At 41.3% G+C, this 116308-nt stretch overlaps 3 protein-coding genes and 1 pseudogene across 4 annotated transcripts; 2 read left to right on the forward strand and 2 right to left on the reverse strand.

The window, feature by feature from the left end:
* Positions 1 to 18599: 18599 nt before the first annotated feature.
* On the reverse strand, positions 18600 to 20878 carry LOC116263556 (uncharacterized). The gene is made up of 8 exons (XM_031643294.1): positions 20477 to 20878; positions 20177 to 20383; positions 19962 to 20057; positions 19771 to 19880; positions 19544 to 19686; positions 19310 to 19399; positions 18867 to 18992; positions 18600 to 18772 (listed from the first exon to the last, which is right to left on the reverse strand). Exons 1-8 carry the CDS (start codon positions 20876 to 20878, stop codon positions 18600 to 18602), a joined length of 1347 nt encoding a protein of 448 aa, XP_031499154.1.
* A 6284-nt stretch (positions 20879 to 27162) lies between these two features.
* LOC116264357 (glutamine-dependent NAD(+) synthetase) lies at positions 27163 to 114590 on the forward strand. Of its 2 annotated transcripts, XM_031644500.2 has the most exons (13): positions 27164 to 27548; positions 28826 to 29131; positions 30053 to 30276; positions 30365 to 30468; positions 45471 to 45605; positions 57529 to 57697; positions 63826 to 63961; positions 74547 to 74685; positions 90129 to 90305; positions 90432 to 90599; positions 112739 to 112834; positions 113742 to 113870; positions 114083 to 114590. In XM_031644500.2, the coding sequence occupies exons 1-13, from the start codon at positions 27355 to 27357 to the stop codon at positions 114305 to 114307; spliced, it is 2202 nt and encodes a 733-aa protein (XP_031500360.1). In that variant the 5' UTR covers positions 27164 to 27354; the 3' UTR covers positions 114308 to 114590. The 2 variants fall into 2 exon arrangements, with proteins under 2 accessions (XP_031500361.1, XP_031500360.1); XM_031644501.2 differs by lacking the exon at positions 90129 to 90305 and having other exon boundaries at positions 27163 to 27548.
* Positions 48261 to 51372, reverse strand: LOC126410530 (uncharacterized). Its single transcript, XM_050080532.1, has 4 exons — positions 51217 to 51372; positions 49246 to 51099; positions 48951 to 49155; positions 48261 to 48853 (listed from the first exon to the last, which is right to left on the reverse strand). The coding sequence occupies exons 2-4, from the start codon at positions 51095 to 51097 to the stop codon at positions 48565 to 48567; spliced, it is 2346 nt and encodes a 781-aa protein (XP_049936489.1). The 5' UTR covers positions 51098 to 51099; positions 51217 to 51372; the 3' UTR covers positions 48261 to 48564.
* On the forward strand, positions 92123 to 92219 carry LOC116265089 (U6 spliceosomal RNA; annotated as a pseudogene).
* Positions 114591 to 116308: the final 1718 nt, after the last annotated feature.

Below are 116308 nucleotides of genomic sequence, written 5' to 3' on the forward strand. Positions count from 1 at the left end.
AAAGAGCACAAGAATGAGCAGGGAGAAAACATCAACAGAGATGGGAGACAGACAAAGGGGTAGGGTTCGGACCGTGAGGGAAGGGTCTGCGTGGGAAGGAGGAGGAGAAGAAAGAAGAGGAAGGAGGAGCAAGCGAGGGAGAAGGGAGAAGGAAGCGAGAGAAGAAGGGAAGAGAGAGTGTTGTAGAGAGGGAGGGATGCGCAGGAAAGGAGGGGAAAAACAGGCAGAGAGGGCGAGAGAGGGAGCTTACCCGCGAGCTGCCGCCGTCACCATTGCCGTCGCCTTCTTCTGCTTCGCTGAGTTCCGGTCGTGGGTAAGGGGAGACGAAGAGTGGAAACGAGGGAGAAGAAGGAAAGACGAGGGAGGGGAGGCGGAGTCGGGCTCGCTCACGCGTGAGGGGCTCGGGTCCGGGTCTGGACCTTGACCCGACCCATCCTGCCAAACAATGAGCATTACATCCTACCCTCCTAAAAAAAAAATTTCGTCCTCGAAATTTAGTTCATACCTCAATGCAAGAACAAGTGCGGATATCTCTTCCGCATGTCCTCCTTAGGTTCCCATGTGCTCTCCTTCAATCCATGGTACTGTCATTCCACCTTCACTAAAGGAATTCTCTTCGTGCGAAGCACTTGCTCTCGATGATCCACAATTCTAATAGGTTGTTCTTCCATTGTCAAATCATCTTGTACTAGAATACCAGAAAATCAATCACATGTGTCGGATCTGGTACGTATTTTCGAAGCATGGAAACATGGAAGACGTCATGAACGTGACTCAAATCTGGTGGTAACGCCAATCTGTATGCCACCTCTCCAATCTTCTATAATATCTCAAAAGGTCCCACGAACCTTGGGCTCAATTTTCCCTTCGCACCAAAGCGAAAAACACCTTTAGTAAGAGAAATCTTTAAAAACACATGATCACCCACCTCAAAAGTCAATTCTCTACGACGAATGTCAGCATAACTTTTTTGTCTACTCTGAGCAGTTAACAACTTCTTTCTTATCAATTTCACTTGGTCGGTGTAGTGTTGCAATACTAAAGGGTTCTCGATCTTGCCATCACCTAAATCGGTCCAACAAGCCAGAGATCTGCACGGCCTTTCATACAAAGCCTCAAACGGTGCCATCCCAATACTAGAGTGGTAACTGTTATTATAAGCAAATTCTGTCAGTTTCACATGTTTGTCCTATTCTCCTTTCCACTCTAAGACACATGCACGCAACATGTCTTCTAAGGTCTGAATAGTCCTCTCTGATTGCCCATCAGTTTGGGGATGGAATGCTGTGCTCATCTTAAGCTTGGTACCCAAAGCCCTCTGTAATTGCCCCCAAAACCTAGAAGTAAAACGCGGATCTCGATCCGAAATGATAGACTTTGGCACTCCATGCAATCTTACTTTCTCGCCAATATATAACTCTGCGAGACTTTCCAAAGACTGACTGATTCTGATTGGCAGAAAGTGAGCGGACTTCGTAAGTCGATCAACAATCACCCATATGGCATTCTTTTGTCTTTTGGTACGAGGCAACCCAACCACAAAATCCATCGTAATGTCTTCCCATTTCCACACTGGAATATCGATTCTTTGCAACAAGCCTCCTGCCGCTGATGCTCTGCTTTAACCTGTTGGCAAACTAAGCACTTTGCCACATATTCTGCAATTTCACGCTTCATTCCAGGCCACCAAAAATTTCTCTTCATATCCTGAAGCATCTTTGTACTGCCAGGGTGTATAGAAAACTTAGATTTGTGAGCTTCATCAAGCAACTGATGCTTCACCCTTTCATCCTTAGGAACCCACAATCTTTGTCGAAACCGCAATGAACCATCTTCATCTTGATGCCAAAGAGAATCTGTCTTCTTGCTTTCTTCCATGTTCTTAGCAAACTCTGGATCTTCCTTTTGCTTCATTACAAGTTCTTCCATCAAAGGATGTCGTATCAAGGCTGTCATCGTTGCCTTGTTCTCATCACAAATGTAAGGCTGCCAAGCTATCACATCTTGCAATAATGTCCAAGAACGAGTCAACATACTACACATTGTCGCCTTGGCATGCCTGCTCAACGCATCTGCCACCACATTCGCCTTGCTTGGATGATACGATATGGTGAAATCATAATCCTTTAAATATTCGATCCATCTTCTTTGCCTCAAGTTGAGATCCCTTTGCGAGGATATATACTTCAAGGACTTGTGATCTGTAAACACCTCGAATGTTGCACCATAAAGATAGTGTCTCCGCATCTTCAATGCGAACACAATTGCTCCCAACTCCAAATCATGAGTGGGATAGTGTTGCTCATGGGCCTTCAACTGCCTTGATGCATAAGCCACTACACGGCCATGCTGCATCAACACACAACCATATCCGATCCCCGAAGCATCAGTGTAAATCACAAAACCAGAATGACCTGATGGAAGGGTCAAAATAGGGGTAGTAGTAAGCTTGACCTTCAAAGTTTGAAAACTCTTCTCACACTCTTCATTCCACACAAACTTCACTCCTTTTCTTAATAGCTTAGTCATGGGCGTAGCTATTTTCAAAAAGTCTTGTATGAACCTGCGATAGTATCCTGTCAATCCCAAAAAGCTTCTAACCCCAGTTACACTGCAAGGTGTCCTCCAGTCCTGAACAGCTGACACCTTAGCCGGATCGACCGATACTCCATCCTTCGAGATCACATGACCTAGAAAGTTTACCTTCTCTAGCCAAAATTCACATTTTGAGTATTTGGCGTAAAGCTTATGCTTGCGCAAAAGACCCAACACACTTCTCAAGTGGTCTCTGTGCTCTGCCTCACTCTCTGAGTACACCAAAATATCATCAACAAATACAATAACAAAACGATCCAAAAACTCTTGGAAAACCCGATTCATGAGGTTCATGAACGCTGCGGGAGCATTAGTCAACCCAAAAGGCATGACCCTGAATTCATAATGACCATACCTGGTTCGAAAAGCAGTCTTAGAAACATCTTCCTCCCGTATCAAGAGTTGATGGTAGCCTGTCCTCAGATCGATCTTAGAGAAAACCTTTGCATTCTTAAGCTGATCAAACAAGTCTTCAATTCTTGGAAGCGGATACTTATTCTTGATGGTGACTTGATTCAACATACGATAATCTATGCACAAGCGCATAGTCCCATCTTTCTTTTTCACAAACAATACAGGTGCTCCCCAAGGAGACACACTAGGTCAGATGAAGCCCTTATCTAAGAGCTCCTGCAGTTGCTTCTTCAACTCTTCTAACTCTACTGGTGCCATACGGTATGGTGCCTTAGAAATAGGTGTTGTCCTTGGTAACAACTCTATCTTGAACTCCACTTCTCGAGTTGAAGGCAAACTCGACAATTCCTCAGGAAACACATCAGGATACTCACTCACCACGGCAACATCCTGCAATTTCATCCGTTCAGCCTCATTGATCAACACATTGACCAAGAAGGCAACGCTTCCACTTTCTATCCATCGCTTAGCCTTCAATGCAGACATCAATATCTTATCAGTTCGACTGGCCCTACGAGCACGAAATTCCACAGGCTGCATCTCATTAGTCAACATTTGTATCTGCTTCTTCCTGCAATCTATAATGGCATAATGCGCATACAACCAATCCATACCCAAAATCACATCAAACTCACTGAGACCTAGGATCACCAACTGTGCGGGTAGGTGAAGTTGATGGATTTCCACGTCCACATCAGGAAGATACTCACGACACGATTCTTGAGCATGCATCAGGCTAACAACTTTTAAAATATACGGCATTCTTCTAGCCGACACTTCTAGTGAGGTAGCAAATCGACTAGATATAAAAGAATGCGTCGCTCCTGCATCAAATAACATTCTAGCAATATGAGAACTGACAAGTAAAGTACCTTCAACGAGGTCGTGTGCCTGGAGCTCCTCCACAGTAGTAGCGTAGACACGTCCAGACGTCTGTCGTGCGCTAGAAGAACCAGCTTTAGGCTTCTTCAATTCTCTTTCTTTCTTCAACGAGCAATCCTTGATAAAGTGTCTCATACATCCGCAGTGTAAACAAGCCCCAGTCACCCGATAGCACGGCTTCTCGGGGTGCACACGAAAACAAGTGGGGCACTTCTGAGAAGTCGGAGTGGCCACTGACCCTTGTGTGGCCTCACTACAGGTAGGCTGGTTCCGTCTGAAAGTTCGATAATCCTGCCTCTCATAAGGCCTTGTCCTGCCCGCAATGTGTTGGCGCTTTATCTGGGTCCGTCCACCCTGTGAATACTGGCCTGCTTTCTTCTGATGATCCTTCTGTGTCCTTACCCAATCTTCTTCTATACATCGTGCCATTGTAACCGCCTCATCCAAGTCACGAGGTTTACTTGTCAACACTTTGCTTCATAGTCCATCTCGCAGCCCACGCACAAACTTGCCTGCTCTGGCCTCATCTGTAGTATAAAGGTGTGGGCAATACACCTCCAAGTGCTGATATCTCGTAATGTACTCTTCTAAGCTCGACTGATTCTACTGCAAATCTAGAAATTCTTGCATTTTCTTGTCTCTGGCATACACTGAAAAGTATGTGCTGAAGAAGGAATCTCTAAACCGCTTCCATGAGATTGACCCTTGGCCAGCGAACCGAATCTCACTAGTAGATTGCCAACAATTCTTGGCATCACCCTTCAACAAATAGGAGCCATAGTTCACTCTATCTTCTTCTGGCACCTTCAGAAGCCCAAAAATACATTCAACCTCTTCAATCCAGTCCTTTGCCTTGTCATGACTGCCCCCTCCTAAAAAGATAGGCGGCTGCATCGCCATAAACTGCTGATAAGACACTGCCGTTGCCTTCTCCCGAACTGGAGCACTGGTGTCCCCTGAAGGAGATGCATTACTCCTCTGATTACCGACCATCGACTGCACTAACGTGGTCAGCGTCTGCAATGTGGTCAGCAATATATTCTGCTGATCCACTAGCGGAGTCTGTCTCGGTGGGGTTTGGGCACCCCCACCTAGCTGGGCATACTGGGGCTCTGACGCACTGTCACCCCGTGGAGTATGCGCATCAGAATGGGTTGAGCTGGGCTCTCTATGTGCCTCTGAAGACGGCCCAGCTCGCTTCTTACCCCTACGATGATATTCCATTTGTAAAAACAAGATCCTTTATTCTCAAATCACGACCAATACCAAACTCACAAGTCAAATCACAACGTGCATTAGCACGAAGTTCAAAACATAGATCACATTACATACTTATACTTGAAAAATCAAAACTACAATAACCAACTAATCAAACAAATGCGTACCTGGGCAACACGGCTTTATAATAGGGTTTTCCATTACTCTGATACCAAAACTGTCACACCCCGACCTTTTAAACAACAAACCTTTTTTTTTCTAAACATAAAGCATCGATGTGTGACTACCCAACAATTCAAAAAGATGATGAGCCAAGCAATTCAAAACAGTGGTGTGAACTTTCATTTATATAACCATTTTGTTTCATACAAATTCACATTTATGTGCATGACCAAAATGCCCCAAAATCATAACATTGATGCCTAACAAAAAGAAGACATCAATAAAACCAAAACATGACGCGCCGGCACTACAAACGACAATCCCAAAACCTCCCCAGTAGGATGTGAGTGAAGCCATCTGCTCAATCTGTTGCCTCGGGTCCGCCAAAACCTGAAAAAGAAAACAACTGAAGGCTCAGCCTTCGCAGTATGGCAACAAGCCAGGAAAATGCCAAACCCTCTCAAGTAAGGATCAAATAAACGAACAAATATCAACCCATCTATCGTCATGTCGTGTCAGAGTACGACACGTAAAAGCCACTTGATGGCCACACTAACACAACATCAGTCACATGCGAAGCATGCTTAAACATAACACTTGCATTCATATCAATCACATATACGTCAGTCACATGCATTCTATCAAACACATTACATTTTCATTAACTTTAGTGCATTAACAGTTCCTGTGGGTGCAACACAAGCACGTGCACACCACGGGCGGCCTACAGCTGAGAGACAACCCCCGTGGTGGCCCATAACAGTATGGATCCATTTCACCCGCTGCAGCGGTAAAGCACTCATCCTTGGATGTGTGAAGTCCAAGGTGAGATACTTAGCCTTCCCTACGACACCCAGATTGGGAAGGCGGGATCCCAACACTCCAAGCACAACACACAACAGAACCCTGGGGCCTTGCACCGCCTGTGCTCCGACAGGCGAGACCAGTGGCAAGAACGGGACGACTCCCAAACACACAGCCACATCTCACTGGCCTCTCATCTCTTAATCATTCATTATTATCATTAGAATAATGCATTCACAAACTGACTGGCTAGTTCATGAGGTTGGTACACTCCACGAGTGCATTCACACCTCCAGTTGCCTCCACATGAGGTCTACACATAACACTAATAGTCATAGGTAGCCGTCAAACAATATGGGTACAATTACTCTCTATTTCATCCATTTGCATCGTTGCCCATGGCAATGCATATGCAACAACGTACACATTCATATCAATCATCACATCAATCCTCACATCAAACACGTCAATCACCTCTTTGAAAAACTTAGCCAATCCATAGAGAGTAGTCTCGATCCGCAGTTGGCTCGTAGCTGTCCTATGTAGCTATCATTTTATGATGCTTTCTAATGCACAATTGGGATCGAGGAGACACTCGACTCGATACCCCGCCTCATCTGTCCTAAACAGATATCAATTCTAGCATGCACATGCCAATGCGTAACATTTTCAAAACAAAAGACTAATAATCTTTCTAACCCATTCATATCATATAAGCAACATACATATACTCATTCACAAAGCAGTCAATCAATTTAACATCACAATCCTAGGATCCCTTGATCCTAGGAGCACACAATCACACATTTGCCCCAGGCAAGGATTTGCCTGGAATGTCGTCATACCTGTGGCGCGCACACCAATTTTTTCAAAATGCCTCAAGCTTCGAACTCAAGGTCGACGGGATGTGCCCGGTGCACCTGCAAACATAAACAAGAATAAGGTTTCTACTAGATACCTACACAAATCAAACAAAAACCAACAAATACAAAATAAAATCCTTGAGGCACCTGTCGTCGCCTCAAGAGGGTGTCGACAGGTAGTGTCGACCCACAAAGCCCTCAAGAGGGTCTCTCCTCCATCCTAGAGGTCACCACCAGAGGCTTAAGCTTTTGCACCATCGATTTGAATCGATCACTAATTCATTTTTCTCTTGCTTCCTTAGTGAAGGTGTCTTCCCAATATGTACCCCTCTTCCTTCCCATACATACTATCCACGTCGACAAAGACGCTCTCAAGCATTCACAAAGACGGTCCTACACTTCTCCACAACATCAGAATCGTAACCATGCTTCTCTATTGCTTCACAAATTAACTCATCATGCTTAAATGATCATCAGAGGCATGAATCAACACATCTTCATCATAATCCCAAACTTTTCCCAAAAACAAAATCTCTAACATGCGTCCCAATTCATCAATTCTAAACTCTAACATGCTCAAGCAATAATTATACATGCTCTACTATATAATATCCAATAATCTAAGCTCAAATAGGCTTTGCTCACCCCAATCTAAGCGTCCAAACTGTTGTGATGCCTCAAACAGCCACCTCAAGCATACAGTCGGTCCCCAAATGGCAGAAATCGTGTCAAGCCGCCACCACCAATGCCTTCTATTCACTGTTACAAAGAGAATGATGCACCCTCAAACTGAAATTCCAATCCAACAGCCACAATTAAAGAGAACAAGCAAGAACGTGCTCAAGAGGAGGAGTTCGGCTAAAATATTGGTTCGATTGGGGGAGGCTGAGATCTGAGAAAGAGCACGAGAATGAGCAGGGAGAAAACATCAACAGAGATGGGAGACAGACAAAGGGGTAGGGTTCGGACCGTGAGGGAAGGGTCTGCATGGGAAGGAGGAGGAGAAGAAAGAAGAGGAAGGAGGAGCAGGCGAGGGAGAAGGAGGCGAGAGAAGAAGGGAAGAGAGCTCGGGCAAGGAGGAGAGGGACAGCGTGTGGGAGGAGAGAGAGTGTTGTAGAGAGGAGGGATGCACAGGAAAGGAGGAGAAAAATAGGCAGAGAGGGCGAGAGAGGGAGCTTACCCGCGAGCTGCCGCCGTCACCATCGCCGTCGCCTTCTTCTGCTTCGCTGAGTTCCGGTCGTGGGTAAGGGGAGACGAAGAGGGGAAACGAGGGAGAAGAAGGAAAGACGAGAGAGGGGAGGCGGAGTCGGGCTCGCTCACGTGTGAGGGGCTCAGGTCTAGGTCCGGACCTTGACCCAACCCGTCCTGCCAAACAACGAGCATTACACTCACTATCTTGCCAATGTATAACTTTGGGAGACTTTCCAATGATTGACTGATCTTGGTTGATAGAAAATTAGTAGACTTTGTAAGTCGATCTACAATCACTCATATGGCATCATGTTGTTTTCTGGTGTGAGGCAAACCAACCACAAAATTCATCGTAATGCCCCCCATTTTCACGTTGGGATATCTATTCTTTGCAACAAGCCTTCTGGCCGTTGATGTTCAACTTTGACCCGCTTACAAACTAAGCATTATGCAATTTTGCGCTTCATTTCAAGCCACCAAAAATTTTGTTTCATATCATGAAACATCTTTGTACTACCAGGATGTATGAAAAAATTAGATTTGTGAGCTTCATCAAGCAACTTACGCTTTACCCCTTCATCTCTAGGGACCCACAATCTTTGTTGAAACCACAATGAATCATCTTCATCTTGATACCAAAGAAAATATGCCTTCTTACTCTCTCATATTTTTAGCAAACTCAGCTTTTGCTTCAAGATAAGCTCCTCCAATAGAGAATGTCGTATCAAGGTAGTCATTGTTGCTTTTTTCTCATCACATAGGTGAGGCTGTCATGCTATTACCTCTTGCAACAATGTCCAAAAACGAGTCAACATACTACATATTATTGTCTTAGCATGTCTGCACAATGCATCAGTCACCACATTTGACTTTTCTGGATGATATGATATTTTGAAATCATAATCCTTTAAGTATTCAATTCATCTTCTTTGTCTTAGATTGAGATCCTTTCGAGAGAATATGTACTTTAATGACTTGTGGTCTGTAAACAACTCAAATATTACCCCATAGAGATAGTGTCTTCGTATCTTTAATGTGAATACAACCGCTCCTAACTCCAAATTATGAGTGGGATAATGTTTTTCATGTGCCTTCAACTGTCTTGATAAATAAGCCAATGCACGACCATGTTGTATCAATACACAACCATAATTGATTCCTGATGTATCGGTGTACACCACAAATCCTGAATGACCCCGATGGAAGCGCCAAAATAGGGGCGGTGGTAAGCTTGTCCTTCAAAGTTTGGAAACTCTTTTCACACTCCTCATTCCAAATAAACTTCACTCCATTTCTCAATAGTTTAGTCATGGATGTAGCTATTTTCAAAAAGTCTTGTATGAACCTGTGACACTATCCTGCCAACCCCAAAAAGCTTCTAACCTTAGTTATACTGCAAGGCGTCCTCTAGTCCTGTACAACCAACACCTTAGCTGGATCTATGGAAACTCTATCCTTTGAGATCACATGACTAAGAAAGTTTACCTTCTCTAGCCAAAATTTACATTTTGAGTACTTGGCATATAACTTATGCTTGCGCAAAATACCCAACACACTCTTTAAGTGATCTTTGTGTTCTGTCTTCCTATATGAGTACACCAAAATATCATCAACAAACACATTAACAAACCTATCCAAATAGTCTTGAAAAACTCAATTCATGAGGTTCATAAACGCTGCAAGAGCATTTGTCCACCCAAAAGACATGACCCTGAATTCATAGGGCTCATATCTAGTTCGAAATGCAGTCTTAGCAACATCGTCCTCCCTTATCAAAGGTCGATGGTAACCAGTCCTCAAATCAATCTTGGAGAATACCTTTGCATTGTTGAGCTGATCAAACAAGTCATCGATTCTAGGAAGCGGATACTTATTCTTGATGGTAACTTGATTCAACATGTGGTAATCTATGCACAAGCGCATCGTTTCATCATTCTTTTTAACAAACAATACGAGTACTCCCCAAGGTGAACCACTAGGTCGAATGAAGCCCTTATCTAAGAGCTCATGCAATTGCTTCTTCAATTCTTCTAACTCTGTTAGTGCCATACGATGTGGTGCTTTAGAAGTAGGAGTTGTCCCTTGTAACAAATCTATCTTGTACTGAACTTCCTGTGTTGGAGGCAAACTGGATAGCTCTTCGAGAAACACATCTGGATACTCACTCACAATGGCAACATCCTCTAACTTCACTGGCTCGTTCTCACTAGTCAACACATTGACCAAGAATGCAACACTCTCATTTTCTAACAATTGTTTAGCCTTTAGTGCAGACACCAATATCTTATCGGTTTGATTGGCTTTTCATGCTTGGAATTCTACTGGTTGCATCTCATTTGTCAACAACTGTATCTGCTTTTTTCTGCAATCTATGTTGGCATAATGCGTATATAGTCAATCCATGCCTAAAATTACATCAAACCCACTAAGACTTATGATCACCAACTGTGCTGGTAAATGGTGTTGATGGATCTCCATGTCTACGTCAGGTAGATATAGGCTACACGAATCTTGTGCATGCATAGGGCTGACCACTTTTAAAACATATGACATCATCTTAGCTGACACCTCTAGTGAAATGGCAAATCGACTAGATATAAAAGAATGAGTCGCCCCTGCATCAAACAACACAGTAGCAATGTGAGAACCAACAAGTAATACACCTTCGATGAGATCGTGTGCTTGAAGCTCCTCCACAGTAGTTACATAGACATGCCCAGTCATCTATTGAGCACTAGAAGGACCGACCTCGGCTTCTTCAACTCTTTTCCTCGCATTGTGGGGCAATCTTTAATGAAGTGTCTCATCCTTCCGCAGTCCAAACATGCTTCGGTCTCCCGATAGCATGGCTTCCCAGGGTGCACACGTGAGCAATTAGGGCACCTCGGTAGAGTCAGAGTAGTCACTGCCCCCTGTATGGTGTCACTGCGGTTTGGCCTATTCTGCCTAAATGCTTAGTGAGTTCCTTGCACAGGGTGTGCCCCTTCGGCCCGATTATCTTGCCTTTTCAGCATAGTAAACAATTCTGCATGGTATAATTGGGATTGCTGCTCTAATGGTCCTAGATGGATGATGGGAGAAATTAGTGCCTCTCATCGGCACATTGGGCTGCATGAATGCAATCCCACAAGTCTGTCATAGGGGCGGATAAGTTCAAAGGGCCATTGGAATATCAGAAAGGACATTTATTGCATTGTTCTTCGGCCCTTTATTGCACTCAATGGCAAAATCATAGCACATAAGTCATGTTACTTCTACTGGGTGGGGTTGGAAAAGTGCTGCCTCGTTAAGTATTTGAAGCTCGCATGATCAATCTTCACGATGAACTGCTTCCCAATCAAGTCGGGGCGCCATTTTTCAATGGCCACGGCTATGACTAGCATTTCCTTCTCATAAGTGGAGAAAGACTTAGCTCTCTCTAACATTGTTAGGCTATTATAAATGTGGTGGTCTTGACATAGGACTGCCGCCACTTGAACGACACAAGCATTTGTCTCCATCACAAACGTCTTGGTGAAGTCAGGCAAGGCTAGCACTGATCTGTCATCATGTCCTTCTTCTACTCTAAAAAGGTTGCTTGTTTCTTATCTGTCCACTCCCATGCCCCTTTTCGTAGTATGCATGTAAAAGGAGCTGCAATACTACTATATCCATGCATGAATCTATGGCAGTAGCCTATAAGGCCCAGTGCTTCAAGTGCTTTTGGAGAGTGGAGCTGTATACAAGAATATCATCAAAAAATGCAAAAACAAACTTCCTCAAGTAGGTACAGAAAATATCATTCATGCACCTTTGGAAGGTGGTTGTTGCTTTAGTGAGCCCAAATGGCATAACTAGAACTTCACGATTGCAGAATATGGTCTTGGCCAAGTTCTCCTTAGCCATTCGTATTTGCTTGTACCTTGCTCGTAAACCTATCTTGGTAAAGAATGTGGCACCCAGGAGCTCATCCAACAATTTGTCTATCACATATAGTGGTTATTTATCCTTCATCATGACCTCGTTTAAGGCCCGGTAGTCCATGCAAAATTTTCATGTGTCATCTTTCTTCTTTACCAAAAGGTCGGTTGAAGAGAAAGTGCTACTTGTGGATCGTATGAGGTTGGCCTCAATTATGTCTCACTTTAATCTCTTGAGTGCTGCTCGTGGGACATACTCTCATGGCCTATGCATTAGACACCAATTTGATATGGTAATCATGGGTCTGCTTCAATGGGAGCCTGGCGGGCTCTTCGAATACATTTGGAAACTCATCAAATATGCCCCTTTCGTGTTAGAATACGGCCCAAGTTTGATACTTTTTGCTGCCCCAAACTGCACTTACAGAACTTGGCATAGAGTTGGTTCTCTTGGAGGATTCTCAATAATATACACGAATGCTCTAAGTGCTTTTGGAGAGTGGGGCTGCATACAAGAATATCATCAAAAAACACGAGAACAAACTTCTGTAGGTAGGCATAGAAAATATCCATCATGCAGATTTGGAAGGTGGCCAGTGCATTAGTGAGCTCAAATGGCATCACTTGAAACTCAGTGACTGTTGTGGATGTGGAATGCAATCTTAGCCACATCCTCCTCGATTATTAGAATATGGTGATACCAAGCTCATAAATCTATCTTGGTGAAGAATGTGTTACCCATGAGCTCATCCAACAATTTGTCTATCACTAGTATTGAATGTTTATCCTTCATTCATAATGACCTTGTTTAGGGCTCAGTAGTCCACGCAAAGTCTCCACGTGTCATCTTTCTTCTTCACCAAGAGGACGGGTGAAGAGAAGGCACTGATCATGAACCGTATGACATTGGTGTCGATCACCTCTCGCCCTAATCTCTCGATTTCGCCGTACTGTGCATGGTTGTATTGATAGGGACGTTCGCTCATGGCATGTGTGCTAAGCACCAATTGGATGTGGTGATCATGGGTTCGCTTCGGTGGAAAGCCAGTGGGGTCTTTTGACTACATCTGGAAACTCCTCTAACATGCTTATGACTTCTATTGGCATGTCCTCATGTGGCTCATTCTCTCCAGCCGTGTAGGCCATCAACAAATAAGTTGGCTGGTCAGCATGAAGGGCTCACAAGGCCTCTTTGGGTGTTGCGTGGTAGTTTAATATTGCAGTTTTCCCATCCCCCTTAGGCAACTAGAAAGTCCTAGCAGGTTTAGTGGCCCTAGATGGTGTGACTGGTGTAGGGCACCGAGTGGGGGCCATTGTGGCCAGCTTATGATAGGTCATCGGCTGCCAGCTGCCGGTTCTTCTCCTAGATCATATTGGCCCTATGATAACTGTCCTGCAATGATTGGGGCTGTTAGTGAGCATCTCAAGCTTGATGTCTTCCCTCAAGCCACCAATAAAGGATGACATAAGGCACCCTTCAGCCAGTCCTGGACCATGTTACTAAGGTCCTCATGCTCTGTTTGGTAGTCTCTCACTGTCCCTTTTTGCTTCAATTCTTTTAGCTATATCTCGTAATCAGGAAAGGATGACTCTTCAAACCGGATTATGACCTCATCTACTAGTTCTTCCCAAGTGAGGATCGACCGGTTTTGTGTGAGCCACCGATATCGAAGTGTAGGATTGCTATAGGTGCCTACCACTCTCATAGAACTTGTTGGCACTCAAAATATTGATGGACCTTATAGATTCATTCTTGAGCTTTTTGTCCATTATGTATGGGAAGTTGAACTTGATCCAGGGTAAAGGATGGGTATGTCCCTCACGTGGATCATCATAGAAGGAATTGAGATCTACCCATCCGTAACTTGGCTTCCTTTAATTGGGCCTATTGAGAAGCTCTTCCTGATTGTTCTCCTCATATATGACATGATCATGCAACAATGGTGTCTGCTGGTATTGGCCAGCTAGTGATCGGCCCTCAGCCTACTGACGTGTTGTGTAAGGCATCTAACCGAAATCTACCTGCTACCCAGCCTCAGCTCTACCTGGCATGTGTATGTATGTGTGTATCACCAGGACCAGCTGGGCAATGTGCCTTGGCGTATCCCTCCCACTCATGGTTGATCCATGGCTAACCACCTGGCCCCTCAATGGCCTTGTCTATGTGTGCACTGTGTTGCCTAAACGTCAGGGGGGAGTACTCGCTGTCCATGTGCGTCACAGCCAAATTGTTGGGGCCTCTCTCTTCTTTAGAAACCAAACTCACATGCCTACCACATGCCATTATACTCATTATCGGGCACTGTGTCTGTATCCACCCAATGACCATCGTTGGGTGATATTGGACTGTTGCTAGCTCTACTGCCGATCAATAAATTATAGAATCGGTTGGTGGATCCGTCCAAAGTAGGTCCCCTGCTCACGCCACACGTGCCTGCATGTAGGGCTCACCGGTCTCCAAAGTAGGGCATCTACTTAGGCTGGCAAACTCGATCCTCCACTTCCTAATGCCTTTGCATACAAGTACTAATGCAGCTCCTTGGACTACACAGATTGCTCATTCCTTGAACATGACTTCAATGTTGTCGATTTTGCTCACCTATGAGCACAAGGAGCTCAATTTGTCTATACAAGTCCTATCCATGCAGTGGCCTCCTCTATATGTGTGGCAGATCATAGGAAGTCTCCTCACTCTTGGGAATGATGGTTATCTTATCCTTTCCTCCACGTGCCATCTAGACAATCAAACTTAACCATGGTAGGGTGAAATGGGTCTCTAGTGGTGAGACACTCTCTCTAGCATACCCAAAAGCCCTATAAATGAAAGTGTGTAGCTTTACAAACCAAGGGTCCTGACAGGTCCATAAATTAGTTACAAACCTCCTAGTGTGGTTGGTTTGCACTAATGGGCCTTGTGCATGAAGCAATGCATGAAAAACAAGGGCAGGCTTCACCATAGGGACTATTTTACCCACGCAGCCTCAACCTCCAGATTGGCTCTTCGACTACTGAATGCCGCATCTGCATAGCATAGACTACAGCATGCTTGACCACAGGGGGTGTGGATGGGCCTTATAGCTGACCTTCAACTCAGAGTGAAGGTGGTAGGGTGCACTATTGCCCCGCCCACCTAGCACCTTGGCAACTTGTTTCGCTCTGGTGATGCCCCTTGATAGGGCCTGCAAGCCGCATCCACGTAGTGCCTCGACCATGAGCCTCGAGCTCAACTACTAATTGGTTGTGCTCTGTGTATGTACCTAACGGTCCTAAACTTGCACAAAGGTTAGATTCAAGCTCACTGACTGAGCTGCGTTATAAGCTCTCTCACCCTACTAGTCACTGAATCCTGCTATTAGCTGCCGCTAGTCGGCACTGTCCATAGCTGAAATCTAACCTCTGCATTGATAACATGTAGCTAGGTCAGCTCATACAGAACTGATGGGACCTGTCTCCCATAACCTAGCTGCTCACAATGGGTCAACCAGTACATGGCTATCCCTGGTTGGACACATGGCCCTATCAAGCTCCCACAAGTCAAGTACAAACGACATGTTTGCACCTGTAATGCTCATTTTTTTTTATTTACTTCAGGTTGGGCTGGAGTAGGTCCAGACCCCGACCCGAGCCTCTCACGCGAGGAGGAAGCCCGATGTAGGGCCCTCCTCCATCTTTCTCTCTGCCTCCCTCTTCATTGCCCTTTCAGCCTACAAGTGAGCACCCGACGCAAAGAAGAAGAAGGCGGAGGATAGTGCAACGACGAAGGTGAAGACGGCAGCGGTGGCGGTGGTGCGTAGGTAAGTCGTCGATCTCTCTCTCTGTCTCTTCCTTCTTCTTCTTCTTTCTTCTCCTCGTCCCCCTCTCGTTGTTCTATCGCCTCCCCCTCTATCCTAATTCCCCCTGTTGAGTCCCCCTTTTCCTCTCGCACTCCTCAGCACCCTCTCTCTACCCACACTCTCTCTGCCCGCACTCTCCCCTCTCTGTCAACGCCCTCTCTCTACCTTTCTCTTCATTCACTCTTTCTCCTTCTCTCGCACCTACCCTCTCTCCCTCGACCCTTTGTTTGTCTTTCCCTCTTTGTCTGCACTCTTTTCCTTCTGTGTGTTGCCACTCCTCTTCTCCTTCCCGCCAACTTTCTCCTGCATGGTCCCTCTCCTCTGCTACTCTCTCATCTCCAGTCCCCCGCACGCTCTCCCCTCTACCCAAACTCTCTTGGTCAGTTTCTCTCTCCTCATTTTCTATTTGTTTTCCCCTCTCCCTCAATTGTGTTTTCCCCTCTCCCTCAACCCAGCACTCTTCCTCTCTGTGCACTCTCTCTCCCGCCAGTTTTTCCTCACTCTGAGTGTCTCCCATCTTCAGCCGAACTAGCTCTTCACTGCCGAAGGACCTATTCTAACAGCAGACCCTCCTCTTGCATTCTCTTTTGCTCCTTTTCACTATTTTGGTGGCTGTTTGATCGGACCACAACTTGGGGATGCATCCTTCCCCTCATAACAGCGAATAGAAGGCATTGGTGGCGGCGCCATCAAATGATTTTGCCGCTAGGTGGTCAATCAAACATTTGAGTGGCTGCCGGGAACACTACAACAGTTTGGACTATAAGATTGGGGTGAGAGAGGCCTAATCGAACTTAAATTGCCAAATAATTTTGGTTGGCACATGTACAATTAATGATTAAGTATGCTAGACTTAAGATTTGATGATTTAGAATGCATGTTAGTGAATTTGCTTTTTGGGGAAGGTCTAAGACTATTTTGGAGGGACAAGGATCCACTTATATATCTATCTCTTTAGCATGATGGGTTGATTTTCGAAGCGATTAGGAAGCATGGTAGAAATTATGATGTTGTGGAGAAGGTTTAGAACTATTTTAGCGAACTCATGAAGTATGCTTTTGTTGATGTGCATGCACGTCGTTTGTTGGGAAAGAGCATGTATGTTAAGAAGACGCCTCAACTAAGGAAGCAAGGGAGAAACATATTAGTGATTGGTTCAATTCGAAAACATGGAGCTTAAATAGTTTGGTGACAACCTCAAAGAGTTGGGATCTTTTGGAGGGCTTTGGGTTGATACTATCCGTTGACACCCTCTTGAGGTGATAACCTTTGCCTCAATGATTGTATTTCATACTTGTATAGATTGCAAAGCGAAGTGATTAGAGAACTTATCACTTGCTTATGTTTTCATCTACACTGGGCACGTCAAGTAGACCTTGAGTGACAAGATTTGATGCTTGAGGCTTTTTGGGTGTTTTGTTGATGCGCAACAGGTATGGCGACAATCTAGGCAAATTCTTGCTTACGGCCAACCTTGAATGTGTGTTTTCAGGATTGTTGGATCCTATGACTGTGGTGTGATTGAGTGAATGTATGCATGTGATTGGATTGATATGAGATGAGTTTTGTTTTAAAAATTACTATAAGTTTTGTTTTGAAAATTACTATGCGATTGCATGTGCATGCTAGAAATGATAAACAAATGAGATGGGGTATCAAGTCGAGTATCTCCTCGACCCCAATTGTGCATTAGAAAGCATCTTAGAATGATAATTGCCTAAGACAGGTACGAGCCAATCACGAATTGAGACTACTCTTCGTGGTTTGGCTAAGTTTTGAAATATGTGATCGATGTGTGTGACTAATGTGAATGTTGTGATATGTTACACATGCATTGTCGTGGACATGAATGCAAATGAATGAATTGAGGGTAGTTGTACCCGTAATATTACGATAGCTAGCTAAGAATGTTAACTATATGTGTAGCCATCGTGTGGAGGCAATTGGAGGTATGGGTGGACTCGCGAAGTGAAACCAACCTCATGAGCTAGTCTGTCATTTTGTGAATGTGTTTTCATAATGATAAGTAAGAAAGAATAAGATATGAGAGGCCAGTGGGTTGTGGCAATGTGTTGGGGAGATGTCTCGCCTTCACCACTGGTCTCGCCTGCTTGGAGCGTAGGTGATGCAAGGCCCAAGGTACTATTGCTGATGTGCTTGGAGCATTGGGATCCCACCTTCCCAAACTGGGTGTTCTAGGGAAGGCTAAGTAACTCTTCTTGGAATTCACACATCCATGAACGAGTGTTCTTCCGCTGCAGCGTGAATCAATGTTGTAAAAGGCGAGAAAGCGAGGCGAGGCATTGATCCTCTTATGAGGCAAGGCAAGGCGAGGCGTTAATTGAAGTGTAAGCTTCACATACAAATTTGTGAATTATATAATATTTATAAAAATGACAACTAAACTGAAAAAATGACTACAATCCTAAGCATATTAATAAAAAACAATACACAACACATGCAAACCACAATAATTTGTAAATCTAAATAAATACAATGTCATAACATACATAGTACAAAGAGTGCTTGCATAATTGGCTCATAGCACAACCTATCCTAAAAAGTTAAATGTCATAGAATTATTATTAAAAAAGATAACCAAAATTAGGTAAACCAAGGAGAATAAGTAAATGACAAGTATTGTAGAACAATAATATAAGCATATTGAAATATGTATATGTGGAAAAATTTTTAAAAGTAACTAATCTGTGTAATTATCAAGTGATATTTAACAAACTTCAAATGATTTTTGTAGGCAATAGGTCAATTGTATTTTCATCATTGTTATCTTCTTTAATGAATGACAGTTCATCGTCATTTGAATTGTCCGTATATTGAATAGGTTCATCTTCTTCTTCAGTTGCTTTATCATCAAAACTCTCATGTTCAAAAGCTTCTATTATTGTTTTACCTTCATATAAAAACAATAACACACAACAAAATATAACAATTAGTAAAGAAAAAAGACAATGTTCTTATCTTTATTTACAAACATATAACATTACCTTTGCCAATACTTTTCTTTTGAGAAGAGGAAGCACTTTTACGCTTTTTCATAGACCTTGATATATCTTCGAAAGGGAGGATATTAATGTCTTCGATCTCAAACAATGAGTGCAACCAAGAATCATCTAATGAAAGTGGTAAAACAGAATCTTCTTGTTCAACAACTCATTCATCATATGGATCAATAGTATCAATACATAATGGATCTTGAGTACTTTTCTTTCTCATTTCTCTTTCACTCAACTTCATATTATACATGACAAAAACCAAAGAATTGAGTTTTTCTTGGTCAAGGTGATTTCTTCTTTTTGTATGTACCTATCATATAATTGCATAAGTTAATCATTTTGACCATTATAAAAAAACATTTGAGTGATAGCACGATAAATGGTTTGAAAGTTTCATTTATTTACCAAAGAGAATGAGCTTCAGTTACACTCACATCCTGATGCACTGCATGTAAGATTGAGAGTTCTCATAGCAAAATTCTTCAATTCTTTTGTATTGTCGCCAAATGTATTCTTCCAATCAGCTGAAAAAAATAAACAATAAGAGTAATTTAAATAACTTCATTTGATACACTCATAAGTTCACAATATAAATCAAAACAATAAAAAAAATGTACCAGGATGTTTTTTCTTTCTTGTTCCAATTGCTAATGATCAGCCAAACTCACCAACTTCATTTTCATATGAATCAAGTTGAACTAAAATATCACATCTTTCTTCTCCAGTAGGCACCATAATGTCTAAGCATTCAATTAGCTCATCCTTTATTCTTCTATCCTTGAGGACATCATCATCATAATGAAAATGTGGGCTTAGATAATACTCTAGAACATGTAAACGATGATGTATTTGATTATCCCACCTATTATCAATTATTTGCTAAATTTTTGTATACCTTTTCTGATTATTATCAACATTGTATGTTATTTCTTCTTTTGTCCTTCTCATATGATTGTACAAAAATCCCATAACTGGCTTTTCATCTGAATCAACAACTCTCAACACCTTCACTAAAGGTAACGTAACTTTAATAATATATGATATTGTCTTTCAAAACCTTTCATCTTGAGTAACAATTCGCATTACCTCCTTGCCTTTAGGATTTTTAGTATAATAATCACTGCCTTGAAATTCTGGAGACAAAAACATGTTCTTCAATGCTATTTTGTTTATACGAATACTCTATAAAGTAAGATACGAAGCAGCAAATTGTGTAATAGGAGGCCGCAAAAGTTCTTTACCATTTGTATATTTTCTCATCAATTTAATACCCAAGTATGTCCATATATAAATGTACTTACAACTTTTGCTTTTTCGATCACTTCCTTATGCAAATGTATCTTAGCAATGTCTTCAAGAATTAAATCTAGGCAATCAGCTGCACAAGGTGTCCAAAAAATATGATTGAAGCCATCAATTTCTTTTAACTTCATACTTGCAGCTTTGTAGTTAGCAGCATTATTAGTAACTACCTGCACTACATTTTTCTCTCCAACTTCTTTAACTATCTTCACCAATAATTTTACCAAATTATCAATAGTCTTTTTTACACCACTAATATCATAAGACTTTAGAAAAACTATACCTCAAGGATTATTTACAAGAAAGTTAATCAAATTTCCACTTTTACCACCAATCCAACCATCTGCCATTATGGTACAACTAGTCTTCAACCATGTCTTCTTGTTATCCTCTAATTTTATTTGCACTTTATCAACTTCTTCTTTTAGGATCGAAGCCTGCATATCGTTGTAGGTTGGTGGTTTCAACCCTCGACCATAATTTCCCATAGCTTCAATCATTCTCTCAAAATATGGATTGTTACATAAGTTAAATGATAAATCATTCGCAAAAAAGAACTGACCTATGGCAGAATATACTTGCTTCATTTCCTCTTTCTTCAAGGCATTTGGTTCTGGCATACTTGAAGTTATAAATTGATCTATTGTACCTTGTGAAATTCCAAGCTTACGAATATTGGGAGATGTAAGACCACCACTCATTATTGTTTAATCCAAACATTCATTTCCACGCAATTCAAAATTGTCTTTTTTTCTTTGTATTTCATTTTTTCGTTCTTACAAATAAATTTTTGAAAAATTGTACAACACTTTGTCATGCTTTGTCACATGCTTTAGCATCTTTTTTAGTTTCAGCCAAGTGTTGTTTCATTTTGCAAACACCACCTCTGTAAGTTTCTTTACAGTAATAGCATATCAAGTTTCCCCTTTTTTCTTTATCATTAGGATCTTCTTCAACACAATGTTCCCATGCTGGATCCCGCCGTGCCATTTTTTCTCAAACATAAACAAAGTGCTACAAATACAATTCAATAAGCATCCAATGAGTTCAATTACATGTATGCAAAAGCTCAAATGACTAAGCATAGCCAAATATTAACAACACATAATGTAACAAATACTAACACCAATCGAAAATTTTGAATTATTAACAAGTAACAACATATTACAAATGTAATGCAAAATAACTATTGAAAAAATACATAAAAATATAAAAGGATTGTCTACCACAATCCATTTTCTAGACCATAGTCATGCTCTTCAACATGATAGCCATACTAAATAAAAGAGAAAAAGACAAGGGTGGGTGTTGACACCACTCTTTTTTAAAAAGGTTAGGCAGAAAAATGAAACTATAATTAGCACAAAAAATTAATCAAGAAACCTCAATGCACTAATTAAACTATGATATTGTCCCAATTCATCATGTTTCATTCTTTAGAAAATACAATAGACCCCAAATCCAACTTGTAGACAGTAGACCAATAACCGACATCACTTTGTGGGTAGCTACGTTTCAAGTTCCAATTTATATATATACATATATATATATATATATATATATATATATATATATATATATATATATATATATATATATATATATACATATATATATATACATATATATATATGTATATATATATATATACATCAACAAAATCAAGCCATTTTCGAAAGGGACCACATGCAATTATCAATTGATTAGATTAACCTCTCGCAAGTGGTTGACAAAATGGAATCCAAACCCATGGTTTCTTATGTTAGTGTATATGATTTTGTAGTTTTTTGACAGAAGTATGGTTGCCCTGCTTTTGATCAAGCTAACTAAGAAGCAAGCCCATGTCTACTGCCGGTACAGACCCACTTTAAATTGGAGGGACTTGAATCCCATTTTCTAGACCTGATAAAATTTGACCCAAAACTGGTCCTGATCAAACTCACTTGCACCTTTAGAAGGGGAAGAGGAGGGAAGGAAAGGAGATCAATACAACTGAAAGTAGCAAAATCTTCCTCTTTACTTCACCATAGGACTTGTCAGCCTCAGCAAGGCAAAACCTAAAGCGTAAACCAACTCTACATATAGGACCCACTCAAGCCAAACCCAGTTGCAGCTATCCTAATTTAAAGAGCCCCTTCTGCCTCCCGTCAATTGATGTTGGTCTCATTGTCTCACTAGACATTAAAAAAGATCAACTGGGGCTCAAACAGGGACTTGGAAAATAATGGGTTTTATAGTTGCATGCAAATGGGAAACATCCAACCATACAGATCTACAAACACTATGAATTCTCGATTAAATTTGTTCAAAACTAAAATGTTTCCACTTTCCACTTGTACTATTTTCTTTGGCCCTTTTTGGTGCTTCAATTTTCTCCCACCCTTGTTTCCCCTTCGTGAGTTTTCCTCCTTTTTTCCTAGCCAAAGGATCAATGATGCATGTGTACTTGCAAAGAATAAAGCTGAACAAATTTAGGTTGTAGAGAAGCTTACATATTAGAGCCATGGAGAGAAAGAGATTCAAAGAGAGAGACTTACAATTGCAAAGTATTTTTGAGTCTCTGACATTGGGCGATGGCTCCAAGCCTCTATCAGCCGCAGCTCCAGCCTCCAACCTCTAGCACTACTGCAATTTCACAGCGTTTAGCGACGGTTGAACTTCAGAGGTGATTTGCGATTAAGAATAAGGGGTTTAGGGATAGAACCGTGGTTAATCAGGGCTACGTGTGAAGCTTGACCATTTTTATTTAATTTATTTATTTTTTAATTAAAGCAACTAAACAGTCCTTGAGGTATACACCTCAAACATTGAACGTGCCACATATGGAGGCATACACCTCTACATATGAGGCACACACTTTAGGGATGTGTGCACCTTACACCTTTGCCTCAAGGTGTTTTTTTAAAAAAACACCTTGAGTCGCTTTTATTTTGTAAGAAGTCTGCATACACTTCTTACAACATTAGCGTGAATGGATCCATATCGTTTCGGGTCACCATGGGGGTTGTCTCCCGACTCTAGGTCACCCGTAGTATGCATGTGTCTATGTTTGCACCCATAGGAACTGTTAATTCACTAAAGCTAATGTAAATGAAAAGAATGTAATGAAGTGTATGTGAATGAAGTGAATGTAATTGTTAAATATGTTTTGTTTGGCCATTGAGAGGCCTTTACATGTCGTGGTATATGTGAGGGGCCTTCTTGACAAGTCATGTGACTTATGCCCTATCACGACATGATAGTGATTTGCTTTCGTAATTGTTTATCCTAGATTTGAGCCCTTACCTAAGAGGGTTAGGGAATTATCTTTGTCATACTGTGAAGGCTAAGCTTTCTATTGTTTTATTTTTCAAGTTTTGGCAGACCGGGGCAGTAGGTTGATTAGACGGCTCTACTCACATCCTATTGGGGAGGTTTTGAGTCTATTGTAGTGCTGACACGTCTTGTTTTGTTTTTATTGATGCCTTGTTTTTGTTAGGCACCAATGTTGTCAATTGGGGCCTTTTTGTCATATGTATTATTGAGAAATATGATGTGATTTTTGTATAAACCGAAATGATTATATAATGGAAAGTTTGCCCCATCGTTTTGACTTGCATGGCTCCTTTCCTTTTGAATCTTTGTGCTGTCACATCTCAATGTTTATGTCTTAACAAAAAAAATGGTTATTTGATGGTCAAAGTGTTGGGTTGCGACAGCTTCCCTTCCCATTCTTTGTCTTTTGGTTGTAGAAATGAAGAGTTATGCAAAGCAACAAATTTCAATTGGGTTTTAAAAAAATTTGAAGTGAAAGGGATCTGCCCATCGGAACAAGGTTCAACCATTCATGTCGCCTTTAATCTGGGTACTTGGACCAAGGACTAAGTATTTTTTCTGATCATGTACAAGTCATTTAGTTGATGCAAATCCTATACGTTTGTGCATAAAAGCTTTGGATTTGAAATTGAAAGTTCCTTTTGATATTGACTTTTGACAAAGGATTTTGAACTTGTTTTTGGTAAATTAGAGTAAAATTTAGACAAGTTGTTTTAAAATTTAACTTGTTTTGACAAGTTATTTGAAAATTCAACTTGTTTTAGAGAGTTTGGGTAAATTCTTTTGATAAAATTAAAAAAATTTCAAATTGATTTGGATTGAAGACCATTGTTTTGGTCTAAATTGTGTGCAATTTGAATTGAGCTTCAAAATCAATAATAATCTTGACAATGGTTTGAAATGGATCGGAATGTGGTTTTGATCCACGATTTTGAAAATTCAATTGTCAATTTGACAATTTGGATGATAAACTTGGAATGGAGTTTTGATTGAAAATTGAGAATTTGATTGAAAAATTGGGATTTTAGAGATTCATATCTAATTCATCGTTGAGAACTTATATCACGATTTCAGATTGAGAATTATGATCAAATTTTGAGAAAAATAGCTAAGTCTACTTAGCAAATGAATTCCTTTTGGAGTCTATTTTTGCCAAACCATGTACTTAAGTCTAAGGGACATGAATTGATTTACAACGGATTCTCTTTTTAGAAAAAAAAATATAATTTCTCAAGTAAGTAAAACTTACCCTCTTTGAAGAAATGAAGGTTCAAAAATGTTTAAAAACATGTAATTTCAAACTATTTTTAGCTGAATTGGGTATCATGCTTGTGTTTTGTTTTGAAACTAAGAGTGATTTTTAAATTCTCATTACAATATGACTTTGTCACTTTTTGCAACTCAAAATTGAACCACTCAATTTCTAGAGAAGGTGCACGTGGTGCAATGGTGGATCACATTTATGAGAATGAATTCATCCCTAATAGGAAATTAATTTATATATTGTAGTAAATGTAAATAACTCTGTCACCGTGGAATGCTCTCATGGTGAGGAGCCTGAAATAGGTTTAGGCTAGCTGTTTTGAAGGGGATGTGGCTTTGGAGCTCTTTCCAATAATTGATTTATGGGTTCTCCTTTTAGAAAACCTCCTTATGCATTTTTCATGCATTAAAATATACATTTGATCGCATTTTTCTTGTTGGACATCATTCCCACTTATAAAATAGAAATGCAATAACACGTTCCCCACAAATATGAAATTAAAATGACAACAATAAGCAAAAATGCGTGGAGAATAGGTTATAATTGCTTCTACTTTGTGGCCGGCCTAGGTATTTGGGGCTCTCCTTGGCTGGTTCTCTAAATCCAACAATAGTAAGCAAGAATCTAAATTAAGATTCGAGCTTGGCAAGGCTTTCAATAGACTTCTTCTTTGCTTAGAATTGTATAGATGAAGCGGATTTCCTTACAACAAAAATCCTAAACAAGGCTCCACTCAAGTAACTGAACTTAGCAAGTTCGAAAGCAAGGACTAGAAAATGAGAAAAAGAGAAAGTTGGGAGGACTCTGTGCCTTTTGAGCTAGTGAGTAAGAATAGGTCTAGCTATGTGCCAAGCTGGAATAAAAATTGATTTAAATTTTTAGAAAATAGGCTGAGGTGGCTGCCACCAGCCTCTAATTCGACCAACGAATTAGAGAAATTTAATTTTTAATTGGCTCAATCCATAATACATGGATTCGTGACTTGCCAAAAGAAGATTAAATTGTTTTTAATCTTCTGAAATGATTCCAACCGAGTACACCTAACCCACATGCATGAGATAGGCGGGCTTGCCTAGGTGTGGTCCGGACATGGTCAAGCTAGTTTGAGTTAAGGTTTAAGTTTTAAACACTTGGTTTTGATTGAAAATTTGACAAAAGTACCCTTAGATCGGGTTTGAATTATTTTGAAATCGAGCTTGCTAGGTTCAAACATAGTGACTAAGCCCTAAATATTATTGAATTGTGAATTTTATTTGACAATTCAATTTAATTTGGAAAGACTTTTCAAAACCTTATCAAATTTGTTTTGAAAAGGACATTTTTGTCTATAATTCAATTGAAAATGGATTTAACTACATCAAATTTCAATTTGAAATATGAATTTTCAATTTGATACTTGATTTGTACACTTGACAAATTCAAATGTGTATTTGATTTACATAGAATCCTAATTTTGGGTTTTATGAGTTCAAATTGAACATGAAAGGACAAATTTTGTCAGAACCAATTGATCAAAGTAAAAGCTCATTTGGCAAATTGATGTTGACTTGATTTAAGTAAATTTGATGAATTTGAGAATTTAGTAAAGAAGACTTGACCTAGTGAGGGTCCACTCCTATCCATTAGTTGGATTGTGGGGGTAGAACTAACTTTTTGCATAATTTTGACTAGGCTAAGTTCAAGTTGACTGAGCTTAGTTGAGGTTGGCAGCTAGGTGAGCCTACTTGCCTTAAAAGTAGGTTGGTGGGAAGCAATCATAGCTTCTTTAGAATTTGACTCCTCTCTTAATTAAGAGGATCTTTCCAATTAATAGACAAAAAGAGGTATAAATTTCTCTATTTTCCCATGAAATTCAATGATGATTTTATCTAATTTCATGACAATTTATAAATTTTTAAATGATGGCAACCTGAGAACTGGTGAGAGGGCGAGAAGGTGGAATACTAAAGAGGGAGACCGGTGGTCTGATCTCTATTTGCCGCCTGTTACTCAGAGGGAGGAATACCCGAAGGGAGAGGCTAATGCCGTTGAGCTCTCGGAGGCCCCTTCCCCATTCCCGGTGGTAGCAGGGTTGCAGCCTGCTGGCACAGAAGGTCTTGGGACACAACTGTCCATCATGTTCCAACTTCCAAGGTCTAACTCTTCGTGTAATATTTTTTGTGGGGGTTTTCATCGTTCACATTTCAGTAGGTTTTCTTGCAAGAGGGCAGCACAGCAGTCCCTGTGGTGGGTCCTCGTCGCAAGACCTACAATCACAGCACGTGGCATAAGTCGGGGTCTTTTGATTCGGGAGCCTCCAATGACCATATTAATCCCGTGGAAAAAAGTTAAATTCGAGACCGCCGAACCAACGTCAAATAAAACGTTCAGAAGGACGACGTTAAATAAAACCTTGCAAAAGAAGATGGCATTTTTAATGCCGCAGATTTCCTATGGGTTCCCATTTGCCAACCCATTTTCCTCTTCCGCCAACCGCTAAACACGGAAGAAAGGGAGGCGGCGACACTGTAATTTGTCCTTTGGCCTTCCTCTTTAATCCTGCTTCTTCTTCGTCCTCTTCAGCCGCTGCTGCTGTGCTATTGTCCTCTAAAAACACGGATGAGGCTGCTGAAGGTAGCGACATGCAGCCTGAACCAGTGGGCCATGGACTTCGACCTGAACCTGCGGAACATCAAGGAATCGATCACTAGGGCAAAGGAGTTGGGCGCGACGATCAGAGTAGGGCCCGAGCTGGAAATTACGGGTTATGGTTGCGAGGATCATTTCTTCGAACCCGATACCGTTGCCCATGCGTAAAGTTCACCTCTCTCTCTATGTTCTCTTCCTTTTTTGCTCAACCAATCGATGGTTGGGCTTTCATCGCTTTGTCCGTCGTTGTTGCAATTTGGTGACTTTTTTAACTCTTTAGTCACAGATTCACACGCAGTTGGCACAGCTGGTCCTGCAATACTTCAATCTTCATCCTTCGTTTAGAATAGTCCATGGCCTTTTCACTTTCCTATGGAGATGCCTTTTTCCCTGCTTTTGGTTTTCGTCATGTTCTTCTTGCATGTATTGATTCTACTTAGATCGGTGAAGAACCGATTTGGTGATGCATGTCAAAGGACTTCTCCAGTTTTTTGTCAAATTCGAGAGTTCCAGTCTTTCTCCATTTTGGCGAATTCTCTCATCGCTGAGTCTGTTTCCGCGGAGTATGTAGATCTTGTTCCTCTGCCTTTGAACTAGAAGTTTCTTTTAGTTTCTGTCTGTTGAATTTTGCATGTTTTAGAACCAATACAACAACTAAGCCATCATAAATATTAGGATGTCCTCTTGTATCCTTTTTCTTTCTTCTTCTGGATTGTTAATTTTTATTGATGATTGTTATCCTGTTTTTCATGCCTAAAGACATGCTTCTCATGTTTTTGTTCTTCCTTTGGTTCTTTCTGATTTTCATCCCTTGTTTAGGTTACGTAAATTTTTGAGTATAGTGAAGGGCTGAAATGTTGTTTCCAAAAACTTTAGGTTCTTTCATTGTTGGCTTGGTTTGGAGCTTCATTTTGTTTCCTTCTGATTTATTCTCCTGTAGTTTGCAATTTATGAGAGTCTTCACTTGGAATGGAAGTGGGAAAGTGAGAGCTTTTCCTCATGGAGAATGATATATTGAAAAAGGCAAATTTGCTTTCTAGGTGATGTTCTTTAGATATGCATATTAGGTCTCAGTTTTGTTTGTTGTGGCAGCTGAAGTCACATTTATAACCAAATAGGATTCTACAATTAGTTTTGACTTTTTTATTTGAAATTTCTGCATTTTTTTCACAAAATCTGTGTTATTGCTTGGGGATGATTTAGACTAGTTGCCTAAGGCCATGTACTTTTTATTTTCTCAAGCTAGATTTGATTTCCTTTTATTTTTCTGTATCAGGTTTGTCGTCGACAGTAACAATGTTAATGCTAGATAGATTCATGAGTCCAATTAATTTTGTCTTTAGATAATTGACATTTTAAATTTCATGCTATTGCCTTTCATCAAAATTTTTATGAAGTTATCGGTAAGATCATTAGGAAGATTGCATGGATGAATGTGCAGGTGGGAATGTTTGACAGAGCTTCTGTCAGGAGAATGGACAGAAGGAATCTTGTGCAGTATTGGCATACCTATTAGAGAAGGAAGTACCCTCTATAACTGTCAAGTCTTCTGTTTAAACCGAAAGATCCTTTTGATTCGGCCAAAGATGTGTCTTGCTGGTGATGGAAATTACAGGGAACCGAGATGGTTTTCAGCATGGAAGCACAGAGAGCAGTTGATTGACTTTCAACTTCCAAACATTGTCTCTGAGACTACATCACAGAAATCTGTGCCGTTTGGTTATGGTTATTTAATGTTCTCTGATACGTAAGTCCCTGATCTGGCATTTTATACTTTTTCTTGGCAACACTTTGTGGATAAAACACTTGAGTTTCATGTCATTAAGGTGCTAAACCTGCATAACTGATGTATTTTTTCTACTAATATATCCATATAGTTTGGGTTAATTGGTTCACATTCTCCTTGTACCTGTCACATAAAGATATGATACCAAAGGGTCATCAAGGTTTTGCTGCTCTTTTATCCTTTGAGTAGCAACCTTTCCAGTTGGTACCATCATATTCCTAGGTCTAACTCTTCTCCCTGCTTGATTGGTGGACCTTGCTTTCTAGCTCTCCCTTGCCTTCCCATTTGAGGCCAATGTTGGTCCAGCTTAAGGAGAGATCTATGCTCCGTGTTCAACACTAGTCATTGGCCCTTAAGTTTAAATTGTTGTATCACTGATAGTTCAGATCCCTTGCACCTTTTCCAGAAGTCTGTGCAATTGTTGACACAATATCTTTCTAGTGATCAGCTTTACCCTTCTGTTATAACATGTAAGCTTAGAAGGGAAGCTAGTTGGAGTATACATAGTCAATATTCTCTTAGTTTGTTTTATGTACATTTTTTGAGAACATATTGAATAACTGTTCTACATTTTTCTTTTAAGCTGTTTGATGTGGTCCTCTGGATCGATGTTATTCTGATTCATGGTGGTGACAACAATGTTAGTTGATTAAATCTTCTGGCTTGGTGTTCTCTCTCTCTCCATATACTAAAGCTAGTAAAGCAGACAAAATTGTTCAAAGAAAACATCCGTACATGGAAAGTACATGCATGTATAAAGTGATTCAGTCATTTTGTGATTCTGAGAAAACAATGCTGATTCATGTTTTTTAGAATCATGAGCTGTTACGCAACCTTTGTGCTGTTATGTGCTAGTTTTTCTGAATCCTTTTTTCTCCTCAGAATGGTCGCAGCTGAAACATGTGAGGAACTTTTCACTCCAGATGCACCTCGAATTGAACTTGCACTGAATGGTGTTGAAATCTTTGTTAATGCAAGTGGTAGTCATCATCAGTTAAGAAAGCTAAACATTCGTATGGACCGGATCAAGAATGCAACATTTATATGTGGCGGTGTTTATATATATAGCAATCATAAGGGGTGTGATGGTGGCCGGCTTTACTTTGGTTTGGCATTTGTCCTTTGCCCTTTTGCTTTTCTAGAGTCACATCTAGTGTTTCTTCAATATAACTTTTTGCTGTTTGCTTGAGGCAGATGGATGTTCTTGTGTGGCTGTAAATGGAGACATTGTTGCGCAAGGTTCCCAGTTTTCGCTGAAGGACGTTGAGGTTTTAGTTGCACAAGTTGACTTGGATGCTGTGAGCATTCTCTTAACATTTATGTCGTTATTCTGCTCTTACTGCTCTTTTACACTTTTGGTAAAGTTACTCAAAGCATTTCAGAAGATATCATTTGTCACCATCTGGAGGCCGTACAAAATTAATTGTCAGGCTTCTTTGAGGCACTGTGTGTCATTTATTATTTCTCAAAACAATCTCTGCAAAACAGAAAGTCTTGGAGAAACAATTATGTTGTATTTTGTTAGCCAAAGGTAATATGCACTGACCCACCATCAAATACTAATTCCTTTGTCTGTTCATCTTCTAGATGGAAATTAGCCACCTGAAGGAATGAATGAAATACGCTTTGGTGTTTAGAAGAAACAACTTTATCACTTTTATAAGCTCAAAATCCTCAAGAAACCTGAAAAAAATGCAACATTGCAATATTGACAATCATCCACACCCTTCCTTTTTTTGTAAGGGATGTATATGTGTGTACATTTTGTAATGGAATTCTCCTTAAGCAGTCTTGAAGTTACAGAGTTCACAAGAAATACTTAGTTGCAAAGGACTAAGAAAGAAGGAACAATATTAGTCACAAAGGACAAGCATGCACTTGCTTGGGAGTTGGGACACATGAGATGAACTAATTATATATAGCTTAAAGCATAAGAACATGCTTAACAATATTATACATCATAGGAGATACTATACAAGATTCACAAGAGAAAGGAAGTGTAAGATCGATGGGAATTTTGAATAATTGTTTACAAGTTTTTGAAGGCTTTTGCATGTAAATTAAATGTACTAGTTAATAGGCTTGAAAAATGATTTTTTTTTAGTGAAAACATGTGGTTGTAAAATTATCTTTATAAAAAAAACACCTTATTAGAACTGAAAGATCGGGGAGGAACCAGAAGAGAAACCAAACTTTCTAAAATAACCAGGAAACTAAGTCCTTCAAAAAGACTAGGAACCTAGGTTCTTAAAACAATTAAGGTGTAACAACCCGACCAACTCTTGGGCTGAAGCCCCTGGTTCAGTGGATCCCAACCCGCCTCCTAGCAGTTTCGGCTCCAAACTCAAAAATGCTAGGAACTAAGACAACTATCTATTCAATAACTCCCTTTATAATCCCTTGAAGATCCCTCACAATTTTCAATACGGGACTAAGTTTTTGAGGTGTGACAATCCACCCCCCTTAAGGCACACGCTTGTCCGCGCATGTGGGAGCCTAGGTTCGAGTGTTGAACCGGCTCTGTTACTGATACCAATGTTATCCACACCCCAACCCATTGACCCTCAAATAATTTTTTTTTGTTAAAACATAAAATGTCGAGGTGCGACGACACAATGATTCAAAAGGAAATGAGCTATGCAAAACAAAGACAATGAGACAAACTTTCCATTATATAATAAATTCTGTTCTTACCAAATTACTTCACATTTCTCAAGAACACATATGACAAAATGCCCCAAAAGGTCAAAACCATGACACCGATGCCTAACAAAAACAAGACATCAAAGAGACTTAAACATGACTTGCCGACACTACATTAAACCCAAAACCTCCCTAGTAGGATGTGAGTTTAGCCATCCAATCAATCTGCTGCCCCGCGCCCGCCAAAACCTGAAAAATAAAACAACAAAAAGCTTAGCCTTCGTAGTATGAGATAAGGCATGCAGTCACATCATGGAAGCCCCTCACATATACCACGACATGTAAATGCCATTCGATGGCCACACTAAACACATTTAACAATCAGATCCACTTCATTCACATACACTTTATTCACATTCTTTTCATTTACATTAGCTTTAGTGAATTGGCAGTTCTTGCGGGTGCAAACACAGACACGTGCACACTACGGGCGACCTACAGTCAGGAGACAACCCCTGTGGTGGCCTGAAACGATGTGGATCCATTCACGTTGCACCGGTAGAGCACTCGTCCATGGATGTGTGAATTCCAAGAACAGTTGCTCAGCTTTCCCTAAGACGCCCAGGTTGGGAAGGCAGGAGCCCAACATTCCAAGCACATTACACAATGATATTTTGGGGCCTTGCACCACCTGCGCAGACCAGTGGCGAAGGCGGGACATCTCCCAAACAGATTGCCACAACCCACTGGCCTTTCATCTATTATTCTTTCTTACTTATCATTATGAAAGCACACTTCACAACATGACCGGCTAGCCCATTTAGGCTCGGTTAGGCCTCACTCACCCCACTTTTAAAATCCAAATTGCTGCAGTCCTCCCGGCAGCCACCTAAAGTGTTCGGTTGATTCCTAAACTGCAAAAATTAACTTTTGCTGTCACCTCCCAAGCCTTCAACTCATTGATATGAGGGTAATGATGCGTCCTCAAACTGCAATCCAATTCAACAGCCATAAAAGAGTGAAAATCAACGAAAAGGGAGTTTAAGAGAAGGGTCTATCATTAGAAGGGGCCCACGGTAGTTGTGATGGAGGCTGAAGACGAGTGAGAGAGGACACAAGAGGATGGGAGTGGGAGAGAGGCAGCGCATGTGAGGGAGACAGTGAGAGAGGGGAAACTGAGGGTTCGGGCGAGGGAGAAAGGGCAGGTGCGAGCAAAAGAGAGCGTGCAGAGAGGGAGAGTGCGGGCAGAGGGAGCGTGGGCAAAGAGAGGGCGCTGACAGGGGAGGAGACGGACAGAGAGAGCAAGAGAGACTGCACAGAGAGATGCAAGTAGAGAGACGAGAGAGTGGCGGAGGGAGACAATGCAAGAGAGAGGGCGTGGGAGGAAGAGGGGGACTTGACAGAGGAGAATCGGGATAGAGGGAGAGGTGATGGAAAACAATGAGAGGGAGGAGGAGAAAAAAGAAGGAGAAGAAGGAAGAGACAGAGAGAGAGAATGACATGCTTACCTACGCGCCGCCGCTGCTACCGCTGCCCTCTTCACCTCCGTCGCCGTTGTTCCTTCCACCTCCTGCTTCACTATGACGACCTCCCATCGGCGAAACCAGAGAGCGACGAAGAGGAATGCATTGAGGAAGGTGAGGAAGAAGAGCCCCCACGTCGGGCTCTTCATGCTGGTGTGTTTGGGTCCGGGTTTGGACCCGATCCGGCCCACCTGCAAAAAGTCGAGCGTTACATCCTACCTTCCTTAAATAAAATTTCGTCATCGAAATTTAGATCATACCTTGATGCAAGAACATTAGTCTTTTTGGGGTTGGAGCCAAAACTGCTAGGAGGCGGGTTGGGATCCGCCGAACCAGGGACCCGAACCTAGGAGTAGGTCGGTTTTTACTCTGGTATCAAAGCCGATTCAACATTCAGACCTAGGGTCCCACACGCGCGAACACGTGTGTGCCTTAAAGGGGGTTGATTGTAACACCTAGTCCCGTATTGAAGATTGTGAGAGATCTTCAAGGGCTTATAAATGGCTTATTGAATAGATGGTTGTCTTGGTTCCTAGCCTTTTTGGGGTTGGAGCCGAAACTGCTAGGGGGTGGGTTGGGGTCCGTCGAACCAGAGGTCTGAGCCCAAGAGTGGGTCGGGTTGTTACATAAGGGGCTAGGTGCTGCAGTTATACCTGCTTATCCCTGTGCCCTAGTGATGCAGACCTGCCTTGGGTTGGGCCTGCTAGAGTTCGGACCCGAACCCTCACAAGGATGTAGTGTAGAGGCTAGATGTCCAAGATAAACTAGGAAGATTGCAAAAGCAGATGGAGGCAGGGATGCTAGCCATGCTTAGGAGAGCTTGACTTCTATGCTGAGTTGCCAAGAATGAGAAAGCCACACTCTTCACAGTGTGGAGGGCTTGGCATCAGAGCACCTCCATGATGTCTATCTATGTAGTTTTGACCAGGAGAGTCTGCAGCATTTGCAAGTTGTCCAAGATGTCTGACGTAAAGCATGCACTGAAGAAATCTTGAAGCAACCACGAACCGCGTTCAATATGTCCGACTTTGTGGTGTTAATGAGGAGAGCTTGTTGGTTGGCTTATGAGCAAGATGCATGTTGGGCACTTAGGATGGTTAGGAGGATGGATTGTCCTCCTTCCTTCTTCCACATTAACAAACAAACATTATGAAGCAACAGAGTGATATGATTTTTGCTTTGAATACCTTGTTGAAGATGACCGATGGATGGAAATCAAGTAGAAATACACACCAAATTCTAAATTTCCCATTCTCTGCCGAAGTAGTGAGTACGGGTCAATCCACAGACAACAAGATTAAAGATATGAAATAACTCATACATTAAACGAATCTTAACTTTATTAATCACCTAATGTGTATCGTCAATAGAATGAGTCAAAGTCTTACAAATCAAAACATCAAACATAGATTCACACACTAGCAAATCAAAGAGAATTCTAAGCTACTTCTTCTCGAGGACTCCATGCCAATGCTTCCTACTTGTTCTGCACCACTGGTACCCGAGCATCAACAAAGAACTAGGAGCCTGAAGAATAAAGAAAATAATGTTAGGACTATAATCTAGGTTCTACAAACAAATGGAGTAACAAATTCTTTAAATTTCTTTCTAAACCATTACTAAACTTTCCTATCTTAAGTATAAAGAAATGAAAATGATAAACACACTATCAAAGCTAGGAGAAATAATGAAGCTCTTCCCATTGTGCAATGTATAAGTTTCAGGGTAGATTTCTGTAATTTGCTCACGTTAGGGTGGTAGAAGTGTCAAAAAAATTGAAAAAGGTGTCATCTGAAAGCTGACACTTTGAGGAACCGGCCCCATTATACAGAACATGGCAAACACCTCTATTTTCAAAGATATAGCTATTTTACTACAAAAAACAATGAAATTGCAGTTCTGTAATTTTCTGAAACCAGAGGGCAAAACAGTTATAAATACAAGATTTACAGAGCTCTTCCTCTAATCAAAGTGCAAATATTTCACATTGTAATTCCATGATTTGCCCTACGAAAGTCGATCTACAACATAGTGCAAAGCAAATTGTAATTTGAATAAGGATTGCTTAATAAAGAGTAAAATCTGACCTACGACCCACTACTATGCACAACAGCATGTATGCTTAAGCAATGGTCCTCCTTGCCGCAAGTAAAATAGAGAGTAGTTAAGGTGCGCACAGGAGATACATGGAAAACAGAGAGGTGGTTGCCGAAACACTTCACCGCAAGACAAGGTGGCACGTTTGTGAGAGAAACGGGGAGGCTCGGCATCGGAGGCGAGGCTGGCTCTCGCCGAACGCTGCGGGAAGCTATGCTGCATGGCTTGGCTCTGTTCTCGACAATCTTGCGGGAGATGGATGGAGGCAGGGCAGGATGACGACCCTCTAACCCATCGCAGAGAGACGCAAGGCCGAATCGATGTGCTCTTCTTGAGGTCACGGGTGATGGAGAAGCACCAGGGCAGGGAGGTGGGTGTGAGGCGCCTTCGGGCTATGATGGCGTGGGGCTCAAGTGACTTCCTTGGTTGCAGTCGTCGTGCTGCTAGATACCTGGGAGTTTTTTGACCGTGCGGCTAGGTGAATCCACAAGCTCTGGACCCACTGGTCTCTGCCTCGTTGGTAGGACGCGTTCAACAAGCAGGACACATGGGAAGGTAAGAGCGATTAATCCACGAGAAGAGGGGAAATTGCAGGGAGAGGGGTGCGAGCCTAGAAACCTCACCGGATGCTCAGTAGTCTTAGAGAATGTAGTATGGGGAAGCAGGGGTCGTCTTCGGCAGCGCCTCCTCGGTCGGGAGGTGGAACAGGGCGCTGCGGCAAAGAGGCGGGCGGTTTGCTACAAAACAGGAGGCAACCAGAAACCATCGATTTCGGTCGACGACCAGCACGTCACCGGTGGGACTAGTGTCCAACAGGGTCGGCTTTGGCTGGGGAGTTCGTCTGAGCACTTTGGCCACCAATGGTTGCCAAAATCAACGGTGGCGGTAGCAGAAGATCCTCAAGCCCAAAACAGACGACAGGAGGGCAGGAAGACGAAGATCTTGTGATTCCGGCCGGCCCAGTCCATGACACCGGTCGATCTTGGGCTCGTTGGAACCACAAGAGATCGAGGATGTTGTTGGCGCATAGCCATACACAACCTCAAAGCGAGTCATCCCGGTGGCTATGTGGGGGTTGGTGTTGTAGGCCCATTCACACCATGAGAGGTACTTAACCCAAGTGGTGGTTTTGTGGCCGACAAAACTCCTCAAATACGTCTCTATGGTGCGATTCACTACTTCTATTTATTCGTCGGTTTGTGGATGATGGGCAAAATTTAATAATGTGTGTCGCAGCCATTCGTGTGTACTCACGTCAGAAGTCCTTGATAAAAATACTATCCTGGTCGCACACGATGATTCGGGGCATACCGTGATGCTTATCCACCCATCCTTGGTAGACTTCAGCTACCACCCTAGCCGAGTAGAGCCGAGGAAGAGGGGCAAAGTGCACCTGGTTGGTTAACCGGTTGATGACCACTAAGATGGCCTCCTTGCCTTCCGATTTGGGCATTGTGTCTACGAAATTCATGGACACATCTTCCCATGGCCTGTTGGGAATCGAGAGAGGACAAAGAAGGCCCGAGGCTTTTCTTGGCTCGTACTTCTTTCTTTGACAAATGGGGTATTGGCGTATGTATTTGGTGACGTCGATCTTCAAGCCCTCCCACTAAAAGTCAGCAAGGATGCATGTTAGCATCCTTTCATGCCCCTTGTGCCCTGTTATGGGGACGGCTTGATGGTAATCCATCATCTCTTGGCATATGCCATCCCCTTTCTGCAATACCACCTTGCCTTTACGATACAACAGTCCTTCCCGGCGGTTTTGTGCGGTATGCTGCCTGGGTGCACTTATACAGGGGTGAACAAAAACCTTTGATCGGCCTTTTGGGATGCTCAGATACGATCCCACAGATCGGTCCTAAGAGCTGAGATGGTGCACAAGGCTTCGGGCACCAGAGAGAGCGCATCAGCCACTGAGTTTTCTGGCCCCCTTTTGTACTCAATCGTGAACCTGCTATCCTCAAGGTCCTTGACTATCATGCCACTCCAAAAGAAGCCCTGAGAGCCTTGCAAGCGAACCAGCCTGCCTACCTCTTGTGTCCTACACAGAAGATGGAGGTGTGATAGAGGGGAGAGTGCTTGTGGAAATGGCCACCCTGCTAGGGGAGTTTACGGATGTCTTCCAAGAGCCTATGGGCTTACCCACGCTGCGCACCTATGATCATCATATTCAGCTCGTGCCTGGAGCCACAACAGTCACCGTAAGACCGTATCGGTATGCTCATGCCCAGAAGGGAGAGATCGAGCGACTGGTCCGTGAAATGGTGGAAGCTGGTCTAGTTAGGCCAACAAACAACGCGTATTCCTCCCCCGTCTTGCTGGTCAAAAAGCATCACGACACATGGAAGTTTTGTGTGGACTATGGGGCCTTGAAAGAAGTAAAGGTGAAGGATAGGCACCTGATTCCCGTGATTGATGAGTTGTTGGATAAGCTCACCAGCGCAACCTACTTCACTAAGATTGACCTTAGGGCTGGATACCACCAAATAAGAATGGTCGAGGACGATGTGGCCAAAACAACTTTTCGCACACATGACGGCCATTATGAATTCATGGTCATGCCTTTCGGGCTCACCAACGCCCATGCCACATTCCAAAGATGTATAAATGACATCTTTAGGGCTTATTTGAGGAAGCTCATCCTCGTATTCTTTGATGATATACTGGTTTACAGCCCTACTCTCCAAGAGCATTTTGGCTCACCTATGAGTGAGGTTGGTTGATCTTACGGAAACACGAGCTGTTCGCCAAGTTTTCCAAGCACAGTTTCAGGTAGACAAAGATTTCCTACCTCGGCCATGTCCTGACCGCCGAAGGCATGAGTGCCGACCCGGACAAAATCGCGGTCATGCAAAGTTGGCACCAACCAAAAGATCCGTGAGGCATGAGGGGATTTCTTTGCCTCATGGGTTATTATCGGCGTTTATACAGTTTACGAGGTTATAGCCGCTCCTCTCACCAAGATGTTGAGAAAGGGGGGAATGGAATTGGACGGACGAGGCAATGGCTGCCTTTAGGGAACTCAAGAGAGCAATGTCATCATCGCCGGTGTTATCCTTGCCGGATTTTTCTAAGGTGTTCATAGTGGAAACAGATGCATACAACGTGGGAGTTGGGGTGTCCTCGGCCAAGATCGCCACCCCATCATCACCTTTATCAACAAGACCCTTAACAATCGAGCAAGAGCACCTCTACGAACGAGAAGGAGATGTTAGCTATTGTTATAGCAATAGAGAAGTGGCAATTGTTTTTAATCACATAGCGTTTCATTGTTTAGATGGACTATGTGAGCCTCAAATGCTGATGTCTCAGCGGTTTTCCACTCCCACCTAGCAGCAATGGATAGCACGGTTGATGTGCTATGACTTCACAATTGAGTACAAAAGGGGGCCGGAATACTTAGTGGCCGATGCTCTCTCTCGGGTGCCCAAAGCCTTGTGCACCTTCTCAGCTCCTAGGACCGATCTGTGGGATCGAATCCGAGCAGCCCAAAAGGCCAATGAAAGACTTAGGCTTTTGTTGACCTCAGTTCAAGTGCACCCAGGCAGCATACCACACTAACACCACATGGGGAGGGTTGCTGACTTGCTGTATCGTAAAGGTAAGGTGGTGTTGCCCAAAAAGGATGCCATATGCCAAGGCTGATGGATTACCATCGACGCCCTCCCCATAACAGGGCACTAGGGCGTGAAGAGATGCTAAGCCGACTTTTGGTGGCAAGGCTTAAAGGCCGACGTCACCAAATACACGCGGCAATGTCCCACTTCTCAAAGAGAGAAGTACGAGCCAAGAAAAGTCTTAGGCCTTCTTTGTCCACTCCCGATTCCCGATAGGCCATGGGAGGATGCGTCTACGGATTTCATGGACGCAATGCCTAAATCAGAAGGCAAGGAGGTGATCTTAGTGGTCATCGGCTGGTTGACCAAACATGGGCACTTTACCCCTCTTTTGCGGCTCTGCTCAGCTAGGCTGGTCGCTGAAGTCCACCAAGGATGGGTGGGTAAGCATCATAGTATGTCCCGAACCATCGTGTGCAATCGAGATAGTATTTTTATCACCGACTTTTAGCTTGAGTACACTCGAATGCCCGAGATACACATATTATTCAGTTCTGCTCATCATTCACAGACCGACAGACAAACGAAATTAGTGAATCGCATCGTAGAGACGTATTTGAGGAGTTTTACCGACCACAGATCCACCACTTGCGTTAAGCACCTCTCATGGTGTGAATGGGCCCACAACACCAGCCCCCACACAGCCACCGGGATGACTCCCTTTGAGGCCCTGTATAGCTGTGCCCGCCAACCTGGCAGACTTACGAGCCAGACTTAGCCGGGGATGAGGGCCTCAAGAGGGCAATGCTTGACGAGGATGAGGTCCTACACACCCTCCGCCACAACTTGCAGCATGCCCAACAACGGATGAAACAACATGACAAAGGGCACGCTGAGAGAGTTTGCCATTGGAGATTGAGTGTGGCCCAAGCGCTTACTCCAGGGACAAAATACCTTATTTGGGCAGCCGTACTTGAAGTTGCTGCTGCGGTATTATGGACCATACTTGGTGGAGCATCGTTGCGGTAAGGTAGCATACCAGTTCACCTTGCTCGACGAAGCTCGCGTTTATCTAGTTTTTCACGTTGGGCACCTCAAGCTCTTCTATGGGATCCTGCCGACAGCCGTGGTGGAGACACCCGATGAGCCTCCCATGCCGCATCGCGTCTTACGTACGCGACGAGCTCGCCACAATGTCAACCTCTGGTGGGAGTATTTGGTGGAATGGGACAATGTCGAGGGAGAACCAGCGTGGGAGGATGCCTTTGAGCTGGCTGATAGGTTTCCATTGATAGGGGCTTGGGGGCAGGCTCCGTTTAAGTGAGGAAGATTTGATGCAGCCCATCCTCAAGTGGACGACGCGGCCGAGGGAGAGCTGGCAGCACTGACGAAGGTAAAGGGTAAGGCGCATCTAGCTACTGCATTGGCAGTCGTTTGAGTCCCTCATCTCGTCTGGAAAGGCTTGACGACATACGGACAACGAGCTGGAAAGACAAACATAATTAGGAGACAAGGCATCTGGCCATGGCCAGAAAGGAGACAACACCAGGCAGGCCATGGGAGCACTGAAGAAGGCCTTGGCCGAGAGGAGGTGCCAAAGTGCTGTCGAGAGCCGGTCAGCAGGGCCACCAGCATGCCAAGCGAAGGCCCTGCTAGCAGTGTTGGGGTAGCCGAGAAGGGTTCGGCCGCGCCTAGTTGTGAGGTCTACCCTATACAAGCGTAGCGTGCTGGCTGTGGCCGCGCAACAACGGCTAGGTCGGGTGCACTAGGCAGTCGCATGCAGCCCCCAGCTGAGGGGGTACTTGGGAGGGTCTCACTAGGATCGAGCGGATGGAGCAGCGAAGGCAGACCGATTCCTGACACAGAAAAGCAAGGTGGAATTGGCGGCCATCCAGAACTCAGCGACGAAGGCAGTGACTCAGTAGTAACAACAAACGAATCTGGGGCGGCAGGCGACGTATCGCCTTGACCACGAACTGGTATCGAGGTAATGACTTGGTACCAATTTTGGGAACGACTCGGCTTGGCGGGGAGCATCAGGTCGTGTCGGCTACGTGTCCAGACCGATGCGACACCAGATACGACTCTTGGAAGGACACAGGTCCTTCATTTTGTAATTGGGTTGGTTTCAGGATGTTTTGTATACACAGACCCGGATTGCTTTATGCAATCAGGTCGGGTCATGGGTTTTTGGAGATTCGGGTTGGGACCCGGGTTCGCTTTTTGGTTTCGTCTCGGCAACAAAACCGGGACAGGGTTCTTGACTCGGGCGATGTGACCGTGGCAATACCACATTGACCAGTTTGAGAAGCCAGTATCGATTGTCGAACTAGGTTGGATGTCGGGCGGCCTTGCGTGTGCGCTACCGACCGAGCCGTTCTCGCACATGCGAGGACCGGTTGACCCCGTCGACAACAAAACCCAGCAAAACGACTCCCTCGGCGACCGCTCACAGTCAAAGTGCTTAGACCAGACACGCTGTTGTCTTCTCCGGCGACTGCTCACCATCAAAGTGCTTAGACGAGATCCTTGATCTCTTGCGGTTCTAACGATCCCAAGCTCGACCAACGCTGTGGACTGTGCTGGCTGGAATCACCGCTTGCCTTGTTGTTGTCTGTTTTGGGTGTGAGGGTCTTCAGCTACCGCCAACATTGATTATGGCAACCACCGGTGGCCAAAATTTGCTCAAATAAACTCCGCAGCCAAAGGTGACCTTGTTCGACCATGGTCCTGCTGGTGACGTGCCTATCGTCGACCGAAATCAGTGGTTTCCAGTCGCCCCCTGTTCTATAGCAGATCGCCCGCCTCAAAGCCTCTCTGCCGTAGCACCTTGTTCTACTTCCCGACCAAGGAGGCACTACCGAGGACAACCCCTGCTTCCTCAAACTATATTCTCTCAGACTACTGTGGGACTACTGAGTGTCTGGTGAAGTTTCTAGGTTTGCATCCTTGCTGCAATTTCCCCCTTCTTCTCATGGATTAATTGCTCTTATCTTCCCCCGTGTCCTGCTTGCTGAACACATCCTATCGGGGAGGCAGAGACCAGCAAGTCTGGAGTTTGTGGATTCACCTAGCCGCACGGTAAAAAAACCTCCAGGTATCCCGCAACCCGATGGCAGCAACCAAGGAAGTCGCCTGAGCCCCATGACATCATAGCTCGGAGGCGCCTCACACCCGCCTCTTCTCCATCACCCCTGACCTCGGCGAGAGCACCTCAATTCGGCCCTGCGTCTCTCTGCCATGCGTTAGAGGGTCAGCGTCTTGCTTTGCCTCTGCCCATCTCCAACAGGATTGTTGGGAACGGAGCCAAGCCCTGCAACAGAGCTTCACCGCAGCGTTCGGCAAGAGCTAGCCTCGCCTCTGCGCCGAGCCTCCCTGTTTCTATCACGAACGGGCCACCCTATCTTGCAGTGAAGTGTTTTGCCAACCACCCCTCTGTTTTCCTTGTATCTTCTGCGGGCAGCTTAACTACTCTTTGTTTTACTTGCGGTGAGGAGGACCATCTCGGTCAGGTTGGGGGGCTGCCGCTGACACTACCGACGCCCGAGCATGCAGCCTTCCTCTCTATCGTGGCGGGCCTTGGAAAGCCGTAATATCTTTTTGGCTGTTGCTCATCGTCGAAACCGGGCTCGCTTGGTTGAGTAATTCCCTCCGTTCAACCTATAGTCTCGGGAGGGCTCATTTGATTTTATCCGGCCCTTGGCCTACGACCGACGAATGGCTCCTCCAATGCGCTGGGCGCCGAGGACACAACCCCGGCCTTGTAGCCTGTCCATGGGAGGGTGTGGTTTTGCTTAAGCATGCTTGTATGGTTTGGGAGTGAGTTGTGAGTGAAATTAAAAATCTGTATCGCTCACGCATTGTAACGCTTAAGGCCTGGACCCTTGATTGATTGAGTTGGTTGTTGTAAGTTCGTGTGTTGGGTAGATTTGTACTTCACTCTCGGGAGCTGATAGGGCCACTGTCTGGTCGGGAATCCCCTGTATAGACCTGTCCCTTTGAGCAGCCAGGCGAGATCTTGGAGTAGAGGTGAGGGGCGCTGTCTTGCTGAGCAGCCTCGTCCACCTCTTGGGGCACCTCGGCAGGCAGTTGGTAGAGCTTGCCTTGCTGGTACTCGAAATACTGATGAACCTTATAGATCCATCCTTGTGCCTTCTGCCCGCCGAACCTAGGGAAATCGAACTTGATGTGTGGTAGGGGTTGGGCACGTTCCCCTTGCTGGTCCTCATTAAACGGGTTGGTGTCAGCCATTTAGAAATCGGAAACCTCTGTTTTACACTGTTCAAAAGCTGTGAAGCCCGTCGTTTCGCAGGGTTTTGCTTCCCGCGGGAGTCGATAGGCTCGGCCGGTCCTCGCACGTGCGAGACCGGCTTGGTCGGTTGCGCATGCACGAGCTGCTCGACAGCTAACTCTCCCCTGAGTCGTATCCGATGTCGCATCGGCCTGGACATGTAGTCGAACATGACTCGACACGTCCTGATGCTCCCCACCAAGCTGAATCGTTCCCAAAATTAGTATGGAGTCATTACCTCGATACCGGTTCGCGGTTGACTCGCTCCTCCTGTAGGGCGGTCACTGCCTGCCGCACCCGATTCGCCCGTCGTTGCCACCTAGTCGTTGCCTCCATCGCCGAGTTTTAGATGGCCACTGCTTCCACCTTGCTCTTCTGTGTTCAGCGCCGGTCTGCCTTCGCTGCTTTGTGTGCTCGGTCCTGGTGAGACCCTTGCCGAGTACCCCTTGGCAGGGAGCTGGCCGCGGTTCCCTGGTGTGCCCGACCTGGCCGCAGCTGGCTCGCCTATTGCGCGGCCACAACCGACAAGGACCGGTCGATCAAGCGAAGGGGTTGGCTTTGCTCGGCATAGGGTCGACCTCTTAACCAGGCACAGTCGAGCCCTTCTCGGCAGGACCACCGGCAAAGGCTTGGGCACAAGGCTGGTCATGAGACTCATGACAAGTAAGGCCCTGGTCGAAGGTGGGGGTCCTAACAACTTGTTAGGAAGGGAGTTTGCCTTGGCAAGGTAGGAATACAATGGCTAATGCAAAAGCCAGGCCAGGTTGATTGCAGCTGCGTTGCCAAGCACAAGTGCTCCAAGCAGCAGCTGTGCAGCTTGAAGGCCTAAGCTGAGAGCTAATGTAGGCACTCGGCCACCGGCAAGAGCAAGGCGGCCCCACGAATGTCCACGAGCTCAACCGAATGCATGAGTGGCTTTGGTCAAGGTCACCAGGCTGTGATAGAGGAGGCTTGGCATGAGTACGTGTGGGTTAGTGCAGTAGGGTACCGAGTGGCAGGTATGTGTGATGAGAGGGTGTGTGACTGAAAGTGGTTAGATTATTCATTATGCATAAGTAGTTCTCTGTTGGGAGTTTGCAGCACAGGTCTTAGCAACCTCTAAGCATAGCGGCAACATGGCACAACATATGGCTGGTGGGTGCAAGCATGGATGGACCAGACAAGGTTAGCGTAATTTCAAGCCTCACGAGAGGTTGGCTGGGCCAAGTTGCCGAGGGACTTCAAGGTGCTCCTTCTGGATGGGAGCTCCAGGTAGCCTTGTCTATGGGATGAAGGCTGGTTGTCAAACACAATCCTTTTGTTCATGTTTATTGTTTCTAGAAGCCGTAATGGGTCTCTTGGAACTTCTTCCTTAGTTTATCTGAATGTAACATACCAATTCATTGGCACAGTCAACTTGGTCGTTATAGACCTCCTTTTATTGAGAAGTTTGTTGCAGGTAAATGTTGTTCCAATGTTTAGTTTGACTCTTCATATGAAAAAGTGTTCTTGTTATCACCTACGTAAGAGTTGTGGTTACCTTTTAATTTAATAAATAAAAGAGCTTTATTGCCTTTGAAGTCGTTCAGTCCGGCATATGAGGTCCCACACCTAAGTGTTCATTTTCTAGCAGTAAGTTTTATGTTATTTCCTTTCACAGAAATTAAAAAAAAAATCCTCAAAGCTTTTTAAATAATATTTTTCTAGGAGAATCTCAGCAATCCAAAAAATTAAGACAATATAGGAGATAATTTTAAAACTATGATAATAGATTATACTATTTTTCAAACAAAAGAATTGATTAACATTAACAAATTTACTTTTGTTTCCTGACAATATTTTGAAAATATCTTAATCATTTGTTTTTTTGTGTTTGTTGCATTTCCAGAATATTGGTGATACAACTATGGCAAAGCCAATGATGGCAAGTCTTACTTCATCATTGTCTTTTATTAGTTAGTAAATTTACAGGTTAATCTCCACCACAAACAGGAAAAGGAGTCTGCTAAATCCAAAATATTCATGTCATTGATGCTTGATAAACTACAGTATTGTGCATGACATGCATGTGCTTCTCCCAGGCCAAATACTTGTGCATACAGTTCTTCTGTTTTAGTGTAGTCATGTCTTTATGATTGTTCTGTATTTTGTCCTGATTTTGTTCTGAACTGTCTAGCAACTCTTACCTAACCTATATTGATAAGCAGGTTGTCAGCTACCGTGGAGCAATCAGCAGTTTGCGGGATCAAGCAAGTTATAAGCCGAAGGTTCCTTCTGTGGCAGTTCACTATAAACTCTGCCACACTTTTGACTTCCAAGAATTTCCTACGTTGCCAATTGATGTGAGATCTCACCTCTTGATCACAGAAACATTGGCTTATGAATTCCCTACACCATGATTGTTTTTTCTTGCTTAAATTTGCAACCAATTTAAAGCAATTTGTTTCTATTATTGTATAATAATACGGTGAATAGCTGTGGTTTTTTATAACTGTTACGACCAGAGAGAGAGAAACATTGAAAATCATCACTAACGTAACCCTAATCTCAAAGTTAAAAGAGATTAGGGCTGGCGGTAACAATAATTACAATATTAGTCCAAACAAAATAAGATAATATTAAAGACATAAACTCCAACTTTCTAATATTGCAGAGACACTCTAACCGATTGTCAAGAATATTTAACACTCCCCCTCAAGCTGGAGCATAGATATCCCCACTAACTCTAGTAAAATCATCAACCAAAACCAGGTAATACCAGAAACGTGAACGAAAAGAAACCCTACTAGGAATCCAAACATCCACATGAAGGAGATCAAAAGGACTTTGACTAGGTGAACTCTGATTCGAAGGAAAGCTGCTCTGTGTATGCTTGCCTAGCTGGCATGCATGACATAAGAAAGATTCTGATGCAGAAATATTTGGAAACATGCGACAAAGTTTGGAAATAGATGGATGGACTAGTCTGAGATGCCACTGTAGAGGAGAGGTCCTCGATGCGAATGAAGACGTAGCAACATCTACTGGGATAGAAAGCAAATAGAGTCCCTCACATTCGTGGCTGCCACCAATCTCAGTTGGTAAGCCCTGAAAAAGACATGAATCAGGATAAAAAATGACTCTTATAAGTCACTCGCTAGTTGTTTAATAGATAACAGATTAACAAAAAACTAAGGAGCATATAGCACATGTATAATCGTGCCCAAGGGTGGGAGGTAGATATCATCGCTGCCCAAGGTTGGAGACAGCTGGCCATCCATTAGTCTGACCTGCTGTGGTGTAGAGAACCTGGTTAATGACGAAAAAATCTGTACAACAATGCCTAGATGCTCCTGAATCAATCATCCATAACATATCTGAGTCATTGATAGGGGCGCCAACAGAGAAGGCTGAGTCTAGAGAGAGAAAACATTGAAAATCATCATTCACGTAAACCTAATCTCAAAGTTAAAGAGATTAGGGCTGGCGGTAACAAGAACTACAATATTAGTCCAAACAAAATAAGATAATATTAAAAGACCTACATTCCAACTTCCTAATATTGTAGAGACACTCTAACCGACTGTCAAGAATATTTAACAATAACCTATTCCCCTATTAGCACTTCAACAGAAGCACCTAAATATTTCAAGGTGATATTTGAGCATAATGGAAAATATCCCCACTGGCCACATATTTTGCCAACCATGTGCTCATCCTAAAAAAAGGTGAAACCAGTGTGCAATTTGTGCATTGTTTTACTTGAAAAAGAGAGAAAAGGAGCCTGAAGGGGTTGGTGACAAGTTCATGAACTTCTGTACGTACCCAAATGCTGTCACTGCTGCTGTTGCTGCAATAACTGGTGTGCATGTGGTTCCCCACTGCAAAGTACAAATATTCCAGGGGAACTCTATTGATAGGCAGTGTACACTCATTGATTGGCTGTATCCTGTGCTCTTCACAAATATTTGAACATATGGCTGGGGAAGACTGGTGTCATAAAGAATATACCACTGAACAGGTGAATGCAGTATGTCATGAAATTTCTGTCATAAGGAATATTGCTTGCAATGGAGGGAAAAGTAATCACATGGATTAGTCACCCCATCAGTTTGTATTGTCCAACTTTCTTTGGTCTTTGATGCTTCCACTTTTGGATGTACATACCATGTGTGCGTGATTATTTTTTTTTTTTTGTCACCTACATCATCTTGGTGACCTTTGATTAACCCTTAACCATCCTTACCTTGCCGTGAAAATATTTTTTTTCCCTTCTCTCTCGAGGCGGTGAATGTTACATCTATGAAGGTAATTTATATATTGTAACATACAGCTTCCTGGCATCAGAAACAATTTATGAGTTACAGTTTTAGCTAAACCCCTGCTGTGTTTCTGTGTGGATATTGTTAAGACACTACATAAGAATTTAAAAATAATAATAGATATAACAAGTTTATGACCTAGTCTTGCTAATGTTTCGAACCAGACGGACGGATGTTTGATGGTTATGCAGTCAAACTTGGAAACTAAAATAGTCCAAGACTCAGTAAGACCAGGGCATTATGGTCATTGGTTAGTGGGAAACTTGTAATTTTCAGCCATGACCAGGGGTAGATTAGCAATTATCTATTCGAGATTAAATTATGCTAATCATGATTAAGTTTACCTAGTGACAGTTTAAGAGCTTAAACACCCAATTAGTGATAGATATCATAGATTAGAGCTCTTAATATAATATTAGACATTAAGTTAAACCAGAACTGAAACTAATCATTTAAATCAAATTAATTGAACAAACCTCCTCAAGATAGATTAATATAAAATATAATATAATATGTAATATAAAAATAATAAAGGGGTTGCCACCCTCTTTAGAACAATGTTGTAAAACGCGTATCGTAAGCCGTATCGGTCGGGCTTTAAGATACGCCGTATCGTAACGTATCGTAACGTATCGTAACCGTATCGTAAATTTTTTTAAAAAAATATTAATAAATCAGAAAAAATTTAAAAAAATTCGGAAAATTCATAAAAAAAATCAGAAAAAATTAAAAATAATAAATTGTTCATAGAAAACATGTTTGAGATAATGATAGACTTATTATTGCTATAAACTTACGCGTTCATCATTCATAAACATCAAAATTCATAACAATAATACAATATCATTCAACAAAGCATAAGGCCATAAGCCATAAAGTGATAAAGTCATAAATGATAAAACATTCAATCAAGTGTTCAACAACCATAGATTCATAACTCTTAAGTTTTTGATACATATAAAATGAAAGCACTCTTGACTTGACTCTCATTCATGATTCATCATTCATAATCTTCATCATCTTCATCTTCATCTTCTTCTTCTTCTTCATCGTCAAGAATTGGAAGATCTTCACCAACATATTCAGCACCAGCACCAGCAGTAGCAGACTCTCCTTCATCAACAAAGCCTTCTGTTGCTTCAACTTCAAGGTTGAAGCATTCAAGATCTTCATCATCAAATATTGTAGCTGGTTCTTCTTCAATCCATGGCTCTAGATCGTCAAAATTTTCCAAGCTGATAGGATCGAACTGAGATGTGTGCTTCCTTGCTAATGATTTTTCTAATTCTCTACATTAAATAAGAGAAAATTTGTTAGTATATAATTTCATATAAATATATTGTACATAAAAATGTAAACATTAATTAAGGTATATGCCTATATTACCTTTGTTTCAACCTCATATTATATCGAACAAAGACAAGGTCATTCAACCTTTTATGTTCGAGCCTATTCCTTTTTTTGCTATGGATATGTTGGAACACACTCCAGTTCCTTTCGCATCCACTAGCACTGCATGTCTGGCTGAGGACTTTGACTGCAAAACGTGCTAGGTTTGGACAATCAAACCCATACCTATTCCACCACAAATCTAAACAAAAATATAACAAATCAATGTGAAAGTTTTAAAAGAATCAAATGTAACAAATGCAAAGTAAATTAAAAATTTCTATGTATTTACCTGGACGCATCGTTGTCCTGGCTCGAACGGCGGCAGGTAGTCCCATGTTCCGAAAACAACTATCATATAGATCCAACTCATTGTGCACAGCATCTTGTTCTGTAGAATCTTCCACTAACACATTAATACAATCTAACAAACCATGCATGACTTCTCTGTCCTTCTTAAATGTAGGAGAAAATCTAATTGCAGGATTTAGATAATAAGCTGCTGCATGAAGAGGTTGATGAAGCTGTCCAGTCCACCTTTTATCTATAATCTTCCATATGGGCATATATAACTTTTTCTTTTCCTTTAAGTTGTCTCGAATTGCCTCTTTTGCTTTGTCCATAGCCTCATATAAGTACCCTATAGAAGGTCTGTCCTCGCTGTCAGCCAACCTGAGAACCTTAACTAATGGAACACAAACCTTCAATAGCTTCACACATGATTCCCAAAATACGTTATTGAATATAATATCCACAACTAAAGAAGCATTTCTTTTATGAGCATGTGGATATGCAGCCCATTCTTCACTAGCAAACATCTGTCTCAAAGGAGTTCTTTGTTTCACCACACTCTGCACAGTCAATACATTTGTGGCAAATCTAGTTTGTGCAGGTCGTATTAATTCAACTCCTTTTGTAAATTTTCTCATCAAACTCAATACATATGCATGATTATAGATAAATTTTGTTACCTCTTGACATTGGTCAATGGCTGATTTCATATCATGCATCTCATTAAGATCTTGAAGCATTAGATTAACACAATGAGTGGCACATGGACTCCAATAAAATGTTCTATACTTTTGAAATAACAAATCTCCTGCAGCTCTATAATTTGCAGCATTATCTGTAATAAACTGTACAATGTTTGCAGGTCCAACTTCTTGTACAACATTATCAAAAACATTGAATAAAATCTCAGCAGTCTTAGGAACATCAGACAAGTCAAGAGATTTCAAGAACATTGTACCTTTAGGGCAATACACAAGAAAATTTACAAGTGTTCTTGACCTTGTATCAGTCCAACCATCTGACATAATGGAGCAACCTGTTTCCTTCCAACATAATTTCAACTCATCGCAATGCTCAGACACTTCTTTGACTGTATCCTGAAGAATTTTGCCTCTCAACTGATGATATGATGGCATTTTGAATCCGGGGCCTATAGAAGCAATTGCATCTGCCATGGCTTGGAATTGAAAAGAATTAGCTGCATTGAATGGAATACAGGCATCATAAAACCATTTCCCTACCTGCTTTTGTGCATGATATAGCATATCTTTAGATGTCATAGCAGCACGAATCTGCGGCTGACCACCTGGGCTGGTATATGAAGGGAAAAAACTATTAATAGAGCCAACACTAGACCTACCAGTAGGAACTCTACCACTAGGTGGTCGCATACCACGCCTGGCCCTAACATCTGTTGTGCCTCTCCTCTTCCTTCCCGTTATGCCAGATCGACCTCCTTCATACATAATCCCTTTTCCTCTACGATCTCTACCTCTTGAGGTCTCCAAATCTGTTCTTAGACTGCTATCGTCTTCATCATCACATTCATAAGCTTCATCCTCTTCTTCTTCATCTTCCAAAGGCACATTATAGCCTACATCTGCATCTTCAATTTCTTTTTGTATTCTCTTTTGACGTAAAGCATGAAGCATATCTAAACATTGTTGACGCACAAATGGAGGCAGAGGTTTGTTTGGTCCTCCAACACAAGGAGACGCATCTTTGGAGGTCCCTGCCAAATGGTGTTTCATTCTAATAATCCCTCCTGAAAGTGTATTCCCACAGAAGCCACATTTGAGTTTCAAACGGTTATTCTCCTTCACCCTTTCGCACCATTGCCATGTAGGATCCATATCTTCAAAAAAAAAACGAAATCCTATGGTAAACTTAATGAAAAACACTCAAAGTCTTCAAATCTATGATTATACGGTAAAAAATTAAGAATACATGGTAAGAACATGAGATTTCATACCTTACGAAGAAGAAATGTCTGAAATGAAGAAAACCCCTTTCCTTCCCACGAAAATCAAGCACCCACGCACAAATCGACCACTTAATCTTCGATTTGACGATGAAAATCAAGTTCTTCACGGTCAAAATGAACGATCGTCCTCCCTCACGGCACTATCCAAGCGTTAGAAATGAAGAACGGAAGAAAAATTTGAAAAAGAAGCCGAATAAGTAGGTCTCGGTCCCCTTTTGCGTTTTTAGGCCGTATCGTACGATACGTGCGATACAGGGCCGATACACCCCCTTTTTACGATACGAGGGGTGTATCGTATCGTTTTCTTCAAACGATACGATACGTATCGTACGATACGATACGTATCGTACGATACGGGGTCGTATCGTACGATACGTACAACATTGCTTTAGAATGCAACATGAGGGAGAAGAGGAAAAAGAGAGAGAAGAGGAGGAAGAGAGAGAATAAGAGAAAGAGGGAGGAGAGGAGAAAAAGAGAGAAGAGGAGAAAGAGAGACAAGGAGAAAGAGAGAGGAGGAGAAAGTATATATAAAGAGAGAGAGAGAGAAAGAGAGGATATAGAGAGAAAGTTGAAGAGAGAGAGTGTGTCCATCTGTGACAAAACTTTACAGAATCCTTTCTTTCATGAGTTGTAATCACCTGAAATAGAGACTTTGTTAAAATATCAAGTATAATGAAAGTTATTGTAATTTTTTCGGTTACATGTAAAATGTTAGATTGTTTATTGTAGAAATTTTAATTGCTTCTCTTAGGCTGCATTTTGCAGCTATTCTTCACGATTCTGAGAGATCGGAATCTAGAAAATCAGAAGCGTTAGATGAGATGCTGTTGAATTTTGGTCAGAAACCTCGAACCATCTCGTTTTGCATGTACCATGTAGTGCATATGATCAACAAACGGACTGTGCCATCTGTGTTTACGTGGCTTAATTGTCTAGGCTGCGTTGAGATCCATGTCGAATTGCACACCAGTTTGCTGTATCGTGAAACTTGACAGTGGGCTAGGCTAGGCCATCAGACCGATCTAGCCTTAATCGGCCATGATTACTAGGAGATCTTGGTCTACCACGACCAATTTTGGTTTGACTACCTTGGCCGTACCCAGAGTCGAGATAAGGGCAGGCAGACAATTGATTACACGGAGTTTTAGTTAAGATATAATATTAATAATACATAATTAGATTAATCACCTCTTTTATAGAGTGCTTAAACTAGCAAAGGTGAGATTTAGCAGGCTTGAACTAAGTTGAAAATTTAAGCAAATTACTTAAGTTAATTAAGTTTATTTTGATTCTTTGAATACATGTTCATGGATACATGCACGTTATTTAGGTTTATCTGTTTTGAAAGTACGTGCCACACTTAGATACGTAACTCAAGTTGTGTTGGTGATACAGGCTCGATATTGAGTTCCAGGAGTGAGTTGTTTAATGAGAAACCCATGCTTTAGCTTTGAGATCTATGTCACATAGGTACGGGTACTGGTTCGGACTATTTTCAAAAAACTTGGGTACGGGGGTACGTACAACATTGCTTTAGAATGCAACATGAGGGAGAAGAGGAAAAAGAGAGAGAAGAGGAGGAAGAGAGAGAATAAGAGAAAGAGGGAGGAGAGGAGAAAAAGAGAGAAGAGGAGAAAGAGAGACAAGGAGAAAGAGAGAGGAGGAGAAAGTATATATAAAGAGAGAGAGAGAGAAAGAGAGGATATAGAGAGAAAGTTGAAGAGAGAGAGTGTGTCCATCGGTGACAAAACTTTACAGAATCCTTTCTTTCATGAGTTGTAATCACCTGAAATAGAGACTTTGTTAAAATATCAAGTATAATGAAAGTTATTGTAATTTTTTCGGTTACATGTAAAATGTTAGATTGTTTATTGTAGAAATTTTAATTGCTTCTCTTAGGCTGCATTTTGCAGCTATTCTTCACGATTCTGAGAGATCGGAATCTAGAAAATCAGAAGCGTTAGATGAGATGCTGTTGAATTTTGGTCAGAAACCTCGAACCATCTCGTTTTGCATGTACCATGTAGTGCATATGATCAACAAACGGACTGTGCCATCTGTGTTTACGTGGCTTAATTGTCTAGGCTGCGTTGAGATCCATGTCGAATTGCACACCAGTTTGCTGTATCGTGAAACTTGACAGTGGGCTAGGCTAGGCCATCAGACCGATCTAGCCTTAATCGGCCATGATTACTAGGAGATCTTGGTCTACCACGACCAATTTTGGTTTGACTACCTTGGCCGTACCCAGAGTCGAGATAAGGGCAGGCAGACAATTGATTACACGGAGTTTTAGTTAAGATATAATATTAATAATACATAATTAGATTAATCACCTCTTTTATAGAGTGCTTAAACTAGCAAAGGTGAGATTTAGCAGGCTTGAACTAAGTTGAAAATTTAAGCAAATTACTTAAGTTAATTAAGTTTATTTTGATTCTTTGAATACATGTTCATGGATACATGCACGTTATTTAGGTTTATCTGTTTTGAAAGTACGTGCCACACTTAGATACGTAACTCAAGTTGTGTTGGTGATACAGGCTCGATATTGAGTTCCAGGAGTGAGTTGTTTAATGAGAAACCCATGCTTTAGCTTTGAGATCTATGTCACATAGGTACGGGTACTGGTTCGGACTATTTTCAAAAAACTTGGGTACGGGGGTACGTCTGTGTATATATATATATATATATATATATATATATATATATATATATATATATAACATAAAATAAGAATTCAAACAAAATAGCGCATTCATGATTCAAAATTTATAGTTTCTAAAGAAAAACTATTGAAAAAAATATGAAAACACAACTTTGTATGTGTTTCCTGAGTGTAAATGGTGTAAAGAACAAAACTGAAATCATAAATTTTGGATAAGAAAGGACTTGGTCAACTTTGATCGAGTTTTAAATTGGACGGATACAGTCCTGGGTACGTTGACCGTACCCGGTACTGTTTGACCAGTACCCAAGAAGTACCCACGACAGTACCAGTACCAGTACCAGCACCAGTGTCGTACCTGGCCGGTACAGGTACGCTGCCTTTACAGCAGTACCCATGTGACAAAGTTTGAGATGAATATATTTGATACTGCAAGCAGGGTAGTGATGATAGATGTGGAAGTAGGCCCATGAATTAAATTGATTGAGCATGATGGTTGTTTATTTACTTTACGCAAATGTTTGTTTATGGCCTGAGTTATCAGTATGATGTGGGCAACAGCCTGGGGCCGGTTTTTTATTTCCAGGTTGATGGTATAAGAGGAAAGTTCGAGAACGGCAAAATATACCAAAAATAAAAAGTCCAAGATCGGCACATGTTGCGACTATAAATAGTCAAACCCAATTGTAGAACATAAAGGGGCCAGGTTGGGTGGTGCAAGGGTTCGGGGACCCATGAGCGGAACCTTTGCTGAATGCAAGGATTGATAAAGTGCTCCTTAGGCTATTTAGAGAAGCCCAGCCCCATTGTGAGGCAGCGAGTGCGGGATGCAGTTAGTGCAGTAATGTAGTTCAGATCAACGAATGTGGAATCACGATAGTGGTTAGCCTAAATTATGCCAATATTCCCGTTGACTCAGTGTTTAGGACCGTAAGCTGCTCAACGGCCTGCCCTAAATACATCAACAAGCTGGGTGGCATCATGTGATCTTACTCAGGCGGGTCCGTGTGTATGCATCATAAAAATTTATGAGACTATGAATTGGCTGTTTATTTATTTATTTGTTCATTTATCTGCTTTCTTTATTATCACCGATGTGATTGGTTTTTGTATGACTCAGATTGAGTTTGATTTGTTGGAATGCCGAAGAAATCAGTAAACCAAACTTAGTGAACCTTTTGAACTAGGTCTGACTAATTCTGGAGTGAGCTTGCTTCCAGTAACAAAGATAATCACTCATTATTATTTTAACAATCAATACAATACATAAACTTTACATTCAAGTGATATATCGGAAATCTTGTTATGGTTTTCAATTAACTGCTAGGACAGATCGTGCCGTCCGCTAATTATACAGACAAGTTATTTGGATGCAATACACAAATCGGGCCTATGCCAACTACGTAGGTGTTTGATTGTTCTGCTTCTGCTAAAAAAAAAAAGAAAAGAAAAAAACTCTAAAAAATCTATTTCCTTTTCGCGATTAGTTGTGTATGACATTGGAGCGTTATATATATTCAATAGCAGATTCTACCAAGGACTTCAGTAAGAATGAGAGTGCTTCTAGGAATGCCTTGTTTGTTCAGAGCAATTGTGCATTTGTTTGTTCAGTGCAATTGCATGATTTGTGCAGCCTAGTGATGGTAAATGACTGCAAATAAGAGATTCAGTGTTTGAACAGTTGTCTGATCTTTTGAATAGTTTGGAAGTTGCTAGCTCTGAAATGTAATTGTCATGTCACACAAAGCCATGCTTTTTTGATTGACTTAGAAAACGAAAGTGCTTGGCTATAAGTCTGGTGGTGGAGATCCTCTTGAATTTTGTGTCGTAATGCAGTTATGCATATTAGTACAAGTCTTATAAAATTTCATGTGAAAAGGAAGCATATTTGAGTTGCTTGTCTTTTATATTAGATAGGTCGAGTTTGATCCGTTTCAGGTTCTTTAATGTTAGTTGCTGAAGGTCTAAACCGAACTACCAATCAGTAGAGAGATGAAAATCATAAAAATGTCAAAAAAAAAAAAAACAGAAAATAAACTAACACGGGAGCTTCAAAATGGCATGCTGACCCATGTCGACGCGGTCAATGCACGTCCGGTGCAGTTGGCCACACCGGACCAACAAGTCCTGCTGTGTCTTATTATTTTTCAAGGCAGCATGTTCTTTTTTCCCCTTCCACTTTCTCTCTATGTCTCTTCACTTTTTCTGCATTTTAAAAAGAAGACAAGGTCTCACTTTTTCCTCATTTTTAAAAGGAGACATGGTGGGTCTCTCTCTCTCTCTCTCTCTCATTCTCATATTGATTGCTTTTCTTTTTTAAAAGAATCACAGAACTTGCAGTCCTTGGTGTCTTTTTGAAGATACCCTAGATAAATCCATAAAGGACTGGGTGTCTTTTTAAAAAATAGATTATAGGACTAAGGCGTCCTCTTTGAAAAGAGGACACCTGAAATTGATTTTGTATCATTTTAAATGACACCACAAAGGTGTCCTCTTTATGAAAGAGTATATCCTATTTTGAAAATTCTTTGTTTAGCATATCTATATATATAGCGCACTGGCACCCTACACCCATGTGACATGGAAAATAACCGAAGCATAAATGATCTTCATTCTAGTTGAAAGGAACTGTTAATAAGTCTTGCTGTGTGACCTTTTTCTCTGTGTCATTTTCCTTAATGAGTTTAATGTAATAGCTATTGACAAGCTCTTTAGAAAATTAATATGACCATGTTCTTAAAAATATTTCTGCCAATGAGCTCCAAATATATTTTGCCTTTGTAGTGGTATGTTGTTAAAAAAATCTCGTAATAAGTATCAACGTAGGATGAAGTGGGATAAAAGCCTTACCTTAACCTTTCTTAATAAGGTATATAGACATCTAAGGTGTCAGGGAAGCTGTAAGAGTAGCAGTAGGAATAGTCGCCAATTAGACTGAATTAGTCTGGGCTGCAGTAGGATTACCTTCTTGGCTTCTTGTTCTTGACTTTCCCTGTTTCCCTTTACTGCTGACAGCAAGCATTCCTGGGGCAAGTAGTCTAACAAAGAATATCAAATTTGCATTCTTATCCACTCCTGTTGGAAGGTGCAGATGAAATATAAATCATAAGCTGTAGGGATAATCACTGAGTCTTTTTTCAGTTTAAGAAGAACAGATTCTTATTGAAAAGGTTGTGCTAGAATTAGTTCTAACTGTATGGTGTTTCAGAAGAGAGTAAGAGTGAAGAAGGATTACTAACTTTGAAATCATCTGCCCTCCTGTAATAAAGGGAACTGCTTTCCTGATGTGAAAAGGTAGTTGAAATTTTTTATGTGGTAGGGAAAATCAGTATAAGCAATTGATTTTTGTGGAAATTGGCTATTTCAAAGATTGGAAATAAGAGATATTGCACATAACACTGCTAGAATGAGCTGATTTGCAGAGAGTGACCCGATGCTTCGAAGTGATTGACAGACTCTTATTGCTATGGCATGATGACTTTTCCTTATTGTGTAGATTCTTTCATCTTCAAAATTTTTGAAAGCATTTCCATGACACCAATTACTAAGGTGTGATTGTTCATTCATGTGTATGTTGCAACTGTTCTTAGCATTTCTGCTGCAGGTTTAAAAGTATTATACCTTTTCAGGTCAAATATCACGTACCAGAGGAAGAAATAGCTTTAGGACCAAGTTGTTGGCTGTGGGACTACTTAAGAAGAAGTGGTGCTTCTGGATATTTGCTTCCACTTTCAGGTGGAGCAGATAGTTCTTCTGTAGCAGCTATTGTCGGGTGTATGTGTCAGCTCGTGATAGAAGGTAGAAAGCTTTGCATTTACCATTGTCCTGTTACTCCCGGCACACAGTTATGTTTATATCTATACTGTTACTGCAATAGTGTTTACATGTCAATTAACCAGACTCTTGCATACATGACGTGATTCCTAGATTCTTTGATGTGGATATGTTTTATGGGTATTCTTAGCACCATCTTAAGAGAACTTCTTTGCATTATAGTACATTCATCAGACGGATCTAAATTCTGGTTTTTGTCTTCCACAAAATGCTACCCTGTGTTAAAATATAAATCCTTCACCAGCACGTTGAAGAGGAGTCTCTTAGGATTCCACCTCCTTGTAGAATGTGTTAAGATATTTAATGTCCTTGTAACATGTGAAGAGTCTCCTAGGATTCTATGTTGTAGTTAATATCCTTGTTATATGGGAAGTCTCCTAGGATTCTATGTTGTAGTTAATATCCTTGTAATATGTGAAGTCTCTTAGGTTTCTATGATGTAATTAATGTCCTTGGAGCTTGTGAAATCTCCTAGGATTCTACGATTGGAGACTCTTAGAATTCTGGAAATGAGATTATAAATAGAGAAACCATTTTGGCTACGGCTTCTTCTCCTCAGTTTCTTCTTGTTTTCATTCTCTCTCTCCCTCTCTCTCTCTCTCTATATATATATATATCTCTATCTTCCTGCGTGAGTGCTGTTTTCTGGTTACAGATATTGGTGCTAGATTTCTATCATGGTATCAGAGCGCCAGGTTACGTTATCTCTACCAAACGAAATGCCCAAACAGGTCTGATCTGGTTAGAACTCTTTTCTCATCTTGTCTCTATCCTGAATTTACTTTTCTCTTGCGCAATTCTTGTTCATTTTTCTTCTTGCTTACCCAAGGACACATCTTGTTATATCGTGTCTTCTTTCCCTCTCATCTTCTACCTATATACCATTCCTTTCTGCTGTCATGGAAAACCTTTCGCATTCTGGCATGTCCTCAAGTTTTCTTCCTCACCTTATTACCAAAAAACTCAACCATGAGAATTATCTGATCTGGAAAAGGCAAATCATGCCTTTCATAAGAAGTCAAGGCCTCTTTGGACATCTCGATGGTTCAACAAAGGCTCCACCAATATCCGTCTTATAGGAAATAAAAAATGAGGCAGGAGAAGTTATTGCTGTTCATGAAGACAACAATCCTGAACATGCTATGTGGATGAGACGTGATCAAAGTCTGGTTGCGTATATTTTGTCCACTTTATCTCAACAAGTGTTACTTTCAGTTTCTGATGATTGTACTGCAGAAGAATTATGGGAAACCCTTGCTGATACCTTTTCCCAAATATCAGAAACTCGAATTATGTACTTAAAGAAAGAATTTCAGAATTTGAGCAAAGGTTCAACGTCTATCATGGATTATTTGGGGCGTATTAAGGCCGTCGCAGACCAACTTGCTGCCTCAGGGAATAACATTTCTGATAAGGAAAAGGTGCAGCAAACCTTGAATGGACTTGGGCATGATTATCAGCTTTTATTACAGCTCTTGAGGTCCTTCCTGTTCTGCCTTCCTTCAACGAACTACAAGGTAAACTTCTCCAACATGAAATGAATATGAAAAGAGTCATTGAAAGGACTGATCAAGGGAACTCCCAAAATGTATTGGCTATGAATGTAAAGTTTGGTAAGAGCCATGGGAACTCCAACCATGGTGGTCGTGGCATTCTACCAACACCACATAACAAAGGTATGTCTCCTTTGGATACTTCAAGAAAAATACCAATTTGTTTTCAGTGCAACAAGAAAGGACACATGAAGTTTCAATGTTGGTTTAATCCTCAAAATAAAAACAAAGGGGTAAGACATGATTATAAACAAGGAGGACAAAGTTCTAAATCCACCGCTGAAGATATGCAACAGCTATTGATGACCGCATTCTCAAAGATGACTATAAAGCAAAATGAGCAAGGAGAATGGTTCTTGGATTCAAGTGCAGCTACCCATGTGACAGGAAATGCAGGTAAATTGACTAACTTATCCCCTCATTACGGTAGAAGTTGCATTATAACAGGTGATGGAAAATCTCATCCTATTACACATATTGGAAATGCACATATTCCATTGTCATCCTCGTCTCTATCACTGTCTAATGTTGTTCTTGCTCCCAATATCAAAAAGAACATCGTATCCATTTCTAAACTCATTGATGATACAAGCTCTTCTATTGAATTCACACCTTCTTCTGTCTATGTCAAGGACCTCCAAACGAAGAAAATGTTCGCTAGAGGGGAGCGTCAAGGGAATATGTACGTCCTCAAGGAATGTCTACCCAAGGATTCATCCACTTTTGATATAGGATTGAAGACATTTTCTCTTTCTCATAATGCGTCATCAGTGCCAAGTTCTTGCCATTTTCAATCAAAAGTAAGGGGCCCTAACCAATTTTTGGAGTCTGATTTGTGGCATAGTCGGCTAGGACACTGTGGTCGACATTTCATTGAAAAACTTGTCACATATAGTCTCATTCCAAGATCAAGTTTACCTCTTACTTCAAGTGTCAAAAAATGTTCAAGTTGTGGACTTTGTAAGAGTCATGTTTTACCTTTCCATAATATAAACCAAAGGGCTTCCAAACCTTTTGAAACTATTTTTTCTGATGTATGGGGGCCAGCCCCTATTGATTCCATGTCTGGGTCAAGATATTATGTCTTATTCATTGACTCTTACTCACGTTTCACCTGGATTTACTTCATGAAACACAAATCAGAAGTACCTCACATATTTCGAAACTTCTATGCCATGATTCAAACTAATTTTTCATCCAATGTGGTGCATTTTCAATGTGATGGAGGGGGAGAATATTCCTCGCTTGATTTTATTAAATTTATACGTGAAAAAGGGATAACTAGACAAATTTCCTACCCTTACACACCACAACAAAATGGTGTAGTTGAGCGGAAACATCGACATATAGTTGAAAGCGCCATGAGCATGATGCATGATACTAATGTGCCCATTTTCTTGTGGACTGAAGCCTTCCATACTGCTGTATACATAATAAATTGTTTGCCTATGACACTCTTGATGTCTAAATCGCCATATTTTACACTCTTAGGCAAACAACTTGATTACAAGAACTTGAAGGTTTTTGGTTGTGTATGCTATGTTCACGTTGATGCTGCCTTGAGGAACAAGTTTCAAGACAAAGCTATTCAATGTAGATTCGTTGGATATGCTGATGAATATAAAGGTTTTCGATGCTATGATCCAACAACTAAACGTATCAAAACTTCAAGAAATGTCATTTTTGATGAACATAGTTTTGATAATACAAATGAAATGCCTATGACCATTGAATCTTATGATCCCTGGACCAGTACACAGTTATTCAATGCAGATCCTGTTATAGAAAATGATGTGCCTCAAAGTGAAGATTCAGAGAGAGCAATACAACCGTCGGATATGGCTCAAAGTGAAAATCAAGAAAATCCAACACAGTCATCAAGTCATCACGAAAACAATAATGAAGAACAGAGCAACGATGCACATCGGTATTCGGGTCTTATCTACAGTCGACGACTAAAGGACAGAGATGCTCACAGTGAAGAAGACAACATGCCCCACCTTAGAAGATCCCAACGCATTCGTCATCCCATTCACAGGTGGGTTAGCTATGATTCTTTATCACTTGATTTTCAGTTATTCATGGCAAAAGTTGGCAAGGAGGAAGAACCTACTTCATTTGATCAAGCATCAAAATCACATCATTGGAGAAAGGCTATGAAAGAAGAAATGGATGCCTTGCATGAATGTGGAACATGGGAGATCATTCCGAGGCCACAAGAAAAGAACGTAGTGGGCTCCAAATGGGTATACAAAATTAAATACAAACCTGACGACAGCATAGAAAGACACAAAGCAAGGTTAGTAGCAAAAGGGTTCACACAAATGAGGGGGAAAATTATGATGAGACATTCAGCCCTGTGATCAAAATGGGAACAATTCGCGTGATTATATCATTGGCAGTTGAATATGGATGGAGACTACATCAAATGGACGTGAAAAATGCTTTTCTTCATGGTGATTTAAGGGAGGAAGTATATATGGAACAACCTCCAGGATACACGAAAGGAGACTCTCATGCATGGGTTTGCAAACTAAGAAAATCTATTTATGGACTTAAACAGGCCTCACGTTCGTGGTTTGACAGTTTCTCTTGCAAGATTCAAGAATGTAGTTTTCGGAGATGTCCTCTAGATCACTCTCTTTTCATTTATCGAAAGGAAAACATATTTACTTTACTTCTTATATATGTTGATGATATTGTTATCACAGGAAATTCAGAAAAACACATAGAAGAAGCTAAAGTTTTGATGATGCAAAACTTCAAAATGAAAGAGCTTGGTGATTTACGATTCTTTCTTGGAGTGGAGATTGACAGGCACAATAATCGCCTCACATTGACACACCAGAAATACACGTTGGATCTGCTGAAAAAGTCAGGTATGTCTGATTGTAAGCCTGTTGGAACTCCTAGTGTTCTAAATCAAAGACTAAGTGCTCAAGATGGGGAGTTATATGAAGATCCTACGCAATATCGAAGTATTGTTGGGGCACTTCAAAGACCAGATATTATATATGCTGTGAATCAAGTATCTCAATTTATGCATGCACCTAAAGATACTCACATGGATGCTGTCAAAAGAATATTAAGATATCTTAAAGGGACAGCAGGAGATGGCTTAGTTTATGGTAAGAGTGAAAATATAACTACTGGACATCAACTTATGACATTCACAGATGCAGATTGGGCTGGAGATCCTGATCAAAGAAAGTCCATTTCTGGTTTTTGTATTTTCATTGGACGTAATCTTGTGTCTTGGAGTTGTCGAAAGCAAAAGGCAGTAGCAAGATCCAGCACTGAAGCTGAATACAGATGCATGGCTGCAGGTACTGCTGAAGTTACATGGGTTAGACATTTGCTAGAAGACATTGGAGAAAAGATTAAAACATCAATGTTAATGTGCGATAATCAAAGCGCTATTAACATTGCCTTTAATCCCGTACAACATGGTCGAACAAAACACATTGAGATTGATCAACACTTTGTTAGACAAAAGGTGGAAGACAAGGAGATTCAGCCTATTTATGTTCGTACATATGAACAAGTTGCAGACTTATTTACAAAAGGATTAACAAAGGAACGATTCTGGTTTCTAAAAGGCAAGTTGTACATAGTGCAAAACCATGCACAACTTGAGGGAGAGTGTTAAAATATAAATCCTTCACCAACACGTTGAAGAGGAGTCTCTTAGGATTCCACCTCCTTGTAGAATGTGTTAAGATATTTAATGTCCTTGTAACATGTGAAGAGTCTCCTAGGATTCTATGTTGTAGTTAATATCCTTGTTATATGGGAAGTCTCCTAGGATTCTATGTTGTAGTTAATATCCTTGTAATATGTGAAGTCTCTTAGGTTTCTATGATGTAATTAATGTCCTTGGAGCTTGTGAAATCTCCTAGGATTCTACGATTGGAGACTCTTAGAATTCTGGAAATGGGATTATAAATAGAGGCCGTGCAAACCATTTTGGCTACGGCTTCTTCTCCTCAGTTTCTTCTTGTTTTCATTCTCTCTCTCCCTCTCTCTCTCTCTCTATATATATATCTCTATCTTCCTGCGTGAGTGCTGTTTTCTGGTTACAGATATTGGTGCTAGATTTCTATCACCCTGTCTCCACTTATTGTTATTAATCCTCTTGACCACGTCATTTGGTTGGTTGTGTGTAAGTTTGGGGGGGGGGGGTTGCACGTTGGGTTAAGTTGAATCTGGTTGAATTGCTTTCAGGCCATGCTGCCTACCTTTTTGACTGAAGCTTCTAACTTAGAAAGAGGGATATAGGTTCTGTATATCTGAGAACATTCTTATTATCTTTTCCTTTTAATATAGGTTCTGTATATCTGAGAACATTCTTATTATCTTTTCGTTTTATAAATTCTATCTCTTTTGCCATGTCTTCTGCTTCCCGTAAATTTTTTGCATCTCTGTGCCACTCTCCTTAGGTTAAGTTTCCATTTAGAAGTAATCCATACTTAACTCTTTCGGCTGGCAAATCTTTGTTATTCATATATCTTTTAGGTCAATGACTGCATATCCATGCAGCAATTGCGGACGGAGATGAACAAGTTAAAGCCGATGCTATACGTATTGGGAAATACCATAATGGTGAGGTCCCTCACAATAGTAAAGAATTTGCTAAGCGCATTTTTTACACCGTTTACATGGGGACAGAGAACAGGTAATATTCTTAACTGCTGACCAGAACTCGTGAATACGATGATCTACTGTTCTCATATTTTTATTTGCTAATCAAGTTTGTGCATGTGATAGAAATGAGGATACCTTTTCCTTTCTTTTGGGGTATGTAATTGAAGTTGAGAACAGTGTAGATATTTTTTTGCTTCCAAGGGCAATTAGTTTTCCCATATTTAATAGTGCAAGTAAAAGTTGTATGCATTATACTGGCGTTTTTTTGAACAAGTATAATGGTGATCTAAACATGCTATCCCTGTTAAAATTTAAGGTTCAGGCATCATGTAAGTATACATATGTGTATTTTATATCCACTGTCATACATCAAATACTCCTGGTAGTTTGATGTATGATTTGTATATATATATATACGCATAGGTTTTTATGTATTTATTTTCTCTTCTTTTTCTTTGTATTTTTTTGTCTTTTTCATTTTCTTTTTTTGATCGGCTAGGAGAACTAGCTGTTGACTGCACCCAACGGCTAGATTTCTAGCCATTGAAAGCAGTCCAACAGCTAGTTTCTTTAATCTCTCTTCTTTCCCTTTCTTTTTATAAAGAAGGGACTTGGGTCCCTTGCTTTGTGTGGACTTTAAGGCCTGATTTTGTGTATTATTTGAGATTCAATACTGTTTAAGGGTTAGTTTGTCTTGGTTCGGGTCTGGATCCTATCTGACCCGCAATCCATGTTGAGTCCTTCTTTATGTAACCTGTGTAACCCTATTCTCGCGTGATTAATAAAAAATAAGAAAGAGAGACCGGCTGCGAGTGAGCGCCAGAATCCTCTCAGCATCGTGGTTTTTCTTCCTTGAGTCGAGGTTTGCCACGTTATTTGTACGTCTTTTTACTGTTTCATCCTGTCGAGGTTCTTGTCGTCGTCGTCGCCCATCTCAGTCGCCATCAGCCTCTCCCTTGTTCCTGAAGGCTTTCTTGCACACAAATGAGGTTAAGGGAACAGGCAAAATAGCGAGACCAAGTGCCCGCTCGTGGCCAAAGGGGTGGTGAGGCTTGGCCGTAGGGCTGGGCATCGGGCCGGGCTTTTTCGGGATACACTTTCTGTTGTGTTTTTTTAATCTGCGCCATTAAATTCTAAAGCTTCGTATGAACCAAAACCAAAACAATAAAGAACGCATTCCCAAATAAAATCAAAGCAACAAGAAAATAATCCGGCACGATAAAAAAAATTCATAAGTTCCGTAAATCAGCTACAAAATTGTGCATTTCGTTCCTTCTCGAAACACAACATACAGAAGCAGAAGCAGCAAGATGATCTTCTGAACATGGGAGAAGGATCAAGGAAGACTCTATTGGACGGACGCAGCCCAACAAAATAATGGAGATCCCAAATTTCCCGAATCGGTGGAGGAAGAAGAGGACTAGGAGAAGAACAGACAACAATGGGGATAACTGATATACACTGTTAGTGTGAATGAGAGATCAGAGATGTAGAGAGAGGGGCCAACGACCCTCAATCCAGAGAGACTCAGAGAGATACCTTTGATGGTGATGGCACAGACAGTGATGGCGCGGCGATGACGGCAAGGCGGCATCCAGAGGGCACAGGTGACTTGTTGTCATATTCCCTCCCTTGTTGCTGTTTTTGAGTTGCCGACATTGGGTTATAGTCGGCAACCCACTGCCTTTCCACTTTGTTCTAGCTACAAAGGGGTCACTGTTGCGTGACCCAAGACCTAGGACGTCTCTATTGCTTTCCCCATTGCTAAAGGGCAGGGACCAGGTTTGTCGCCTTGGGTCACCGGTATCCGGCGCTCTCACAGTTGCAGTCTCGCTGCTCTTGCAGAGCTGAACGACGGTCGACGACTTGACGAGGTCATGGCCACGCTGGAGAATGAAAGTATGAAACATTGGAACGAGGTTACAAAACTGGAAACCCTAACCTAAATTAATTTAAAAAAATAATAATTTTTTTTAGTTACCGTCCGGATTCTGGGGCCCCCGACGGACATAGTTTCAAGCCTGGGCCCGACCCGTTAAGTACCGGGCCGTGCTGGGCTCGATAACATGAGCCCGTTAAGAATTGTTTCAGGGCCCGGGCTCGAGCCCGAGCCTGAGTCCGGCCGGGTACCAGGTACTGGCGGCGGCCCGGCTCGGTGCCCAGGCTTACTTGGCCGGCGACGGGAAACCCAATGAAGACCTCGGTCTAGGCCGAGATGGGGCGCATAGGCATAGCTGAGAGCCAATCGCCATGGGCATCTACATTCTGAGTGCAAAGCCTGTATCATACGATACGGGGAGTATACGTGCGATGCAGGGCCCGTATCGCACGATATAGGCTAATTTTCAAAAAAAGGCACCCAACGCCTCCTTTTCATTTTTTCTTTAAAACGTCCATAGGTTCCTCTTTTCTAACATGGGGATTGCGCGTCCAAGGAGGGAGATCATCAACTTTCACCGTAAAAACATCGATTTTCACCATGAAATCAAAGATTAAACAGTCGATTTGTGCATGGGTGGCTGATTCTCGTTGGGAGGAAGGTTTTCTTCATTTCTTCTTTGTAAGGTATGAAATCTCTTGTTTCTACCATATTTTCATATATTTTTACCGTAGATTGAAAGATTTTGATTGTTTCATTAAGTTTACCGTAGGATTTCGTTTTTGTTGTGAAGATATTGATCCTACATGGCAATGGTGCGAAAGGGTGAAGGATAATGACCGGTTGAAACTCAAATGTAACTTTTGTGAGAATACGTTTTTAGGAGGGATTATTAGAATGAAACACCATTTGGCATGGACCTCCAAAGATGTGGATCCATGCGTTGGAAAACCAAACAAACTTTTGCCTCCATTTGTGTGTCAGCAATGTTTAGATATGCTTCATGCTTTACATCAAAGGAAGATACAAAAACAAATGGAAGAGGCAGATGTAGGCTATAATGAGCCTTGGGAAGTTGAAGAAGAAGAAGAAGCTTATGAAAATGTTGATGATGAAGATCTTCAATGCTTCAACCTTGATGAAGGAGAGTCTGCTGGTGGTGAATATGTTGGTGAGGATCTTCAAATTCTTGAAGATGAAGATGGAGATGATGATGATGAAGATTATGAATGAGAGTCAAGAGTGCTTTCATTTTATATGTATTGGGCCTATTGTGATGTAAATTTGTAATACATAACATTTAGAACTTGTTTTTAGATGTGGTATCTCATAGACTTATGGATTTTATGACTTATCAATCTATGGTTGTTGAATGTTTTATGCTTTGTAAGTTTGTAGAATGATATTGTTATGAATTTTGCTGTCTATGAATGATGAATGCGTAATGTCTATGAATGATGAATGCGTAACTTTATAGCAATAATAAGTCTATCATTATCTAAAACATGTTTTCTATGAATAACTTATTATTTTTTATTTTACTGATTTTTTTATGAATTTTTCGATTTTTTTTCAAATTTTCCTGATTTATTATTATTTTTTTTAAAAAATACGATATGGTTACGATATTTTACGATACGGTGTATCTTAAAGCCCGATCGATACGGCTTACGATACGTTTTTTACAACATTGGTCGGCCTCATGCGGAGTGCAGTCCAACCTGACCCCTAGTACCACGTTGTGGCCGAGCTACCCAGGGTCTGCAGCCAGCCCCCGGCTGAAGGGCATTCAGCTAGGGTCCCCAGAGGGTCAAGCACACTGAGCGATGGAGGAAGACGTGTTTCAGCAACAGCGGAGCGCCACAGCCGCAACAACAAACGAGGTGCGGCTGAGGGCACCCAACAGCCTTGGCCAGGCACAATCGAGTTTACCCGACATACTACTACTGTTGCGCATGCTTGGCCGAGGCTTTGCCGAGGCCTTGCCGATACTGATGAGCTGAGCACAACCTTCCTGGACCTTGGCTGGATGCCGGTACAAAACGGTGGGAAGGTTTGTAAGATTTTGGGTATCAACCCATGATCAGTTTTAGCAAAGGAAATGTTAAGAGAGAGAACAAGAAAAGAGAGATGAGAACTGAAAATCTAAGGAAAAGGAAATGCCGGTAAAAAACGGTGGGGAGGTTCATCTTGTTTTATAACTTGCGACATAAAGAGCTGAAAATCTAAGAAAAGATTATCATAACTTACCCATCTATGAATGGGGTGTCGCACTCGCACATATCTTCTAACTGGCTTATCATCATAAACTTCAACATGGGAAGAGGTCAAATTGCCATTTATCCTTTTTTTCTGACGAGTGTAAACCTGTCCTGATCGACATGAAGCATTGTTTTCTCCTTCTTTCATAGCTGGAACAAGTTCTTTGTTTCCTTCTGTTTGTGTTGTTGATGATGAGGAAGGTTTTTAAATATTAAAGAACCTGACAACTCTTTAATATTTTTAAATATTTTCCTGGTTTACATTGTAATTCTATGGTTTACCCTAATTCTCCCTTAAGGGTTAGGGTAAGAGTTCAAATGAATTTTTACGTGTCTTTCTTCTCTCTCTTTCTCTCACGAAAACATGGTATCAGAGCCGGCAACGTGATCCCTTCAAACTTCCAGCGACTGGCAGACTTCCGGCGACTCTCTTTCCGGTGACTGTCAGACCTCTCTCTCCCCTCTTGTCTTCTTCTTCTTCCTCTTCTCTACTGCTCGCTAGTTGGTGGAGTCTGATCACGCCTATGTGGAACGCGTGATCAAGCCCATTGGTGGAATGTGTACAGCAGTTTTTCTGATCGTGGATAAGGTTGGCGCTGCTGGAGATGGGTGCCTGACGCTGCTGTTGGTGGAACAACATCTGAACGTGTACAACAGTTATTTTTCTGATCGTGGAAAAGGCTGACGCTGCTGGAGAGGGGTGTTTGACGTTGCTGTTGGTGTAACAGTAACTGCTGGAGATGGCTGGATGCTGTTGACATTTATAGAGACCTGCTGCTGATCGTGGAAATGGTCTGTTGATACTAATGAGTGTGGAACAGCAAGATGTGGACTCGTTGGAGAAGTTGATGTGGAAACAGCATAAGCAACAGCAGTCTTAAGGCAGTCTTCATCTGTAAGTTTTTTTTGGCAGCAGTCAATTGTCGACAAAATTTCTGTTGGCTATTCAGGGTCGTGTGGAAAGGTGTGGCTGCTGCCTACATAGACTGCATGTTAATAACGTCTGGAAACAAAGAATAATCTGTGACTCAATTTTTTGCCTGCATCTACATATTATTTCCTGTTCAGCAGTTCATATAAAATGTGCACATATATTTTCTTTCGATCTTCACTATGGAGCAGAGAGATACTATTGCTGATACACAAGGAGAATATAAAAGTTCTGGAACCTTCTTTCATTTGGGTCTACTGTGAAGTTAGACGACACAAATTATGAAATTTGGTGTTGCGTATTTATGATGTCTGTTAAGGGGCACAGAAAAAAACATGTTATTGAGGAGGAGGAACCCTTAACGAAGTCAAGAAAATACTCTACATGGGAGGAAGATAACAATATTATCATGGCATGAATTATGAATAGCATGCGGGCACACATCACTCCTACAATTGCTTATTATACCTCTGCCAAACAAATGTGGGATTTTCTGAAGCAAACGTACTCCCAAGATAAGAATATGAGCAAAATTTTGCAGGTTGAAGAAGAACTTCTTAAGCTCCAACAAGGTGACTCAGATCTGGCCCAATATTTTGCATCAGTTAAATCAGCCTATGAGCGACTCAAAGCTCTACGCCCCCCTTGTAAATCATGTTATAAAACTCACTTTGAACAACACATGGTGGCGAAATTTTTAGCTGGGCTATCTCCTGATTTTGCAGTTGCAAAAGCCCAAATGTTGATTGGGGCTGAAATTCCAGATCTTGCTGAGGCTTATAACAGACTTAGTCATTTGTCTGTGACCCTTACTTCATCATCAACTGATGCACCCTCTTCAGCATTAGCTGTCCCAGGAGGCCGTGGGCAGGCCTTAGAGGGAGAGGGGGTCGTGGTGCAGGAGGTGGACGCGGTAGATTTCAATGCACGTTTTCTGGAAGACTTGGTCATCTAGCATATAGATGCTGGAACAAACGTGGTCGCCCAATGATTCGAGGCTCTGAGTCATCACAGGCCAAGGGTTCTTCTCATATCCCAAAAGCTTCACATGTGTGATATGTGGAGATCCTATCTCATCATGAGGAGGAGATTCTAGTCCGTCTCATGCAAATAATTCAGCACTTACCCAAGGATCATATGATTCCACGGGTTGAGAATTCTTAGTAGAAATGTTAAAGTTGTGTTCATCAAATACAACATTTCTTGATACTTTGATACGTCTGGTTGTAGGGTCATAACATCTGAAACCTTTGTATTCATCTGCATAACCAACAAACCTGCACTGGACTGCTTTACTTTGAAATTTATTTCTGAATGACGATTCAATGTGAACGTAGCACACACATCCGAAAACCCTTAAATCATTGTGGTTTGGATTTCGACCAAAAAGAGTGAAGTAAGGAGATTTTGAATCCAAAACTGTCATGGGCAGACTATTTATTATATGTACAGCAGTGTGAAAAGCCTTTGTCCATAGAGTAATAAGAGTATTACTATCATGCATCATACTCATACCACTTTCCACGATGTGACGATGTTTTTGTTCAAGGTTAACTCCATTACAAAATTTAACCCAGGTCGGACAGGTCCCCGACCCTCTAGCTAATTCCCGATTGAGTACAAACAGTTGCGAACCCAACCTAGCTAAACATACAATTCTTAAATGGGTTGAGAGGCTTTAATAGTTACAAAGCGCGAGCGATACAAGTTTTAAACCACTCACAGCTCACTCAATGCCGTTGGCGGGCTCAAGCACATATACAAACCACACCTATGCTCACAAGCCACACCTTCTTCCCAAATAGGATAGGTTTCTTCCGACTGGCTCAGTCAGGGGCATGCTCAGGTGCCTAGAGCACGCCAAGGGTTCCCCCACGTTGGGTGATGGCCACAACCTTAAAGCAAGTACACCCTCCCTGTTTCTCTAGGGTATTAAAGCAGGTTTTACCTCTCGAGCCCCTCCGGTGCTGTCTTGCTCTCGGCCTGGGGTTGGAAGGGCACCAAAGGATTGTCTAGCTCTTCGGCAAGAATGACCTACTGCGGTGCGCCCTACCACCAAGGTGCAATCTCCACTTTGGAAGAGGACAGTTTGGCTGTCGGCTGCAGGTCTGCTTCAGCAGGGGGTTCCGAGTACTCGTCCAAGGAGAAAACACCGAAGGGTCTGACCCTTGCCTGGGACTGCTAGGTAGGCACTCACATCTGACGAGGGTCTCCTTGCTTGTCCTTGTAGGCAAGTCTGAAGCTGCTGCTTCGGCCCTGGGATGGCTTGGGCTGCTCTTGGGAGCAAACCCTAACCTTTGCTCGCACTAGGACCACCTTATGAGGAGTTGCGTGTTTTTGGATGTGTGTGCTATGTGCATGTTGATGTTTCCTTACGAAACAAATTTCAAGATCGTGCTGTTTTGTGCAGATTTATAGGGTATGCAGAAAACTACAAGGGTTATAGGTGTTATAACCCTAAAACTGGGCGTGTACATATTTCACGGCATGTTGTTTTTGATGAAAGCAGGTTACAGGATTCCAAGGCTACTTCTGTGACACTCCAGGACAAAAATGAGGTTTATGATACTTGGCTACATGCTGAAATCTTAAGACAAGGGGCAGAAATGTTGACTGAGCACAAGGAGCAAGCTGTTAATGAGCCCGAGACACTTGTAAGCAGTTCCTCGAACAACACTACTTCCTTGGACAACATACCTTCATCGTCTCAACCCAATGATCCACCTATACATAATCGGTTCTCAGGCCTGGTGTATTCTAGGCGACCAGTTCCTACTGCAGTTCCATGCCAATCACAACGCGTGCGACATCCTATTGATAGATGGGTGAGTTATAACAATTTTTCTTTGGATTTTCAGCTGTTTATGACAGAAGTCAACAAAAAGGTGGAACCAAAATTTGATCGCCATGCGAGTAAGGAAAAATGTTGGGTTGAAGCTATGAATGAGGAAATGGCAGCCTTGCATGAGTGTTAGACTTGGCAGATTGTCCCTCGTCCTACTGATAAGAATGTTGTGGGGTTCAAATGGGTTTACAAACTGAAATATAAGCCCGATGGTAGCATTGATCGACATAAAGCACATCTTGCGGCACGCGGTTTCACTCAGCAATATGAGGAAGATTATGATGAAACATTCAGTTTGGTCATCAAGATGGGAACAATACGTGTGATTATTTCTCTTGCAGTCTCATATGGATGGCCTCTTTATCAGTTAGATGTCAAAAAAGCCTTTCTTCATGGGATTCTTAAGGAAGAGGTATACATGGAGCAACCTCCTGGCTATACTACTCATGATCCTCAAAAATGGGTTTGTAAATTACACACGTCTCTATATGGGTTGAAGCAAGCTTCTAGATCATGGTTCGATCGGTTTTCTCATCATATACAACAAGTTGGTTTTCTCCGAAGCTCCCGCGATCACTCCTTGTTTATCTATCATACTGGAGAAGCTACCACTTGGTTACTTATATATGTTGATGATATTGTTATAACTGGGAATTCTTCTTCACATATATCTTATGTTAAAGGCATGTTGAAGCAAGAATTCAAGATGAAGGATCTCGGCGAATTACGGTATTTTTTGGGTGTTGAACTTGATAGGACGAATGATAGATTGACTCTTACACAGCACAAGTATACTCTTGATGTTTTGGACAGAGCAGGTATGACTAATTGCAAACCCATAACTACTTCTAGTGTTCTGAACACTAAATTGACTGCCTCTGATGGAACTGCTGCATATTCAAACCTACATTCTATCGCAACATTGTTGGTATGTTACAATACCTCACTTTTACTCGCCCAGACATAGTATATGCTGGAAATCAGATCTCTCAGTTTATGCATGCACCCACCGAAGGACATATGGATGCTGCTAAGCGGATCTTACGATATCTCAAAGCTACTCTTGGCGATGGACTGGTCTACACAAAATATCCCAACGTTTCTCTTGGACATAGCATATATACATGTATTGATGCAGACTGGGCAGGAGATCCCGATGACCGACGATCAGTTTCAGGTTTCTGCCTTTTTCTTGATTCTAATCTCATTTGTTGGAGCAGTAAAAAGCAGCGTGCGGTTGCACGATCTAGCACTGAGGCAGAGTATAGAGCAATGGCTGCAGGGACAGCTGAAGCGTCATGGTTACGACATTTGCTTGGAGAGCTCAATCTTCTTATTGTTCAATCATCATTACTATGTGACAATCAAAGTGCGATAAAAATTGCCTTCAACCCCATTTTGCATAATCGTACCAAACACATAGAGATTGATCAACACTTCATTCGTCAGAAGGTTGAAGAAGCCGAGATCTTGCCTACTTATATATCCACCAGTGAACAGATAGCTGATCTCTTTACCAAAGGACTCACAGGGCAGCATTTTTGGGAATTGAAGAACAAGTTGTGCATGATCAAATCTCATGCACAACTTGAGGGGGGTATTAAGTTTGTTCGTATGGGGGATCGGGTCTGTTCAGACCCGATCCACTTCTCTTATATCCACATGCCTAAACATACTAGGCGGTGGCATTCTTGTAAATGTTCATATATTTTTGTACATTTTGTTGTAACCTGATTAGGTTAATTTTATAATAGAGATTAAGGAACGCAGGGCTGCATTGGCCGACTGCTCCCTTTCCTCCATTGTCTTCTCTCCTATCCTCTCTTCTCAATCTATCTGATTTTAAGACGGAGAGACGTGATTTTGTGAAGTTTCTTACACTTATCGTGTTAAATTTTAACCCATATTCCATTATTTTGGAGGTACTGAGTGAAATCACTGAATGCAAACTCACCACCACCATCAGATTGAGAAAACTGAATTGTAGACGAAAATTGATTACAAAAAAGATTATGGAAACATTAGAAAAGAAGGAACACTTCATATTTATTTTCATTGTTGTTCTGGCTATTCAGTTTAATGATATCTCTCATATTTAATGTGTATACTAAATTGGAAAGTTAGGATATTTCTTTCTTTAAGACATAATTGACTCTATAGAATGTAGTTTTTAGTTTTATCTACTGGTTCTGAAAATTTTGCTGGTTCATGTGTCTATCTTGGAAAGCTATTTATATTTTACTGTCTTTTCTGTGTATCCATATCCTTATGACTCCTTTTTGTGAAAAATTCATCGTGTTCAAGGACACAATTTGTTTTAAGCATGGTCATAGCTTCCTTACAGATGTGGACCTGTTTGCATTTCTTAACCTTTTGTGACTTCGGATGTTCCAAAAATATGTTAACTTCAATTGTGCTGTTTTTGTCCTTTTCATCCCTCAGATTGTCATGGATGTAAGATGAAATCTTGTCTCTGCAAAGAAAAGAATTTAGTTGAAGGCCATTGGAAGGTGTGTATGTGTGATGGGTGGATGTGGAGGTGGAGGTGGGGAATTATTGTGGGTGTATGTGTATGTTTGAGTACTGAGTGGCTATCTCCTATCAAGTGTCAGCCATGATGAAATTATCGTATTCTCATGCTTCTTTCCTTTTATGATTTTGATGAGTACATCTTTGAGGCATGTTTTTTTGTTCATGTAGTTCTGAGGCTACTAGGCTCCGAGCAAAGGCTGTTTCTGATGAAATTGGTTCACATCATATTGATATGAAGATTGACGTTGTTATATCTGCATTGATCTCCTTATTTCACACACTTACTGGGAGGAGGCCTTGTTATGAGGTAGTAATATGAGTATTCTGTTTTTCTTTTCGTGGTTACTGTACTTTTGTGTAGTCATTTAACAAGGGTCACACTGTTTATTTCTTCTATTTATTGAATATCAAACTGGTTTCCGGTTAAAGTAAGCTAAAAGTCTTTTTCTCCTTCCAGCAATGTGAAATTTGGCAAAGTGGAATATTTACATTCTTCCATGATGTTGAAGGTTATTGGTATACGGGTCCAGATCTGGACCCGATCCAGTATGTCCTTATTAGGGCATACTTATAGCATTGTAACCCTAATCTTTGTTGTTAATGAAATCTTAGAGAGAGAAAGTCTGGATGCTAGTGGGCACCGGCTCCTCCTCATCCGTGGTTTTTTTCCCTCTAGTTGAGGGTTTTTTCCACGTTACATCGTGATCGTTGTTTTCTTCCTCTCCTTGTTCGTGTTTCTACATGGTATCAGAGCCGTGAAGTTCCGGCATTACTGGTTGGTCATTTGTCTTTTGTTCGTGTTGGAGGAGGATTCGCCCGACACTGTTCATCGCCTGGCACTATTCATCGACTCGCCCAGCACTGTTCATCGTCTCGCCCGGCACTGTTCATCGCACGCACCTGACGCCTGCGCCCGACGATGACCTGCTCAGCGCCGCTCAGGTTCCGGCCGCCTCCGCCCAGCGACGACCTGCCCAGCGGTGTCCCTCTCTTCCGTTTTCTGTCACCTGACGCATCGCCCAGCGCCGCCCGTTTTCCGGCGATCTAGCGCCGCCCTCTGCTTCCGCCTGGTTCTGCAACCCACCCAGCGCCGCTCTGCCTCTGCCTCCACCTGGTTCCGGCGGTCTGTCTCCGCCTGGTTCTGACGACCCGCCCAGCGCCGCTCTCTCGTTTTTCCGGCGCTGCCCTCTTGCTGTCTCTACCGCCGGTGAGGTTTCGGCGTTCTCCGTTTTGTCCGTTGCCTGCTCCCTGCCTATCTGCTATTTTTTGTGTTGTGTTGTGCTGCTGCTTCCTGTCTCCCTTGTTGCCGAGCTTGCTCCCTGTCGCTGCCCTTGCTGCCAACCAGACATCGCCCTTTGGTATTCCGCCCGTGCCCGTTTCTAGACTGGTCTGTGATTATGGCGGCTTCTTCCTCGTCAACCGTCAACACAAATCAAACTGAAATTGGGGCTTTTAGAACTGAGAATGTTCCCATGCAGGTCATCACTCTTCGCCTTACAAAGGAGAACTATTTCTCGTGGTCGCCTGCTATGACTATGGGGATTGCTGGCCGTGGTCAGATGGCCTATATCGACGGGAGCAACCCCGAACCAGCAAGAACAAGTGGTGTGTGGCATACTTGGTTTCTTGAGGATAATCAAGTGAAAACTTGGATTGTCAACTCTGTCTCCGCCGATATTCAGCCCCTTATCCTTCGGAAGAAGACTGCTAGAGACATGTGGGTGGTCCTAGAGCAAATGTATGGCCAAAAGAAAACGGCAATTCGTACTTACCAAGTAATGAAGACAGTCTATGGCATTCGACAAGGGAACTCTTCTGTTGCAGAGTACTATGGGGCTTTGAAAGGCAAGTGGGAAGAGCTTGACTATCATTCTGATATTCTTTGGCATTGTCCCCAAGATCAGGCACTTTATGTTGCTCATGAATGGGAAAACAGAGTGTTCCTTTTTTTAGCAGGTTTAAATGATGAGTTTGAAGGTGTTAGAAGCTAGATTCTGAATTCAGGAGAGGTGTCCAGTATTGAAGATGTGTACTCCTGTGTTGAAGCGGAAGAACAGAGAAGGCTTGTTACAAATGAGGGGAAGAGGGAACTTGTGCCCTATCATGAGAGATCCGCTCTTGTGAGTCGTGGTCCTGGCGGCCCGTCTAGATCCCTTCGCCGGTGCACTCACTGCAAGAAGACTGGTCACACCGTGGATTATTGTTGGGATCTTCATCCAGAGAAGAAGGGAAACAAAGGGAGGTCTTCTATTGGGAGGACGCCTGTGTCTGAGGTGCAAACATCCAGTGGAGAAAAAGTCTCCATTTCTGCTGACCAGCTTCGTGAACTAAGGGCCTACTTGGGTCGGATCGATGTCAACCAGGCCGCGACACCTGATGAGACAAAGGCTAATCAAGCTCTTGCAGTTATTGGCGATACAGGTAACTCTTCTGTGGGGGAATGGATTGTGGATAGTGGTGCCACTCACCACATGACAGGTAACCCAAAATTGTTTCATGAATATAAGTTATCTTCATGAAGGGAACGAGTTTCTCTCGCAGATGGTTCATCTACTGTTGTGGCAGGCGAAGGGACTTTGTCCTTGTTGGATAAATTTCATGTGCGGGGAGCATTACATGTTCCCCAGTTTCCCTTAAATCTCTTGTCAGTTAGTAAACTTACTAAAGAGCTGAACTGTGAACTTATTTTTTCTGCCGACCGTTGTGTTTTGCAGGACTTGGTGACAGGAAAGAGGATTGGGATTGGTTTGGCGTCTGATGGCCTATACCGTCTTCCCATACATGTGGCTACAGCTCTTATGACAACGATTAGCAAGACAGAAAAACGGAGAGAAGATTGTCTTCAGTCTTTTTGTACTGGCATGAACGTTTTGGGCATTTACCTTTTGGGATTTTGAAACAGTTGTTTCCCGATTTGTGTTCTTCTTTGAACTTGTCGTTGATTTCTTGTGATGTGTGTCAGTTTGCCAAACATGTGAGGGCTTCGTACCCTGTTTCTACTAGTTGTGTTAATGAAGCTTTTTCTTTGGTTCACTCGGATGTGTGGGGGCCTTCGGGAATTCATACCCGTCAAGGTTTTCAGTATTTTATCACTTTTATTGATGATTACTCTCGGGCTACCTTTGTGTACTTGTTAAAAGATCGCAGTGAGGTTCCTCATATCATAGAGGCTTTCATCCTTCTTGTACACACTCAATATGGTGACAATATTAAAACCTTCAAGTCCGATAATGCCCGTGAGTATATGTGTCAGTCTGTTGAGGATTTTCTTCGACAAAGGGGGATTGTTCATGAGACTTCTTGTAGTTATACCCCTCCACAAAATGGAGTGGCTGAAAGGAAAAATCGCCAGCTTCTTAATGTCACCAGGGCCCTTCTGTTTCAGAGAAATCTTCCCAAACACTATTGGGGTGATGCTGTCCTCACTAGTGCGTATCTCATCAATCGCATGCCCAGTCGTGTTCTGAATGGTCGGACTCCCCATTCATTACTTCCTGGCAGTCGTCCACCATTTCTACTTCCTCCTCGTGTTTTTGGCTGTGTGTGTTTTATACATAATCACAGCCCCAATATAAAAAAACTTGATCCCAGGTCTATCAAAGGTGTGTTTGTTGGGTATTCCCCTACTCAAAAAGGATACAGGTGTATTGACCCCCTCACTGGTAGAGTTTATGTTACGAGGGATGTTACCTTCTTGGAACATGCCTCTTACTTTGGTGAGAATCCTCTTCAGGGGGAGAAGTCTGTGGTTAGGGAAGAGTATTCTCAGAGTCAGGAACTCCAATTTACAGATTTTTTGGACTACAGGAAGGCAGAACCTCTCACTATTGTTGATGTGGCTGAGAAGGAGGAAGGGTGTGACACTGGTATTGAGAAGGAAGGCAATCGTTTGGTTGGACAGGTCTACTCTAGACGAGGTGCTCGGACAGAGGATGTGACTTGTGGTGCGAGATCTACTACCAATCCCAATGCCACTCTTTCCTTGGATGAACCAAGTCCTACCTTGAAGACTCAAGATGAGGGTGAAAAGAAAAATGAAGATCTTCCCATTGCCCTGAGAAAGGGTGTCAGGTCATGTACTCAACACCCTATTGGTAATTTTGTATCCTATTCGAGACTTGGCAATGATTACAAGTGTTTTGTTTCTTCTCTTTCCTTGGCTGTGATTCTCAGGACCGTTGCTGGAGCTCAAAGTGATTCCAAGTGGGTTGATGCTATGGAAGAAGAACTGGAAGCCTTGAGAAGAAACATGACATGGGAAGTTGTGAAGATTCCTGAGACGGCTCACCTAATTGGATCCAAATGGGTGTATACCATCAAGTACAAACCAGATGGTAGTGTTGAAAGGTATAAAGCTCGTCTTGTGGCCAAGGGGTTTAGCCAAAAATATGGGATTGACTACTTGGAGACCTTTGCTCCTGTTGCGAAAATGAAGACAGTTAGAGTTGTTATATCCCTAGCTGTGATGAAAGAGTGGAAAATGTACCAACTAGATGTTAAGAATGCCTTCCTCAATGGTGACCTCGAAGAAGAAGTCTATATGCATATGCCTCCAGGATATGAAGAACCGGAGAAGTGCTGTAAGCTGAAAAAGGCCTTATATGGCCTCAAGCAGTCACCCAGAGCATGGTTCGAACGACTGAGACGAGTAATGCAACATCATGGGTACAAACAAGGGAATGGAGATCACACTCTATTTGTGAAGAAAAAAGAGGGCAGGGTCACTCTTCTACTTGTTTATGTGGATGACATGATAGTCACAGGAAATGATGAGGAGGAGATCATCAAGTTAAAAGGGTTACTAGCTACGGAATTTGACCTCAAGGATCTTGGCAAGCTGAGGTATTTTCTTGGTATTGAGATTGCTAGATCTAGTAATGGCCTTGTGCTAAACCAAAGGAAATACACATTAGACCTGTTGGAAGAGACTGGTAAATTGGGGTGTAGACCTGCTTCTACCCCACTTGACACATGACACAAGTTGAGACTTAGAGATGGAGAGCTGCTCGGTGAAGAAGCTAAGGGAAGATATCAACGTCTGGTTGGGAAGTTGATCTATTTTACTCTCACGAGACCATATATTACCTTTGCGATGAATGTATTGAGTCAATTTATGCATGCACCTACTGACGCACATCTGAAGGCTGTGGACAGAGTTTTATGTTATTTGAAGAGAAATCCTGGCAAGGGACTCTTGTATGTGAAACAAGAGACTGTTGAGATCGAGGGGTATTCTGATGCAGACTGGGCAGGTTGTGCTGATACTAGACGGTCTACTACAGGGTACTGTGTCTACTTAGGAGGAAACCTTGTAGTATGGAGGAGTAAGAGACAGGATGTATGTTCTCGGTCTAGTGCAGAGGCAGAATATAGAGCCGTTGCTATGGGAGTGTCAGAGTTACTATGGTTGAGAATATTGTTGACTGATATTGGAATAGAGATTGAAGGACCTTTGAAGATGTACTGTGACAACAAGTCTGCCATCAACTTAGCCAACAACCCTATTCTACATGACAGAACAAAGCATGTTGAAATTGATCGTCACTTTGTTCGTGAAAAGATTGATGCTAAAAAGTTGATCTTACCTTACATGAAGTCTGAAGACCAAACCGCTGACGTTCTGACGAAAGCTCTATCTTCAACTTCATTTGAGAGAAATGTATCCAAGTTGGGCATGTTTGATATGTATGCCCAACTTGAGGGGGAGTGTTGAAGGTTATTGGTATACGGGTCCAGATCTGGACCCAATCCAGTATGTCCTTATTAGGGCATACTTATAGCATTGTAACCCTAATCTTTGTTGTTAATGAAATCTTAGAGAGAGAGTCTGGATGCTAGTGGGCACCGGCTCCTCCTCATCCGTGGTTTTTTTCCCTCTAGTTGTGGGTTTTTTCCACGTTACATCGTGATCGTTGTTTTCTTCCTCTCCTTGTTCGTGTTTCTACACATGACATGATTCCCATTTTCATCTGCTCTTCTTGCCTAAATGCATGATGAGAATTTATTCTGATCTCATTCTATTCCCTACCATGCTCTTTGTTAAGATATTTCTGGGCACTGAGTTCACGTTTAAATTCAGTTTGATAATGCCAAGTTCCAATGATTCATGGATGTTCTTGAAGGACCTAGTTACTGTTTTCTTTTTCACGACAGCTTGTCTATCATGAGAACACTGTGTTTTACGTTGTGCCTATCCACAGTTGCCATCAATTGTTTGATTCGACTCCTTGGGAGGTCTTCTTTTTTTGGGTGGGGGGACTGGGGAGGGGTGGTGGTTGGTCTGGGGTGAAAGGGAGATGGTTTTGGAGATTTCTAGATGGCCTTTTCGTAGTCCTCAAAAGAAATATGGATGCTGAGAAAGAGACAAAGTTGGCATTCAGGTTTGTAGTAGGGTAGAAGTATGATCAACTAGACACGCAGTTTAGGGGTGGGCATCGGGCTGGGCCAGCCCAATTTGATTCAAAGTCGGGCCTGGGCCTGGCGGCCCCGGCGTGGGCTCAGTTTATTTTTAATAAAAAAATTTAAAATGTATATTATATATATATTTAGAAAGAAAATGTATAAAAATATAATTAATATTATTAAAAATATATATATCAGGCCCAGCCTGATTTGATCTAGGCCCGACCCAACGTCCACCCTTGTGGCAGGTGGTTGGCCAGCTAACACACACTAGAACTACTAGAAATGGAGAATCAACCTAATTTCTCTTACCCAAACTAAGTGAAATAGGCATGTGAGGATGCTAGGTGTACCTATGCGGTACAACATTTCTTGACACGAGTATGCTTGACCATGTCAGTGGGTTAGATAATGGATTTTAATCGGTTTCTTCTCTCTCTCTCTCTCTCTCTCCTTTGTAAGATTTTGAAATATAACGCCAAACCACTCGATGGAATCTTTTGTAGATGCAAGAGGAGAAGAGGAGGAGGTGACTGCACGTGCAATAGAGAGAGAAAAAAGAAAAGAGGGCAGCAACCGTGGCCCTTCCTCCTTGTCATTAAAATTAGGTTACAAGTAAATACAGAAAACAACAAGTATTTACAAGTATGCCACCGTCCATTATGTTTGGGTGTGTGGGCAAGATGGATCGGGTCTAGGCAGACCCAATCCAATTCGTACAATCTTAACATCTTTCTCTTCCTCCATATGGTTCAACATGGTACCAGAGTGGTGAACATCTGATTTGCTAGGACGCTGTTGCTCTTCTCAACTCCTCTTCTCTCTACACTCACGTCTGATATGCTAGAGCAGCCTCTTCTGCGAGCACGTCTGAGCACTTTGGGCAGCCTTTTTAGCCCAACCTAGGGTTTCTTAAAACTCTAAGTCGATGCACTCTGGAAGCCTTTTCCTTCTCCTACTTCGACTATGAATAGGTTCCAGGACCCCCCATTGGTCTACACACGCCGACAAGATCCCTCTCATGATCGACCATTAGAGTCTTCTCAGGGTGTGAGCTCCATTGAAATAAGTATACCTGACATTGATCCATCTCAGGACTTGCCTATAGTCCTGAACAAAGGCAAGAGGCAATGTACCATACATCCTATCTCACAATTTGTTGCACTGACCACTTTGGTGATCTCACAATTTGTTGCACTGACCACTTTGGTGACAATTTACAACAGTTCCTTCATGCTATATCAGTTCATACTGTACCGACTAGTCATCAATAGACAATACTAGACTGTAAATGGCGAAAAGCTATGCAAGATGAGATGGACGCTCTCTTACAGTGTGGTACCTAGGAGTCAGTTGATCCTCCTTCAAATTGTGATATTGTTGGCTCCAAATGGGTCTTTACAGTCAAGTACCGTTTAGACGGATCCATAGAAAGATATAAGACTCAACTACTGGCTAAGGGATACACCCGGACATATGAAGTTGACTTCTTTGAGACTTTTTCTCCTGTGGCTAGGTTGGGTAGTATTCGGCTCATTATCTCTGTTGCGGTACACTCTAATTGGCCTATGTATCAGTTGGATGTAAAGAATGTCTTTCTCTACGGTGATCTTGAGGAGACTGTATATATGCAGCAACCCCCAGGGTTCGAGTGATAGGGGGAGTGTAAGAAAGTGTATTGTCTGAAGAAGGCAATTTATGGACTCAAACAAAGTCCCAGAGGTTCCACAAATTATCTGAGATTGTTTCACAGTGTGGATTTGAAAGATCTCCTCTGGACCATTCTTTATTCATCAAGAAGACCTCCAAAGGTATAGTTGGGTAGTATATGTTGATGACATTATCCTAACAGGTGATTGTGATCAAGAAATTTTAGTTACAAAGACTTTCCTTCAGAAACACTTTGTCACAAAAGATCTTGGTCACTTGCAATATTTTCTTGCATTGAGGTTGCTCATAACAAAGAAGGTGTAGTTTTGTCTAAGGAAATATGTACTTGACCTACTGCAGGATACAGAGATGTTAGGAGCCAAGCTAGCTAATCTTCCTGTTAATCAACGTCTTCATCTTCATGATAATCAATCGGAGCTAGTGGATTCACGATCTTGCAGGTCTCTCATTGGCAAACTTCTTTATGTCACTGTGACTAGACCAAACATTAGCTTTGTTGTTGGGAAACTAAGTCAGTTTATGGAAAAACCTACAAAAGTCCATTGGGATGCTGCATTGATGGTTTTGAAATATCTAAAATCATCCCCGGGGCAGACGCCTCCTTTTCAAGAAGGTGAATCTCTAGAAATTGTTGCTTACAGTGACGTTGACTATCCAGGGTCTGTTGACGACAGAAATTCCACCACAGGCTTTTGTATCTTTGTTGGAGGCAACCCCATATCATGGAGAAGCAAAAAGTTTTAGATCAAGTGCAAAATCTGAATATAGAGCAATGACTCAAATGGCTACTGAGATGACTTGGGTTAAATCTATGCTAACAAATATAAATGTTCATGTTCCTCTTCCTTTGAAAATGTATTGTGATAACAAGGCTACTACTTACATTGCAAATAATCCAGTATTTCATAAGAGAACAAAACACATAAAGGTGGATTGTCATTATGTTTGGGATCTTATACAAGGAGGTGTTTTGTCTACGATTCATGTAGCCTTTGAAGACCATGCAGCAGATATGTTTACAAAGGTCCTTCCTATTGGTGATTTCTCTAGATGTTGTAACAAGCTGAACATGGTTGATATCCATGCTCCAGCTTGAATGAGAGTGTTGAAATTAGAAAGTTTATGTTTAAGTTTGGTAGTTTTCTAGTTATTTAAAGAATTAGAGTCTTCTTTAGTCATTTTATATATTTGTTTGTCTCTCATATGTAAGGACATATGCCGACCCCTAATCTCTCTTTAATTAGAGATTAGGGTCCGCTAATGGATTTTAATAGGTTTCTTCTCTCTCTCTCTCTCTCTTTCTTTTCTCTTCCTCCATCGTGTTCAACAATAAACTTTATGAAGCAGGAGCCATTCTTTATCAAATTCTCTTTGCATCTACCAAATAGGCTATGTAATTGAAGAAAATATATTAACTTTTCCCACCATGCATCATCTAAATTGCATTTTTTAATTTTTGAGCCTTCGCATTGTCATCACTTCGATAAAATTCCCAATTATTGTTCGTGACCATCAGTGTTAATGCATGTTTACTTGCTTACTTTTCATCATTACAATAATGGATACAAAATGAGTCTCAACAACCTTCAAAAGTGCTTATAAAATTCCCAATCATTGTTAGTGACCATCAGCGTTAATGCATGTTTTACTTGCTTAATTCTTTTCATCATTACAATAATGGATATAAAATGAGTCTCAGCAACCTTCAAAAGTTCTTATAAAATTCTCAATCATTGTTAGTGACCATCAGCGTTAATGCATGTTTTACTTGTTTAATTCTCTTCATCATTACAATAATGGATACAAAATGAGTCTCAACAACCTTCAAAAGTGCTTATTGATATAGCAAGAACATTTTGATGATTTACAACAAAATTTATGATGTTTTTAACATCATACTCAAGCTCTTCATCCATGAACACAATTTACAGGATTGACATCTTCATTTAATGGGCTACAAATACTTTTAAGTGCTAAATTTATGCTATGCGTCATACAAAGAGTCTAAAATATGTGATGGGATCAGTTGCCAAATTCATCCCGATATGACTTCAAGCCGAATTATTATTAATAATAATTTGCATAATAAGCAATAAAATTATTAGTGGCCGACCGTCTTTGTATATTTGTCTGCCCATTAGAAACTATAGAGACTCCATATTGTGTCCATAAAAATTTCTTATTCTTTAATAATTTTTGAATATTTGCTTTTTCTTCTATAAGGGTTACTATTCTCAACTTTTTACTATTCTCAACTTTTCTGAACTCAAAGGTGCATAACTAGTTAAATTGCTATCAGCTAAACCCATAACGACATCTTCTTAATAAGGACTTCTAACTGCATTGAAAGGAAGTGAACTTGCAAAACAGAACCTCCCAATTCTTCTATCCATCTCTTTTCTCCCCATACTTCTGAATGCTTGTGCTATGGTTTTTGTAGGTCATATTCCCAAGCTCATCTTGTTTTTTTCTTTGGAACATCTTCATCTTCTTAAATTGCATAAAGTGGAACAAATATGTCACTTGATTTTGCTGAATTTCTTTTTTTGTTTCAGCTGCCTTTTTTTTTTCCAATTCCTTCCATTCTTTATTGATATCTTTGCAACCTCTGATTCCACATCCTTTGAAGTTTGATCTGTAATAAATGTCTTAACATGCATATAGGAGCCAATAGACTGTTCATTACTAAAATTGCAAGCAAAATTCGTATTCCCACAGACTAGCTTTTGTTGCTTTAGTCACATACCTTCAAAATGGTTGAGATGAATCTGTTTTAGTTGTGTCTGCTGCATTGACACTACCTCTAGAACTTACTATATTGTCACTTCTACTTGCAATCGTCTTGCTTTTATCGGCCATTATACTCTATATTTGAAAAGCTATAAGTGGAATTGTCACACCCCGACATTTTGACACCCAAACATTTTTTTTTTCTAAACATAAAGCATCGAGGTGCGACTACACAACAGTTCAAAAGAGATGAGCCAAGCAATTCAAAACAATGGGGCGAACCTTCATTTATATAACCATTTTGTATATACAAACCACATCTATGTGTGTAACAAAAATGCCCCAACTATATGATTGATGTCTATCCAAAAACAAGACATCAATACCAATAAACCAAGACGCGCGGGCACTAAACAAGAAAACAAAACCCAAAACCTCCCCAGTAGGATGTGAGTGAAGCCATCTGCTCAACCTGCTGCCTCGGGTCCGCCAAAACCTGAAAAAGAAAACAACTGAAGGCTCAGCCTTCGCAGTATGGCAACAAGCCAGGAAAATACCAAACCCTCTTAGATAGGGCTCAAATCAGAAAACAATTATCAAAATCATTCATCATTATGTCGTGTCAGAGCACGACACGTACAAGCCACTCAATGGCCACAGTACACAATTTCAATCACATGCTTTCATATCAATCACATGCACATCAGTCACATACAATCATATACATTACATTTTCATTAACTTTAGTGAATTAACAGTTCCTGTGGGTGCAACACATGCACGTGCACACCATAGGCGGCCTGCGCCGAGAGACAACCCCCGTGGTGGCCCATAATAGTATGGATCCATTTCATCCGCTGCAGCGGTAGAGCACTCATCCATGGATGTGTGAATTCCAAGGAGAGATACTCAGCCTTCCCTAAGACACCCAGGTTGGGAAGGCGGGAGCCCAACGCTCCAAGCACAACACACAACAGTACCCTGGGGCCTTGCACCGCCTGCGCTCCGAACAGGCGAGACCAATGACGAAAACGGGACATCTCCCAAACACATAGCCACATCCCACTGGCCTCTCATCTCTTAATCATTTGTTATTATCATTAGAATAATTCATTCACAAACTGACTGGCTAGCTCATGAGGTTGATACACTCCACGAGTGCACTCACACCTCCAGTTGCCTCCACACAAGGTCTACACATAACACTAACAGTCATAGCTAACTGTTATACAGTATGGGTACAATTACCCTTCAATCCATTCATTTGCATTATTGCCCACAGCAATGAATATGCAACAAAACACAACGTTCGTATTAATTATCACATCAATCATATCTTTGAAAAACTTAGCCAAACCATAGAGAGTAGTCTCGATCTGCGATTGACTCGTAGCTGTCCTATGCAGTTATCATTCTATGATGCTTTCTAATGCATAATTGGGGTCGAGGAGACACTCGACTCGATACCCCGCCTCATCTGTCAACAGATATCAATTCTAGCATGCACATGCAAATGCGTAACCTTTTCAAAACAACTACTAATAACCTTTCAAAACAATTTATATCGTATATCAACGCATGAACAAACATACATATACTCATTTACAAGACAATCAATCAAGTCACATCACAATCTTAGGATCCCATGATCCTAGGAGCACACAATCACCCATTTGCCCAAGCATGGATTTGCCTGGAATGTCGCCATACTTGTGGCGCGCTCACAAAACTCTTCAAAATTCCTTGAGCTTCGAACTCAAGGTCGACGGGACGAGCCCGGTGTACCTGCAGACATAAACAAAAGGTGAGGCTTCTACTAGATACCTAAACAATTCAAACAAATACAAAACAAAATCCTTGTGGCACGTGTCATTGCCTCAAGAGGGTGTCAACGGGTAGTGTCGACCAACAAGCTCTCCAAAAGACCTCCTCCTTACATCTCGACGTTGCCACCAACATCAAGACCCAAAGTCATCAATCCATCCACCACTAATGCCTTTCTCGCAACTTTCTTTAATCAAGGCGTCAACCCCGAAGGCACATCCAACTTACGTACACTTTCCTTACTTAACTCCAAGACGCACCCGTTCACAAAAACGTGTGCTACAAGCTCACTAAAACAGTCCTAAATCTTCCCCACAACCACACAATCTCTACCATGCTTCCCTATTACCTCGAAAATCAACATCATGCTTAAATGATCATTATAGGCATTAATCAACGCTTTCCAACATAATCCTAAACTTTTCCCCAAAAACAAAATCGCTAACATGCGTCCCAAAACATCAATTCTAAGCTCTAACATGCTCAAACAATAATTATACATGTTCTCATAGATAATATTCAATAATTGAAGCTCAAATAGGCCTTGCTCACCCCAATCTAAATGTCCAAACTGCTGTGATGCCTCCGACAGCCACCTCAAGCGTACAATCGGTCCCCAAATGGCAGAAATTGTGCCAAGCCGCCACCACCAACACCACCTAAACGCTGATATGAGGGGAAGAACGTGTTCCCCAAACTGGAATCCTAACAAACAAAGATGAAATCCATGATAAAGAGTGCTCGGTTGAGGAAAATGGGAAAAAGCAATCAGGAAATGGGGAGAGAGAGCTCAAGTAGGGAGCGTGTGGGCAGGGAGAGGCACTGACAGAGAGAGACGGACAGAGAGAGGGTTCAGACAGAAATGGGAAAACGGCAGTGAGGGTGCGAGAGAGAGGGAGCTGACAAAGAGGGAAGAGTGCAGGCAGAGGAGAAAAGCACGAGAGAAAGAGGGTTGCGTAAGAGGGAGGTCGTGGGGTTGAGAGAGGAGACGGCAGAGACAGTGAGAGAGGGAGGAGGAGAAAAGGGGAGAAGAAGAAAGAAAGAAAGAAAGAAGATGGGGGCTTACCGGAGGACCGCCGTCCTCGCCGCCGCCTGCTCCACCTCCGTCTTCTCTTCTTCTTCCTTGCGCTGGCACGAGTGGCAACAGAGGGGGAGGGGTCTGTGAGGAAGACGCGGGAGAAGAGGGAAAGACGAGGGAGGAGAGGGCGTCGGGCTCACACGCGGGTGGAGCTCGGGTCCGGGTCTGGACCCTGACCCGACCCGACCTGCACATGCCGAGCGTTACATCCTACCCTCCTTTGGGAGTGAGTGGTCCTCTGGCCCAAAACCAGCTCTCTTCTTTGTATGTGAAATGACAAAGAAGAGCGAAAGAAAGTGATTTATTTGATATTATGGATGACTGGCTAAGGACAGACCATTCGCTTTTGTTGCTTGGTCTGGTCTATTGCTCTTTCTTTTATAATATAAAAATAGTAGAACTGTAGAACACTATACCATGAAGTTGGACATGTTCCTTTGTCACGATACACTAAATGTCTATAAATTTAAAAGAAAACAGTACAATGTATCAAATATGACTTGTAAATAAGTAAAAAGTCAATATACGGAGAAAAAAATGCAGCACTAACAGCACACAAACAGCACGATATGGATATAAATTATAAAGAAAACTAATATGCTAACAATATACAAACAGCATGACAAAGGTCCTAATCTGGCTGGCATAAGAAATCATTAATTTGCATATAAAATTAGGGCTTGAGGTATGCATATACATTAAAAAGAAGCTATGCTGTTGTGGCTCGGTCTAGTGCAAAGTCAGAGTACCGAGCCATGGCTCAAACTGCCACTGATCACTTGGGTTAGAGCCATGCTAGAAGGCCTTGGAATTCAGATAGAATTGCCTATAAAAATGCAATGTGATAATAAAGCGGCTACCTATATAGCCAATAACCCGGTCTTCCACGAACTGATTAAGCATATCGAAGTGGATTGTCACTATATTAGGGACTTAGTTCAAGCAGGGATTGTATCTACTGAATATGTTGCTTCAAAAGATGAAGTTGCAGATATTTTTACCAACAACCATGATAAATGCTGATCAATGTCTCATGAGTGTGCAATGCTGGTGCAGGCATGACACTTATGTGTGTGTGTGTATTGTTTGTGTATGTCTGTGAAAAGTTACAAGTGGATCCTTTCATAGTTGCCTCTTATTGTAACAAAAAACAACTTTAAAAAGCAAGAAGATAAAATGAAAATTTGCAATTTGGAAATGACAATAAGAGAGAGGTTTCAAACAAAAACATTAACAACCCTAACTCTTAACCTCAGCATGCATTTCCTGCTGCAGCCAAGTGTATCTTTCTTCTGTCATCCTTTTTTTTCTTTCCTTTTTCTCCTCCTCTTTCCTCATCCCATTTTTTATGTTTTATTTTTTTTGTGAGTACTGTTGTACTTGTACCCAAGCAGAACCTGCACCCACAGGTTGCACTCGCATCACAGCAATGTTGTTGTGGTATGGATCCCAAAATGGTGCGTCCATGTATCATAGATGCTGATACAATGATGGTACTATACATTTAAGTTGTTGATATCTTAAAGAGATCATGGTGTTTTTTTTTAATCATCTTTTTGTGATATTATGATCAGAATTTTGTATGTTTAAAGTTTCAATACATTGGAAACCTTGGGCTGTTATAATTATAGTAAGAAGCAACAATGGAGAAGGCTTCAGACATGAAAAATGAGTCCCAAGTGGTGTTATAGGTAAGATATTGCTGAGTTTAAGCTGCTTTTTGCTTTATAGATTTGTTGATGGTTAAAATGGTTAATGGGTCGACGAAGCCCTATTGACTATAGGATTTCATGATCACACTTCCCAGTTCCCTTCATCCTCCTTCTTGTCTGTGCTATTTCTCAGTTGGATCTTCATTGGGACTACATTATACCATCAGCAAGTCAATCCTTGTAGTCCATAGCGTGCTATATAACTCTCTCCCCACGTTGATCTCTATTTTACTTTTTTCTGCATGTGTGCCTAATTCAACACTAGTTAGTTAATGCTCTATTTATAGTATCATTGGTTCGCAACATAATATTGGTTAACGCCTTTTTATAAAGGTTGATGGTGGCTCAAATACTGAGAACCTGGCCTTGCAAAATATACAAGCTAGAGTACGAATGGTTGTATCATTTATGCTTGCATCTCTCATGCCTTGGGTTCATAGTAAGTCTGGCTTCTATCTTGTCCTCGGAAGTTCAAATGTTGATGAAGCATTGCGTGGATACCTAACCAAGGTATAAACATCTTTATTATTAACTATTTGTCTCTAACGTATTTAATGATGCTTTTTTATTTTTCATGATATCAGTCTGGCCTTCCTGGAAGTTAGTTGTCTGAGATTTTCTATTTATTTTGTGCAGTATGATTGTAGCTCAGCTGATCTCAATCCAATAGGGAGTGTTAGTAAGGTTGATCTCCGTTCATTTCTTCGATGGGCTTCTGTTAATCTTGGATTTACATCCTTGGCCGAAGTTGAAGCAGCTCCTCCAACTGCGGAGTTGGAGCCCATTCGTGCAAATTATTCCCAGGTCCTTCTGCGCACTGATTTAGCTTACCTTTTGAACTGCTACATTCCTATGGCATCTACCTTGAGATGAAAAGGAATGGTGTTTTTCTGCCTGATCAAACAATTATATTTTATATATTATGAACCTTCTGTTTTCACTTTTCAGATGCTTTCTTGTTCCTCTCACTTTAGAGTTATTGAAACTTTTTGAAGCATTATTGAAATAACTAAGGCTATTGTGAATTAGGGACATAGTTGTAATTTTCTTATTCAGCATTTGAGTGTCTTTGGCATTTAGAAATGTTTATAGACGACAAATTGCAGATTTCTATAAGAAAGCAGTAACACTTCTTACTGTTTTGTAGTATCCTTACACTTTTGGCCAAGGTACCTTCCTCTGTATATAAAATTGTATAACAGTCTCTATATTCCTTGTCAATAAGCGCTTACAGCTGTTACTGTTTTTTATCTTTACATTTTGGGCTATCTACCTTTCTTTGTGTATCAAATTATGTAACAATCTCGATACATTTCTAACAAAAAACCAATAAGGCATTTTGGCTACTCAACTTTTCTTTTAGCAAATGACCTGGTCTGAAACTGAACCGAGTGTGTTTTGGTGGATCTCAACTTCCCATTTATCTGGCTCTGGTTTGCACCTTAAAAGGTTATGACTCTTCTATGATGCCCAGGTATATAAACCTCCTAAGAATTCTCAAAATCTTTGACACATAGGGTGTTACAATTCACTTTCATTGAGGAAGACACATCCTCATGTTGGACCCAGGCCCAAGTATCAAACTTGACTCCGATATCAAGTCCAATGACCTGGTTCAGTCCAGGCATTTGAGTAAGTTTTGGACCAGGTCATAACAAATTTTATTGGTGTAAATGATGCAAGAAAAGTTGATGGGAACAGGCTTCAACAAATCCAGTATGCAGAGTAGGTTCACATGAATTGTCTGCATGCTCTCAAAGATCTAACTTAAGTAAAGCACACAAAATAATGGAACTGAGGCTGAATTCTTCAAAAGAAAAGCTTCAAAAACTTGAGAAGACAAGGAGGCATTACCTCTAAATGAATGCAGCAATTGACAAAGGAGCTAGCGTCGAGCTAGGTCCAATGTCTAGAATTCTAGCAATGCCAGCTCAAGCAGCCAAACATTGGCTGAGCAAATAGGAAAACAGGAAATTACCAATGTAAAAAAGAACAGTACAGAAAAGAAAACAGAAGTTTATGTTGTTCCCTTGTGCTTACTTTGCACAGTGGTGTTATTCTACCGTCTGCTTTTCTCTTTGAGTCCAATTGCAGTGTTTATGCCCCCTTTAGTGTTACGTTGCCTCTAGCAGGGGCTAAAAGTTTACATTTTGGTAATGCACTAGGCCTGCTCTCAAGTACGCTTTTTGTTACCCGTTTTCTAATCCTTTTGTGTTAAAAGCTGATTATGTTTTCCTAATCTCTCTTTCTGCTGCAAACTTAGCAACTTAAGCAAAAGTATTCTTGTGGGAATAGGGGACAGCTGTGTAGTCATAGAATTTTAAGAAGTCATTTAGAGACATCCGATAAAATTGGAACGATATAGAGAAGATTAGCATGGCACCTGCGCAAAGATTGTAATATTTTGATGTATATCACCAAACCACCAGATGAAGTCTTGACGAGGCGCGAAAAGACGAGAAGAGGAACAAATTGCTCGAGAAGAGAGAGAGAAGAATAAAGGCCGTAGGCTTGGCACCTGCCCCTTGTCATTAATATATATTAATTTGTGTTACATGTAAATACACAAAACAACAATAAAAATTACAAGTATGCCACCGTTGTGGTCAAGATGGGTGGGGTCAGACTTGACCCGAACCATATCTTAACAGACCCCTCAAGTTGTACATGAGGTTTGATCATGCACTTTGTTGAATAATATTTGTGTTAGGTGGTGTTTTTTGAATATTTAAAAGTTTAGGAACAACTCTTTACAAATTAGTGTTCTAGTTGTGGACTTCTTTTGTAATTTGTTATTTTACCCTATTCTCATTTAACATGGGATTAGGGCAGATTAGTGGATATGAAAAAGTTCTCTCTCTCTCTCGTTCTCTTCTCTTCTCTCCCTTGGCTGCACGCAACATGGTATCAGAGCATAACCTTTCTTGGGACTGAAACCTATCTCTCACCGTGATCATCCTCTTCCTCTTCTTCTGTTCTCGTGGAGAATTTTGAGGGCAAGACAGTTTGAACTCTCAAGCAAAAGATTAAAAACCCTAGATCGATGCGTTGTTGAAGTGGACGTGGATGAAGATTGGTTAAACATTCTTCAAGCTGGATGGAAGTCGCAGGTGTCTCCTTCACGTGGCAGAAGTTTTCTTTGGTGTCCCTGGTCACAGCTTGAATGGAAGTTGCTGGTATTTGCTGGATGTCGCAGGTGTCTCCTTGTGTCTGATGGATGTAGCAGGTGTTTTCTTCAAGTCGCAGAAGAGCATGGAAAGTTATGTGCAATGACCAGTTTTCTGTCAGCCGTGGATCTGCCCTAGTTTTCTGTCAGCCGTGGATCTGCCCTAGATGTTATAAAGGGAATATATATATATTTTATCGCAGAAAACTCCTTATCATCTGCGTACGTTATAGTCTCTTCCTGCTGCATATACCAGTGTTGGAATCTACGTACGTTATAGTCTCTTCCTGCTGCATATACCAGCGCTGGAATCTACGTACGTTATAGTCTTCCTGCTGCATATACACGTTCTGCCCTGCTGCATATATTAGTGTTGTCTGCGTAAGGCATAGTATCTTCCTGCTGCATATACTAGTTCTGCTCTGCTGCATATATTAGTGTTGGCTGTTTTTTTGTGGTGTTACAATGGAGCTTGGACAACAGTCTAATATGGGAGACAGTCCTAGGATTGAGTCTTATACTGAATACAAAGTGGTTGGGAATCCTTTCTTCTATGGTTCTACTGTGAAATTAGATGGTCACAACTATGAAATCTGGTCACAAATGTTTATGATGTCTGTAGTAGGGCATCGGAAAGACCACATCATTGAAGAAGATGAACCGAGTGTTAAAACTGGGAAATATACCACATGGAAAGAAGATAATAGTATTGTTATGTCCTGGATCATGAACAGTGTGCAGACAGATATAGCTCCTACTCTTGCCTACTATACGACTGCCAAACATATGTGGACGTTCTTGAGACAAACTTATTCTCATAACAAGAATGTCTCAAAAATTTTACAAGTTGAGGAAGAGTTACTCAAACTGCAGCAAGGTGAATTGGAACTATCTCAATACTTTGCTTCAGTTAAAGTTGCGTATGAACGATTGAAGGTTCTTCGACCTCCATGCCAGGCATGTTACAAGACACATTTTGAGCAGACTATGGTGGCTAAGTTCTTAGCTGGTTTGTCCCCTAAGTATGAGGTAGCAAAAGTTCAGATGCTTACTGGAGCAGAAATTCCAGATCTTGCTGAGGCATATAATAGACTCAGTAGATTGGTTGTATCTCTCTCTCAGTCCCAGAGTGAGTCTCCTTCTGTAGCCTTAGCTATGTCTGGAGGGCGTGGACAAGCCACTAGGGGTAGAGGCTCAGGTCGTGGTGTAGGGGGCAGAGGAAGATTTCAATGTACATTTTGTGGAAAATTGGGACATTTAGAAGATAGATGTTGGGACAAACATGGTAGACCGTCTTCTACTTCCCATGGTAGGGGATCTAGTACTTCAGGAGGCAGAGGGACCTTCTCTTCTCAGATTCTTGTAGGGTCTGCCCGAGCTGCTACACCACTTGGAGAGACTCCTTCCTCGATGAATTCTGAGAACTCTACAGTGACTATGAGTAAGGCAGAGTATGATCAGCTTATGGCTCAACTATCTCTTCCTACCACGATGTCTACAGCTTCCTCCTCGGTCATGGTGGATTCCTCTTTATCTGTTGCTAGTACTTCCCATGAACCAGGTACTATGAGGATTATTGATTCTAGGGCTTCGAAACACTTTTGCAGTCAGCCTCACGTATTTACTTCATTGCATCGTTTTCCACAGCCTCAACATGTTAGGCTTGCGAACGGAAAGCTTTCTCGATGTTAAACTTCCTGGTTCTGTCCTTCTTTCCCATGTTTTATATGCTCCAAAGTTTCCTGCTAACCTTTTATCTGTTACTCAGTTGACGAAAGATTTGCATTGTAGAGCCATATTTGATCCTGGTTCATGTGTTTTTCAGGACTTACAAAATGAGAAGACGATTGGTGGCGGCCATGAGCGCAAGGGAGTGTACCTACTGTCGGAGCCAGTGGAGGGCGTGGCATCTATGGCTCTATCTACACCAACCCCATACCAGTGGCATCTCCGACTAGGCCATCCTTCATTATCCAAGCTTCGTGGTGTTCTCCCTAATATTTCTGTGTCTGAGTCATTCCAGTGTGAGGCCTGTCAATTAGGCAAACACACTAGAAGTAGTTTGCCTTCCAGCAGTTTGTGTCAGCATTGTCAGTAACTTCTATTCCCTCCAGTCACCAACAAGCATTACTTGATCCTAGGTGGCGGCAGGCTATGCAGGATGAGATGGAGACTCTAATGCAAAGGAGAACATGGGAATTGGTTGATCCTCCATCTGGTTGTGATGTTGTGGGCTCCAAATGGGTATTTACCATCAAGTACCTGTCTGATGGCTCAGTAGAGCGCTACCAAGCTCGTCTTGTAGCAAAAGGTTATACCCAAACATATGGGGTGGATTTCTTTGAGACTTTTTCTCCTGTGGCTAGGATGGGCACCATACGTCTTATTGTATCTGTTGCAGTACATTATGATTGGCCCTTATATCCGCTGGATGTCAAAAATGCCTTCTTATATGGGGATCTTGATGAGACTGTGTATATGCAGCAGCTTCCTGGCTTTGAACGTCAAGGAGAGTGTGGTAAGGTGTGCAGGCTTAAGAAAGCTATATATGGCTTAAAACAAAGTCCTCGTGCGTGGTTTCACAAATTCTCAGAAGTTGTGTTAAAATGTGACTTTAAGAGATCTCAACTGGACCATTCGTTATTCGTTATGAAAGGATCTAGAGGTACAGTTGTGTTAGTGGTGTATGTTGATGATATTGTTTTGGCAGGTGAATGTGAGTAGGAGGTAGCTCATACAAAGAAATTTCTACAACAACACTTTGTTACCAAAGATCTTGGCCAGCTACGCTACTTCCTTGGCATTGAAGTTGCTCGTAGTAAGGAAAGAGTTGTGTTATCACAAAGGAAGTATGTTCTTGATCTGTTACAGGACACAGGGATGCTGGGAGCTAAACCTGCAACTCTTCCTATGAACCCATGGGTACATCTATATGATGATGACTCGGAAGAGATAGCTTCTCATGCCTACGGGTCGCTGATTGGTAAGCTTCTCTATGTGACAGTAACTCGGCCAGATATTAGCTTTGCTGTGGGAAAATTAAGACAATTCATGGAAAAACCAAGAAAATTACATTGGGATGCAGCTATGTTAATTGTCAAGTATTTGAAGTCCTCCCCTAGCAAAGGCCTTTTCTTTAAAAAGGGTACATCTCTTGATGTTAAAGCTTATAGCGATGCAGATTATGCAGGCTCAGTTGATGATAGGAAGTCCACCACAGGGTTTTGTGTGTTTGTGGGAGAAAATCTCATCTTTTGGAGAAGTAAGAAGCAAAATGTTGTTTCTAGGTCTAGTGCGGAGTCTGAATATCGTGCTATGGCTCAAACGGCTGCTGAAATGACGTGATCTAGATCCTTACTTGAGAGTCTTGGTATTTCTACTTCTACACCTATGAAGGTGTTTTGTGATAACAAGGCCGCCACCTACATTGCCAATAATCCAGTATTTCATGAGAGGACAAAGCACATCAAAGTAGATTGCCATTATATTCGTGATATGGTTCAAGAGGGAATCATCTCCACTATACATGTAGCCTCTAAAGATCAAGCCGCTGATATCTTCACTAAAGTCTTGCCTATTGCAGAGTTTTCTATATGTTGTGACAAGCTGAGCATGATTAACATCTATGCTCCAGCTTGAGGGGGAGTGTTGAATAATATTTGTGTTAGGTGGTGTTTTTTGAATATTTACAAGTTTAAGAACAGCTCTTTACAAATTAGTGTTCTAGTTGTGGACTTCTTTTGTAATTTGTTATTTTACCCTATTCTCATTTAACGTGAGATTAGGTCAGACTAGTGGATATGAAAAAGTTCTCTCTCTCTCTCGTTCTCTTCTCTTCTCTCCCTTGGCTGCACGCAACACACTTGTTCTTCAATTCCCAAAAATGATGCCTTATGTGTCACACCCCGACCTTTTGACACACAACCATTTTTTTTCTAAACATCAAACATGGAGGTGTGACTACACAACAGTTCAAAATAAATGAGTCAAGCAATTCAAAACAATGGGGCGAACTTTCATTTATAGAACAACGTCATTTCATACAAAATCACATCCCTATACATGACAAAAATGCCCCAAAATCCTAACATTGATGCCTAACAAAATAAGACATCAATACAAACGAAGCAAGACGCGTCGGCACTATACAAACAAAACCTAAAACCTCCCCAATAGGACGTGAGTGAAACCATCTGCTCAACCTGCTGCCTGGGGTCCGCCAAAACCTGAAAAAGAAAACAACTGAAGGCTCAGCCTTCGCAGTATGACAACAAGCCAGGAAAATGCCAAACCTTCTCAAGTAAGGCTCAAATAAGAGAACAAATATCAACCCATCTATCATCATGTCGTGTCAGAGTACGACACGTAAAGGCCACTTGATGGCCACACTAACACAATGTCAATCACATGCGAAGCATGCTTAAACATAACACTTGCATTCAGATCATTCACATACACATCAGTCACATGCATTCCATCATATACATCACATTTTCATTAACTTCAGTGTATTAACAGTTCCTGTAGGTGCAAACACAGACACGTGCACACCGCGGGCGGCCTACAGCCGAGAGACAACCCCCGTGGTGGCCCAGAACAGTATGGATCCATCCATCCGCTGCAGCGGTAGAGCACTCATCCATGGATGTGTGAGTTCCAAGAAGAGACATTCAGCCTTCCCTAGGACACCCAGGTTGGGAAGGCGGGAGCCTATGCTCCAAGCACATCACACAACAGTACCCTGGGGCCTTGCACCGCCTACGCTCCGAACAGGCGAGACCAGTGGCAAAAGCGGGACAACTCCCAAACACATAGCCACATCCCACTGGCCTCTCATCTCTTATTCATTCATTCTTATCATTATAGTTACACATTCACAAGATGACTGGCTAGCACATGAGGTTAGTACACTTCACGATTGCACCCATACCTCCACATGAGGTCTATACATACAGTAACAGTCATTGCTAGCTGTCATACCATACGGGTACAACTACCCTCCAAATCATCCATTTGCATCATTGCCCATGGCAATGTATATGCAACAACATACACATTCATAACGATCATCTCATCAATCACATCTTTTGAAGACTTAGCCAAACCACAGAGAGTAGTCTCGATCTGCGGTTGGCTCGTAGTTGTCCTATGCAGTTATCATTCTATGATGCTTTCTAATGCACAATTGGGGTCGAGGAGACACTCGTCTCGATACCCCACCTCATCTGTCCTAAACAGTTATCAATTCTAGCATGCACATGCAAACGCGTAACATTTTCAAAACAAACGACCATTCATATCATATAAGCAACATACATATACTCATTTACAAGGCAATCAATCAATTAACATCACAATCCTAGGATCCCCTGATCCTAGGAACGCACAATCACACATTGGCCTCAGGCAGGGATTTGCCTGGAATGCCGCCATACCTGTGGCGTGCTCACCAATTTCTTCAAAACTCCTCGAGCTTTGAACTCAAGGTCGACGGGACGTTTCCAGTGTACCTGCAAACATAAACCAAAGGTAAGATTCCTACTAGATACCTAAACAATTCAAACAAATACAAACAGAATCATTGAGGCACGTGTCATCGCCTCAAGAGGGGGTCGACGGGTAGTGTCGACAAACAAGCTCTCCATTAGGCCTCCTCCTTACAACTTGACGTTGGCACAAAATATCAAAACCCACAACCATCAATCAATTCATCACTAACACCTTCCTCAATAACGTTCTTTAATTAAGACATCAACCCCAAAGTCACATCCAAATACGTATATTTTCCCAATTAACTTCATGACACACCCGTTCACAAAAGCATGTGTTACGTGCACCCTAAGACTGTTCTAAATCTTCCTCACAACCTCACAATCTCTACCATGCTTCCCTAATGCTTCGAAAATTAATCCATCATGCTTAAATGATCATCAAATGTATGAATCTTCGCTTTCCAACATAGTCCTAAGCTTTCCCCCAAAAACAAAATCACTAACATGCGTTCCAAATAATTAATACTAAGCTCTTAGCATGCTCAAACAGTAATTATACATGCTCTAATCGATAATATTCAATAATTTGGGCTTGATTAGATCTTGCTCACCCCAAAACAAGAGTCCGAACTGTTGTAACGTCTCCGACAGCCACCCCAAGCGCTCAATCGATCCCCAAACGGCAAAAATCGTGCCAAGACTCCACCACCTAGTCGCTGATATGAGGGGAAGAATACGTTCTCCTAGCTGCAAATCGACCAAACCCACAATATAATCAAAATCAGCGAGAAGGGGCCTCAAGGGAGGGGTCTGTCATAAAAAAAAAACCTACGGTAGATGTTAGGTAGGCTGAAAATGAGAGGGAGAAAGGGTTCGGTCAAAAGGGGAAAAGAAGGCAGTGAGGTGAGAGCACGTGAGGGAAGGGAGAGAGGGCGCTGTCAGAGAAAAAAAAACAGGCAGAGAAGTGAGAGCGCCAGAGAGTCGAGAGGGCAAAAGAGAACGCAGAGGGAGAGAGCGTGCAGAGAGAGAGACAGACAGACAGACGGAAAAAGGGGAACAAGGGGGAGACAGACAGAGAGGCGACAGTGGGTGAGAGTGGTGGAGGAGAGGAAGGGAGAAAGAAAGGATAAGGAGAGGGGGAGACCGATGGCTTACCTATGCAACACCGTCGCCACCGCCGTCCTCGCCGCTGTCGGCACCACCTCCGTCTTCTTCTTCTTCTTTGCACTAGCCCGAGAGCACCCAGGAGATAGACGAGAGAAAAGAGGGAAAGGCGAGGGAGAAGAGCCCTCGCGTCGGCTCTTTCATGCCAAGGGTTCGGGTCCGGGTCTGCATCCCGATCCAACCCGACCTGCTCAAAACATGACGAGCGTTACATTATGAGACCCTTGGTAAATAGATCAGCCACTTATTGAGACGTGAATATATAAGTAGGAACAATCTCGTTTTCCTCAACCTTCTGGCAAATGAAGTGTTGATCAATCTCTATATGCTTAGTATGATTATGTAGAATAGGATTGAAAACAATCTTGATCGCACTTTGGTTATCACAAAATAGAGATGATTGAGCAATGGGAAGGAGAGAGTTCCCTAAGAAGATGACGCAACCATGAAGCTTCAGCTGTGCTAGCAGCCATTGCCCTATATTCTACCTCAGTGCTCAATCTGGCAACTACACATTGTTTCCTGCTACTCCAGCAAATAAGATTGGAATGGAGGAAGATACAATAACCTGAAACTGATCGTCTATCATCTGGATCACCTGCCCAATCTGCATCAGTATAGGTGGAAATGGTATGTCCATTCAAATAAGTTGACTGTCTTGTGTAGACGAGTCCATCCTCAAGAGTAGCCTTAAGATAACGCAAAATACGTTTAGTAGCATTCATATGTTCTTTTGTGGGTGTGTATAAACTGAGAAACTTGATTCATTGCATATACTATGTCTGAGTGTGTAAAGGTGAGATATTGCGACATGCCAACTATACTCCGATAAGAACTAGGATTTGAGTATGTATTACTCCCATCAAAGGCATTCAATTTTGTATTGAGAACACTAGGAGTATTTATGGGTTTGCAATTTGTCATACCTGCTCTATCCAAAATATCAAAAGTATATTTGTGTTGCGTAAGAGTTAACGTGTCACCCTTTTTATCAAGCTCAACACCCAAGAAATACCGTAGTTCACAGAGATCCTTCATCTTGAATTGTTACCTCAATACTTTCTTAACGTGAGATATATAACATGAAGAATTTCCAGTAAGAACTATGTCATCTACATATATAAGTAGCCAATTAGTAATTTCACCTGAATGATATATGAATAAGGAATGGTCAAATGAACTTTTGAGAAAGCCAGCCTACTATATATAAAGAGAAAATCTATCGAACCATGAGCGAGATGCTTGCTTAAGCCCATACAACGATTTTTGTAATTTACACACTCATTGAGTTGGATCATTGGTAGCATAACCTGGAGGTTGTTCCATATATACTTCTTCCTTTTGAAGAAAAACATTTTTAACATCGAATTGATATAAAGACCATCCATGCGAGACTGCAAGAGAAATGATAACCCGGATCGTTCCCATCTTGATAACTGGACTGAAAATCCCATCATAATCTTCCCCGTACTGTTGAGTGAAGCCTCTAGCCACAAGACGAGCCTTAGAACTATCAGTACTTCCATCGGGTTTATATTTGATTTTGTAAACCCATTTTGAACCTACCACATTCTTATTATCTGGACGAGGAACAATCTCCTAACTTTGACATTCATTTAAAGCAGCCATTTCTTCATTCATGGCCTCAACCTAATATTTGCTCTTGCATACATGTCGTGAACTATGTCACATGAGTGTGGGGTGCGGGTGCAAATGTGGGTGCTGGTGCGACGTATCCAAAAAAAATTTGGGTACGAGGGTGCGGCGAGGGTGTATATATATAATATATTTATTATATATATATAAATATATGTATTCGTAATATGTACAATTTTAGCTTGTTTTTTAGTTTAATCTTTCCTTTCTTTTTACTTTTATTATTATACATACCGAAAGGAAGGGACAGGGAGAAGAAAAAAATGAAAAATATTTTGAACTTGCATAAGAAAGGATGTGGTTGGGGTGCATGTCAAAGCAGCACCTGTCACACCCCAACCTTTTGACCCTCAAATAAAATTTGTTTTTTTTTTCTCAAACATAAAGCATCGAGGTGCGACGACACAACAATTCAAATGGAAATGAGCCATGCAATTTCGAACAATGAGACAACTTCTCATTATATAATCAATTTCATTCATACAAAAATCACGTCAGTACGTATGACAAAAATGCTCCAAACCACAACTTTGATGCCTAACAAAAACAAGACATCAAAGAGACCAGGACACGACGTGCCGACACTACAAATGACCCAAAACCTCCCCAGTAGGATGTGAGTGAAGCCATTTGATCTAAATCACATGGGTACTTCAGTAAGGTCCACGTACCCGTGTCGCCGTACCCGTACCCAAAATGGGTACTTTGACACTTGGGTACCTATAGATTCAAACTGCTTAATTTTACTTTGATTTAATTTTTTCCACCTTACTTTTTATTATATTCTTTGGATGTGAAAATTCGATTGATTTTCATATTTGACTAGGGATCTGCTTGGTTGTCCATATGTTTGAAGTTTTTCATAGGTTTCTTAAACAAACTGCTGCAAGAGCTGTTGATATATATTGTCTATGTTATTTATTTGTTTATGTTGATGTATATTCTTTATTTTGATACATATTTTCTAAGTATTTCTTATTGTTTATATATATATACGGCCGTGCCCCGCACCCAAGTTCTTTTGAAAATGGTCAGTACCCGCACCGGTACCCGCACTAGCACCCATACCCGTACCTATGTGACATAGCATCTTATCAACCTGCTGCCCCGGGTCCGCCAAAACCTGAAAAAAGAAACAACTGAAGGCTTAGCCTTCGCAGTATGACAACAAGTCAGGAAAATCCCTAACCCTCTACAGTGAGGGCTCAAATGTGGGATATAACAATTTCGAAAACAATCACTATCATGTCGTGATGGGGCATACTTTTCCATGGCATGCCATGAGAGCCTCTCACATATACCACGACATGTAAAGGCCACTTGATGGCCACCATAGCACATGCACAAATCACATGCACCTCATGCATAAACCTATCATTATCATTCACACCACAATATGTAAAGGCCACTTAATGGCGAAACTCAACATAATTCATAATCGCATTAACTTCATGCATATTCACTACATTCACATACACTTCATTCATATTTACAATCACATTCTTCTCATTTATTTTAACTACGAAACAATTTTCTATCATGTTGTAGTAGGGCACACAATCACATAACTTGTCAAGAAGCCCTTCACATGTAAAGGCCACAATATCACATTTAATAGTCACACGCAATTCAGGCATACCGCATCATTCATATCACTTCTTTCACATTCTTTCATTTACATTAACTTTAGTGAATTGACAGTTCCTGTGGGTGCAAACACAGGTACGTGCACACCGCCGGCGGCCTACAGCCGAGAGACAACCCCCGTGGTGGCCCATAATAGTATGGATTCATTTCCGCTGCAGCGGTAGAGCACTCATCCATGGGTGTGTGAATTCCAAGGAGAGATACTCAGCCTTCCCTAGGACACCCAGGTTGGGAAGGTGGGAGCCCAACGCTCTAAGCACATCACACAACAGTACCCTCGGGCCTTGCACCGCCTGCGCTCCGAATAAGCGAGACCAGTGGCGAAGGAGGGACAACTTCCAAACACATAGTCACATCCCACTAGTCTCTCATCTCTTATTCTTTCATTATTATCATTATAATGCACATTAACAAAAAGACTGGCTAGCTCATGAGGTTGGTACACTTCACGAGTGCACCCACACTTCCAATTGCCTCCACACGAGGGCCACACATAACATTAACAGTCTTAGCTAGCCGTCATAACAATATGGGTACATCTATCCTCTAATCTCATTCAATTGCATCATTGCCCACGGCAATACATATGCAACAAATCTCCACATTCACATTCATAAAAATTCACATCTTGTCAAACACATCAATCACATCTTTGAAAACTTAGCCAAATCCCGGAGAGTAGTCTCGATCCGTGATGGCTCGTAGTTGTCTTATGCAATTATCATTCTATGATGCTCTCTAATGCACAATCGGGGTCGAGGAGACACTCGACTCGATATCCCACCTCATCTGTCCTAAGTAGTTATCAATTCTAACATGCACATGCAAATGCGTAACAATTTTTAAAGCAAGCTTCTAATAGCTTTCCAAAACAAAACTTGTCACATGACAAATCATTCACAAAATGACTGGCTAGCTCATGAGGTTGGTCCACTTCACGAGTGCACCCACACCTCCAATTGCCTCCACACGAGGTCTACACATAACATTGACATTCTTAGCTAGTCGTCATAACAATACGGGTACAACTACCCTTCAATTCATTCAATTGCATTATTGCCCATGGCAATGCATATGCAACAAATCACAACATTCACAATCACGCACATCAGTCACATCTTTCAAAACTTAGCCAAACCACGGAGAGTAGACTCGATCCATGATTGGCTCGTAGCTGTCTTAGGCAGTTATCAATCTATGATGCTTTCTAATGCACGATTGGGGTCGATGAGATACTCGACTCGATACCTCACCTCATCTGTCCTAAGTAGTTATCAATTCTAGCATGCACGTGCAAATACGTAACAGTTTTCAAAACCAGCTTCTAATAGCTTTTCAAAACAAAGCTTATCACATATCAATCATTCGCATGCGTACATACATTCACTCACAAAACAATCATTCAATCACATCACAATCATAGGATCTAACAATCCTAGGAACACACATTCTCAAGTTGGCCCCAGGCAGGGATTTGCCTGGAATGCCGCCATACCTGTGGCGCGTCCACAAAATACTTCAAAACACTTCGAGCTACAAACCGCGTTGCTCAAGGTCTACTTGACGTGCCCGGTGTACCTGCAAACATAGTCAAACGATAACTTCTCTATTCGGACCGCTTTCCAATTAATACAAATCTGACAATACAATCATTGAGGCATGTCATCGCCTCAAAAGGGTGTCGACAAGTAGTATCGACTCACAAAATCCTGGCAGCCACCTCACGAGTTCGAGAGATCCTCCAACGGCTAAAATCCTTCAAGGCCGCCACCACCAATATATTCTAGTCACTGTTAAGAAGGGGAGAACACATCCCCAAACTGCAATCCATCCAACAGCCACAAAAGAGTTGAAATGAGTGAAAATGGAGTTTAAGGGAGGGGTCTATCACTAGAAGAGGCCCACGACAGTAGTGTGGGAGGTTGAAAACGAGTGAGTGAGGGGGAAACAAGGGATCGGGTGAGGGAGACAGGTTTGGCATAAGAGAGCAAGAGAGAGCATAGGGAGTGTTCGGTTGAGGGAGAGGGCTCGAGCAGGGAGAGTTCAGACAGATGGAGAGCAGACGGAGAGGGAGAGAGAGCATGAGAGTGGCAGAAAGGGCGAAACAGTACGGGAGAGAGAGGGATTGGTGCGGTGAAGGGCGAGCGAGAAAAAGAAGAAAGAAAGGATAGGGAAGGATCGGCGTTTCTCACCTGTGCGCCACCACCGCCGTTAACCTCTGTCGCCGCTGCTCAATCCTCCGCCTTCTTCTTCTCTGTGCTAAGGTTGTAGCAAAGGGAGAGACGAAGAGAGGAAACAAGGGAGAAGAGGGAAAGAAGAGGCAGGGGAGGGCGACGTCGGGACCCTCTTTCGTGATGGGTTTGGGTCCGAGTCTGGGTCCCGATCTGACCCGACCTGCCCAAAACAAATAGCGTTACAGCACCAGCATCATGTCGACATGGGTGCGGCCCCTTTTTTGAAGAGTTCGTGTGGCATAGATCGTGAAATATGCACAATTGCGCACGACAGTTTTTGGATTGTAACGTCTATAGCCCTTATAATTTTCTACATAACCCACAAATCTGCACATAATAGCTCGATCTTGAAATTTATTTCTCAAGGAAACATCAACATGAACATAACAGACACATCCAAAAACACGTCATCATAATTTGGTTGTTCTTGATGTAAAATAAAGAATGAAGATTTTCTTTCAAGTATAGATAGTGGCAGTCGACTAATGACATGAACAACAATATGGAAGGCTTCAATCCATAAATTCATGGGCACATCTGTGTCATGCAACATACTTAGTGCGCTTTCAGTTATGTGTCTATGTTGTCTTTCAGCAACACCATTCTGCTGTTGTGTGTGTGGAGAGGAAATCTGTAAAGTGATCCCATGATTTAGTAAATACTTAGTAAATTTATTTGAGATGAACTCACCCTCACCATCACATTGAAAATGCACAATATTGCTAGGGTATTTGTTTTGGACCAAGGCATGGAATTGAGTGAATAAGCGGAAAACCTCTGATTTACTTTTCATGAAATGGATCCATGTGTAACGTGAATAAGAATCAATGAAACCAACATAATACTTGCTCCTGGAAGAAGAAGAAACGAGAGCAGGCCCCCAAACATCAGAATATATGGTATCAAATAACTTTGAAGTTCGCTTATTTATTGATTGAAAAGGAAAAGCATGACTCTTACAAATATGACAGCTTGAGCACATGCTAGACTCATTGACTGGACTTAGACTGGACTTATGTAATAGTTCATCTGCAACAAGACTTTGAATGAAAGACCAACTACAATGTGCTAAACGACCATGCCAAATGGATGGCTTATCACACTCTGTTATATTGACTTCACTCTGACTGGAAAAAGATGAATCTGAAACACATGACGTGGACACTTTTGGAGCTTCTTCAATGATGTACATGTCTCCTTTGCAAAGACCCTCAGCGAATGTCTTCTTGGTTCGAGCATCTTTGACGCAAACAGAAGAAGGTGTAAACTCAACAGAAGAATGAGTATCATCAATAAGCTTTGACATAGAAAGCTCCACTTGCAGTCTGATCACTAAGTCTTCAACTCCTTTATTGCTATCAATCGCAAGCAATGCCATTATCAGAGTAAAATCTCATTAATGTAGATGTCTTGAACTCAAGAGCGTTATCAATGAGAATGCTTTTAAACAAGAATACCAAATTGAGTTTTTATTTCAATAATAAGGTTCTTGAGACTACATATGGCTTCAGACATTTCTTTCAAAAGGAAAACCCAAGTGACTCGAGAATAATCATCAACAATAACAAGGAAATAACGAAATCTAGACTTATTAGCAACTCTACTAGGGCCCCACACATGAAATGAACATAAACCAGAGGCAAATGTAACACGACAATGTAAGTCATTAGTCAATTGTCTGACTGATAAAAGATTAATGAGAAACTTAGGAGCATATAACACATTAGGAATTGTCATAGACTAGAAAATCTTAATATCTCTGTAACTCATAATGGGTGACCATCTGCTATTTGCAAGTTTCACATGACGAGTCTGAGGTAATGTGTGGTGCAAGGTAAACAATGAAAATCTACTATAAAAGTGCTCGGATGCTCCTGAATCAATAATCCAAGTAGTACTTGTATCATATGGAGTAGTATTGACAGACATTATTGTCTATCATAACTATGGAGGCCGACGGCTGAATAGATTTGTGTGCTAAGAACTGTTCATACTCTGACTTGTTGATATTCACTGTCACAATCTCAGGATGGAAAGAAGACAAAGACCCCTCTACTACTAATGAAGTTGCCTGGACAGATTCAATAGGAGACTGTAATGAATTCTTGCCTTGCTTAGATGCAACACCTCTTCCTAGGGATGCAGCGGAAGGACGACTATGCTTATCCCAACATTGGTTCTTCAAATGCCCTATTTTTCCACAGTAGGTGCACTGAAATCTCTCACGACCTCCTCCTGACCCTCGACTTATGTCCCTTCCTCTAGAGACACTACCTCCACGGCCTCCTGAAGCCACCAAAGCAGAGGTAGGAGCATCATCGGAAGGTGGAGAAAGGGTCACAGCAAGATGGTTGAGTTTGTTGTAAGCCTTAGCTAGGTCAAGGATTTCTGCTCCAGTCAACATCTGCGCCTTTGCTACTCCGTATTCAGAAGAGAGACCCTGTAGCAACTTTGCCACCATAGACTTTTCTTAATGATGAGTCAATGTGAACATAATACACACATCCGGAAACCTTAATGATGAGTCAATGTGAACATAATACACACATCCGAAAACCCTTAAATCATTGTAGTTTGGATTTCGATCAAAAAGAGTGAAATAAGGAGATTTTGAATCCAAAATTGTCATGGTCAAACGATTTATTATATGTACAGCACAGCAGTGTGAAAAGTCTCTGTCCATAGAGTAATAGGAGTGTTACTATCATGCATCATACTCATACCACTTTCCACGATGTAACGATGTTTCTGTTTAGCTACGCCATTTTGCTGTGGGGTGTATGAGCATGAATTCTGTCGAGTTATCCCATTTTCTCCTAAAAAGTTAATAAAGTCATGTGAAGAATATTCTCCCCCACCATCACACTGGAAATGCACAATCTTATACGAAAAGTGTGTTTGAATCATGGCATGAAATTCTCGAAAGATACTAAACACTTTTAATTTTTGTTTCAAATCCAGTATATCGAGAATAAGAATCTATGAACAAAACATAATAGTGGGAGCCAGACAAGGAATCAATGGGAGCTGGCCTACAGGATAGACAATTTCAAAAGGTTTAGAAGCTCTTTTATTGATATTATGAAAATGAAGTATATGACTCTTACATAGTTTGCAACTAAAACATTTTTTGTCATAGGAATCAAAAGATAGACTGGATTTTGAATGAGATTATCTTATGCTATTTTTTCCAAAAACCCACAACTACAATGTCCCATACGACCATGCCATAAATTTGGCTTATGACATTTGATTGAAGACAGCTAGAACTTGGAATTTGTGAAGGTGCTTTGGAAGGAAAGCATGTCAATTGCGTTGGACTTGAAGAGGGCTGTAAGAAATAAGGACTTTCCTTGAAGACATACATATTTTCTTGTCGTTCCCCTTTAGGGAATGTTTCTTCGTTAGAAGATCCTTGGCATACACAAAGGAAGAAGTAAATTCAATAGATGAGTTTGTATCATCTACAAGTTTAGAAATGGAAATAATATTCTTTTTAATATTTGAAGCAAAGATAACATTTGACAAATATAGTGGAAATGGTGATGTTGGAAGAGAAATTTGTGCATTCCCAACATGTGTGATAAGATGAAAACTTCTGTCACCTGTAACTATATTACTTTTACCAGAATAAGAAAAAAGGTAATGTAACTTACCAGCATTTCCGGTTGCATGAGTAGTAGCACTTGAATCTCATTTGCCTTGATCATTTTGTTTCATCATCATCTTGGAGAGAGCAGTCACTAATATTTGTTGCACATCGGCTCGTGGGAGTTTGACATTCTATTCAACTTCAGGTTTATTGCCTTTGTTTTTGTGGGTTGAACCAGCAATTTGCTTTGATGTGACCCTTCTTGTTACATTGGAAACACGTTTTCACCTTTTCTTTATTGTATTGGTCTGAAATCTTCCTGTAACACTCAGTGTTGGCAGAATACCTCGGCCATTTTGTCCTATGCCCACGGTTCATGTCTCTTTGATGAGCCCCATTTCCTTTTCCATGACCTGCAGCAGCTTCAATAACTAAAGCATTGGGAGCATTACCTTGGCTTGTTCCTCCTATCAGTTGTTTCATTTTCATTTCATGTTGAAGCAGCTTGCCCTGAAGTTCATTGAAGGTGGGCAAGATAGGCAAAACTTCAAGAGCAGTAGTGAAGGCATAAAAATTTGGTCCAAGACCGCTAAGAGTTTGCTGGACTTTTTCTTCGTTGGAAACAAGGTATATAGCAACTCTCAACTGGTCAGCTATCCCTTTAACATGACCCAAATATTCTATAATCGACATTGACCCTTTGTTGAGATTCTGAAATTCCTTCTTCAAATATATTATATGTGCCTATGAAATCTGAGAATAGGTTTCGGTGAGTCTAACCCATAACTATCTTGCTGTACAGTCATCAGAAAGAGAAATCAACACTTCTTGAGAGAGCGTTGATGTGATATATGCAACAAGACTTTGATCTCGTTTCATCCGTGTTATAAATTGAAGACTACAAATTTCTTGAGTGGAAATTGTCTCCCCTCTCTCATTCTCAATCTCTTGTTGAATGAACTATGGTGGGATTGGAATGGAACCATCAAGATGCCCGTATAGATCTTGACTCCTTATGGAAGGAGTGATCTGCCTTTTCCAAGTAAGGTAGTTGGAGTGGTTCAGTTTTTCAGAAATAAGGTGTCGTAAAAAGTTGGATGACATACCGTCTTGGGAGAGAATATCTATGATAATTTATATACCTATCAACGTAGATATATACTATGTACTAACAGAAATATAAGAATGTTGTCAAGATAGATGAAGGATTAGGAGTAGAATGTTAGAAGGGGTATAAGAGAAAACCAACCAGGAGATTTCAAGTCTAGTCAAACATTCTCTTTGGTAGAACCAGCCAAACCTTGCTCTGATACCATGTACGATTTTGGGTATCAAACTATAACCCACGATCAGTTTCAGCAAAGGAAAGGTTAAGAGAGGGAACAAGAAAAGAGAAATGAGAAAGGGAGGTGAGTCGCTACATTCTCACGCAGCCCATTTATATAATGATTCCTCTACAATAATCTAGAATGAAATAATCACAATAATCTAGAGTCTAGAGTGAAACAACACAATAATCTAGAGTCTAAAATAAAACAATTAGAAAAATTACAATCATAACCCTGCCTAGATAAATGTGATCAGACATAGTTAGACGTGTTGGATTTGGATCAGATTAGATCCAACAACTTATCAAAGGGCCTTGTGTTTTCAAGAGGATTTATGTAGGGAAAAAAACTCAAGCCCTAATTTTTGGACAAAAAAGGACTGGAGTCTTTTTTTTTTATGGATACAGTCACAAGTACTTTGACCGTACCCAATACCCATTGACTCGTACTTGACCCCTGTTTGGGGCCATATCGGTAGCCATACTGGTATCGTACCCAACCGATACAGGTACTATGCCTGAACTGCAATACCCAAGTGACTTTGTGTGAGAGCAATATTACAAACCATGATCCACAATTTAAGATATAGAAAAAAGATTGAGATTTAATTCAACAATACATCTAATAATTGGTAATTTGAAAATCTTTGAATTTTTTACCTCCTTTTCAAGATGTTCAATTTTAAACAAGTGGTTACTGCAGTAAAAACAACACTGGGATATGAACTCGTTTGCATATGGACAAACATGATTCAACTGGAGTCATTTAGACTGGGCTACTGAGTTTAAAAGCCAGGGAATTATATCTTGAGATGGGGTGGTTACTGCATTGATAGTTGGAGTATCTGGTTTGGAAAAAGGTTGAAGCACTTCTGTCTCTTGAGAAAGTGATGCTGCTCCCAATGGAGTTAGGCTCTTCCTCATCTTCCTTACATGAATAAGTATTTTTCTCTTATCTTCCTCACTTGAATTGATTGCTTAATGATGTTCATTTGGAAAGGGAATCCAGTTCTAGGTAATTAGATATTCACACAACTGTTTTTTTTTCTTTCTATGATAATCTCTTGTATCTTGGAGATGCAAGAAATACCAGAAGTTATTTTTATATACTATTGGGGTATAGTAGGGACTATGTCACATAGATACGGGTACCGGTGCGGGTGCGGGTATTGACCATTTTCAAAAAACTTGGGTGCGGGGGTACGGCCGTATATATATAAACAATAAGAAATGCTTAGAAAATATGTATCAAAATAAAGAATATACATCAATATAAACAAATAAATAACAGAAAATATATATCAATGGCTCTTGCAGTAGTTTGTTTAAGAAACCTATGAAAAACTTTAAACATATGGACAACCAAGCAGCCCCGTAGTCAAATATGAACATCAATCGAATTTTCACATCCAAAGAATAGAAGAAAAAGTAAGGTGGAAAAAATTAAATCCTAATAAAATTAAGCAGTTTGGATCTATAGGTACCCAAGTGTCAAAGTACCCATTTTGGGTACGGGTACGGCGACACGGGTACGTGGACCTTACTGAAGTACCCATGTGACTTAGAGTAGAGAGCAGCAGCTACTGTAACAATAAAAGTTATATGGCTTCGGCAATTGTTAGAGGACATTGGTGTTCACTTGGAAAAACCTGCAAAATTGTGTCGTCATGAAAAGAGTTCAGTTATAACTGTATAAAGCTCAAAATCACACATTTTATGAGCGAACAAAGCATATGAAGATAAATTGTCTATTTTGTTAGAAAGGAATACTTGAAGAAGACAATTGATCTCCCTTGTGTGGCCTTGAAGTTTCAGATTGCATGCTTCACCAAGGCATTGTGTTCTCCTCATTCGAACTTCCGATTTTGAAAAACTTGGCAGTAGCACTTTAAGTTTAAGCTTGAGGGAGGGTATTAAGATATGTGTAGAAACTGTTAATATTTATCCATTTATATGATATATATATATATATATATAACACATGCATATGTACGTATAAATACATACATATCTTAATCATATTCATATGCATAAAGGGCTGAATCATGATATTCTCTTTTCTTATGTTTCTTTCATTTTCGAATTTCTATCTTGTATTTTTCATTTTCTTTTCCAGTCTGCAGCTGCACGAAACTCTTTTCTAGATCACTCGCTGGCTCAGTGCTGGCTTATCCTATATGTTGAGGACTGTTCTCTCTTCTATCTTATCTTTTTTTCTTCCTCTTATTCATTCAATAAAATTCTTTATTTTTAGTTTGTCATACTGCATGTTGAGTGCACGTGTACTAAGTTCTTTTGAACCTTTTGGTGCTTTTGAGGTCTGACGCTCATTCTTATTTTCTCTTAAGGTCTTGGGGTTCGTTATTGACAGGTGCTTCTAATTTACATTAATATCCAATAGTATTACTCATAGTGGAGGGAATTGTTTTGCAAATGCATGATGGTCTTTATTCATTGTGTCATCTATTTGTTTGTTTTTGTTCAAGAAGAATGTTTGCTAACTGCATAACTGCAGATCGAGGGTGAGTTAGTACAATAATTAGAGAATGATAGATTACAAATGTGACATATGGCAAATGAAATAAATCGTCTTTCTGTTGAAAGATATTCACTTACACTGAAGAGTATGTAGATTTGCTATCTTATGAGTTATGTCTGGACACAGTTAGATGAAGTGGATATGGGCATGACATACGAGGAGTTATCATTATATGGACGGCTTAGAAAGATTTTCAGATGTGGCCCTGTGTCAATGTTTCAGGTTGGTTTCAGAATCTCAGATATTCAGAAATGGTCACCTTTTGTGTTCTACTATTTATATTGTCAGATAAAAATTTAGTTAAATTGTTATGGGATGAAATGGTCTCTTGTTTTCTTTGTCCTTGCACATGTAGAAGAGCACATGTATTCTTCTGCAATCCTGCTTCATGCCAAATGTGAAGTCTTCCAGCTATTCGGGGTGTATTTGGGTCTCAAACATCTTCATAGATGTTTTTTGACTCTCTGAAGTGTCTATAGGCAAGTTTTTCTCGGACTTTTGAAATTAAAAAATCAGAAAATTGTAAAGAACGTAAAGAATAAAATAAAAAATTATGAAATAAGTTTTCTGCTAATTTCATTATAAAATGTTGATAAAATTCAAGATAGTTTAAAAAGTCGAAGGCAATAAGAAAATGGAAAAAATGCACCAGAGTACTTATATATTTTCTCTGTGGGGAGATTCTGCAGCACTTTTGATATAATATATATATATTGGCAATGTTTTGAAAAACTGCCACTTGGTAAGCATTTTATTCATTTTCAGCAATAATGTTGAAATGTTCTTATAGTAACATCGATATATGTGACTATAATCTCCAAGAGAGGGCCTGTATTGAAGCATCCTTGTAGCCTTAAAATGAAAGCAAGTCCAGAGCCTAGCTCTGTGGGAAAAACTTCTTCGATAGAAAACAGCTACCTTATTTGCTTGTATAATAGGTTTTCGAAATGAAACAGGCGACTGTGCACTCTTGTGAAAACTTACCATCATGTCTGAAAAGGGAATGATGAACAATGTCAGAAAATGGAATCACCCAGAAGGAGCAAATATTTCTTTGATCCTTTTAAATTATTCATTGTAGTGGAGCTGTGCCCAATTCGGATTAGTAACTTCTCCTTTTATGTTTCAGAACCTTGTCCATGTCTGGCATGGCAGGCTTACTTCTTCTGAGGTGGCAGCAAAGGTCAAGCACTTCTTTAAGTACTATTCAATGAATCGGCATAAAATGACTGTTCTAACGCCATCATATCATGCTGAGGTATTGTTGTGATGTGGATTTGATTTAATTGTTGCTTGTGTCGTGCTATTATTTTGATACAGACAGTATGACCAAGAGATTTGTCATTTTCAGCATGCCGTGGGTTGTTTTCAAATTCATTCAACCTAATGATTTTCTAGCTATATTCAAGATTTTGTCTGTTACGTTTTCGAAACTTTTGTGCTCAATAGAGAATGATTGACTTTCTGCAGAGTTATTCACCAGAAGATAATAGGTTTGACCTTCGCCAGTTCTTATACAACACGAGATGGCCTTACCAGTTCCACAAGATTGATGAACTCGTGCAGAAAAGTGAAGCCTGTGGCATCCCTTTGGTCAAACCCAGTGAACCAACAGCATTGGAAACATCCAAGGTCCATGCAGGTGGAATGGGTGTTATAGCTGCTAACGCTGGGAACCCAAGCACCGGCTTGTGATTGTTGCAATTTGGAGGGCTTTCAATGCCCCGCTTTAGTGTTAAATCTCAGAGAATAATTCATGCTCTTATAGAATATCTTGACTTAAATATTTCTGTGTACTTTCTCAATAAGGGTGTGATGAGATGTCCCTCACTTGGGAGGCAGTTGGAAAATTGGATTCTGCTTCCGTATCTTAAATTGATACCTAGGAAACACATCCTAAAGGAATTTAGCCCCTCTCATTCTAGGTCCATTGTATTTTCACCTGATGCATGATGTAAAAGGGTGCCTTGGAGATGTACTCTCTCTCTCATACACACACACACGCACGCACGCACACACACACATGTTTGAGATTTCGTTGTGTTGAGACGGGCATACTCTAACTTTTTATAAGTTTATCTTCTTAAAACATATAGCGCCTTATTGGTGGATCAGGGCTTGTTTGACGGGCATAGTGTAAGTTTGATGACTCCATGTTGCTGCTTAGCTGGAAAGTTGGAAAAGTTGGTAGGCAGAACGGAGTTATGTAGGCCTGCACAAGGAGTCGAGCTAATTCAGGTTGGACTCCAACCCAGCTTGAAAAAACTTGACTCAAGCTTGACTTGTTTATAAACAAGTTTGACCTCGAGTTTAAATTTACAGTTGAAATGTTAAAAGAGTTGAGATTGAGTTGTAAGAACTGAATTAGGCTGGACTACGTAAAATCAGTTCATTGTAGTTGAATTAATTAAATGGGTTAAATTAAACAAGTACACCTCGAGTTTAAATTTATAGTTTAAATGTTAAATGAGTCAGTTTCAGTTGTAAGAACTCGAACAGGTTAGACTATGTAAAATCAGTTCATCGTAGTTGAATTAATTAAATGGGTTAAACTAATTGATGAGTTAAATGAGTTAAAAGAAACTAATAGATTAACAGAAACGTGAGTTGAGCTTGACACTGAGCTTATTCTTTAGGACTCGAACTGTTCAAGTGGAGGTCTACCTTGAGTTTTTTGAGTTGAATCGAGGTGTGTCTCAACTTGGCTGGTTGCAGCCTTAGGGGCATGTAAAACAAAGTTGTAAACTATTCATGCACTTGGCTTCAGCCCTTTGAGAATAGTTCTACCAAAATTGACGAAGAATTTGAGGCCTCAGTGTGGGATGTCATCAGTTTGGGATCTCAGGTTAAGCTTATGAAGAATTTGAGGTCTCAGTAGTCTGGAATACAAAATACAGTACCTGAAAGAGGGATATGTCACACCTCAATGCTTTGACCTTCAAGCAATTTTTTTTTGTTAAAACATAAAATGTTAAGATGAGACGACACAACAATTCAAAAGAAAATTGTTATGCAAACCAAAAACAGTGGGGGCAACTTTTCATTATATGATAATTTCAGTTCATAAAAATCATATTATATTTCTTAATAATACGTATGATAAAAAATGCTCCAACCACAACATTGATGCTTATAAAAAACAAGGCATCAATGAGACCAAAACATGATGTGCTGGTACTAAAGTAGACCCAAAATCTTTCCAATATGATGTGAGTTGGGCAATTTGATCAACCTACTGCCTAGAGTCTGCCAAAACCTAAAAAAATAAACAATAGAAGACTTAGCTTTCGTAGTATGACAACAAACTAAATGAATCTCTAACCTCTAAGGTAAGGACTGAAATTCGAAATGTAACAAATATGATAACAAAACATTATCATGTCGTAATGAGAGCATGTTGTCACATGACTTGTTTTGGAAGCTGTTCACATATACCACAACATGTAAAGACCACAAAATGACCACAATTAACACATTCAATAGTCACATGCACTTTATACATATTCACATCATTCACATTCAATTCATTCACATTCATTTCACTTACAATCATTTCATTTACATATGCTTTAGTGAATTGACAGTTCTTATGGATGCAAACATATGCACGTGCACACCACGAGCCCATGGTGGCCCGAAACGATACGGATCCATTCACGTTGCAGCGGTAGAGCAATCATCTATGGATGTGTGAAT

The sequence above is a fragment of the Nymphaea colorata genome, chromosome 11, assembly GCF_008831285.2.
Source record: "Nymphaea colorata isolate Beijing-Zhang1983 chromosome 11, ASM883128v2, whole genome shotgun sequence".
In the NCBI taxonomy this organism is placed as follows: Eukaryota; Viridiplantae; Streptophyta; class Magnoliopsida; order Nymphaeales; family Nymphaeaceae; genus Nymphaea; species Nymphaea colorata.

Excerpts from the sequence above, each read along its gene's own strand:
- LOC116263556 (XM_031643294.1), bottom strand. The coding sequence starts at position 20,878 with ATGAGTGGTGGTCTTACATCTCCCAATATTCGTAAGCTTGGAATTTCA. Across the intron at positions 19,687-19,770 it reads GTTGATAATAATCAGAAAAG|CCCACATTTTCATTATGATG; the intron begins GTATACAAAAAT and ends GTATTATCTAAG. Across the intron at positions 18,773-18,866 it reads AAAGAAAAGTATTGGCAAAG|GTAAAACAATAATAGAAGCT; the intron begins GTAATGTTATAT and ends TTTTATATGAAG.
- LOC116264357 (XM_031644500.2), top strand. The coding sequence starts at position 27,355 with ATGAGGCTGCTGAAGGTAGCGACATGCAGCCTGAACCAGTGGGCCATG. Across the intron at positions 27,549-28,825 it reads CCCGATACCGTTGCCCATGC|GTGGGAATGTTTGACAGAGC; the intron begins GTAAAGTTCACC and ends ATGAATGTGCAG. Across the intron at positions 90,306-90,431 it reads TGCGTGGATACCTAACCAAG|TATGATTGTAGCTCAGCTGA; the intron begins GTATAAACATCT and ends TATTTTGTGCAG.
- LOC126410530 (XM_050080532.1), bottom strand. The coding sequence starts at position 51,097 with ATGGATCCTACATGGCAATGGTGCGAAAGGGTGAAGGAGAATAACCGT. Across the intron at positions 49,156-49,245 it reads CAGGACAACGATGCGTCCAG|ATTTGTGGTGGAATAGGTAT; the intron begins GTAAATACATAG and ends ATTTTTGTTTAG. Across the intron at positions 48,854-48,950 it reads AATATGAGGTTGAAACAAAG|AGAATTAGAAAAATCATTAG; the intron begins GTAATATAGGCA and ends TATTTAATGTAG.